The 120,381-nt window shown below is 34.3% G+C and overlaps 6 protein-coding genes and 1 pseudogene across 6 annotated transcripts; 3 read left to right on the top strand and 4 right to left on the bottom strand.

Moving 5' to 3' along the window:
- Positions 1-5,372: 5,372 nt before the first annotated feature.
- On the bottom strand, positions 5,373-72,214 carry LOC131175889 (uncharacterized). Its single transcript, XM_058140571.1, has 3 exons — positions 72,155-72,214; positions 7,043-7,101; positions 5,373-5,772 (listed from the first exon to the last, which is right to left on the bottom strand). Exon 3 carries the CDS (start codon positions 5,766-5,768, stop codon positions 5,373-5,375), a length of 396 nt encoding a protein of 131 aa, XP_057996554.1. The 5' UTR covers positions 5,769-5,772; positions 7,043-7,101; positions 72,155-72,214.
- LOC110647385 (1-aminocyclopropane-1-carboxylate oxidase homolog 4) lies at positions 25,141-26,702 on the top strand. The gene is given in 2 exon segments (XM_058140994.1): positions 25,141-26,270; positions 26,312-26,702. Coding segments are annotated over 2 exon segments (1,125 nt in total). The 5' UTR covers positions 25,141-25,446; the 3' UTR covers positions 26,613-26,702.
- On the top strand, positions 27,278-29,128 carry LOC110647374 (1-aminocyclopropane-1-carboxylate oxidase homolog 4). The gene is made up of 3 exons (XM_021801172.2): positions 27,278-27,918; positions 28,312-28,699; positions 28,785-29,128. Exons 1-3 carry the CDS (start codon positions 27,464-27,466, stop codon positions 29,031-29,033), a joined length of 1,092 nt encoding a protein of 363 aa, XP_021656864.2. The 5' UTR covers positions 27,278-27,463; the 3' UTR covers positions 29,034-29,128.
- Positions 63,346-64,963, top strand: LOC110647376 (1-aminocyclopropane-1-carboxylate oxidase homolog 4). Its single transcript, XM_021801175.2, has 3 exons — positions 63,346-64,003; positions 64,097-64,484; positions 64,568-64,963. Exons 1-3 carry the CDS (start codon positions 63,435-63,437, stop codon positions 64,814-64,816), a joined length of 1,206 nt encoding a protein of 401 aa, XP_021656867.2. The 5' UTR covers positions 63,346-63,434; the 3' UTR covers positions 64,817-64,963.
- LOC110647383 (zinc finger protein VAR3, chloroplastic) lies at positions 66,414-70,002 on the bottom strand. The gene is made up of 6 exons (XM_021801182.2): positions 69,434-70,002; positions 68,069-68,186; positions 67,606-67,919; positions 67,376-67,507; positions 67,213-67,299; positions 66,414-67,113 (listed from the first exon to the last, which is right to left on the bottom strand). Exons 1-6 carry the CDS (start codon positions 69,868-69,870, stop codon positions 66,615-66,617), a joined length of 1,587 nt encoding a protein of 528 aa, XP_021656874.2. The 5' UTR covers positions 69,871-70,002; the 3' UTR covers positions 66,414-66,614.
- Positions 72,215-84,120: 11,906 nt separating the features above from the next.
- LOC110647378 (nudix hydrolase 17, mitochondrial) lies at positions 84,121-85,989 on the bottom strand. Its single transcript, XM_021801177.2, has 5 exons — positions 85,474-85,989; positions 85,015-85,120; positions 84,817-84,900; positions 84,575-84,703; positions 84,121-84,403 (listed from the first exon to the last, which is right to left on the bottom strand). The coding sequence occupies exons 1-5, from the start codon at positions 85,545-85,547 to the stop codon at positions 84,269-84,271; spliced, it is 528 nt and encodes a 175-aa protein (XP_021656869.1). The 5' UTR covers positions 85,548-85,989; the 3' UTR covers positions 84,121-84,268.
- Positions 85,990-87,002: 1,013 nt separating this feature from the next.
- Positions 87,003-116,981, bottom strand: LOC110647379 (probable calcium-binding protein CML25; annotated as a pseudogene).
- Between the last annotated feature and the right edge of the window lie 3,400 nt (positions 116,982-120,381).

Below are 120,381 nucleotides of genomic sequence, written 5' to 3'. Positions count from 1 at the left end.
GCGTCGACAATGGGGTAGGCAAAATCTCGCCCAATCGGAGACTTTTCCAGAACGGTTCGCCTAATTTCGCAGACTTGGTCCAATCGCCGAATTTCCGCGAATTGAGAAAACCTACAAGAAGACCATACCACGGGGGTTAGAACATAAATTTTTCAGACTTTTCTATGCTCAGTTAATGCTCGGAAAAACAACTGCGAAGTTCGTGGGACCCACCAAAAACGTTGTCGGAAAATTTTGAAATTAATATCATGAAGCTCTCGTCGAGTGGAGCGTGCTGGTAGCCTCGGTTTTCTCGTGGGATTCACGGTTTTCGAGAAATCTAGCCCAAAAGTCGAAATGGGCGAAAATCTTCCCGAGCAAAAATCGGACAATCCGCTCGATGGATTTCGGCGTTCTTGGTGTCTATGGAAAGCTCTCGCCGAGTAGATGGTTTTGGACACAAGACCCGGTCCAATCGGTGACCGGATCGGCCGGAGTTGGCCGAGGAAGGCGGCTTGGCGCCGCAGGGGAGAATCGCGCGTTCCGTGCTCGGTACCGGCTGGGACGGCTGGGAGGCGGCGCCGCCGAGGGAAGGACGCAGGGGAGGCGGCTGGCCGGCGGCAGGGGAGGGGAGGAGAGAGAAAAGAGAGAGAGAAGGGGAGAGCGTCGCGCGCGGGAGGAAGAGGAAGAAAAAGAGAAGAGACCGGTCCGATTCGACCGGTCCGATCCGGTCCGGTTCGATTCGGCCGGTTCGATTCGAAATACAAAATTTTGAATTTTTACTCTGCCTCGGGACCGAAAACGAGGTCCAAAAATTCCGAAAAAATTTCATAAAACTCAGAAAAATACGTAGACTCCAAATATATTTTTAGTTTTGCCACGTGGTCTTTAAATTAATTTTTAAAAATCATCAAAGTTTATATTTTCGGAAAATCGAACCCGATTTTTAAAATCCGAAAAATCTCAAAAAAATTCCTAAAATTTAAATAAAATTTAAATATCAAAAATACTCATAATTAATAAAATTTTGGGGTGTTACATTCTTCCCCCCTTACAGAAAATTCGTCCTCGAATTTTTCACAAGGCAGAATAAAACACATGATTATACATTGAACAAATACGGGTACTTGCTACGCATGTCCCGTTCTGACTCCCAGGTGCACTCTTCCACTGACTGACTCCTCCACAAAACCTTAACTATAGGGATCTGTTTAGATCTCAGCTGTCTCACTTGGTAGTCCACTATGGCTACAGGCTGCTCCTCAAATGTCAAATTCTCTTTTAGCTCTATCACATCCGGCTGCAGTACATGAGAAGGATCGGGGATGTATTTCCTGAGCATGGAGATGTGAAACACGGGATGAACGTGAGAGAGGTTGGGTGGTAGCCTCAAAAGGTCCGATATACCGAGGTGCCAACTTGCCCTTCTTTCCAAATCTCATGACTCCCTTCATTGGAGATACCTTCAGGAATACATAGTCGCCCACTGCAAACTCCACATCCCTCCGTGCAAGTGCATAACTCTTACGCCTCTTGAAATTGTCTTGATCGTTCCACGATTAAAGGAACTACCTCTGAGGTGTACTGCACTAGGTCTACATCATGCACTTTCGCTTCCCCCATTTCTGTCCAACACAGAGGAGACCTACACTTTCTTCCATATAATGCCTCATAGGGTGCCATCCCTATGCTGGAGTGATAACTGTTGTTGTAGGCAAACTCCACCAAAGCTAGCTGCTCATCCCATTGACCTCCAAAATCCAAGACACTCATGCGGAGCATGTCTTCCAGTGTTTGGATTGTCCTTTCGACCGCCTGCCGTGCATGCGAGGGTGGAAAGCCGTCTTGAAGTTCAACGTGTGCCAAGTGCCTCCTGCAACTTTCTCCAAAACCGAGAAGTGAATCGGGGCCCTCTATCGGATATTATGGGCCGGAATTCCATGCAATCGACTATTTCTCGAATGTAGAGCGGGCATCTTGTGCCACGCAGTATGTAGTCTTCTGGTAAGAAGTGAGTGATTTGGTCAAGCGGTCCACAATTACCCATATCGAATCATATCCTCGCGTGGTACGAGGCAACCCGATCCACAAAATCCATAGTGATCATTTCCCACTTCCATTCTCGGGATAGGGAGCTCTTGCAGCTTCACGACGGTCTCGGTGTTCAAACTTCACCTTACGACAAGTCAAGCACTTGGACACAAAGTCGCTATGTCTCTCTTCATGCCATTCCACCAATAGCTATCTTTCACATCATGGTACATCTTGGTGGAACACAGGTGATATCAGCATGCTGTGTAGTGTGCCTCTTGCATGATTTCATTCCTGAGATTGTCCACATCGGGCACACATATTCTAGAACCTTGCACTAGGGCGCCATCATTGGCAAATCCAAACTCACCACCTTCACCTTGCTGTACTTTTTCTACGATCTTCATCAATTGTTGGTCTCTGTGCTGGGAAACTCTAACTCTGTCCCTCAAGTCTGGCCTCACTGAAAAGTGAGCCAACAATACCCCCTCATCTGAAAGATCTAGGATTAAACCTTGATCCATCAACTCATGTACCTCCTGAATCAGTGGTCTCTTCTCTACTGAAATGTGCGCCAAACTGCCAGAAGATTTTCTGCTCAAAGCATCTGCTACAACATTGGCCTTCCCAGGGTGGTACTGGATGGTGCAATCATAGTCTTTCAGAAGCTCCATCCATCTCCTCTGTCTCAAATTTAAATCCCTCTGTTGGAAGATGTACTTCAAACTCTTGTGGTCGGTGTATATCTCGCACACTTCACCATACAGGTAGTGTCTCCAGATTTTTAGTGCAAAGACTACAGCCGCCATTTCCAAATCATGGGTGGGGTAGTTCTGCTCATGCCTCTTCAGCTGCCTTGAAGCATAAGCCACTACCTTTCCATTCTGCATCAAAACACACCCTAGGCCAACTCTGGAGGCGTCACAATACACGGTGTATCCTTCACCACTCACAGGTAGTGTCAACACAGGGGCAGTGGTTAGACACTCCTTGAGCTTCTGGAAACTCACCTCACAGTCATCTGTCCAAATGAATGGAACATTCTTCCTGGTCAACTTAGTTAGGGGAGCCGCTATCCTGGAGAAATCTTGTACAAAACGCCTATAGTAGCCAGCTAAACCCAGAAAACTTCGCACCTCAGTGACTGTTGTAGGCCTAAGCCAATCAGTTACAGCTTCAATTTTCTTGGGATCCACTTGAATACCGTCTCTAGAAACCACGTGTCCCACGAATGAGATGCTTTCTAGCCAAAATTCACATTTCGAAAATTTGGCGTATAGCTGGTGCTCCCTCAAAGTCTGCAACACCATCCTCAAGTGCCACACGTGTTCTTCCTCGGTCCGAGAGTATATCAGAATGTCATCTATGAATACGATGACAAAACGGTCCAAAAATGGCTTGAACACCCTGTTCATCAAGTCCATGAAGGCTGCTGGTGCATTAGTGAGTCCAAAAGACATCACCAAGAACTCATAATGACCATATCTTGTCACGAAGCCGCTTTTGGACACGTCCTCATTCCCGATTCTCAATTGATGGTAGCGACCGCAGTCTATCTTGAAAAGAATCTAGCTCCTTGAGCCGATCAAACAAATCATCGATCCGAGGAAGTGGATACTTGTTCTTCACGATCACCTTGTTCACCGTATGCGTAGTCGATACACAACCTCAATGACCCATCCTTCTTTCTCACAAATAAAACAGGAGCACCCCAGGGTGAAGTGCTCGGACGTATGAAACCCTTGTCCAAAAGCTCCTGTAGTTGCTCCTTCAACTCTTTCAATTCTGCTGGTGCCATCCTATAAGGTGGCATGGATATGGGGTTTGTACCTGGAATAACATCAATGCCGAACTCTATTCCCCTTTCTGGTGGCAACCCTGGAAGCTCTTCAGGGAAGACATCCATAAATTCTCTGACAACAGGAACATTTTCCATGCTGACACCTTCTACAGATGTATCTCTCACCAATGCCAAATACCCTTGGCATCCACGCCTCAACATTTTCCTAGCACTAATTGCCGACACCAAGTTATATGGAGCCACGCTCCTGTCACCATCAAAGCTAAACTCTTCCACACCAGGTATGTGGAAGTACACCTTTTTGTTCCTGCAGTCTAAGGTGGCGTAATGAGTTGCCAACCAATCCATCCCCAAAATTACATCAAAATCCATTACTGGTAAAGGAACCAAGTCTGCTGGGAGGATCTTTCCATCCACTACTACTGGGCTACCCGGAAAAACCATATCTACCTCTATGTTGTCACTAAGTGGGGTAGCTACAGACAAAGGGCATTCTAAAGTGGCAGGGTTTCTACCCAATCTCATGGCAAATACAGGGGAGACAAATGAGTGCGTAGCACCCGGATCTATTAAAACACGAGCCTCATAAGAACAGACCAGAAGAATACCTGCCACAACTGCGTTTGAGGCCTGAGCATCCTGGTGGGTCAGGGTGAAAACCCGAGCTTGACCCCTACCCTGAGTGGCAGAACCCTGGTACTGACTCCTACCTCCTGATCTGCCTCCATATCCACGTCCCCCTTGTCCTCGGCCCTGTTGGCCATACCGAATCGATCGCCATGTGGGAAGCACCCGGATACAGCTGGCGAGGAACGTTGGCAACAGAACCCTGTGACCCCATCTGTGGCTCACTGAAAACGGGGCATTCCCTAGCAAAGTGACCTGGTTGGCCACACCTGAAGCACACTCCTGATCCCATCAAACAAGGTCCTGAATGCCCTCTTCCACATTGTGCACAAGGTGCCAAAGAGGATCCTGATCCAGACCCAGAACTACTGTACCCTGAACTCTGACCACTGCTGGATCCGTACCCTGGTCTGAATCCTCGAGGTTTATGCCTAAATCCACTTTTCTTATTTCTACTCTTTCCTCTGTAATTACTCTGGCCACCACTGTCCTGAGTACCCATGGGAGGGACACCTGAGGAACCTTCTGCTTTGTTCTTCTTTGCTCTTCCGCTGTCATCCGCACAGAATCGATCTCTATCCGTCTGGCTCGGTCAATCACCACGTCAAAAGATGATCGACATCATGGCCGTGTTCGCATACCTCTGTCCGCCCCTTTAAGAACCTCTTCACTTTCATAGTTTACGTAGCAATTTGTAGGGGCATATCGCTCAATTCGAAACTCAGTAGCATATTCATCTCTGCATCGGCCATTCTGTCTTAAGGCCTCAAAAGCCCACTGCTTTTTGATCTCTGTAGCTTCGCACAAATCGATTGATGAAAAGTTCTACAACCGAGCCCATGACAAACCCTCCATCCGGGGTAACACGTAGTCATTCATCCATTGCCTAGGCATAGGCCCCATGACATGCTGTACACACTCTATCAGTCTTCTATCACCAATCAGTAGTTCTGCTCTCGCTGCAGGAATCCAAAAACCGATATGCGTCATCTGACACATCAAAAATACCAGGCACCATCTTCTTGAAGTTTACAATCTGTTTGTAAGGTTCTTCTCTTGGTGCGGTGAACTGCTGCTGCTGTGGGGGGCGGACCATATATTGAGCCATCATGTCGATGGTTCTCTGTAACCCAGCTAGGGTAGCTGCCATTGGGTCCATGGAACCCTGTGCCATAAAGGACTGATCCTGTACTGGGGGTGGCTGCTCCTCTACTTGAGCAGCTCTAGGCCTCCTACCCCGCCTCCTTGGGGCAGGTGCCTCATCCTGTGCTGACACCTCGTCAGGCACATTTGGTTCTGGTGCAGTGGCAGCTCTCCTGCTTCTACGCATTTTCCTGAAATTCAGCAGCATTAGCCCACAAAATTCAAAACTGCACATTACATAGCTCTATAGACTCATATTTACACACAATATATGAAGCAGAAACTAGAAGCAAAGACGACAATGCAAGACGAATGTGGACCCTAATTTTCCGCATGTGACTCCTAGTAGACTTTTCCCAACACTTAGACAAATTTTCCCTAAGAATCTGGAGCCTAAGCTCTGATACCACATTTGTCACGACCCAACCTATGGGCCGGACCGGCACTAGGACCTGGGCCAGCCTAAAGCCCCCGAGGCCCGTAGTAAGCCTTAACTATTCATTAACCCAACTCTAAGGCCCATTTGGGCCCAATTTCAAGAAAACAAACGGACAGAGTCCGGCCATAAAATGGACTTTCCAACGGGGAGTTTTTGACTCACCCGACCTGTAAACACAATAAATACTCAATTGGGGAGCTCAGCTCACCCTCCACATACTCATCAACATAAAATAAATGGGAGCTCAGCTCCCTCATCCAATCCATCAACATGCATAACATATTTAAGTTTACAGGTCCAACATGATAAAAATATTACAGACCAAATTCAAATAAATACTGCTAACACATGCGGAAATTCTAGGAGTAATTAAAATTACACAAACATGGATAAACAACCTGCGAAGGATAAAAGCAGGTTAACCCAGAATAAAATATCCTCCTGTGGCCTGTAAAAATTTTTGAACAGGAGTGAGCGTTCGACTCAGAGAGTAAAATATCAATCTTAACTATAATCTCTATAACTATCTGAAACTAATGCAACCTGTAGAGTGAAATGCAACATTAACATCATATTCACATCATAGCATCACAAGGTAATTTGGAGCACTCACGCACTCGTAGCATCAATCATAATATATTGGGAGCCGATCCTCGCATGCCTCTCTTAAATCCAACACGGTGCCGTGAAGAACTCAAGCCGGACTTTCGCTTAATAAACCAAATCGAGGGTCCCAGCGAAGAACTCAAGCCGTGACTACCCCTCGAAGGAACGGGTCCCAGCGAAGAACTCAAGCCGTGACTACCCCGTCCTATCCATAGTCCACACCACATCACACGCACGCCAACGCACGCACACTGCTCCAAATTACCACAACAACACTCATGGCACATTAACAGTTATGAATGCAACATAAATCGTGCCTAGAGTTTAACTACACAAATATATTCATATAAGTGATGCATGGGCATCCGAACATATAATAATATCGAAATTATAATTAAAATTAATATTTTACTCACAGACTTGACGACAAATTACTGTGGCGGCTGGGCGGAGGAAGAAGGCTGTCCCGGCTCACCTGACAATTACATTACATCTATTTAATAAATTTGACTCAATACAAACAAAGAAAAATATCAAGTACGTCCTAAGTCGTAGAAAATCCGTGAGTCTCCCTATACCTAGGACCTACCCAACCCGCAAAAGGGCTAAAAACGCACTTCTATATTCACAATCCATATATCAACAGGTTCAATCATATCACACAGCCCTCCCGCCCATCAAATCAATTATCCATCACAATACGCAAAATTTCAATTTAGTCCTTATTATTGATCATTTTTGCAAAGACTGCCCAAACAAGCTCTAAAAATTATAAAACTTTGCCCCGCGGTCCTTAGCAATATTACTAAGCTATTGCAAAAAGAATCGTAATTTTCTAAGCTACCACGAATATTTTACGGATTTTTAATCCTATTTAAGCACTAGAAAATTACGAAAAAACAAGGTTCGGGTTTACCTTTGCCGATTCCGACCTCGGGACGCGCCGACGTCGACAATGGGGTAGGCAAAATCTCGCCCAATTCGGAGACTTTTCCGTAATGGAGTGCATCGCGGAATTTCGCAGACCCGGTCAACTGTCGAATTTCCGCGAATTGAGAATACCTACACGAAGCCCATAACACGGGGGTTAGTACATAAATTTTTCAGAATTTTCTAAGCTCATTTAATGCTCGGAAAAACAACGCGAAGTTAGTGGGACCCACCAAAAACGCGTTGTCGGAAAATTTTGAAATTAATATCCCGAAGCTCTCGCCGAGTGGAGCGTGCTGGTAGCCTCGGTTTTCTCGTGGGATTCACGGTTTTAGAAATCTAGCCCAAAAGTCGAAATGGCGAAAATCTTCCCGAGCAAAAATCGGACAATCCGCTCGATGGATTTGGCGTTCTTGGTGTCTATGGAAAGCTCTCGCCGAGTAGATGGTTTTGGACACAAGACCGGTCCAATCGGTGACCGGATCGGCCGGATTTGGCCGAGGAAGGCGGCGCGCAGGGGGAGAATCGCGCGCTTTCCGGCTGGCCGCCGGCTGGCCGACGGCCGGGAGAGGCGCCGCCGAGGGAAGGACGCAGGGAGGCGGTGGCCGGGGAGGGGAGGAGAGAGAAAAGAGAGAGAGAAGGGGAGAGCGTCGCGCGCAGGAGGAAGAGGAAGAAAAAGAGAAGAGACCGGTCCGATTCGACCGGTCCGATCCGGTCCGGTTCGATTCGGCCGGTTCGATTCGAAATACAAAATTTTGAATTTTTACTCTGCCTCGGGACCGAAAACGAGGTCCAAAAATGCCGAAAAAATTTCATAAAACTCAGAAAAATACGTAGACTCCAAATATATTTTTAGTTTTGCCACGTGGTCTTTAAATTAATTTTTAAAAATCATCAAAGTTTATATTTTCGGAAAATCGAACCCGATTTTTAAAATCCGAAAAATCTCAAAAAAATTCCTAAAATTTAAATAAAATTCAAATATCAAAAATACTCATAATTAATAAAATTTTGGGGTGTTACACTGTCCATATCCAACACTATACCATAGGCACGCCAACGCACGCACACTGCTCCAAATTACTACAACAACATCCATGGCACTTCAACATTTATGAATGCAATGTAAAACATGTCTATTATTTAACTACATAGATACATACATATAAGTAATGCATGGGCATGCTTGAACATATAATAATATCGAAATTGCAATTAAAATTAATATTTTACTCACAGACTTAACCGCAGTCACTGTGACGGCTGGACGGAGGAGAAAGGCTGTCTCGGCTCACCTGACAATTTTTATTACAATTATTTAGTACATTTGACTCAATACAAGCTAAGAAAAAGACCAAAGATATCCTAAGTCATGGCGAAAATTCGACAGAGTTTCCGCTATATCTAGGACCTACCCAACCTGCAAAAGGGCTGAAAACGCACTTCTATATTGCAAACTATACACCCACAACTCAATCACATCACATAGCCCCTCCTGGGCCCATCCAAATAGTCATCAATCATAATATGTAAAATTACAGTTTAGTCCTCATAATTTAACCCTTTTACAAAAACTACCCAAATAAGTTCTAAAAATTCTCAAACTTTTCTCCGCGGTCCTTAGCATCATTACTAAGCTAATGCAAAAGGAATTATAATTTTCTGAGCTACCACAAATATTTCATGAAATTTTAATCTAATTCAAGAACTAGAAAATTATGAAAAAGCAAGGTTCGGGTTTACCTATGCTAATTTCGACTTTGGGGATGTTCTCAGGATGTCTGACAACATTGGGGTAGCTAAAATCTTGACCTAATTTTAAAATTTTTAGGTGGCTTGTCTGTCTGGCCGAAAATTCACAGACTCAGGCAACCGTCGAATTTCCTCAAATTGAAGGTACCTACACGAAGCCCACAACACGGGGGTTAGTACATAATTTTTACAGAATTTTCTAAACTCATTTAGTGCTCGAAAAAACACTACGAAGTTTCATGGGACCTATCAAAAAACAGTATCGAAAAATTTTGAAATTTATATTGCCGCGAAGCTTTAGACGAGTGGAGCACTCCAGTACTCTCGGTTTTCTCGTGGGGTTCACGGTTTGCGAGAAATCTAGCCCAAAAATCGAAATGGGCTAAAACTTTCTGGACAAAAATTGGGCAAACTGCTTGATAGATTTTGGTGTTCTTGGTATCTATGGAAAGCTCTCGAGGTGTAGATGAAGTTTGACATAAGACCCAGTCCGATTGGTGGCCGGATCGGCCGGATTTTGATCGAGAAGGTGAGGCGTCGCGTGTGCGCAGGGGAGGAGTTTGCACGCTTTTTCCGGCCGTTTAGAGCGCCGGCTGACGATGGGGAAGGGCTGGGGTAGCGCGCCGGCGAGGTGGGGAGGAGGGAGGAGAGAGAAAACGGAAGAGAGAGGAAGAGCAACGAGAACGTGTGGGGGAGAAGAAAAAGGAGAAGAAGGCCGGTCCGATTTGACCGGTTCATTTCGATTCGGTCGGTCCGATTCAGGACACAAAATTTTTATATTTTTACTCTGCCTTGGGACCGAAAACAAACCCCAAAAATTCAGAAAAATTCGTAGAGTCCAAATATATTTTTAGTTTTGCCACGTGGTCTTTAAATTAATTTTTAAAAATCATTAAAATTTTATATTTTCGAAAAATCGAACCTAATTTCTACAATCTGAAAAATTTCAAATAATTTTCTAAAATTTAAATAAAATAAAATATTAATATTTACCCACAAAAAAATAAATTTAAAAATTAGGGGTGTTACATTCTTTCCCCCTTACAGAAAATTCGTCATCGAATTTTACACAAGGTAGAATAAAGTACAAAATTACACATTGAATAGATAAGGGTATTTGCTACAAATATCCCGCTCTGACTCCCAGGTGCACTCTTCCACTGTCTGACTTTTCCACAAAACCTTAACCAGAGGGATTTGTTTTGATCTTAGCTACCTCAATTGATAGTCCACTATGGCTACAGGTTGCTCCTCAAACGTTAAGTATTCTTTCAGCTCTACTACATCCGGCTGTAGCACTTGAGAAGGATCAGGTATGTATTTCCTGAGCATGGAGATGTGAAATACAGGATGAACATGAGAAAGGTTGGATGGTAACTCCAACCGGTAGGCAATTGCTCTAACTTTATCAGTAACCTCAAAAGGTCTAATATACCTAGGTGCCAACTTGCCCTTCTTTCCAAATCTCATGACTCTCTTCATCAGAGAAACCTTCAGGAATACATAGTCGCCTACTGCAAACTCTACATCCCTCTGTCTGGGGTCTACATAACTCTTCTGCCTACTGAAAGCTATTTTCAATCGTTCCCTGATTAAAGGAACTATCTCTGAAGTGTACTGCACTAGGTCTACATCATGCACTTTCGCTTCTCCCATTTTCGTCTAACACAGAGGAGACCTACACTTTCTTCCATAGAGTGCCTCATAGGGTGCCATCCCTATGCTGGAATGATAACTGTTGTTGTAGGCAAACTCCACCAAAGGTAGTTGATCATCCCATTGACCTCCAAAATCCAAAACACTCATGCGAAGCATGTCTTCTAGTGTTTGGATTGTCCTTTCGGACTATCCATCTGTTTGAGGGTGGAAAACAGTACTAAAGTTTAAATGCATGCCAAGTGCCTCCTGCAACTTTCTCCAAAATCGAGAAGTGAACTGGGGCCCTCTGTCAGATATTATGGAAGCAGGAACTCCATACAATCTAACTATTTCTCGAATATAGAGCCGGGCATACTATGCAATAGAATATGTGGTCTTCACAGGCAAGAAATGAGCTGATTTAGTTAGGCGGTCTACAATTACCCATATCAAATCATACCCCCGCGTGGTATGATTCAACCCAGTCACAAAATCTATAGTAATCATTTCCCACTTCCATTCTGGGATAGGGAGCTCTTGTAGCTTTCCTGACGGCCTCTGGTGTTCAAACTTCACCTTCTGACAAGTCAAGCACTTAGACACAAAGTTTGCTAAGTCCCTCTTCATGCCATTCCACCAATAGCTATCTTTCACATCATGGTACATCCTAGTGGAGCCTGGGTGGACATTGTATAGTGTATAGTGTGCCTCTCACATGATTTCATTTCTGAGATTGTCCACATTGGGCACATATATCCTGGAACCTTGCATAAGGGCGCCATCACTGGCAAATCCAAACTCACCACCTTTTCCCTGCTGTACTCTTTCTATGATCTTCATCAGTTGTTGGTCTCTGTACTGGGAAACTCTGACTCTGTCTCGCAAGTCTGGCCTCACTGAAAAATGAGCCAACAATACCCCCTCATCTGAAAGATTTAAGATCAGACCTTGATCCATCAACTCATGTACTTCCTGAATCAATGGTCTCTTCTCCACTGATATGTGTGCCAAGCTGCCAGAAGATTTTCTGCTCAAAGTATCTACTACTACATTGGCCTTCCCAGGGTGATACTGGATAGTACAATCATAGTCCTTCAGAAGCTCCATCCATCTCCTCTGTCTCAAGTTTAAATCCCTCTGTTGGAAGATGTACTTCAAACTCTTGTGGTCGGTGTATATCTCACACACTTCACCATACAGGTAGTGTCTCTAGATCTTTAGTGCAAAGACTACAGCCGCCATTTCCAAATCATGGGTGGGGTAGTTCTGCACATGCCTCTTTAGCTGCCTTGAAGCATAAGCCACTACTTTTTCATTCTGTATCAAAACACACCCTAAGCCAACTTTGGAGGTGCCACAGTACTAGTTATATCCTTCACCACTCGTCGGTAGTGTCAACACAGGGGCAGTGGTTAGACACTCCTTAAGCTTTTGGAAACTCTCCTCACAGTCATCTGTCCAAATGAATGGAATATTCTTCCGAGTTAACTTAGTTAGGAGAGTTGCTATCCTGAAAAAATCCTGCACAAAATGCCTATAGTAGCTAGCTAGGCCCAAAAAACTTCGCACCTCATTGACTGTTGTAGGTCTAAGCCAATCAGTTACAGCCTCAATTTTCTTGGGATCCACCTGAATGCCTTCACTAGAAGCCACGTGTCCCAAGAATGAGATGCTTTTTAGCCAAAATTCACATTTTGAAAATTTAGCATATAGCTGGTGCTCCCTCAAAGTCTGCAACACCATCCTCAAATGCCACACGTGTTCTTCCTCGGTCCGAGAGTATACCAAAATGTCATCTATGAATACGATGACAAAACGGTCTAGGAATGGCCTGAACACCCTGTTCATCAAGTCCATGAAGGCTGCTGGTGCATTAGTGAGTCCAAAAAACATCACCAAGAACTCATAATGACCATATCTTATCCTGAATGCTGTTTTGGACACATCCTCATTCCTGATTCTTAACTGATGATAGCCTGATCGTAGGTCTATCTTGGAAAAGAGTCTAGCTCTTTGGAGCTGATCAAACAGATCATCGATTCGAGGAAGTGGATACTTGTTCTTCACAGTCACCTTGTTCAGCTGTCTATAATCAATACACAACCTCAAGGACCCATCTTTCTTTCTCACGAATAGAACAGGAATGCCCCAGGGTGAAGTGCTAAGACGTATGAAACCCTTGTCCAAAAGCTCATGTAGTTGCTCCTTCAGCTCTTTTAATTCTGCTAGTGCCATCCTGTAAGGCGTCATTGATATGGGGTTTATACCCGGAATAACATCAATGTAGAACTCTATTTCCCTTCATGGTGGCAACCCTGGAAGCTCCTTAGGGAAGACATCCATGAATTCTCTGATAACAGGAACATTTTCCATGTTAATACCTTCTACAGATGTATCTCTCACCAATGCCAAATACCCTTGACATCCACGCCTCAACATTTTTCTAGCACTAATTGCTGACACCAAATTATATGAAGCCATGCTCCTGTCACCATCAAAGCTAAACTCTTCCATGCCAGGTATGTGGAAATACACCTTTTTGTTCCTGCAGTCTAAAGTGGCATAATGAGTTGCCAACCAATCCATCCCTAAAATTACATTGAAATCCATTACTGGCAGAGGAACCAAGTTTGCTGGGAGGATTCTTCCATCCACTACTACTGGGCTACCTGGAAAAACCATATCTACATCTATGTTGTCACTAAGCGGGGTAGCTACAGACAAAGGGTATTCTAAAGTTGTAGGGTTTCTACCCAATCTTATGGCAAACACTGGGGAGACAAATGAGTGCGTAGCACCCGGATCTATCAAAACACGAGCCTCATAGGAACAGACTAGAAGAATACCTACCACAACTGCATTGGAAGCCTGAGCATCCTGGTGGGTCAGGGTGAAAACCCGAGCTTGACCCCTACCCTGGGTTGTAGAACCCTGATACTGACTTCTACCTCCTGATCTGCCTCCAAATCCATGTCCCCCTTGTCCTCGGCCCTATTGGCCACTGGTATTGCTGCCATCTTTGGAAGCACCAGGATACAACTGACGAGGAACATTTGCAACAGAACCCTGTGACCCTATCTGTGACTCGCTGAACACGGGGCATTCCCTAGCAAAGTGACCTGGTTGGCCACACCTGAAGCATACTCCTGAACCCATTATACAAGGTCCTGAATGTCCTCTTCCACAATGTGCACAAGGTATAAAGGAGGATCCTGAACCAGACCCAAAACTGCTGTACCCCAAACTGTGACCACTGCTGGATCTGTACCCTGGTTTGAATCCTCGAGATTTGTGTCTAAAACTACTCTTCTTGTTCCTACTTCTTCTTCTGTAATGACTTTGGCCTCCGCTATCCATAGTACCCATGTGGGAAACACCTGAAGAACCCTCTACTCTATTTTTCTTTGCCCTTCCACTGTCATCTCTAGTATAGCTAATCTCAATCTGTCGGGCTCAATCAACTACCACATCAAAAGACTGATTAGACATCATGGCCAGGTTTGCATACCTCCAGCCCCTTTAGGAACCTTTTTACCTTCATACTTTCTGTAGCCACTGCTGTAGGGGCATATCTGCTGAATTTCAGAAATTCTGTAGCATATTCATCTACAGACCTGCTATTCTGCCTTAAGGCCTCAAAGGCCTACTGATTTTGATCTCTAAAACTTTCTGGTACAAACTGGTTGATAAACAGTTCCATAAATTGGGTCCATGACAAACCTTCCATCTAAGGTAATATGTAGTCATTCACCCATTGTCTAGGCATAGGCCCCATGACATGCTGCACACACTCTATAAGTCTCCTATCAGTCAACTGCAACTCTGTCCCTGCCTATCTGCAGGAATCCAAAAATCGATAAGCATCATCTGACACATCATAAGTACTCGGCACCAACTTTTTGAAATTAATTATTTATTTATAAGGTTCCCCTCTTAGTGCGGTGGACTGCTGCTCTTCTACTTGAGCAGTTCTAGGCCTCCTACCTCGCCTCCTCGGGGCAGGCGCCTCATCCTATGCCGACACCTCGTAAGGCACATTTGGTTCTGGTGCAGTGGCAGCTCTTCTGCTTTTACGTATTTTCCTGAAATTTAGCAGCATTAGCCCACAAAAATTCAAAACGGCATGTTACACAGCTCTATAGACTCATATTTACACATAATTATATGAAGCAGAAACTAGAAGCAAAGATGACAATGCAAGACGAATGTGGACCCTATTTTCCGCATGTGACTCCTAGTAGACTCTTCCCAACACTTTAGACAAATATTTCCTATGAATTTGGAGCCTAAGCTCTGATACCACATTTGTCACGACCCAACCTATAGGCCGGACCGGCACTAGAACCTAGGCCAGCCTAAAGCCCCCGAGGCCCGTAGTAAGCCTAACTATTCCTCAACACAACTCTATGACCCATATGGACCCAATTTCAAGAATTCAACCGGACAGAGTCTGGCCATAAAATGGACCTTTTAACGAGAAATTTTTAACTCATCCGAACTGTAAACACAATATATAATCAATTGGGGAGCTCAGCTCACCCTCTACATACTCATAATAACATAAAGTCAAATGGGAGCTCAGCTCCCTCATCCAGTCCAGCATACATGCATATAATAAGTTTATAGGTGCAACATGGCAAATTATATTATAAACCCAAATCAAATAAATATTTCTAACACATGCGAAAATTCTAGGAATTAACAGAATTATATAAATATTACAGATATTAATAGACGACCTGCGAAGAAGAAAAGCAGGTTAACCACAACAATAATCCTCCTGTAGCCTGGAAAAATAATGAACAAGAGTGAGCATTCGACTCAGAGAGTAAAATATTAATTTTAACCATAATCTCTATAGCTATCTAAAGCTAATGCACCCTGTGGAGTGAAATGCAAGATCATCATAAATGTCATACAAATCACATCAAAAAGGCAATTTGGAGCACTCACACACCCAACACTGTCAAACAATATATATATGGGAGCTGATCCCCTATACAGCCCTCTTAATTCAACCTCTGCTAGCGAAGATCTCAAGCCGGACTTTCGCTTAATAAACTAAATACGAGGTCCCAGCGAAGAACTCAAGCCGTGTCTACCCTGAAGGACCGAGTCCCAGCGAAGATCTCAAGTCGTGTCTACCCGTCCTGTCCATATCCAACACTATACCATGCGCACGCCAACGCACGCACACTGCTCCAAATTACCACAACAACATCCATTGCACTTTAACATTTATGAATGCAATGTAAAATGTGCCTATTATTTAACTAAATAGATACATACATATAAGTGATGCATGGGCATACCTGAACATATAATAATATCGAAATTACAATTAAAATTAATATTTTACTCATAGACTTAACCGCAGTCACTGTGACGGCTGGGCGGAGGAGAAAGGCTGTCCTGGCTCACCTAACAATTTTTATTACAATTATTTAGTACATTTGACTCAATACAAGCTAAGAAAAAGACCAAAGATGTCCTAAATCGTGCTAAAAATCTGGTAGAGTCTCCCCTATACCTAGGACCTACCCAACCTGTAAAAGGGCTTAAAACGCACTTCTATATCCGCAAACTATACACCCACAACATCACACAGCCCCTTCTGGGCCCATCCAAACAATCATCAATCACAATATGTAAAATTACAGTTTAGTCCTCATAATTTAACCCTTTTGCAAAAACTACCCAAATGAGTTCTAAAAATTCTAAAACTTTGCCTCGCGGTCCTTAGCATCATTACTAAGCTGCCACAAATATTTTATGAATTTTTAATCCAATTCAAGCACTAGAAAATTACGAAAAAGCAAGGTTCGGGTTTACCTATGCTGATTCCGACTCCTGGGACGCACTCGGGACGTCTGACAATGGTGGGGTAGCCAAAATCTCGACCCAATTCCAAGAGTTTTTCTGTAGCCTGTCTGTCTGGCTAAAAATTCACAGACCTAGGCAACCGTAGAATTTCCTCGAATTGAAGGTACTTACAGGAAGCCCACAACACGGGAGTTAGTACATAATTTTTACAGAATTTTCTAAGCTCATTTAGTGCTCGAAAAAACACTACGAAGTTTCATGGGACCCACCGAAAAACGATATCGAAAAATTTTGAAATTTATATTGCCGCAAAGGTCTCGACGAGTGGAGCGCTTCGGTACTCTCGGTTTTCTCGTGGGGTTCGCGGTTTGCAAGAAATCTAGCCTAAAAGTTGAAATGGGCTAAAATTTCCCGGACAAAAATTAGGCAAATCGCTCGATGGATTTTGGTTTTTTTGGTGTCTATGGAAAGCTCTCAAGGTGTAGATGAAGTTTGACACAAGACCCGATCGGATTGGTGGCCGGATCTGCTGGATTTCGACTGAGAAGGTGAGGCATCGCGAGAGCGCAGGGGAGGAGTTCGCGTGCATTTTCCAGCCGTTTGGAGCGTCGGGCGGCGGTGGGGAAGGGCTGGGGCGGTGCGCCGGCAAGGTGGGGAGGTGGTGGCGTGGCCTGGGGAGGAGGGAGGAGAGAGAAAATGGGAGAGAGAGGAAGAGCAACGAGAACGAGCGGGGGAGAAGAAAAAGGTGAAGAAGGCCGGTCCAATTCGATCGGTCCGATCCGGTCTGGTTCGATTAGGCCGGTCCGATTCAGGACACAAAATTTTTGTATTTTTACTCTGCCTTGGGACCCATAACGAGACCCAAAAATTTCAAAAAAATTCTAAAAAACTCAGAAAAATTCGTAGAGTCCAAATATATTTTTAGTTTTACCATGTAGGCTTTAAATTAATTTTTAAAAATCATCAAAGTTTTATATTTTCAGAAAATCGAACCTGATTTCTAAAATCCAAAAAATTTCAAATAATTTTCTAAAATTTAAATAAAATAAAATATTAATATTTACCTATAAAATAATAAATTTAAAAATTAAGGGTGTTACATCTTTTTAGTCATTTTAGTAATAAATATATTTATATATTATTTTTTATCAAATACGTTAACTATTTATTTGTCACTCTTATACATTTTAATCAAACATATAACTGTTTAAAATTTTAAATATTTATAAATTCAAATTAATTACAAGTATAATACTTATAAGTTGGCTTTCATCTACTAAGTCAAACACTCTCCAAATATAATTTTCCTATATTATTTTTACCGACAGCAGGACTTGCCCTGTGGCCGTTTATATATTTTATTTAAAATTATAAACCCCGCAATGTACCGACAATTAAACGCGGTTGGTAGGATTTTATAAGCTTTAATTTTTTTCACAATAAATAAAAATGGAGTTTTGAAATTTTTTTCTTTCCTAAATATGTCAGCTTTAATTAATTAGAAAAGCAAAAGCAATATACAAATAATTTAACTTATGATGAATTTGAAATATTTTTGGTAATGAGACTTCCTTTTTATTTAACAAGTGTAATTATTATTTTTACACTTAATCAAGGGATGAGGCTTATTGTATGAATCACCCTTAAAGAAATTTAACTGATGACATTGACAGCTCTAGATAAGATGTGTGACCAATAAAATTTTTTTTCATGAGATAATAGAAAATAGTAAGTATATGTGACAAGTATATCAAAAGTCTCATCTTTCGATTAAGTGTAAAAATAAGAATTATACTTGCCAAACAAAATAAAATCTCATCACTAGAAATATTTCAAATTCAAATTTAAAAAATAGAAGGGAAAAAAGAAAAGTAAGTCATTCCGATTTTTCAGGCAAAAATCAGCGTACAGTAAAAATAAGTAGTCTGACAGATGTTGAATAACTTATAAATTAATTACAAATTTCACATGATATCTAGCATTTTCATTAAATAATTTGTTGAATTAAAGTTTATTTTCTGGGTATATGCTTAAATCACAAAAGATATATATATATATATATATATATATATATATATATATATATATATTTGTAATAACTCTTAAAATTTAGGGTGTTGTGTGTAATTATCAAGGAAAATAAATAATGCCCATAATATGCACATATATTTTTTTATTTGGTATAATTGACTTTAATTCAAATTTGAATTCAAGATCTTATCATCTTTAAAATGATTCTAATATCACTAAATTAATACTATTGATTACAATATAGATAAAATTTTAAGTATTCTCATTAAATATTATGGCACACCTTTGTAAAGTTATTTATAAGGGCCAGGTTTTAAAATTCTAAAATAAATTGATTAATAGATTATTTTTTATTATTTTTAAATTAGTTGATTAATAGCAATAAAAGGATAAATAAAGTAGAAAAAACACGTGTGGGAATTTTTAAAGTATCAATAGTAAAATTCTTAGATTTTAAATATAAAAAATTTAAAATATATGTTAAAATTTTTAAATTCTTAAAAAATTTTAAATTATTATTATTATTATTATTATTATTATTATTATTATTATTTTATAAGATAGGATTTTAGTATTTGAAAACATTTAAATAAGAAATTGATATTTAATATAATAAGATAATTTTTATGTAAAATATATAAAAAAATTAAGAAAAAGAGGCTTTGCCATATAGTGATTTTCTAAGCCTCCTTATTATAGGTGGCACACTATGGTGAAGGCATTTTGAATGCTTAGCTTTAATATATATACATATATATAGATAGCCATTTGTGAGTTAATTCTTTATGATAAGAAAAGAAAAGCTGCAAGCTAGTTAAATTATTATTTAATCATTTAATTATGTTATAGTTAATAAATTAATTTTTATATTATTAAAAAAACATAATTTAGTCCTTTATTTTTGATTTCGTTAACTATTTGATCCCTAGGTCTATTTTTATTAGTTTAACTATTAGTCATGATAAAAATATTTATAATAATAAAAATTCAAGGATGAAAGAGCTTATTAAAAGTAGGGATGACAAGAGGTTGGGTTTTTGCGGGTACTCGATCTGACCAAATCTTAATAGGACGAGTTTGGATATTATATAATCAGGTTTGGGACGAGTTCGGATTTAAAATTTAATACTCGTGACGGTTCGGATTTTATATGTTGGATATCCATTAACCAAACCCGTTTATATAAATATTTAATTAAATATAAAAAATATATATTTTTAATAATATTTATAAATTTTTATATTTTTTATTTTATATAAAATAAAATTGAAATATTTTTTGAAATTATTAGATTTTTAAAATATAAATTATTAATAAAAATAATTTTTTTATATAAATTATTAATTAAATATATAAAATTAAACGTGTTTAAGTATTTTTCGGGTAATAACAATTGGGTTTGGGACGAGTTTGAATAGTTGAAAATATTAATCCAGTTCGGGTTCGGATAGGATGATTTTCGAGGATACCCTACCCGTAGTCATCCCTAATTAAAAGTTAAGAAAAAATAGATGGAGGGACAAAAGTGTATATACGACAAAATAAAATCTTAGAGGTTAACCATTGTATTTTTTAAAATATAAAGAGTAAATGATAAATTTTGCTATAATATAAGAATTAAATAGTAATTTTTTCTAATATTTAATGTTAGTAGAAGATAATATATAAATAAAATTATTTATGAATTATTCGCATATTTAGTAATATATATATTTTTTAACGTTATGCATCAATATAAGAAAAGAGAACAAAAATGTTATTAAAATTAAGGTGTAATTGTCTAAAAGATCTTGAATTTTACATATTTTTTCAACTTGTATTCTTTTATTTTTGTTAATTTCCACCAAAATCATAATATTGCTCATTACTATCTCTAATGGGTAATAATTAAGAAGATATCGCGACATTACAATAATTAAGAGTCATAGAGGAGAAATTCTATATAGTATTTTAAGAGATTTATTTTATTTTATAATCTTATCTAATATTTTTTTGGAATTAATATTATTATTATAAATTATGTGTAACTACTTTATTCATTGAATGACATTTTCTTTTATAAAAATAATAATAATATTACATTTATGTAATATTAGCTAGCTAGCCACCTCCTTCATTGATTTCGATTAGTGAGGGCGGTTGCCTTGTCGTGATGTACACATGGCATGTTTGAAAATTTTGTGTCATGACCTAAGTTATATTATTGATTGGCAACACTATCTTTATTGAATTATTTGATCAAAGTTGTTGTCACGACCCAACCTATGGGCCGGACGGGCACTAGGACCTGGGCCAGCCTAAAGCCCCCGAGGCCCGTAGTAAGCCTTAACTATTCATTAACCCAACTCTAAGGCCCATTTGGGCCCAATATCAAGAAAACAAACGAACAGAGTCCGGCCATAAAATGGACTTTCCAACGGGGAGTTTTCGACTCACTCGACCTGTAAACACAATAAACAATCCATTGGGGAGCTCAGCTCACCCTCCACATACTCATCAACATAATAATAAATGGGAGCTCAGCTCCCTCATCCAATCCATCAAACAGACTTAAAATATTAAGTTTACAGGTCCAACATGAATATAATATTACAGACCAATTTCAAATAATTACTGCTAACACATGCGGAAATTCTAGGAGTAATTAAAATTACACAATATTGATAAACAACTGCGAGGTAAAAAGCGAGTTAACCTGGAACAAAATATCCTCCTGTGGCTGTAAAAATTTTTGAACAGAGTGGCGTTCGACTCGAGAGAGTAAAATATCAATCTTAACTATAATCTCTATAACTATCTGAAACTAATGCAACTTTGTAGAGTGAAATGCAACATACACAACATTTTCACATCATAACATCAAAAAGGTAATTTGGAGCACTCACACACCTGTAGTATCAATCATAACATATGGGAGTGATCCCTATCTGACTCTCTTAAATCCAACTTTGGTGCCGGTAATTACTCAAGCTCGGACTTCCACTTAATAACCAAATCGAGGTCCCAGTAATTACTCAAGCGTGACTACCCCTCGAAGGAACGGGTCCCTGAATTACTCAAGCCGTGACTACCCGTCCTATCCATAGTCCACACCACATCACACGCACGCCAACGCACGCTTTGCTCCAAATTACCACAACAACATCCATGGTACATCATGATTATGAATGCAACATAAATCGTGCCTAGAGTTTAACTACATAAATATATGCATATAAGTGATGCATGGGCATGCTGAACATATAATAATATCGAAATTATAATTAAAATTAATATTTTACTCACAGACTTGACGATGGTCACTGAGGCGGCTGGGCGGAGGAAGAAGGCTGTCCCGGCTCACCTGATAATTTTATTACAATCATTTAATAAATTTGACTCAATACAAAGAAAGGAAAGACCAATTACGTCCTAAGTCGTGCCGAAAATCCGGCAGAGTCTCCCCTATACCTAGGACCTACCCAACCTGCAAAAGGGCTAAAAACGCACTTCTATACTAACAATCCATACATCAACAGTTCAATCATATCACACAGCCCCTCCTGGGCCCATCAAATCAATCATCCATCACAATACGCAAAATTTCAATTTAGTCCTTATTATTGATCATTTTTGCAAAAATTGCCCAAACAAGCTCTAAAAATTATAAAACTTTGCCCCGCGGTCCTTAGCAATATTACTAAGCTATTGCAAAAAGAATCGTAATTTTCTAAGCTACCACGAATATTTTATGGATTTTTAATCCTATTTAAGCACTAGAAAATTACGTAAAAACTAGGTTCGGGTTTACCTTTGCCGATTCCGACTTGAGGGCGCTCGGACGTCGACAATGGGGCTAGCCAAAACCTCGGCCCAATTCGGAGACTTTTAGGTCCGCAGTGCATGCGGCGAAATTTGCGAACCGGTCAATCGCCGAATTTCGCGAATCGAGGATACCTACACGAAGCCCATAACACGGGGTTAGCACATAAATTTTTCAGAATTTTCTAAGCTCATTTAATGCTCGAAATTACAACTGCGAAGTTCCGTGGGACCCAGAAAAGCGGTGTCGGAAAAATTCGAAATTTATGTCGTTGCGAAGCTCTCGGCGAATGGAGCGTCTTTGGTGGCCTCGGTTTCCTCGTGGGATTCACGGTTTTAGAAATCTAGCAAAAAAGTCGAAATGGAATAAAATCTTACCGAGCAAAAATCGGACAAACCGCTCGATGGATTTGGCGTTCTTGGTGTCTATGGAAAGCTCTGCCGAGTAGATGATTTTAGACACAAGACCCGGTCCAATCGGTGGCCGGATCGGCCGGTTGGCCGTAGAAAGCTGGAGCGGCAGCGCGCGAGGAGGAGGAGAGAAAAGAAAGAGAAGAGAGAGGGGGCGGCGGGAGAAGAAAAAGGAAAGGAGCGGTTCGATTCGACCGGTCCGATCGGTCGGTTCGATTCGGCGGTTCGATTCGAAATACAAAATTTTGAATTTTTACTGCGCCTCGGGAAAGCGAGGTCCAAAATTCGAAAAATTCCGTAAAACTCAGAAAAATACGTAGACTCCAAATATATTTTTAGTTTTGCCACGTGGTCTTTAAATTAATTTTTAAAAATAATCAAAGTTTATATTTTCGGAAAATCGAACCCGATTTTTAAAATCCGAAAAATCTCAAAAAAATTCCTAAAATTTAAATAAAATTAAAATATCAAAAATACTCATAAATAATAAAATTTGGGGTGTTACAGTTGTGTTTTGTTAAGCTTTGAAAATTATGATTTGTTATAAATGTGATTTGAAAATTTGAAATATGATTGTGAAATATTTGAATTATGAATTGTTCATGAATGTTTTAAATTAAAGGTCCTTTAGGCAAATTCCACATCGGCAAAGCACAGAGATAGTCTTGGATTCAAAAAGTAATGATATATAAAATGGAGGAACTAATCACTAGAGGCGCCTTTTGGTGGAATGGCCTGGAGAGTTGGAAGAACTCCAAGGTTAAGCGTGCTCGCTTAAGAGAAATATTAGGATGAGTAACCTCCTGGAAAATTCTGTATTCCACCTATGGGACAAAACCGTGAGGCTTATGGCCAAAGCGGACAATTCCTCTAGTGATTAGAGCCTGATCGTTACAATTTAAGCATAAATTTTTGGAATTAATTATTTCTTCTATTTAAATAGTCAATTTTAAAAATATAGTTATAATTGATATAACATTAGAATATTAATTATAATTAGAATAATTATAAAATTTATATTTGAATATATTTTAATGTAAAATTAAACTCAAATAATAAAATTACAAAATTTTCAAAATAGAAAATATAATTTTTTTAAATACAATATAAAAGCGCCACATATTAAAATTTCGTTTAATTTGAAATTAAATTATACATATTGATTTAGCAAGAAAATATAAAAAAATGTATGTGTATACTCTTTGTAATTATTTTAATAAGAAAATAAATCATATGTTTTGTGTATTTTTATAATGCTAATAAATATAAATTTTTTATTTTATTTTTTTATTTCAAAATTATTATATTAATATTTAAAATAACTCATAAATAAAATATCAACTTTTATATAGGAATAATTTTAAAGAATTTTTTTATTAAAGTAATTTTTTTATTGTTATGTGTTTGAGTTTAAAATTAAACTATAATAAAATAAATTATATAATATTGTTATTAGTGTTAAAATATTTTTTATTAATTTAATTTTATTTAAAATTTAAATTCAAGATTTTATATTATTAAAGAGAATTTTCATTTAATAATAATAAATTTAATAATTATTAAATTAAATATTTATATCTATATATATATAAATTTATAAAATCTATATATATAATTTTATATATTTTTTAATATAAATATTTAATTTAATGCATCAATATATATATATATATATATATAACTGCACCCAAATTTTAAAAAAGAAAAAAAAATTGCTGTATTCCATTGACTAAAATGATCAAAGCAAATGATTTCTCGATTTGCTGAGTAAAGAGTTTCCTCTGCCCAGCCCACCACGTGATGCAACATAATGCTCCCATTCTTTTTTTTTTTTTTATTAGATATTTTGTTAAAAAAATTTAAAGCCTATTATTAAAAATTTAAGTTTCACATTAAAAATAAATAAAAATAAAAATTAAATATAAATAATTGAATTATATTAATTTAAATAATATTTTTTATGTGTAAAATAATTTAAAAATTTATATAAATTTATATTAAAATAAATTAATATATAATTTGATTAACACCCTTTTAAAATTATCAATTATATTTTATATTTAATTTATATAAAAAAATATAAAAATAAATTTAATTATATAATTAAGCTTTAATTGTAATTATTATTTTTATCTTTTTAAAATTAAGTGGTTTTATGTTTTAATTTCAATGAAAATCAATTATATTCAATGTACTGCTATTTTTTGTAATTTTTTTTAATCTAAAATCTGAAAAGTGAAAGAATAATGATAATATTTAAAAAAATCATATCGCAAGAGAGAATTCTAAGAGCTGAAATATGGTAGCCGTTGCTGCCACAGAATGCGTAATCGGAAAATATTGTCCAGATTTTTGATCTTTGTTTCCACAAGTCGCACACATTTACAGACCAAGAAATTGCATTTCAAATCAAGAATTCAAGAAACAAAGAATAATGAGCACCGTTTCTGGTCAACCCTATGATCGTCTCAAAGAAATCAAACAATTTGAGGATTCGAAGCTGGGAGTGAGAGGCCTGCTTGACTCCGGTATCACCTCCATCCCTCGTTTCTTCATCCACCCATCTGAAACACTCTCCGATCTCAAACCCACCACCCGGCTCCAAACATACACCACCATCCCCACAATCGACATTTCTGATCAACGATCAAAGGTGGTCGAGCAAGTGGCACTTGCATGCAGGGAGTTGGGTTTTTTTCAGATTGTGAATCACGGGATCGCCCTGGAGGTTGTAGACCGTATAATCGGAGCAGTGAAGGGGTTCCATGAGCAACCGGCAGAGGAGAAGGCGCGGTGTTATTGTAGGGAAATGGGCAGCGTTGTATCTTTCTCGTCTAACTACGACTTGTTTCGTTCTAAAGCTGCTTGCTGGAGAGATTCACTGCTAATTAGGACCCGTCTCCCCTTGCCGGAGCTCGAGAAAATTCCTGATATATGTAGAAAAGAGGTGATGGAATGGGACGGAAAGATCAAACCACTAGGGATGTTCTTGATGGAGTTATTATGTGAAGGACTTGGATTGAAATCAGAAAAGCTCGAGGAAATTACTTGCTTGGAAGGGAGGGCCTTGGTGGAAAATTACTATCCCTGCTGGCCCCAACCCAATTGCACATTTGGGAATGAGTGCCACATAGATCCTGGTGTTTTGACGGTGTTGCTACGGGATCATATTGGTGGTTTACAAGTTAAATGTGGTGGTGATCGTCAATGGGTAGATGTTCAACCTCTTCCTGGTGCTCTTGTTATCAATGTTTTCAGGTAATTAGATGAAACCCATTTGAGCAAATGGATTAAAGTAGAGAAATTCTTTGCTGTTTTTTGAATTAATTTCCGGTTGCTTCTCAGATGATGTCCAATGGAGAGTACCAAAGCGTAGAGCACAGGGTGTTGGCTAATTCATTGCAGGAATCATGAATTTCTGTTGCTGCTTTCTTCAACCCAAGTGGCATGGACAACTGGCATGGACCCTTCCCAGGGCTTTTATCGCCAGAGGAACCAGCTCTTTACAAGCAGTTCACTCTCGCAGACTTCATGAAAAGGTTGCTTTTAAAAGATGCAGATGGCAAATCGTTAACAAATTATTACAAGCTTCAAAATTAAGTAGCAAACTTAATGAACCCTTCAATGTTGAAATCAAACTATGTTATTCATGTATTTTGTCATTATTAATATTAATATTTTTATTTTTTATTTGAATAGTTATTCGGTGCATGAAAAATTTCATAATTATGTACTTTATTTTAGAGATAAAATACATATAAATAGGTTAATAACGAGAATAAATTATTTATTAATAATTTTAATAAAAATTTTATTCTCGTAAAATTTACATTTACAAATATTTTACGATCGATATAAAATTTTAAAACGTCAACATGCCTCATAAATATATATAAACTGAATCATCCTGACATGGTGCTAGAAAATTAATTAAACTGAATTCAGCAATTCAAACTGATCAAGTTGTCCAAATAGATGTCGACGTCTTTAATTTGTCTGCTTTGACTTTCTGGTTTATCACGTTATTATTATTATTATTATTTTTTAATAAATTTAAATTTACTTTTTAATAATAGATCTGTTTTTTATTTTTCTCATTTTATAATTTTTTTTCTCTTTAAAGTTGATTTTCTTATATTATTATTATGTTCCCTTTATTGATATTGTTTTCATATTTCCTATAAAAATGCATTTATTAATTTTAAAATATTATTAATCAATTTTATCAACTAAATATGATTTCTCGAAGAATTTTAATTTAATGGCTAAATAAAATTAAAATTGAAAACTCTTTGTTTGACTTCACCAGAGAACGACTGAAAAGAGCAGCATCCATTACGGTCATCCTACGTTTCCTATAGCAAAATGTTTCAGGCTGTACCAATTTCAAACCAAGACTATATATCCCCTTTAAATAACCTTCACCAAATCACCAACCAAAACCAAGTATCATGGCCGTGAACGGAGGAGCCCATCAAGACTACAATCGTTTGGATGAGGTGAAACAATTCGATGATTCTAAAATCGGAGTTAAGGGCTTGGTTGACTCCGGCCTCACCTCCCTCCCCCGCATGTTTATCCACCCAAAGGGAGCACTTTCCGATCTCAAATCCGTTGCAAGAACCGAATCCCAAGTCATTCCAACCATTGACCTTTCAGGCGTTGATTCCGACAGGAGGCCGGCAATTGTGGAGCAGGTTTCGAATGCATGTCGGAAACTTGGGTTTTTTCAGATCATGAATCATGGGTTGCCGTTGGACGTTATGAACCGGACGATTGCTGCAGTTAAGGGGTTTCATGAGCTGCCGACGGAGGTCAAGAAGCAGTGGTATCGGAGGGGGATTAATACCGGAGTAGCCTTCTTTTCCAACGTTGACTTGTATAAAGCTAAAGCTGCTAGCTGGAGGTCATGCAACCAAAGTGTTTGATATATATCCAGACTCCGAATTAGCTTTTTTACTTTCTTTGTATGTGTTGTGGGGAGAGGATTAAAAAAAAAATCATTTTTTTTATTTTTTTTTATTTTAATAGTATTTAGAGAAAGAAAAAAATATAAGTTAAAATTTTAATTTTCTTTTAAATTTTTAAAAAGTTTTTTTTATTAACTTAAAAAAAAATATGTAAAAAGCAAAGAATGATGAAAATATAATAGTAGAAATAAATTTTATAATTTTTTTTCTTTATTCATTTTCTCATAATCAATTTATATAATGAAATTTTTTTTATTTATATTGTACAATTAAGGAACCGAATAAAAGCTTCCAGATTTCAGAAATTGAAAATTCATTTTTTCTTTTAGGGATACAATTCAGGTGAAGTTGGGTCCTGCGCCAGCTGAGGCTGAGGAGATCCCTGAGATGTGTAGGAATGAGATAGTCGAGTGGATTCAACAGGCTTCACAGCTCGCAGAGATCTTGATGGAGTTGCTGTGTGAAGGGTTGGGATTGAACGTGGGAAGATTGAAGGAAATGACATGTTTGGAATCCAAGGTACTTTTGGGTCATTATTATCCACACTGCCCTCAGCCTGATCTCACCTTTGGAATTCCATCGCATACCGATCCTGGGGTTTTGACACTACTGCTTCAGGACCATATTGGAGGCTTACAGGTTAAGCATGGTGTGGAATGGGTTGAAGTTAAACCTATTCCTGGAGCTCTTGTAGTTAACATTGGGGATATATTTCAGGTAAAATATTTTATCAAGGTTAGTGCTTTGTTGAAATTATATTTTACACTCTTTAAATCCTTATTCTCTTGTTAATGTTCTTCAGATTCTGTCCAATGATGAATACAAAAGCGTAGATCATAGAGTGTTGGCTAATCCTTCACCCGGTCCTCGAGTTTCCGTCGCTATTTTCTTCACTGCTGGTAACAGAGACCGTTTGTATGGTCCCATTCCAGAACTAGTATCACCGGAAAAACCAGCCCTTTACCGGCAGTTTATGCTCGATGATTACATGACAAGGTTCTTCACAAAAGATTTGGCAGACAAGACCTTGACAGATTACTATAGGACTTAAGTGGAGGAAAAAACAAGATAGAAAAATAGTACTTACGTGTTTATGTTCTGTAAACAGACTGCTTAAATAAAGTGCGTCAATTTAGTTGCGTTCAATACCTTTGGCTGTCTATGATCATATTTCAAGCACGCCATGTTTCTTCTGCAATTGATGTAGTTGCACCAGTAAAATAACAAATTCTCAACATATGTAAACATTCTTAAACTGGATTAATGGAACTAGCTTAAATATTGTTAGAATTATGACTCAAAATTCTAGTAATATTTGAAGAAACTTTTTCCTAATTTGAGTAGGATAAATATCACTCAATAGGATAGAGGAATATTTCTTATATAAAGTATTAGTGTTATTCACAAATTGAGTGAGACTCTTAATCAGATAAGGATTGAGAGAATTAATCCTATAAATAGGAGAATAATGAAAAATGTTATTTGACTTTTGCCCATTGAAGAGAGTAGCTTTTGCCCATTGAAAAGAGTAGCTTTCAGCTCATGGAGTGAGGCTATTACCCATTATAGAGGGATTTTGCCAACTGCTGAGGATTTGGCTCTGCCCATTGATAAGGGGTACTTGCTCATTGCAGTGGAGAGAGACTTTGGCCTAAGGTAGAGTAAGGACATAGAATTCAAGAGAAATGGATTCTTGTCCATTGATGAGAGGGTTCTTGCTCATATAGTTGAAGACACCCTTGTAGTGTTGTAATAGTAAATATATTGGGTTATGTCTAGAGAAGATTGAGAGAGACTAATTAATATATTTACTATGAGCAGTTTAATGTTGTATGGGTTCTCTTTGGTGTAATTGGGTTGATGGGTAGTATAACTTTGAGCTTGTAATGATGATTTAATATTGTTGATAGTTGAAGATGGCATGCTCGTAGATGTAACTCTATATTGAGAGGGTGAACCACGTAAAATTGGTATTTTGTATGTTTGCTTTGTTGCTTTGTAGTTTACACGCTTCTGTGGTGCACAACAAATTGGTATCAGAGCATGGAATGATCTTGTTAAGTTTGGTTGAAAGTAGAGCTGCTGCGAGATGTGGAAAGTCGCACATGCAACAATGGTGATAGTGAAGAATTGAATTTAAGGCTGAGCTCTTGATGTAAAATTAAGAAAGTTGATAACATGAAGATTTTTTGAAGAAAGAAGCATGTTACACCCAAGATGAAGATTGTAGAGATTGATGATTTGAAGGGTTCAAGCTCAAGCATAGAGTTGTGATGATTGAAGGCACCCAAGAATTTGAGCTATGCAATGGTTGATGGATTTTGAGTCAAGTTGGAAATTATTAAAATTATTACTCAAAATCCTAGTAAGATTTAAAAAGACCTTTTCCTAATTTGAGTAGGATAAATATTCCTCAATAGGATAGAGGAATATTTATTATATAAAGTAGAACTATCCTAAATTGAGTGGAACTGCTAAGCAGATAAGGATTGAAGGAATTAATACTATAAATAAGAGAATGATGGAAAATGTTATTTAGCTTTTGCCCATGGAGTGAGGTTGTCACCCATTGTATGCCAACTGCTGAGGATTTGGCTTTGCCCATTGATGAGGGACACTTGACTTTGGCCTAAGGTAGAGTAAGGATATAGAATTCAAGAGAAAGTTATTCTTGTTCATTGATGAGAGGGCTCTTACCCATTTAGTTGAAGATAGCCTTTGTGATGCAGTGTTGTAATAGTAAATATATTGGGTTATATCTAGAGGAGACTGAGAGGGAGTAACAAATATATTTATTATGAGTAGTTTAATGTTGTATGGGTTCTCTTGGGTGTAATTGAGTTAATGGGTAGTATAGCTTTGAGCTTGTAATGATGATTTATTATTGTTAATTTTATAAGATGTTTTGTTTCTTTGATTTTGTTATTATGATTTATTTTTTTTTGTTTTAATTATTTTTTTGTTATAATTTAATATTTATAATAGTGATTATACACTTTTATGTTTAACAGAGAATTATGATATCTAAGAGATTTCCAGACATGGATTATTTGTATTCTTTGCAAATAAGAAGAAAATTAGCACAGTAAAAGAAGAAGAGTTGATAGAAAATCAAAAAAGAAATATTAGATTAAGAAAGAAGATAAATCAGAAATTATTTCCAGAAAGAAGATTTCAGGTCAATTAAATTTGAGAAGATCATAAGAGAAGTTCAAGAAGAAGATTCAGTTGTTGAAAAAAATCTTCAAACAATCAATCAAAAAATATTTCTTCACAAATTATGCAGTTATTAACCAACGTTTTGTGGAAAAATAAAAAACCAAATTTGCCAAAAATAAAACATAAAAATAAAAGGAATTAAAAAAATTAAAAAAAAAAATAAAAAAAATAAAATTGCAAAATTAAATTTATTAACTTTAAAAGAAAAAAAACCCACTGTTTTCATCATTGCTCATCTGATCTGCCTGAGTCACAAATTTTCTTGCCTTTTCTGTCCTCTTTGAATAGCACTTTCTGCCAATGAACTGCCACCTTGTTGTCAAATCATCTTCTTCAAATTTCATGTCCAAATCATTAGAATCAAAGTTGTCAAATTGTCAACCACACATTCATAGCTACCTCAAACTGCACATCCTGTTCATCCTCCACTGCTCAGACCTATGCAACCATCTGAAGATATGCCTCAAATTTCTGCAAGAAACCTTACCTATTAAATAAACCAAAAAATATAATAATGAAGAATATAAGAAAAATTAAAAATTAAGAAAAAATACCAAAAAAAAAAAAAAATAAAAAAAAAAAAAAAATAATTTAAATTTAAAAAAAAATTAAAAAAATTAAAAAAAAAACATATAAAAAAAGAAAAAATGTTGCTTATTTTATCTTTTCCTTCCTAAAAATATGCCTTTCCTTGTTCCTAGGCTTGGCATGCTTTGCTTGTTTTCCTGCAATGACATGGATATCTTTCCTGAGAAAATGCTTGGCTTAAAGCTAATTGAGTAAAATGAAATTTTTTAAATTAAAAGAAAATTTTAAATAAAAAAAAAGTAAAAATATAAAAAAAAAAAACGAATATATATATAAAAAAAAAAATCAACAATAAAAATAAAGTAAAAAAATTCTAAAAATTGCATTGCAAAAAAATTGAAAAATAAAGTATAAAACAAAAAATTCTGCCCAAAAAACTACTACACACAAATTCAATATTTCTGAACTAAATTTTCTTGCCCAAAATGTCACAATCACATAAAATAACAACCTTATTACAAATGAACAATTTTCAACACCTTAAATTAAGAACCAAAAAAAATAAAAATTAAAAGAACAAAATTAAAACAAAAAAAAAAAAAAAAGAAAGTCACTTAATAAATGACTAAAAAAAAAAAAAAAAAAAAAAAAAAAAAAAAAAAAAGGGCCTTGACAAAAAAAAAAAAAAAAAAAAAAAAAAAAAAAAATCCCCCAATCCTTGGCAAAATGCATAATCTTTCTTTTTTAATTTAAATCCCCCCCATTGTTTTCTTTTTTTTTTTGTTTTTTTTTGTTAAATGAAAAATTGATTTTCTTTTTTTTGTTTTTCTTCATAAATTATTAAATATTTAAAAATTCCCTTAAAAGAGAAGAAATTATAATAAGAAAAAAGTTAAATTCCAAAAAATAATGTAATAAGAATAAGTCTAGCTAAAAAAAATAAAATCAATAAGCTCCAAAAAAAGCCCTGCATTCTGCTGTGCTGTGCTTCAAAGCACCTGCTCTCAACTCAAGTGAATTTCAACTTTCAGCCTTTACTTTGAAAACTCAAAAGCTCTTCTTTCCATATAATAAAAAGAAATAATAAAAATAAAATAAACTTCTGCTCTTCTGAAACTTGATCTTTGCGTTCAACCGCTAAGTGCTGAACTGGCTGCTGGAAAAACAGAATACTAAGCTTATAGTCTTATTTCTTCAAAATACTGACTCAGACTGAATTAACCATGTCTGAAATGAATTAGAGCTCAGAACTCTAGGATTTAATATTATTAAGAAAGGAAGAAGACTTAGTGGACTCTAATGAAAAAAAACCAAAAAAAGTTTAGTCAATAAAAAAAAAAAACAACAAAAAAAAATAAAAAATAAAAAAAATAAAAAAAAAAAAAAAAAAAAAAAAACTATAAAAAAAAAAACAAAATCAAAAAAATAAAAAAAAAAAACAAAACAAAAAAAAAAAAAAAAAAAATAAAAACAAACAACCTTTCATTACCTTCAATCAACAATCATTCCAATACATTCAAATCCATTTCCAAAATTTAATTTCATCATTTCATTTCAATTTCATAATCTCCATTCCATACATTGAATCCATTCTCTAACCAAAATCCTCTCTTTTCAAACAATTCCATCAAGTCAATTACATCAGAAGTGGTTCTTGCAGGGTCAGGCTGGAGGTTATAGCAGAATCACAGATTGATAGGAGGATTCAGGATCCGGGGCAGGCAGGAGCAGAGAAGGGCATTGGTGGGAGCAGTGAGCAAGGAAGGGTTGTATGAGAGGGAAATGGGCAGCGGTGTATCGTTCTCGTCTAACTACTACCTGTTTCATTCTAAAGCTGCTTGCTGGAGATACTCACTGCTCATTAGGAGAGGTCCTACCCCACCTTGCTGGAGCTTGAGAATATTCCAGATATATGTAGAAAAGAGTTGACGAAGTGGAACCGAGATAAATCCACTGGGGATGTTCTTGATGGAGGTATTATGTGAAGGACTTGGATTGAAATCAGAAAAGCTCGAGGAAATGAGTCGCTTGGAAGGGAGGGCCTTGGTGGGACATTACTATCCCTGCTGCCTCCATCCCAATCTCACATCCGGAAATGAGTGCCACACAGATCCTGGTGTTTTGATGGTGTTGCTACTGGTTCATATTGGTGGTTTGCAAGTTAAATGTGGTAGTGATCGTCAACGGGTGGATGTTCGGGTGCTCTTGTTATCAATGTTGGCGACATTCTTCAGGTAATTAGATGAAACCCATTTGAGCAAATGGATTTAAGTAGAGAAATTCTTTGCTGTTTTTTGAATTAATTTCCTGTTGTTTCTCAGATGATGTCCAATGGAGAGTAACAAAGCGTCGAGCATAGGGTGTTAGCTAATTCGTTGCAGGAACCAAGAATTTCAATTGCTGCTTTCTTCAACCCAAGTGGCATGAACAACTGGGTATGGACCTTCAGCATGAACAGGGAATGGACCTTTCTAGAGCTTATATCGTCAGAAACAAGCTCATTTACAAGCACGTAGACTTTGACACAGAAAATTCCTCATGAAAAAGAAGCAGATGGCAAATTAGCACGATTAATTCATATAAGCTTCATTATTAAGGAGTAAACATATGATCCCTGCAAGATACTGTCACCCATCTCTAATTCTCTACAAGTCAGGCCATCAAAATTGAAATAAATTACTGTTTTATTTATTAGTATATTTTGTCATTATCAATATTTTTATCTTTTCATTTAAAAGGCCAATTGATAAAAAAAAAAAATTTAACCTTTTCATCAATTTGTGAGTTTAATGTTTTCATCAATTTTTAATGTTTTATATTGATGTTTCAATTTAGTATATCCTAATGTTTTATCTCCAAAATTAATTGCATCCTATCTCCAAAATTAAGTGCATTATATCTCATGATCATGTGTATTTACTCCCCATATTATAAGCAGGACTCACTTTTCTGTGTGAGAGAGAGAGCACTACTTTTATGTGCACTAAGAGTATTCTATAATATTACATTTTTATAATTTTTAAATTGTTTTATTTGCCTATCATACCCCAACCTTAACCATGCGTACAAAATTGCAATGCCAGCAGTTGATTTTGGATAGGGGTGTGTGATTTTGGTTCGATTCAGGGTCTGCATAGGAATCAAAACCGAACTAAAATTTTGGTACGGTTATGGTTCGGTTATTAGTTCTTAAAACAATTTGGATTATTTGTCATGACCCAAATTTTAGGCCGGATCAGCACTAAAACTTGTGCCAATATAAGGCCCCCAAAGCCTGTAGTAAGCCTGACTATTTCTAGTTCAACCATAAAGCCCATAACTATAGTCCAATTTCAAAAAAACAAAAGAACAGAGTTCGGCCATAAATTGGACTATCCAACGGGGAGTATTAACTCTCTCAACCTGTAAACACACAAAAAAAAAAAAACTTAATTTGGGGAGCTCAGCTCACTCTCACAATCCTCAAGCAAATAAATAATCAAATGGGAGCTCAGCTCATTCATCTAAAGAAATATTTATCTCATACATCCAAGCACATTCACATAATAAGTTTACAACACCCAAATGATTAAGTTATTATCATCCCAGAAAAGGTTAATACACTACTGGTACATATGGAGTTCTAGAATATAAATAAAGAAAAATGAAATATAAATAAGGTGCTGTTGATAAACCTGTGAGAAAGGAAACAAGTTATTCACAAAAAGACCACTTGTCACCTGAGGAAAAATAGTTGTACAGGGGTCAGCGTTTGACTCATAGAGTAAGATATTGATTTTAAATATAATTTCTATAACTATCTAGAACTAATGCATTGCCTGGTTATGAAATGCAGCATAGTCACATAGTATCAAACATTTCAAGCAATATTAACACAAAAGATAATTTGGAGCACGCACACACTCGTTTGTCTCATCAACATATATACATATGGGAGCTGATCCCCTACACAACTCTCTTAGTTCTAATACTTGCCAGCGAGGTCAACTCAAACTGAATTTTTGCTTAATAATCCAATTGTGGGGGTCAGCGAGATCAACCCAAAGCCGTACTCACCCCGACTTATCCATATATAAAGATCGGGTCCTAGTGAGTCAAGCTCCAGCAGCGATTACCCGTCCTACCCATATCCATATCCACACCACACGCACGCCGACACACGCACACAACTTCAGATTATCTTAAGGCGATATCCATAACAATTTCAACAAATAAATATGCAATACAAGGCGTGCTTAGAATTTAACTATATACATATATTTATAAGTGAATGTAATATATAATAATATTGAAATTATAAATAAAATCAATATCTACTAACAAATCCACCAGATATCACTGCGGTGGCTGGGCAAAAGAAGTAGGCTGACCTTGATCACCTAAACAATTATATTATAAATTTATTAGTCCTAACACAAAACAATAATTTAAAGAGTCAAAGACATCCTAATTTATACTAGAAATCCTGTAGAGTTTCCTCTGTAACTAGGACCTACCCAACCTGTAAGTTAATTCAAACAACACTTCTAAATCGAAAAGCCTCAAGCCCATATTCCAACAACATCATATGGCTCCTCCTAGGCTTGTCAAACCAGACAAAACTCATATAATTAGACAATTCAGCGATAGGCTTAAAACTAGCATTTTGCAAAAACTATTTAAACCTTCTTCAAAAATTTTATAAACATGCCCCACAGTCCTTACCAATGCTATAATTTTATTGCAAAAGGAATTATAATATTCTGGCTACCCACAAACATTTTATGAATTTTATTCTAAACCTGGCATTAGGTAAAATGAGCAATTTGGAGTTCGGGTTTACCTATGCCAATTCTGACACTTGAAATGTGTTTGGGGCATTTGAAAATGGTGGGAAGCATTGTAACACCCTCACTGTAGCCATGCCGTACATTCTACTGTTCCGGTGACCGGTGTCGGTCCGGACAGTCAGAATGTTTGGAACTATATCTAAACTAGAGTGAGGAGTCATAAATAACTCAAATAATGGTAAAAAAAATCTAAGAAAAATTTTAGAAATAAATTATAATGAAATTAAATGAGCCGGTGCCCTAGTGATGGGCAACCCAGTGGGAAGTTGCGGTCCTCGCAGCTAGGAGCTCTAAACCAGGGAGAAAATTTATGAAATAATTTTTGGGACTCCAGAGAAGAGTCATTGAGGTTTTGATTACATTAGAATGAAATGCTTAGAAAACTTTTTACCTCAGTACAGACGATTTTGACTCAATAAGCCAAACGAATGGCATTTTGGTCATTTCATATTTAGAGATGATTTTTGGCCAACTTGTACAGTTAAATAAATAATTTATATGACATAAAATGTGAATAAATATTGTTAAAAATTAAATTAAAAATGGGTAGAAAATAAAAAAAAGGAAAATGAAGGAAAACATGAATTATGACATCATTATGATGTCATTAATAACGTCTCCACCAATCACCTTTCAACAAGCACTCTTAAATCAAATTAAAAGAGATAAAAATGAGGAAAAATGAAAAGAAAATTCTGTCATCTTCTAGCTCCATTCCAGCCAGCTCCCTTTTCCCTCTCTACCTCCATTAAATTTCTTCCATTTTCTCTCTTCCAAACCTTGAATCTCCACCACTAAACCCTTAGTTCCTTCATTAAACCTTGTCAATTCCTCTTGGGAAAGTGTTTGGCTACCAAGAATTGAAGAGAAAGTGAAGATAAAGCATGAAAAAATTCTGCACCCAAGAGGTTAGTGCCATTTTTCTTATGAATTTTTGAGTTTACCTTGTGTAGGTTAGGAATTGAGCTTGAATTTGGATTGAATGAAATAAATTTTACATGTTTGAACTCCTTCAAATTTTAGTAGTCTTAAGATACCATAGAGTTTCAATGATTCAAGTGAATTATAATTGTGTATAGATGCCATTGAACATGGAATTGATGATTAGAACACTTGATTATATGTTGTTTGAGCAAATTGGAATTATGGAGTTAGGGTTTAGGGAAAACCTAGGGTTTTGCTCATGTGTTGGTGAATAGAAGTTTTAATGGTCAATTAGTGACCATTTAGCTATGTATGATGAGGAATTGAAGTGAATTATAGCTTTGAATTTGAGGTTAGATGTGCTGCCTTGGGTGACCTGTAGGGCTGGATGTGAGTCCAGCAAGTTTGAGCAGCTATAACTTGAGTTGTGTAGGTTTAATTGGTACAAGGCTAATTGAACATGAAATTAGACACATAATGGCATAGCTTTGATGAAGGAACCCTGTCTAGAAAACAAACTTAGAGTGCCCTAAAAATTTATCAAATCCAGATAACACACATTCTACCTGGGCAAAATAACCAAATGAACAATGTTCATTCATTTGGTCATAACTCAATGTAGAAATGTCCAATTGACCTGAAATTTATATCAATGAAAAGCTTAGATAATTTACAACAACTTTCATGTAGAACACAAACTCTAATTCTGGACTTAATCAAAGGAAATTGTTAGCCAAAGTTGAACTATCAAATCTGGCAGAATGGGATTCTGCGCAGAAATTCTGGGCAGATACCAATCCGGCTAGCCTTATTCAAATTGGCATATCTTGAGCTAGAAAATTCTAAATGGAGTGATTCAAAAAGGAAATTAAAGAAGACACATAAAGGAACAACTTTCATGAAGAGAATTTTGTCAAATTTCTATTGTACAAATGACTAATGGAACAGTAAACTTAGTGCTTGAAATCTAAAAATTTTAAAATAACCAACACTAAGCTTTATAATGGTATTAGCAACCAATGCCAACAATTTTAGAATGCAAAATGTGGTATGTTGGGATATTAGAACCAATATACCTATTATCTATGAAAAAGTCAACATTTTAGTTGACTAATGGAATGAATAGTAATAATTAAATTTCAATTTCAAAAAAATTGCATAATTAAAAGTGTTAAATGCCCTAGTAGGCCTAGTGTGATTGGTTTGGATAGGTTGGCATGCCAACAGGGTTCTGATAGCAGTACTACGCATGGCTTCATGCCATTCTGTGATATGATAGCCTATGGCTATACTGATTATGATGTTATACTTGGCTTTATGCCTTATTTCTTTTATGGCTTATTAGCCATTCTGTCTGCATACTGGGAGACACGTTGTGACCGATGGTGTGACGGCCCGAGGTACCTGGTACCCAGTGCTAGTTTACCCGTTTATCCAGTTCGATCAATTTGTATAGGTTACTTGGGCATAAAAAAATATAAATGTAATTGAATTGATTATTAAAGGAAGGAAGGAAATTAAATATCAAGATAAAGAACAAGAATGATTTTAATAAAAAAAGGCTTAAAATCATCATGAGAACGATTAATAAAATGCTAGAAAAAGTTAATATCATAAGATGTAATTAGCCTTCAACTTAAAATAAATTAGTAATTATTTATTTTCTTATAAGTACAATAACTAGAAAATTTTTAATTTTATTTGTATATTATATTTTCTTATATTATTGGAACCACTAAGCTTTATGCTTAGCGCGTCGCTGTTTGCAACGCATAGGTATTTGGCTAGAGAACCCAGTAGATCATAGACTGGGAGATTAGAAGTTTTGATTTACATTTGGGTCCCGAGTGTCACCTCCTCAGCAGTACATATATTGTAGTGTCCAGCAGCTTGTATTTTATTTTTGATCATTGTAATCAAATTTTAGACATTTAATGTAAATTATGTATTTTTGTACATGAAATGTGCATATGATGTAAATTAATACAGTTTAAAATTTTCATATTTGAATTGTATATGTATGGAAATGATTTAAATTTTCTTATGTATTTATATGAGTGAAATTTATTAATGTTCTGAATGAGAAAGCGATTTTGTGAATCTGTGCAAAGATAATTATTTTACACAAGTGGAAAAATCGTCAATTTATTAAAAAAATGAGGGAAAACTCCGTCAGTTTCTCCACAGAAAAATAAAATAAAATAAAATAAATGAACAATTGATTAAATTTAATGAAAAAAAAATTGAATGTGATAATTAAGAAGTAATAAATTGAGATAAGATAAGATAGGGTGTTCCGGTACCGAGTGTGACATGCTCTGCTCAGCTACACTATAAACGGGTAAGGGGTGTTACAAGCATTGTAATATTGACCTACTTCCGAAGTGGATCTGATAGCTCACCTGTCTAGCCAAAAAATGTAGTACCAATCGCCGATAGAATTTCTACAAAATGAGAATACCTTTGCGAAGACCACAACACCAGGAGTTAGAATATAATTTTTATTTAATTAAATAAACTCATTAAAGACCCAAAAAAATACTGTAAAATTTGTGACACCCACCTGAATTTTGGTGTTGAAAAAATTCGAAATTGGTGTCATTGTGAAGCTCTCGCCGAGTGGAGAGTGCTAGTGGTTTCGAAATCTCTATGGGGTTCACGGTTTGGGAGAAATCTAGCGCAAAAATTGAAATGAGCTAAAACTTCTTGGGCTTCATTCTCACAAACCGCCCAATGAAAAATGGCGTACTAGATGTCTATGGAAAGCTCTTGAAGAGTAGTACACGAAGGGGATTAGACCCAGTCTGATTGGTGGCCGAATCGGCCAAAATCGAGCCAAGAATATGGAGCATCGCACGGCTTGAAGGGGGTGTTTTTGGGTGCGATTTTTGGCCAACTAGAGGGGTAGCGTCGGTTGGGGGTGGTGATCGAAGGTGCACTGGCGTGGGGGGAGCAAGGGGAGGTGGCCAGCCGGTGATGGGGGAGGGAGGAGAGAGAGAAAAAGGAGAGAAAAGGTAGGAGGAGAGTGACGCGCGGGAAGGAAAGGGAAAGGGAAAAAGAAGACTGGTCTAATTTGATCTGGTTCGATTCGATTGATTCGATTCAAAGAACCCAAAAATTGATTTTTACTTTGTCCTAGGACCTAAAACGAGGCTTGAAAATTTCAAAAAAATTGCGAAAAACTCAGAAAAATTTATAGATACGAAATATATTTTTAAACTTACCACTTGGTTTTTAGATTAATTTTTAAAAATCCAAAGAAATTAATTGTCTCGAAAAATCAAAACCCGATTTTGAAAATTCAAAAAATTCAAATTAAATACCATAATATTTAATACATTCAAATATTATAATTTACATATAAAATCATTATTTAAAAATTTAGGGTGTTACATTCTTCTCCCTTTACAGAAAATTCATCCTCGAATTTTACACAAGGCAGAATAATAATACAGAACTGCATATTAAACAAGTACAGTTACTTGCTACACATATCTTGTTCCGACTCCCAAGTGCATTTCTTCACAGATTGACTCCTCTATAGAACTTTAATTGTGGGGATCTACTTTGTCCGAAGCTACCTCATTTGATAGTCCACTATAGCTACTGGCTGCTCCTCGAAGGTCAAGTCCTCATTTAATTTCACTGTATTTGATTGTAGCATATGAGAAGGATCAGAAACATACTTCCTAAATATGGAAATGTGGAACACTGGGTGGACATAAGAAAGGCTTGGTAGTAACTCCATTCGGTAGGTAATTGCTCCCACTCTGTCCGTGATTTCAAAAGGTCCTATGTAATAGGGTGCCAACTTACCTTTCTTCTCAAATCTCATAACCTCTTTCATAGGAGAGACCTTTAAGAATATGTAGTCACCTACTACAAATTCCACATCCTTCTGCCTAAGATCTGTATAACTCTTCTGCCCATTAAAAGCTATTTTCAAACGTTCCCTAATCAAAGGAATTATCTCTGAAGTATATTGCACCGGGTCTAAGTTATGGAGTCTTGCCTCTCCAACTTTTGTCCAACACAGAGGGAATCTACACTTCTTACCATATAATGCTTAATAGGGTGCCATCCCAATACTGGAATGATAGCTGTTATTATAGGTAAACTTCACCAATGGCAGCTGATCATCCCATTGACCTCCAAAATCAAGGACGCACATATGAAGCATATCCTCTAATGCTGAATTGTTTTTTTAGACTGCTCATCTGTCTGAGGGTGGAAGGTTGTACTAAAGTGTAGTTGTGTACCAAGTGCCTACTGAAGTTTCTTCCAAAATTGAAAAGTGAACTGGGGCCCTCTGTCAGATATTATGGTAGTAGGAATTCCATGCAATCTGACTATTTCCTGAATGTATACTTGTGCATACTGAGCAATAGAATAGGTAGTCTGTATACTTAGTCAGACAATCCATAATCACCCATATAGAGTCATACCCATGTGTAGTACAAGGCAACCCAATCACGAAGTCCATGGTGATCATTTTCTACTTCCATTTTAGGATGGATATCTCCTGCAACTTTTCTGATGGCCTCTGATGCTCAAACTTTACTTTCTGATAAGTTAAGCACTTGGACACGAAGTCTGCTATGTCTCTCTTCATACCATTCCAGTAGTACCTATCTTTCACATCATGATATATCTTTGTGGACCCTGGGTGAACATTATAGGGCATATAGTGTAACACCCCTATGTTTAGTAGTTCCGTACATTCCACTATTTTGGTGACCAGTGTCTGCCTGGACAGTTGGGCTGTGTAAAACCATATTTAAGTCACCTAGAAAAGTCATGAATGAAAATTAATAGCCATTATATCAAGGTTCAACATAAATGAAGAAAACAAAGCATAATGGGTTAAATGAGTCGAGGCCACAGTGATGGGTGACCGAACCGGGAAGTGACTGCGAGCTCAGTCGCTGCCCCTATTTTCGAGTGAGACCCTATGGCACCCTAGGCTTAAGGATTATTGTGAAGTTAATGATATTGTGAAAACCACAGAAAAGAATAGAGAACAAGCTCAAATAATTGAACCAGAGTTTCGGAAGCAATTTAATGCTATTAGAAAGACGGATCAGACCGATAAAGGGCAAAATGGTCAATTCACCCTTAGAGGTGACTTTTGACCTAAATGTTCATTAAAATGTAGGAAATTAAAATTATGAAAAATAATTAAAAACATGAAGAGTTGTGGGAAGAAAGGAAAAAGAAAAAGAAAAGAAAAGAAAATGTAAATAAAGGGAATTATGACATTATTAGTGTGTAAGCATGACACAATAATAATTATAATTTTTAAATTATGAAATTGTGGATAATTAACATTATAAAAAGACAAATTAAGAAAAAAAAATTATTTCACCTTTCTTCTTCCCTTGGCCGATTATTCTCTCTCTCATTTTCTCTCAAATCCACCATTAAAGCCATTCTAGGCTCATTAAAACCCTAATTTCCCCTCATAATTCCCATAATTCCCAACCCTAATTCTTAAAATTTCACTTTGAGTTGAAGATTTAAGGAGAAAGAAGGAAGAAATTTAAGAGTTTGAGAAGATAGAAAAGCTCAATATAAGGTAAGTCACTCTTCTTACATTTAAATTGATTTATGCTTATGGAAATGAGGTAGAACAATTAGAAATTAACTCAAAAATTGAAAAATTCATGCATGGGGCTCAAGCCATAAAATTCAGCCAACATTATGGGATTAGGGTTTGAGGGAAATTAATGGAATTAAAGGTGTAGACAAGCTTAAATGATTAATTACAAGTGATTTGTACACTTTAATTTCATGAATGGAGGCAATTGAAAAGTTAGGGTTCTTGGTGATTAGGAAATTGGGGGAAATTTGGGGATTTTTATAAATTAATGCCCAATTGACATTATTGATGCTTAAATTGGTCAATTGGTATGCTTATAAGTGCATGTGAATGCATGGAATTGAAATGGGATTGAATGAGGTAATGCCCAAATCTAGACAGCTTGACCCTTGCCCACTCAAATGACTAGAACTGGAATTCTGTTGCTCCAATTGATATAAGGCTAATTGGATATGAAAATTAAGACCCAAAGTAATAATTTTCATGTAGAAACCTTGCCCTAAAATTGACCAGAAGTTGGTGTAAAATTTGGTTAAATCCGGATTAGGTATCCTGCCACTAGACAAAATTGATCATATGAACAGTACATGTTCAAATAGTCATAACTTGGTGTAGAAAGGTCCAAATGACCTGATTTTTATACCAATGGAAAGCTTAGACACATTAGAATAACTTTCATAAGGAGCATAAATCCAAATTCTGACCATAATCCAGTAAAATTGCCAACCAAATTTGGCTCACCAAATCTACCAGAACTCTAATGTGCCCAGAATTTCTGGGTTTTGACCAATCCAGTCAGCCTTAGTAAAAATGGCATAACTTGAGCTACAAAACTCTAAATTGAGTGATTCAAAAAGGAAATTAAACTAGACACAATAAAGAACAACTTTGATGAAGGAAGTTTAGCCAAATTTCTACTGTAAATTGATCCAATGGAATAGTAAATCCAAGTGACCAAAACTGAATTTTTGAAATTTCTCTTAGGGAGTTTGGAATTTCAATTGGCAACCAATGCCAACACAATTGTAACCCAAAATATGATATGTGAGTGCAATTAGAACTAGTATACCTCTTAAGTATAAAAAAGTCAATATTTTACCAAATTAGCCAAATGAATAGTAATCACCATAATAAAAAACACAAAGAATTTGACTTATGAAAACTTATAAGTGAAATTAGTGTACAAAACTTTAATTGTTGGACTTATTGTTAGAAATAATTTGGAAAAATCTTGAAACACCTTAATTTTGTGTTTTAGTGGGAAAGGAGCCTTCCGAAGAAGGAAATAAATGAGAGTGAATTAAGGAAAAGCTAATATACGAGGTTTGTGCGCAATAATTTTTCCACTTCTTGTTTGCAACTGGAAAATTTATTTAAATTCATTTTAAAAATAATTTTTTGCTTATTAATGCCTTGAGAAACATTGTATTGCCTACTTTATAAATGAAAATTTGGAATGAAAATTGCTTAGTATTTTGCATGAAATGTTTAAACAATATGATTTTGAATTTGGTTTTGGATTCACACTTGGCATGACATTATCACTAAGTTCCTCCTCCATTTATGGGGTTGAGATTGACTATGTTCCTCCCTCTCTGGCTTGCCAGTTGGAGGTTGAGAATGGATGAATACTCATATAGCTAGCTAGCCACCTCCCTCATTGATTTCGATTAGTGGGGTTGAGATTGATTTGTCGTAGTGTACAACCCAGCATTGTTTGGAAATTTTGTGTCATGAACGAAGTTGTGTTATTGATTGGCAACACTATAATTTATAAATTATTTTGATAACATGGTATTATAAATGTTGACATCAAATTCATGAAATGTGATTGTGAAAGGGTTTAAATATTTGTTATTGATGTATGCTTTTATGTTCAACAACTTTAAATTTTTATTGTGCATCACTGAGTAAAATTACTCAGCGATGGCTTTTTATTGCTGTCGCAGATAGGGAAAAAGATAAAGCAATAGAGTGAGCTGCTATAGTGGCAAAGAAGCACCTTTTGAGGACTTTTTATAGGTATAATATTTTATACCCTTGTAATTTCTTTTGATGTAAATATTTTTGTTCATATGTATCTATTGAACTAGTCGAGCAGTTGTACCTTAAAGTTTGTATTAATAATATTTTTTGTTTTCCTTTCTGTCAATTAAGACTTTTATATGTAAATTGAGTTAAAATTAATGATGATGAGATTTATTGAAAAGGTGTTGCATTGTATTGATTGAAATGAGTTGGATTGTTGAGATTAATTGGAGTTGTGGTTGAGAACTTTACTGAAAGTATTTTTAACAGGTTTTTGAAGAACTGTTTCTCAAATTACAGCTGGCACTCTGCCAAAATTTTTATAAAATTTGCGGAAATAATGAATTGAATTTGTTTAAAATCTCTTGTAGTGTATTTAATGGGTCATCTGTAGGCGAAGTTCAGTAATTCATTAGGTATACTACAGGATCATGTTATGCCTTACAGAGGGGTAAGGTGTGACATATAGTGTGCCTCCTACATAATCTCATTTCTTAGGTTGTCCACACCTGGCACACATATCCTAGAGCCTTGCATAAAGGTACCATCTCTATCAAACTCAAATTCACAATCTTCTCCCTGCTGTACCCTTTCCACAATCCACATTAATTATGAGTCCCTGTGTTTTGAAACCCTAATCCTATCCTGTAGATCCGGCCTTACTCTGAATGTGTGAAAAGTGCACCTGAATAAGTTATATCCAAGATCAAACCCTGATCCATCAACTCATGCAACTCTCGAATTAACGGTCTCCTCTCTGCTGATAGATATGCCAAGCTGCCAGAAGACTTTTTGTTCAATGCATTTGCCATCACAGTAGCTCTACCTGGGTGGTACTGATGGTGTAATCATAGTCCTTCAGAAGCTCCATCCATCTCCTCTGCCTTAAATTTAAAACCCTCTATTGAAAAATATACTTTAAGCTTTTATGGTCGGTGTATATCTCACACACTTCACCATATAGATAGTGCCTTTAGATTTTTAGTGCGAAGACTACAACTGCTATTTTCAAGTTATGGGTGGGGTAGTTTTACTCGTACTTTTTTAATTTCCTCGAAGCATAAGCCACTACTTTACCGTGCTGCATCAGGATACACCCCAACCCAACTCTAGAAGCATTACAGTACATGGTATATCCTTCTCCACTCACAAGCAGAGTCAACACAGAAGCTGTTGTTAAACAGTCCTTAAGCTTCTGGAAGCTTTCCTTACATTCATCTGATCAGAAGAATGGAACATTTTTTTGAGTCAACAGTGTTAGAGGAGCTACTATTCTGGAGAAATTCTATACAAAATGCCTATAATAGCCTACTAGACCTAGAAAACTTCACACCTTAGTGACTGTGGTAGGCTTAAGCCAATCAGTTACTATTTTAATTTTCTTGGGATCCACCTGTATTCCTTCACTGGAGACCACATGTCCCAAGAATGAAATAATCTCCAGCTAGAACTTATATTTTAAAAACTTAGCATACAGTTGATGCTCCCTTAAGGTCTGCAACACCATCCTTAAGTGCCAAACATGTTCCTCAGTTCAGGATTACACCAAAATGCCATCTATGAACACAATGATAAAGTGATCTAGGAATGGCCTAAACACCCTGTTCATTAAATCCATAAGGGCAGCTGGTGCATTAGTGAGTCCAAAAGACATCATCAGGAACTCATAATGACCATACCTCAATCTGAATGCTGTTTTTGGCACATCTTCACTCCTGATCCTCAGCTAGTGATAGCCCAACCATAAGTTTATTTTTTAGAAATATCTAACTCCTTGTAGCTGATCAAATAGATCATCAATCCGAGGAAGCGGATATTTATTCTTAATTGTCACTTTATTTAGTTTTCTATAATCAATACATAGCCTCAATGATCCATCTTTCTTCCTCACAAATAAAATGATAGCACCCTAAGGTGAAGTACTTGGCCAGATAAATTCCTTGTCTAAAAGCTCGTGTAGCTACTCCTTCAGTTCATTTAGCTCTGCTAGTGCCATCCTGTAGGGTGGCATAGAAATGGGGTTGGTACCCGGCACAATATCTATGCAAAAATCTCCCTATCTGATGACAGCCCAGGAAGCTCCTCAGGAAATATATCTATGAATTCCTTGATAACAGGTACGTTCTCCACATCAGTACCTTCAACAGATGTGTCTCTCACTAGTGCCAAATAACCATGACATCCATGCCTTAACATCTTTCTGGCGCTAATGGCTAGCACTCGGTTGTACGGAGCCACACTTCTATTGCCATCAAAACTAAATTCTTCTACCCCTGGAATATGAAAATACGCATTTTTATTTCTGTAATCTAAGGTGGTATAATGAGTTGACAACCAATCCATACCCAAGATCGCATCAAAATCCATCACTAGTAAGGGAACTAAATTTACTAGGAGGATCTTTTCGTCCACTATCACTAGACTGTTTGGAAAAACCATATCCATATCTATATTGTCACTAAGAGGGGTAGCTACAGATAGGGGACACTCTAAAGTAGTAGGATTTTTACCAAATCTTAGAGTAAACACAGGAGAAATAAACGAGTATGTAGCACTCAGGTTTATCAAAACATAAGCCTCAAAAGAACAGACTGGAAGGATACCTGCTACTGCTGTGTTCGAAGCCTAAGCATCCTGGTATGTCAGGGTGAAAACCCAAGCTTGACCTCTGTCATGAGATTCATAACCCTAATACTGACTCCTACCATCAGATCTACCTCCAAAACTGCATCGTCCCTGACCACGGCCCTGCTAGCCACTAAACTAGCTGTCTGCCATACTAGAAGTACCAGGGTATAACTGGTGGGGTACGTTAGCAATAGATCCTTGAGACCCCATCTGATGATCACTAAACATGAGGCATTCTCTGGCAAAGTGACCTAGCTGGCCACATCTGAAGCATCATCCTAAACTCATCAAGCAAGGTTCCCAATATACTCTCCCACACTATGTATAAGGTGTAAAAGAAGACCCTGAACCAGATCTAAAACTACTGTAGCACGAGCTCTACCCACTACTAGAACCATATCCCAATCTGAGCCCCCTAGATCTATGTCTGAAGCCACCTTTCTTGTTACCTCTAACTTTGCCACTATAGTGACTCTAGCTACCACCACCCATAGTACTCATATAGGGTGTACTAGATGACCCTCTAACTTTATTCTTCTTTGTTCTACCTCAATCATCACCCGTATAGCTGATCTCTATTTGTCGAACCCTATCTACTACCACATCAAAAGGCTGGTCCGACAAAATAGTTAAGTTTTCATATCTCCTATCCAGCCCCTTTAAAAATCTCTTCACCTTCATATTTTCAGTAGCCATAACAGTTGGGGCATACCTGCTCAATTCCAAAAACTCAAAAGCATACTCATCCACTGATCTCCCATTCTATCTTAAAACTTTGATGCGTACTCCGCAAGTATACGAGTCGTTCAAGTAGTAAAGAAAAGATATCATCCCACAGAGATTTGTTGTTTAAGTACCAAACTATAAAAGTCACGATTATTTGGGCTATCAATAATTTATTCCAAAAAGTAGAGTAAAAGATGCAGCAAATTAAATTGGGAAAAATAAGAAAATTATAATGAAATAAGCAATTAAATTTCTAAGCACTATACTAATTTACTAAAATTTCAGCAAGTAACTAAAGATTTAATTAATTAATGGTAAAGAATGATTCCAGAGTTAAGGTTCATGAAGTAAATTTCATTGGGATTTGAATGGGAAAAACCAAGATCAAGGGAAATACAAGTTTGAAGGAAGTTAATTCTGATTTCCTTTAATTTCTCTTTCGAGCAAACTAAAGAGTGTTTTAAAAGAAACTAAACCCCATTCTCATGCGATGTTTAATTACCCAAAACCCTTTAAGTACTTTAATCAACTTGAAATTCCTCTTAACCCACTAGTTTATTTCTAATACTAGGTGATTAAGTTCATTATCTTGATTATCTATAATAGATTTTCACCTCTCGGTCCTTCAATCTAAGATTGAGAACAAAACCCAAAGGGTATCAATAATGGGTATGTAAATAAGCGCACAAGATAAGAATCAAAACTTATATTTATTAAAATCTGGTTAAAACCAGTTCAAATCCACAAATAAAACTTAAATCATTATACCCAACTCTGAAATCTTAAGTATCTACTCACTTATGCTTGTATTTATAAGTAGAAAATATGAAATAGAGCAAGAAAACATGAAAATAAGAATAAAAATAAAAGAACCCAGAAGAAGAGAATCTAAATCTCTGAAAATGGAAGTTGAAAACGTCACTCTGCAGATGTCCTTCCTCTAGAAAATGGCATGATTCCTTCTTTCCTTCTGCCTTTGTCTCTTTCTCCTTATGGTAAAAATGAGAATATGATGCTTATATATCCCCTCAAACTTTGCCCTAAAAATAGTCTCTAAAGGGATAAAGACAAAAGGTGTGAAAAGAGAAAATTTTTCCATGTCAGCAAATCTGCCAGCGCCATCCCACATGCCTCATGTTGATTTAAGTTATTTTCAATATGCCTCATGTTGATTTGGATGAGGAGCCTTTAGATTATGCATGACAAGCTACATGGTGCATGTTGAAGTCCCTGAAACTTTCGGCGTGTTTTGTTTCAAAATCTTTATCTACACGACCTAGTGTTGAATCTACATGCCTCATGTGGATTCTTGCTGGCTGACTCTTATCTTCACACGACCTTCAACCCGGGGTATGTTGAAGCCCTTGAAAATCTTGGCTGGTCTTCTTCCTTAGGTAAATTTTCTTCATTTTTCACATTACTTTAAGCTTCCAAATCACTTTGAATTTCCTTTATATGGACCTTTTTGCCTTTAAACCTTATTAAAACTTATCAAAAACATTAAAATTCCAAAAATCAAATAAAATGAAACTAAAATTAACAAATTAACTAAAATAAGCACTAAAAGCATAAAATTACTAAACTAAAAAGGGCAAAATGAATGTAAAACTACCATAAAATACTTATATAAAATGGGTTTATTAAGCTTCAAAGGCCCACTGTTTCTAATCTCTGAAGCTTTTTGGTACAAACTCATTTATAAACAGCTCTATAAACTGTGCCCCTTCAATTCAAGGGAGCACATAATCAATCATCCATTACTCAGCATAGGTCCCAACACATGCCGTACACATTTTATCAGTCTCCTGTCTGTCAGCTATACCTTCACTCTTGCCTATTTGCAAGAGTCTAAAAACTGATATGCATCCTCTGTAGTATCATAAATTCCAGGCGCCAACTTCTTAAAGTTAATTATTTGCTTGTATGGCTAGGTTCTCTAGACTAGGGGCTACTGTGGAGGGTGAACCATATATTGAGCCATCATATCTAAGGTAATCTGCAGACCTGCCAAGGTGGCTACTATCGGATTTATAAGACCCTAGGCCATAAATGACTGTTCCTGTAGTTGTGGCTACTCTTTCACCAGAATAGCTTTGGGTCTCTTATCATGCCTTCTTGGGGCCAGTGCCTCATCTTATGCTGATATCTCATCTGACACTTTCGACTCTAGTGCCATGGCGGCTCTTCTACCTCTATACATTCTTCCTGAAACTCAACAGGATTAGCACGTAAAACCAAAACAACATACTATACATGTCTGTATATTCATGAACACACGCAAACACATGAGGCAGAAACTATAAGCAAGGATAACAAAGCAAGGATGATTATGGACCCTATACTCTGCATGTGACCTCTTAAAAGACTCTCTTTTAACATCTTAGACATACACTTTCTCATGAATCTAGAGCCTAAGTTCTGATACCAACTTTATCATGATCCTAATTTTGGGTTGGACCGACACTAGGACTTGAGTCAGCATAAGGCCCCCAAAGCCCATAGTAAGCCTGACTATTCCTAGCCCAACCATAAAGCCCATAACTATAGTCCAATTTCAAAAAAATAAACGGACAGAGTCTGATCATAAATTGGACTATCCAACGGGAAGTATTAACTCACCTGACCTGTAAATACAAAACAAAAACTCAATTTGAGGAGCTCAGTCACCCTCACAATCCTTAAGCAGATAAATAATCAAATGGGAGCGTAGCTCCCTCATCCAAAGAAATATTTATCTCATACATCCAAGCATATTCACATAATAAGTTTACAACACTCAAATGATTAAGTTATTACAATCCCAGAAAAATTTAATACACTACTGATACATGCGAAGTTCTAGAATATAAATTAAGGAAAATGAAATACAAATAAAATGCTATTGGTAAACCTACGAGAAATGAAGCAGGTTATTCGCAAAAAGACCACCTATCACCTGAGGAAAAATAGTTGAATAGGGTTTAGTTTTCGACTCATAGAGTAAAATATTGATTTTAAATACAATTTTTATAACTATCTAGAACTAATGCATTGCCTAGATATAAAATGCAGCATAGTCACATAGCATCAAACATTTCAAGCAATATTTGCACAAAAGATAATTTGGAGTACGCACATACCCATGTGTCTCATCAATATATGTACAAATAGGAGTTGATCCCCTATACAGCTCTCTTAGTTTCAATACCTGTCAGTGAGGTCAACTCAAGCTGACTTTCGTTTAATAATCCAAGTGCGAGGGTTAGCGAGATCAACTCAAAGCCATACTCACCCCGACTTATCCATATATAAGGATCGGGTCCCAGTGAGTTAAGCTCCAACCGTGATTACCCATCCTATCCATATCTATATCCGTACCACACGCACACCGACACATACACACAGCTCCAAATTATCTTAAGGCGACATCCATAATAATTTCAACAAATAAATATGTAATACAAGATATACCTAGAATTTAACCATGTACATATATTTATAAGTGAATGCATGGGCATGCCTTGAATATATAATAATATTGAAATTATAAATAAAATCAATATCTACTCATAAATTCACCAGATATCACTATAGTAGCTGGGCGAAAGAAGAAGGCTGGCCTTGATCACCTAAACAATTATATTATGAATTTATCATTACTAACACAAAATAATAATTTAAAGAGTCAAAGAAATCTTAATTTATGCTGAAAATCTGGTAGAGTTTCTCCTGCACGTAGGACCTACCCAACCTACAAGATAATTCAAACAATACTTCTAAATTCAAAGCCCTCATGCTCACATTCCAACAACATAACATGGCTCCTCCTGGGCCTGCCAAACTAGACAAAACTCATATAACTAGACAATTCAGCGATAGGCTTAAAACTAACATTTTGCAAAAACTATCTAAACCTTCTTTAAAAATTCTATAAATATACCCCGCAGTCCTTAATAATGCCCACTAAGCCAGACAAAACTGATATAATCAGACAATTCAGTGATAGGCTTAAAACTAGCATTTTGCAAAAACTATCTAAACCTTCTTAAAAAATTCTAAAAACATGCCCTGCAATCCTTAACAATGCTATAATACTATTGCAAAAAGAATTATAATTTTTTAGCTACCCAAGAATATTTTATGAATTTTATTCTAAACCTGGCATTAGGTAAAAAGAGCAATTTGGAGTTCACGTTTACCTATGTCAATTCTGACACCTGGAATGCGTCCAGGGCATCTAAAAATGGTGGAAAGCACTATAATATTGACCCACTTTCAAAGTGGATCCGGCAGCTCACCTATCCGGCTAGAAAATGCAGTACCGGTTGCAAGTAGAATTTCCACGAAATGAGAACACCTACGTGAAGTCCACAACACCAGGAGTCAGAATATAATTTTTATTTAATTAAACAGACTCATTAAAGGCCCAAAAAAATACTGCAAAGTTCATGAGATCCACCAGAATTTCAGTGTTCAAAAAATTCGAAGTGGATCTAGCAGCTGTAATACCTTCACTTTAGCTAGTCCGTGCATTCGACTATTCTAATAACCGATGGCTATCTGGAGAGTCAGAATGTCTAGAACTATATTTAGACTAGAGTAAGGAGTCATAAATAATTCAAATAATGGTAAGAAAAATTAAGAAATTTTTTTTGAAATAAAATACAATGAAGTTAAATGAGTCGGTGCCCTGGTGATGGGTGACCCTAACAAAAAGTTGCTGTCTTCACAGCTAGTAGCCCTAAACCTGAGGAAAATTCCGTGAAATAATTTTTGGGATGCTAGCGAATAGTTACGGAGCCTTAGGTAGCATTAGAATGCCAAGAAAAGGGTAGGAGAATTTTATTAATCGGTACAGACGAATTTGGCTTCTTAAGCCAAACGGAGGGCATTTTAGTCATTTCGCCTTTAGAGATGATTTTTGACCAACTTGTCTATTTATGTAAGTGAATTATATGACATAAAATATGAATAAATATTGCTAAAAATTTAATAAAAAATCAATAGAAAAGAAAGAGGAAGAAAATGAATCAAATGCCCAATTAGGACATCATAATGATGTCATTTAAAATCTATCCACCAATCTCATTTAAACAAACCTTCTTAAAATAATTAAAAAGGGAAAAATTAAGTTAAAAATCAGTCATCTTCTCCCCATTCTTCATGCTGGCCGAAATCTTGAGAGAGAGAGAGAGAGAGAGAGCCTTCCACCATTTTTGGTTTCACAAAGCTTGATTTCCTCTTGTTTTTCACCCTAAAACCCATAGTTATCTTCACAAAAACTTGAACCCACACCTTGGAGAAGTGTTTGTCAGCCAAGAAAGAGAAGGAAAGTGAAGATTGGGCAAGGTTAAAATTGGCTCCAAAGAGGTTAGTGCTAGTTATTACCTCTCTCCCTCTTTATTCTATGTTAATAGCTTAAATTGAGTAAGAAATTGCAAGAAAAAGAAATAAAATATATATGTATGAACACCATGTATTTTTGGCAACCATGAGAGAGTTTGAGAATTGTTGGTTTTTGCTGAAATTAAGTGGTTTATTTATGTTATTGATGAGTATAGAAGATGGATAAAGTGATTGGTATGAGTTTGGTGTTGTATGCCATGAATTGGAAATTTGAAGTTAGGTTTTGGAGAAAAAATTAGAGTTTTGCTAATGTGTTGGTGAATAGAAGTCCTAATGGTCAATTAGTGACCATTTGGCTATATTTGATGAGGAATTAAAGTGATTTATGCAAATGGAATTGAGGTTAGGTATGCTGTCTTAGGTGACCTACAGGGTTGGATGTGAGTCCAACAGATTTGGGCAGCTGTAAATTGAGTGGTGTAGGTTCAATTGGTGCAAGTCCAATTGGACATAAAACTAGACACATAATGGTATAACTTTGATGAAGAAACCTTGCCCAGAAAACAAACTTAGAATACCTTTAAAATTGACCAAATTTGGGTAACCAACCTGCTGATCTTGGAAATTGACCAAATGAACAGTGTTTGTTCATTTGGCCGTCATAACTCAATGTAGAAATATCCAAATGACCTGAGTTTTATATCAATGGAAAGATTAGATAATTTAGAACAACTTTCATGAAGAACACAAACTCAAATTCTAAACCTAATCAATTCAAATTGCTAGTCCAAGTTATAATACTAAATCTGGCAGAACCAAATTTGCCAAGAAAATCTGGGTAAGGACCAATCCGGCCAGTTATGGTAAATTGACCATAACTTGAGCTACAAAACTTCAAATGTAGTGATTCAAAAAGGAAATTAAAAAAGACACATAAAGGAACAACATTGATAAAGAAAAGTATGCCAAAGTTCTACTGTAACAATGACCAATGGAATAGTAAACTTAAGGTTTGAAATCTGAAAATTTTGAATAACATAAAATAAGCTTTGAAATGGTATTGGCAATCAATGCCAATAAAAATAAAATGCAAAATGTGGTATCTTGGTGAACTTAGGCTTAACAAATCTATTATGAATTTAAAAGTCAACCTTTGAAGGGAAATGGTTAAGTGAATAGTAACCTCAATAATATTAATGCAAAGGACCAAAACTTAAATTGCAAATGATAAGTTATATAAATAGTGTAATGAATAAATGGATCATGTTAATATATGAATGAGACATTAGTTCTCATTATTGTAGAAAAGAAAAGTACTTTGAGTACAATGGTATAGAAGGATAATTGATATGAATTGTGATCATATGAATGATCAAATGAATGTATAAATTATAATTGGAATTTGTCATGAAATAATGAAGTCATAAAACACAATATATTAACATTTAATGATACTATGTGCCTCTGTATTGCCTAGACACGTGTGTTAGATTGGATAGATTGACATGCCAATAGGGTATTGTTTTAGCAGTACTGCGTAAGGCTTTATGCCTGTATTCATGGCTTTATACTCACACTCATAGCTTTTATGCCCGATTATATGTTCTTATGGCTTTTAGCCATACTGATATGTTATCATGGCTTTTTAGCCATACTGAATGCATACGTGGTTGACGTTTTGCGTCCCATGGTATGATGGCCCGAGGCACCGTTATCCAGTGCCAACAACCCGTTATCCAGTGCCAACAACCAGTTATCCAATTTGGTCAGCCTGTCATAGGTTACTTGGGTAGTGAAATTTATTGAAATGAGTTAAGAATAATAGCAACTGAAAATATTAGCAATTAAATAAAAGAGTAAGAATATTTAAAATAAATTAGATTAGTTATTTAGTAGAAAGAATTGAAAAGAATTGGAACGATATTAAAATTTAATTATTATGAAATAATTTGTGAAAACCTAGAAAGTATTGAATGAAATGATAAAAAGATTTGCAAAAGAGAAATAAGTATATTACTACTGTGAATTTAGGAATAAATTGCTTCTTAAGAGGAATAAATTAGAATGAAAGATAGTTGATACTAGAAGTATTATATTAAATTAAATTAAATTAAATTCCAGAATATCCAAAGTATAATCCATTTCTTTCTTTATTTGTATATATTATTTTCTTGTTATATTATTGCACCACTAAGCAGCAATGCTTAGCGCAATGGATTGTTTCCTTTACGCAGGTACTGAAGTTAAAATCCAGTAGACATTTGACTAGGATTTTTGGAGTCCAGATCTGCAGAAGTGTCTGAATTATTCAAGGTTATCACCTCCTCAGCAATGCATGTAGATAGGGCTCACATTAGTCATATTATGTATTTGGTGTATTATAATTATTTCATATATTGTAATGCAATCGAGGAAATTATATTTAATATGTATGGGATGTAAATTAATAGATTAACTCTTTCATCAGAAATTAATTTATCTATTATGTAAATTAATGAAAATATGAGAATTTATATATATAAATCGTGCATTAATGAATATGTATGGAAATGAATGGATTTATACAAATGAGTATGTGAATTGCAAAAATTGAATGTGAGATGACTATGAATAAGATTTTATTTTGAAAATATTGTTGAATTTTCAAGTAGGTAGATAGCGTGATACGCCAAACGGTATTAGAATAGGGGAAACTCCGTCGGTTTCTCTTTAGAAAAATAATTGATATTAAGAGATAATGAGTTTAAAATGATTAAAGGAATAAAGTAAGATAAGTTAAGTTGCTCTGGCACCGAGTGTGACATGCCTTGCTCGGCTACACTGTAGACGGGTAAGGGGTGTCACAACAGCTCACCTATCCGGCTCGAAAATACAATATTAGTTGCAGGTAGAATTTTCATGATACGAGAACACCTACGCAAAGTCCACAACACTAGGAGTTATAATATAATTTTTATTTAATTAAACAGACTAATTAAAGGCCCAAAAAAATACTACAAAGTTCGTGAGATCCACCAGAATTTCAGTGTTCAAAAAATTTGAAATTGGTGTCGTTGTGAAGCTCTCGTCGAGTGGAGCGTGCTGGTAGTCTTGGAATCTTCATAGGGTTCATGATTTGGGAGAAATTTAACTCAAAAGTCGAAATAGGCTAAAACTTTCTAGACTTAATTTACATAAACTACCAAATGAAAAATGACATACTAGGTGTCTATGGAAAGTTCTCGAAGAGTAATACACGAAGGGGATTCGACTCGATCTGATTAGTGGCCGGATCGATCGAAATTAGGCCAGGAATGTGGAGCATCACATGGCTTGAAGGGGGTGCCTTTCGATGCGATTTCTGGCTAGCTGGAGGGGCGGCGCCAATTGTGAGGGGGGGGGGGGGGGTGGGGTGTGACTGGAGTACGCCGGCTGGGGGGAGCAAGGGGAGGTGGCCGGTTGACGGTGGGGTAGGGAAGAGAGGGAGAAAAAGGAGAGAGACGGTAGGAGGAGAGTGACATGAGGGAAGGGAAGGGAAAGGGAAAAAAAATATCGGTCTGATTCGATCTGATTTGATTCGGATGATTTAAGGTACCTAAAAATTAATTTTTACTTTACCCTAGGACCCAAAATGAGGCCCAAAAATTCTAAACAAATTATGAAAAACTCAAAAAAAATTTGTGAAGTTTAAATATATTTGTAAACTTGCCACGTGGTGTTTAAATTAATTTTTAAAAATTGAAAAAAAAATAATTGTCTCGAAAAATCGAAACCCAATTTTCAAAATCCAGAAAATTTAAATTAAATACCATAATATTTAATACATTAAAATATTATAACTTACACATAAAATAATTATTTAAAAATTTAGGGTGTTACATTATTAATATATAATATATCATATAATATATGTCTTAACCATTTCTAAATTATATAATTTTTAACTATAAAGTGCATACATAATTTATGATTAAATATATGATATAATATAATAGTATAAGTATATCGTATAATATATATTTTAATTATTTATTAATTATATAATATTTAGGTTTAAGATATAAATATAATTAAGAATTAACATATATATAATATAATAGTACATTTATAATTAAAAATTATAAGGTAGTTTAATATATTTATAACTAAAATTATTAACAAAATATAAAGAAATAAAATATAATATTATGTTGTATTAATTCATAGAATATATACATATATAAATATATATAATTATATTATACATAATTATATTAAAAGTATATAATACATCTAAAAAAATAAAAAAACATATGCATAAATTCGGTTCTCAATTCAGTTCCTCTTCGGTTCCTAGTGAAAAATCAGAACCAAACCAAAGTATTAAAAAAATTCTAGTTCAATATGGTTTCTATTGGTTTAGTATGATTTTTCGATTCGATTCGATTCTTCAAAGACCATGCACATGCCTAATTTTGGAGATAAGATACAATTGCAATCAATATAAAACGTTAAGATAACAAAACAAAAATTGAAGCGTTAGGATAAATTTATAAAATGACGAAAAGATTCAGTGTTTTTCGTCTAATTGACTTATTTAAAAAAAAATATTTAAAATATTTCATAATTATAAGCTTGGCAAAGGATTAATATGTGCAATTTTATTCTTACTTTGAAAAAAAAAAAAAAAACGCAACTGTTTTCATGGCTTGAGGCCGTGGTGTAACTTTATTTTATAAATTAAAACATTCATAAGTTTTAATTCATTATTTGTGAAAATTAATTTTTATTTTTTAATTTTATTCTTTAAGACAATTTTTACTTTTTTTATGAAAATAAAAATATATTCACTTATTAATAAGGAAAAATAATTTACTCTAATGTTATGGTTGGATTGAGGGATTTGATCCTATAAATTATGGATTTAAATTTGGTATAAAATCTCATATATTTATGATAAATTTAAAAATTAAATATTTAAAATAACTATTTTTATCTTGTTATTTCAAACCCATCTCACTATAATCAAATATATCAACTCTATATGATATTTCAACATTTAAATTTTATAAATTTTTTTTAATCACCCAAACAAAAAATTTTTAAATTCTAAATTTTAAATCAAATATTTAAAATTTAAAATTCAAATACAAATCCAAATCCAAATAGTAAAATCGAAACGCAACCTAAAATTAACACCTTGTAATATTTTTTAGGAATAAAAATTAACTTTATGGACAAATTAACTGGTAAATTTTATTTTTGAGCCAACTGAGATTTAGCCAGCATGAATTTTTAAATTTTAGAACTTTTTTTTAACCAAAATTTAGAACTTAATTGTTCTAAAAATAAAATTTACGGATTAACTTACACAAATTTAATTTTTAAATGCGTTTAAGAAATAAAATATTAATAATAAAATTTTATCAATACATTATACACTTTTTTAGAAAAATAAACTGCATAGTTACTTGAACTCATATTTATATACATTAATTTAAAATATATTGACCCAATTTTATTTATTTTATTAATTTTAATAAAAATTTATTGAAAATTATTAAAAATATTTTATATATTGTACATATAATTTAAATTTTTTATGAAGTTGAGGGGTTCAATTGCCATATTCAAGAGCAAGTAGCTCCCTTATTGCTTGACCTGCTCAAAAAAATTTCTGATTCCACCCTACCTGAAGAAGAATCCCCTATAAACTGCAACCCACGGTGACCAATGAAACAAGGTGGAAATAACAGAAAAACCCAAAAATTCAACCATCAAAGTGGGGCTAAAGCGTCCATTTGGAGCAAGATAGCAAGGGAACCTTTCTTTGGTGTCCATGCAAAGCAAGGATTGAACCCAAAGAGAAGCCTTAACACAGCACAAAGAAGCACAGACTCTAGATATTGAAGCAGCTCTCCTTTGTGCGTTATTAATGGAGAAGAGAGTCAGATATCCCAGCCTCTTAATCTCATCTAACTTTAGAGTCAAAAGGACACTATAGGTATCAGTAGTAAGACCCTGAGAATAACTCCCTTATCCTGTAACTCTTATTTGTAACTTAACACCAGAGAACAATCAACCATGCAGAAATACCAAAAGAGTAGGTCCTAGACCTTAGCCCTCTCTATTATCCATCGATCTACCAAGAAGAAATAGCGCAAAATAAACAATGTACGTCTTGCCCAAAGGTGGGGAGGTACTAACCCACTTTCGAACAAGAGGGGAAATCTCTCAGCCTTTGAGGGATAGGGAAGACCGCAAAATGTACGAGAAGAAGGGTAGAGAGAGAGAGAGAGAGAGAGAGGGGTACAACCAGCTCTTTACAAGCAGTTCACTCTCGCAGACTTTATGAAAAGGTTCCTCTTTAAAGAAGCAGATAGCAAATCTTTGACAAATTATTACAAGCTTCAATATTAAGGAGTAAACATAATCTACCCTCCAAGATTTTGTCACCCATCTCTGCAAGTCAAGCCATCAAAATTGAAATAAATTACTATTTTATTTATTCATTTTGCCATTATTAATATTTTTATTTTAAAAAATAAATTAAAATATTTATAAGATTTGATTGAATTAAACACTTTTATCTGTAAAAAACATTTCAGTACTTTTTTTCTCTAAAAAACTATAATTTTAATTTTTTTATTAAAAAAAAAGAAAACAATATAAAAAATTATTCACTTATTAATAATAAAAAGTAATAAAAGATGTGGTCTGATGTATGGTTGTTCATAAAACCATCGAATCATCTGGAATTGGTGATAGAAAATTAAATTGAATTCAACAATTTAATTACAAGTTATTCACACAAATGTTATTAAAAAAATACATCAGACCTAACTTATCCTAAACACTTATCAAAGGGGAAAAGTTCCAAGGGCATATAAGATGCACGTTTCTTCTATTCCAAATCAATATGAAATCTTAATGGATGTTGACGTCTTTGTTTCATTTGATTTTTTTGGTTTGCAAAGTTATAATTGTAGACCTCTAACTTAAGACGCTCTTTTTTTTTTCTCATAAATTTTTTAATTTTAATTTTAGTTTTAATTACTAATCCTATAAGCCAGCGATAATCTTATTCTTTTCTAATTTATTTGTTTTTTCTAAATTTTATTTTATTTTTAATAATAAATTCATTTTTGTTTTTATCTTTCTTTTATTTTATACAATTTTTATTTTTAAGTTAATTTCATTATATAATATTTTTTCTTTTATTATTTTTTTATATTTTTATAAAGATATATTTATTGATTTTAGATTATTATTATTATTAAATAAACGTGATCGTTTAAAGGATTATACTAATTATTGTGATACTGATGGATAATTTTATAAAAAAAATATGTTGGTATATTGAAATAATTTAAGAGTTATACAAAACATAATATTTAAAGAGATTTATTTTATTTTATTTTATGAAGTTAAATTAAAATTTTAACGTTAATATTATTAATTATTTATATATTTTATTAATCGAATAATATTAATTTGATTTTGATACGTGCTTCATTTTTCTTCTACCTTTTGCAATAATATTAAAAAAAAAAAAAGAAACAAGAAACAAACAAAGCTTATGTCTGCAATAATAATAATAAATGAAATAAAAAATTTTAATAATGAAATTTAATTTAATAAAGAAATAAAATGAAAACAAAATTTAAAGCTTTTTGTTTGATTTCACCAGAAAAAGACTGAAGAAAAGCAACCCATAACAGTCAACTTACGTTTCTTATTTCAAAAATGTTACAATCCGGACGTTTCACAATTTTAAACCCACACTCCAAGTCCCTTGGCCAATGGAGGACCACATCAACACCAATTATTTGGTGAAAATTGTGCATAATTTTTCTTTCCAAAGATATACACACGCAACCAGAGAAAATTATTCATAATTGAAAATGTCTTTTATTATTCAAATTTAAAAATTTTCTATAAATATAAATAACACATATTTTTTTAATTTAATAATATTTAAATTGTATTCAGAGTTTTGAAATATTAAGTTGGAGTCTGAATTAAAATTAATTATACCAAAAAATATTAACGAATAAACTTAATCAACTCTACAAGATACTATCACCGGTTAATACAAGTCAGCCATTGGAATTGAAATAATTTATTACCTTATATTTATAAATTTTTTCATTGTTAATATTTTTTTTTATTTTAAAAATAAATGAAAATGTTCTTAAGATTTAATTCAATCAAATATTTTTGTTTGTGAAAAATAATTCTTTATTATTTTTATTCTTTATAAAAATATAATATAAAAAAATATAAAAAAATGTGTTCATTTAATTTATTATAAAAATTGAAAATATTTTTATAGGAACAAAAATTAGCTTTATAGACAAATTAACTAGTAAAATTTATTTTTTTTAGGCAATTGAATTTTAATTAAGTATCTATTTTCAAATTTTTGAACTTAATTGTCCTAAAAACAAATTTTATGGATTAATTTATGCACAAAGTTAATTTTAAATGATCTTAAGGAATAAATTGGCAATTTATCCAATATTTTTAGATATGCGACAATTAAATTAAAAAATTATTTGATACTGTTAATGTGTACATATAATATTTCTTATAATCATATAAAATTTATTGTTTATATTATAATAAATATTTATATTTTTATAAGAAAAAATATATTATTATTTATATTAAAAACATTGATATTTATATTAAAAACATTGATAACTTACAATTTAATTTGCATTTGACAAAATATACTAATTAATTTATTCATTTTTAAAATCAAATAAATTATTTTCTCACTTTTTAATCCGTTAGTAAAATAGTCTCTACCATTTATTTACTGTTAACTCATATTTCAATTAAAACAATTAATTCCTTGACATTTTGACTAAATAGTTTTATATTTTCAAAATAAACAAATTTGTGCTAACTTTTATATTTTATATTTAAATAGTTAATAATATTTTGTATTTAAATAGTTATATATATATATATATATATATATATATATATATATATATATATATTATATTTAAATTTAAAATATAATATAATATATATTATTTTAAAAATATAATAAATAAAATTTTGTATTAAAAATACTTTTTTGCATGAATCTACATAATTAAAATAATTATATTAAAATAAATTTATTTATTTTATAATTTATATACTATTAAATATATGCGAGCATGATAAAATACTTTTAAGATTAGGATAGATAAAATAATTTTTTTTATTATTTTATAGTTAAATTTTATGGATAAATATTAGATTTACTAAATTAATAAATTTCCTAATATGATGATAATTTTATTTATTTATTTATTTTTAACAGATTAAATGTATTTGTTAATGTTAGATTTACTTTTATTTTTTTATTTATAAAATTTTTATTTTTTTAATTATTTAATGATATTATTTTCATTTTTCTATAAACACATATTTATTAGTTTAAAATTATTATTATTCATCTAATAATAAAGTAGTTTTTATGAATATTTTATATTTTAAAATTTTAATAATTCTATAAATATTTAAAATTATTTAAAATATAATATATAAAAATTTATAAATAGCATTACAAAATATATTTTATATTTAGAATTAAGTAAGTGGAGTATGGACCTGAAAATATCGCAACCAATACCATACCTACGAAAAACGGCATCTACCGCTGTCAACCCACGTTTCTCAGCACAAAATGTTTCTGCTTGGTTGCACAAATTTTAAACCCACACTCCATTGCCTTCAGGTTGCAGAAACCCCTTTAAGGAACCTTCGCCAATTCACCAAATCTCCAACCAAACCAAGTATCATGGCCGTGAAAGGAGGAGCCCATCAAGACTACAATCATTTGGATGAGCTGAAAAAATTCGATGATTCTAAAATGGGAGTTAAGGGCTTGGTTGACTCTGGTCTCACCTCCATCCCCCGCATGTTCGTCCACCCAACCGAAACACTTTCCGATCTCAAATCCGTTGCAAGATCCGCATCACAAGTCATCCCCATCATTGACCTTTCAGGCGTTGATTCCGACATGAGGCCGGCAATCGTGGAGCAGGTTTCGCATGCCTGTCGGAAGCTTGGGTTTTTTCAGATCGTGAATCATGGGTTGCCGTTGGAAGTTTTGAACCGGACGATTGCTGCAGTTAAGGCGTTTCATGAGCTGCCGACGGAGGTTAAGAATCAGTGGTATCGGAGAGAGACAAGTACCGGAGTAGCCTTCTTTTCCAACGTTGACATGTATAAAGCTAAAGCTGCGAGCTGGAGGTCAAGCAACCTCGCGTTTGATATACGGGTAAATTATTATTATGTACTTGTATTTTGTGAAAAATAATTCTTCAGTCTTTTTTTCTTTTTCAGGGATACACTTCAGGTGAGGTTGGGTCCCGTCCCATCAGTGGTTGACGACATCCCTGAGATATGTAGGAATGAGATACTCGAGTGGAGTCGACAAGCTTCACAGCTTGCAGAGATCTTGATGGAGTTGCTCTGTGAAGGGCTGGGATTGAATGCTGGAAAGTTGAAGGAGATGACATTTTTGGAATCCAAGGGACTCGTGGGTCACTACTATCCACACTGCCCTCAGCCTGATCTCACCTTTGGAATTACATCGCATACAGATCCTGGGATTTTGACACTACTGCTTCAGGACCAAATTGGAGGCTTGCAGGTTAAGCATGGTGAGGAATGGGTTGAAGTTAAACCTATCCCTGGAGCTCTCGTTATTAACATTGGAGATATTCTTCAGGTAAAATATTTTATCAAGGTGAATACTTTGTTTGAAATCATATTTTACCATCTTAAATCTTTATTCTTGTTTGTGTTGTTCAGATTCTGTCCAATGATGAATACAAAAGTGTAGATCATAGAGTGTTGGCTAATCCTTCACCCGATCCACGAGTTTCCATTGCTATTTTCTTCACTGCTGGTAAGAGAGACGGCTTGTACGGACCCTTTCCAGAGCTAGTGTCACCGGAAAAACCAGCCCTTTACCGGCAGTTTGTGCTCAATGATTACATAACAAGGTTCTTCACAAAAGATTTAGCAGACAAGACTTTGACAAATTACTATAGGATTTAACTGAAGAAGAAAATAAGATTTAAAAAAAGTGGTAGTTTTGTGTTTATGTTTCGTAAACAGACTGTACTACAAAGATTAATGGACTTCATTAAGCTTTTCTTATGCACGTAATTTGAATACCAAATAGGCACTAGCGCAGTTTCATGATTTCTAATGGGTCCTTTTAGTATTGAAATTATTATTTAGTTGTTTGAATTTTTGCCAAAAGCTCATTTTTGCCCCTCAACTATTTGTCAATGTCCAATTTTATCAATTTTGAAGTTCTTAACCTAATTTACCCAAACATTTCAATTTAAGCTTAAATTTACCCCTCCTTATTTAAGCGTACAGCATGTGCCCAACTAAAAGTATTTAATTATTTTTTCTATTTTTTAATATTCAAATATTATTTTAATTTTTTAATTTTATTAAAAATAATTCAAATATTTTATTTAATTAAATATCATTTTAATTTTTGTTAATAAAAAAAGAATATTTTTTTTAGTCAAATGATAATTTAGTCTCTGATATTTGGTAAAATCTATAGATAAGTTTTTATATTTTTGAGATCCTGATATTTTAACAAATCTACAAAATTGTCCCTAATAGGGCAAAATTAAAAATTTATAAAATTATAAATTTTTAATTTTGCAAATTAAAAATTTGCAAATTACATATTAAAAATTTTAACATAATTAATATAGTTAATTTTAAAAAATAACTATTAATTATAAAATTAACCATTTATTAAAATCTCAAGGAATAAATAGGTGGGTTTTAAAAATACAGGAACTAACATGTAGATTTCGCCAAACCTTAGGGAATAAATTGTAATTTATTCTATTTTTAATTAAGGATTATTTGTAATTAACCAAATTTTTAAGGATTTTAAAGAAATTATCATTTTAATTTTTGTTAAAAAAAGAATATTTTTAATGAGGGGCTTGTTTGTAATTAATCAAAATTTTAAAGGATTTTAAAATAATTAACCTATATTTTAATTAATTAATATTAAAAAAAAACTTATGCGTTGAAACAGTGTGTGAATCTCACTCCCATGGAGAAGGGGCAAACTTGATCTTAAATCAAAAGATTTGGGTAAATTGAAAAAAAATATATATAATTGGGTAAAATTAGACATTGACAAAAAATTTGTAGGCAAAAAATGATCTTTTATTCCTTTGAAGATCTAAGCAAGTCAAATATAACTTTAAAATAATTTTAATGGCTTCTAGTCAATTTATGAAGATGTTTAGTAAACCCACTTACGTATAAAATGTTATAAATATTATTATATGTATAAATATCACTGTTTAATTTAATTTATAAATTAAAAAAATACTTAAAATAATTTTTAAGTTTAAAGTTATAAATAAAACACTATTTTTTTATAACTTATTTACTTATTTTAAAATTATTCTTTAATCAAATAAAAGACCATATTATCTTCATAATTCTTAAAAATATTAATATTATCTTATTTTAACAACTACAATATTTAATTACATATTTTTAATTATTTTAATAAATTAAATTAATTTTAAATATATTTTAATTAAAACACTTAAAAACTTTTAAGTAATCTTACCAATCAATTAACTACTTGATTTTAAATTGATTTAAAATTAAAAATAAATTTTATATTAAAAATTAATAGTAGGCGGCCAAACCCTTTCATAAATTATGATGTTTTTTCCTACCGTAATTTCAACACAATAATGTTAAATAAATCAAATGACAACTTCGACATCCATGAAACGGATTTAGCTTCAACTTTTCTGGAATTTTTTGAGGTGCGCATTCGCAACATTTTCTTATGCTATTTTGTATGCCCAAACCATTCAGCCATATCTTCATCATCAGTTGTTTCAAGGAACTTAAATCTTCTTTGGGTATCAGCACGCCTAGATTCTTCATCACTTTCTCCAGTTCTACCAGTAGTTCTACTCTTCTGTAACATCTCTAGCTTCCATCTCTCTCCATTTTGTGAATTTCGAGACAAACTACTCTGACCTCCCACAACTGGGAAATCTACAAAACTGGAGTCTTTATTCCATAAGTGATTGTCTTCTCTTTCTTCCTCCACAAATCTCCACCTATCTACACCTCTTCTTTGTTTCATTCTATCCAGTTGCATGGATTTATCATCATCGCCCTTGTGATCGCCATGAACAAATCTCAATCTCCTATGGTTGGGTAAGCCTCCACTGTCATGTTCAAGTGGAGTGGATGTGTTGCTTGGAGCATTTAATGCCTTTGGCCGTCTATGGTCACATTTCAGGCACACCATGTTTCTTCTGAAATTGATGTAGTTGCACCTGTGAAATGACATATTCTCAACATATGCAACACATTCTTAAACTAGAAGCACCTTAAATGCTGATATCAAGAGACTTCCAAAGCAAAAGGTTACTTACGACTCACACTCCCACTCCCCAGGATTAAGATGCCGCTTTGGAGACGGCAGACATCTTGTATTCTTTGCAAAGTTCAAGAAATTGCATCTATGAAGATAAGAAGTGTTGATAAGAAATAAAGCATCAGGTATTATATTGTTGAAAAAGATCAGAAAATCATTAATTTTCACAGATCCAGTCTCCTTTTTTCAGTGGAAGATGATGCTGATCCTCCTGGAGTTGTTTTAATCTATCTTCAAACAAACTATCACACTGCAAGCACCTAATATTTCTGGCAAAATTGAGGAAGTTGCACCTAACAGCCAGAAAGAAAAAGGTTAACCCTCTCTAGACAAATAAAATGAAACAGATAGCAACATATTTTACAATGCCACAAAATAGCAGTCAAATTAATTGGGGCAACACCAATCGCCTTGCTTCGTTGGAGAGTGAATCTGCAAAGGTTCACCGCTTTTCAAAGGTGTGCCATCTGAGAGATCAGAGTCCAGTTGCTGTCTGCCATAGTCCACCATTTCTTTCAGCAGCACTCTCACTGAATCTTTAACCATTTTGTTGTCAAATGGCCTGTTCTCCAAATTACCAGAAAGGGAATCAAGCCCATACGTCAATACAATACACATGACATCTACTGTCCGCCCACCTTCATATTCACGTGCCTTGACATATGCCCTTTCACAGTCTCCCCTGAACTTGCAGGAGCTGCAAACCTAAGAAGACCTTTACTTAAGTTAGATATGAAGAATGATTACTAGTATAATGCTTACTAATATGCAAAACGTCTTTAACCTTCCAGGCAAGACGAATTTATATATAAAATGTTGAAAAAGAAAATTTTCTTTTAACGTTGAGCACATACATTTCCTTCATCAATGCCTACATGTGCTCTTAGACGCTTCCCTGAATTGACAACTTTCCTATCTATACTTGGGCAGCCGCATCGTGCAATGGCATGGATATCTTTCCTGGAGAAGAACCTGGCAGCAAAGGCAGATGGCAAGTACATAAAGTTTAGGGGAAAAAAACTAAATTTAGTAACTTGAAGTAAAAATATCTGATATTGCAAACTGCTGATACAATCTCCAACTCTCCATTACAAAATTGAAAGGTAAAATTGTCTAAAAGCAATCATAGAAGTGAAAGACTATTAAAAAGTATAAACTTAATAATTTCTGCAATCAGCAGATACACCCAAGATTCAATCCTCTGGACTCTGCATTTGGTACCCCATGACAATTTGACCACACAAGGTAACAATCTCTTGCACCTTAATATGGTTGACCAAATAGCCCCATTAAGAACCTAATTAAGGCCAAAATAATCACTGTAACCAAGAAACAATAAACCTATAAAAAACACTCACTCCCCGCATACAAGCTGGACTAACAACAAAATAACAAACAACATCGAAGTCAACATAACTAAAAAAAAAAAAGAACCTTGCCAACAATGTATCCCCCACAAATAGCTCTAAATGCATCAATGAACTGAAACAAAACATTAAGAGCCCACCGATTCCAAGTTGTATAAGATGCATAAGCACTTTCTTAAATCTCTTGGCCCCCTGAATCCCCCAAGATTGTTGAGCTTTTCTTTTTGTTGGTTTTTATCATGTTGACAAAATGCATTTTCTTTCCCCATAAGTTGGCCCCTCCACTCCAAGCCTCCCAAGAGATTAATCCTAGATCTGTCCATGGCTTAGAAAATTCCAATGCAACTGAAATCTCCCAAAAGCCCCTGATTCCAAGGCAATGCTTTGTCCAAGAGGCACTTGCAGAGGGACCTGGCATTCTCAACTCAAGTGAACCAAAACCTTTAAATGCTCTTCAAGGTTCTGATATCTCCCAGTCACGGCATGGTCAAGGCTGCTAACCATTGAGCTTGACTACTGGGACCTGAAGGCTGCAGTGGACAGGCGCCGGGTCTTTATTTATCCACAACAAAATATTGACGGCAAATGATATATCCATGTCTTGAACGAATTATTGCCTAGAACTCAGAAAATTGATTAACTATCCTAAAGGGAGAGAGCTATTTCTCTCACATTAACCCAAAACCAAACAAGTTCAGTGCATACTAATGAAACATAACTAGGAAACCTTCCATAACCAAAATGAAAAAGAAAATGAAAATCAGAATCAAGGTAAAACGTAAAAACAGGTGTTGAAAACAAAATATATCCTCATTCAATCTAATTCAAATCTGAAAATCAGTCTTTCATTACCTCATAAGTCCAAGCTGATCCCTTGCAAAAGTGAGGCATGCAGTCCTTATCCAGTTCATTTCCTTGGTACCCAATTCTCCATTTAGAAAAGGATTCTCATTGGGATTGAAATATCCTCTCTTTAACAACAATTCCATCAAATATACCCATTCAGGCCAAGGGTGTGAAATCTGAACATTTAATTCATTTCGTTTAGTGTGTTCACTTTGATTGATCAGTTTATTAGTTTTGGACGATGATTGGGCTATTTGGGTCACGGATGACGAAGAATTAAGCGACTCAACTTCATCGAAAACAAAGTCTAGCATCGAATTTGAATCTAGGGTTTGTTTTGAACTGTGTAACAGTGAAACGGGTAAAAGAAATTTAGTGCCTTTATAGCAACTTTTGAAGCTGGAATACAGATATGAGTGATGAAATGGGAAGAGTATATGCATTTGAAGATGGGTTCCAGACCTGGCGGGAAAATCAGTAGGTAACGGGTACTCGAAGCCTTCGTCGAGGTTTAAGAACCCGGCGCTGTTTTGCTTTTGCTGCGATATTGAAAATTTGATATGTTTGGAAACGAAAATAACCTGCCTTTACCCTGACCAGTGGATAGTGGAAACCGGATAGTGCATGGTATCAGAAGTAATTTTTACTTATCAATCCTGAATTTTGAAAGATGTTTCATATCAGTCCCTCAATTTTAATTTATTACAAAAAAAAACCCTTCAAATTTATTTCCTTTTAATAAAAACCCTGTCATCAAAATTCAGCATGAACTCCAATTGAGATCCAATTTGTCACTTCCACACTGATATTTAATTAATAAAAAATAAATCTTTATTTTATATATATATATAAAAAATAAGTCAAGAGAATATCACGTAAAATTTTCTTTTATAGTGTTATTACATGGTATTATGTAAATTATAAATTATTTAATAATTATCTTATTAATACTATAATAAATAGTTATTATTATAAAATGAGTTAAAATATATTAACATCTATTAATTATATATATTTATATTTATATTATATATAAATAGATTTTAATTATTTCTATTATAAAATTTAAAAAATAAAAGTAATAAAAATAAAATTGAAATAATTAATAAAAAATTTAAAATATTATGTTATTTTTATGTATTAAAATTAAAAAATATATATAAAAATTAAAATTATTAATAGCCTGATATTGTCACGACCCAACTTATGGGCCGGACCGGCACTAGGACCTGGGCTAGCTTAAAGCCCCCGAGGCCCGTAGTAAGCCTAACTGTTCATTAACCCAACTCTAAGGCCCATTTGGGCCCAATATCAAGAAAACAAACGGACAGAGTCCGGCCATAAAATGGACTTTCCAACGGGGAGTTTTCGACTCACCCGACCTGTAAACACAATAAACAATCCATTGGGGAGCTCAGCTCACCCTCCACATACTCATCAACATAACAATAAATGGGAGCTCAGCTCCCTCATCCAATCCATCAAACATGCATATCATTATACGTTTACAGGTCCAACATAATAATAATATTACAGATCATAATCAAATAAATACTTCTAACACATGCGGAAATTCTAGGAGTTAATAAAATTACACAAACATTGATAAACAACCTGTGAGGAAAGGGAGCAGGTTAACCTCAAAAATATCCTCCTGTGGCTTGGAAAAATATTGAACAGGAGTGAGCGTTCGACTCAGAGAGTAAAATATCAATTTTAACCATAATCTCTATAACTATCTAAATCTAATGCACCCTGTAGAGTGAAATGCAACATCCACATCATTTTCACATCATAACATCAAAAAGGTAATTTGGAGCACTCACGCACCCTGTAACATCAATCATAATATATGGGGTGATCCCTATCTGACTCTCTTAAATCCAACTTTGGTGCAGTGAAGAACTCATTTCGGACTTCCACTTAAATACCAAATCGGGGTCCCAGTGAAGAACTCAAGCCGTGTCTACCCGAAGGACCAGTCCCAATGAAGAACTCAAGCCGTGTCTACCCGTCCTATCCATAGTCCACACCACATCACACGCACGCCAACGCACGCTGCTTGCTCCAAATTACCACAACAACATACATGGCACTTTAACATTTATCAATGCATCAAAAATCGTGCCTAGAGTTTAACTACATAAATATATGCATATAAGTGATGCATGGGCATGCTGAACATATAATAATATCGAAATTACAATTAAAATTAATATTCTACTCACAGACTTGACGACAATCACTGTGGCGGCTGGGCGGAGGAAGAAGGCTGTCCCGGCTCACCTGACAATCATATTACATTTATTTAATACAATCTGACTCAATACAAACAAAGAAAAAGACCAATACGTCCTAAGTCGTGCCGAAAATCGTGAGTCTCCCTATACCTAGGACCTACCCAACTGCAAAAGGGCTAAAACGCACTTCTATATTCACAATCCATATATCAACAGTTCAATCATATCACACAGCCCCTCCCGGCCCATCAAATCAATCACCCATCACAATACGCAAAATTTCAATTTAGTCCTTATTATTGATCATTTTTGCAAAAACTGCCCAAACAAGCTCTAAAAATTATAAAACTTTGCCCGGCGGTCCTTAGCAATATTACTAAGCTATTGCAAAAAGAATCGTAATTTTCTAAGCTACCACGAATATTTTATGGATTTTTAATCCTATTTAAGCACAAGAAAATTACGAAAAAGCAAGGTTCGGGTTTACCTTTGCCGATTCCGACTTCGGGAACGCGCTCGGGACATTTGACAATGGGGGGCTAGCCAAAACCTCGATCCAATTCGGGGACTTTTCCGTGCAGTGCATGCGGCGAAATTTGCGAACTTCGGTCAATCGCCGAATTTCGCGAATCGAGGATACCTACACGAAGCCCATAACACGGGGTTAGTACATAAATTTTTCAGAATTTTCTAAGCTCATTAAATGCTCGGAAAAACACTGCGAAGTTCGTGGGACCCACCAGCGGTGTCGGAAAAATTCGAAATTTATGTCGTTGCGAAGCTCTCGACGAATGGAGCGTGCTGGTGGCCTCGGTTTTCTCGTGGGATTCACGGTTTTCGAGAAATCTAGCCCAAAAGTCGAAATGGGCTAAAATCTTCCCGAGCAAAAATCGGACAATCCACTCGATGGATTTCGACGTTCTTGGTGTCTATGGAAAGCTCTCGTCGAGTAGATGATTTTGGACACAAGACCCGATCCAATTGGTGGCCGGATCGGCCGGATTTGGCCGGGGAAGTCGAAGCGGCGCGCGCGGGGAAGAAAAAGGGAAGAAGGAAAAAGGCCGGTCCGATTCGACCGGTCCGATCCGGTCCAGTTCGATTCGGCTGGTTCGATTCAGAATACAAAATTTTGAATTTTTACTCTGCCTCGGGACCGAAAACGAGGTCCAAAAATTCCGAAAAAATTCCAGAAAACTCAGAAAAATACATAGACTCCAAATATATTTTTAGTTTTGCCACGTGGTCTTTAAATTAATTTTTTAAAAATCATTAAAGTTTTTTTTTTTTTTTTTAAAATCGAACCCGATTTTTAAAATCCGAAAAATCTCAAAAAATTTCCTAAAATTTAAATAAAATTAAAATATCAAAAATGCTCATAAAATTTAAAATTTTGGGGTGTTACATTCTTCTCCCCTTACAGAAAATTCGTCCTCGAATTTTTACACAAGGCAGAATAAAACACATGATTATACATTGAACAAATAAGGGTACTTGCTACGCATGTCCCGTTCTGACTCCCAGGTGCACTCTTCCACTGACTGACTCCTCCACAAAACCTTAACCATAGGGATCTGTTTGGATCTTAGCTGTCTTACTTGGTAGTCCACTATGGCTACAGGTTGCTCCTCAAATGTCAAGTTCTCTTTTAGCTCTATCACATCCGGCTGCAATACATGAGAAGGATCGGGAATGTATTTCCTGAGCATGGAGATGTGAAACACGGGATGAACATGAGAAAGGTTGGGTGGTAGCTCCAACCGGTAAACAACTGCTCCAACTCTATCCGTAACCTCAAAAGGTCCAATATACCGAGGTGCCAACTTGCCCTTCTTTCCAAATCTCATGACTCCCTTCATTGGAAAAACCTTCAGGAATACATAGTCGCCCACTGCAAACTCCACATCCCTCCGTCTGGGGTTTGCATAACTCTTCATCTCATCGAAGCCGCCCTCGCTGCTCTCGTTCCCTGATTAAAGGAACTACCTCTAAAGTGTACTGCACTAGGTCTACATCATGCACCTTCGCTTCCCCCATTTCTGTCCAACACAGAGGAGACCTACACTTTCTTCCATATAATGCCTCATAGGGTGTCATCCCTATGCTGGAGTGGTAACTGTTGTTGTAGGCAAACTCCACCAAAGCTAGCTGCTCATCCCATTGACCTCCAAAATCCAAGACACTCATGCGAAGCATGTCTTCCAGTGTTTGGATTATCCTTTTGGACTGTCCGTCCGTCTGAGGGTGGAAAGCCGTACTGAAGTTCAACTGTGTGCCAAGTGCCTCCTGTAACTTTCTCCAAAACCGAGAAGTGAACTGGGGCCCTCTGTCAGATATTATGGAAGCTGAAACTCCATGCAATCTGACTATTTCTCGAATGTAGAGCTGGGCATACTGTGCCACAGAGTATGTAGTCTTTACAGGCAAGAAGTGAGCTGATTTGGTCAAGCGGTCTACAATTATCCATATCGAATCATATCCTCGCGTGGTACGAGGCAACCCAGTCACAAAATCCATAGTGATAATTTCCCACTTCCATTCTGGGATAGGGAGCTCTTGCAGCTTCCCTGACGGTCTCTGGTGTTCAAACTTCACTTTCTGACAAGTCAAGCACTTGGACACAAAGTCTGCTATGTCTCTCTTCATGCCATTCCACCAGTAGCTATCTTTCACATCATGGTACATCTTGGTGGAACCTGGGTGGACACTGTACAGGGTATAGTGTGCCTCTCGCATGATTTCATTCCTGAGGTTGTCTACATCGGGCACACATATCCTAGAACCTTGTACTAGGGCGCCATCATTGGCAAATCCAAACTCACCACCTTCACCTTGCTGTACTCTTTCTATGATCTTCATCAGTTGTTGGTCTCTGTGCTGGGAAACTCTAATTCTGTCCCTCAAGTCTGGCCTCACTGAAAAGTGAGCCAACAATACCCCCTCATCTGAAAGATCTAGGATTAAACCTTGATCCATCAACTCATGTACCTCCTGAATCAATGGTCTCTTCTCTACTGAAATGTGCGCCAAACTGCCAGAAGATTTTCTGCTCAAGGCATCTGCCACAACATTGGCCTTTCCAGGGTGGTACTGGATGGTGCAATCATAGTCTTTCAGAAGCTCCATCCATCTCCTCTGTCTCAAGTTCAAGTCCCTCTGTTGGAAGATGTACTTCAAACTCTTATGGTCGGTGTATATCTCGCACACTTCACCATACAGGTAGTGTCTCCAGATTTTTAGTGCAAAGATTACAGCCGCCATTTCCAAATCATGGGTGGGGTAGTTCTGCTCATGCCTCTTCAGCTGCCTTGAAGCATAAGCCACTACCTTTCCACTCTGCATCAAAACACACCCTAGGCCAACTCTGGAGGCGTCACAATACACGGTGTATCCTTCACCACTCACAGGTAGTGTCAACACGAGCGGTGGTTAGACACTCCTTAAGCTTCGGAAACTCACCTCACTGTCATCTGTCCAAATGAATGGAACATTCTTCCTGGTCAACTTAGTTAGGGGAGCCGCTATCCTGGAGAAATCTTGTACAAAACGCCTATAGTAGCCAGCTAAACCCAGAAAACTTCGCACCTCAGTGACTGTTGTAGGCCTAAGCCAATCAGTTACAGCTTCAATTTTCTTGGGATCCACTTGAATGCCGTCACTAGAAACCATGTGTCCCAAGAATGAGATGCTTTCTAGCCAAAATTCACATTTTGAAAATTTGGCATATAGCTGGTGCTCCCTCAACGTCTGCAACACCATCCTCAAGTGCCACACGTGTTCTTCCTCGGTCGAGAGTACACCAGAATGTCATCTATGAATACGATGACAAAACGGTCCAAAAATGGCTTGAACACCCTGTTCATCAAGTCCATGAAGGCTGCTGGTGCATTTGTGAGTCCAAAAGACATCACCAAGAACTCATAATGACCATATCTTGTCCTGAAAGCCGTTTTGGACACGTCCTCATTCCTGATTCTCAACTGGTGGTAGCCTGATCGCAGGTCTATCTTGGAAAAGAATCTAGCTCCTTGGGTGATCAAACAGATCATCGATCCGAGGAAGTGGATACTTGTTCTTTCTTGTCACCTTGTTCGGTATGCGTAGTCAATGCACAACCTCAATGACCCATCCTTCTTTCTCACAAATAAAGCAGAGCACCCGGTGAAGTGCTCGGACGTATGAAACCCTTGTCCAAAAGCTCCTGTAGTTGCTCCTTGACTCTTTCAATTCTGCTGGTGCCATCCTGTAAGGTGGCATGGATATGGGGTTTGTACCGGCACAACATCAATGCAAAACTCTATTTCCCTTCCCGGTGGCAACCACCGAAGCTCCTCGAGGAAGACATCCATGAATTCTCGACAACAGAACGTTTTCCATGCCGACACCTTCTACGGATGTATCTCTCACCAATGCCAAATACCCTTGGCATCCACGCCTCAACATTTTTCTAGCACTAATTGCGACACCAAATTATATGGAGCCACGCTCTGTCACCATCAAAGCTAAACTCTTCCACACGGTATGTGGAAATACACCTTTTGTTCCTGCGGTCTAAAGTGGCATAGTGAGTTGTGACCAATCCATCCCGTGATTACATCAAAATCCATTCTTGGTAAAGGAACCAAGTTTCTTTGGGAGGATCTTTCCATCCACTACCAGGGCTACCCGAAAAACCATATCTACATCTATGTTGTCACTAAGTGGGGTAGCTCCCGATAAAGGGCACTCTAAAGTTGTGGGGTTTCTACCCAACCTCATGGCAAACACAGGGGAGACAAATGAGTGCGTAGCACCCGGATCTATCAAAACACGAGCCTCATAAGAACAGACCAGAAGAATACCTGCCACAACTGCATTGGAAGCCTGAGCATCCTGGTGGGTCAGGGTGAAAACCCGAGCTTGACCCCTACCCTGAGTGGCGTAACCACGACATCGACTTCTACCTCTGATCGCCTCCAAATCCACGTCCCCCTTGTCCTCGGCCTGTTGTATCGATCGCTGCCATGTTGGAAGTACCGAATACAATCGGCGAGGAACATTAGCAATGAACCTGTGACCCCATATGTGGTTCATCAAAAGCAGGGCATTCTCTAGCAAAGTGACTGGTTGGCCACACACAAGCATACTCCTGAACCCATCAAACAAGGTCCTGAATGTCCTCTTCCACACTGTGCACAAGGTGCCAAAGAGGATCCTGAACCAGAGCCAGAACTGCCGTACCCTGAACTGTTACCACTGCTGGATCCGTACCCTGGTCTGAACCCTCGGGATTTGTGTCTAAAACCACTCCTCTTATTCCTGCTTCTTCCTCTGTAAGTAGTTTGGCCACCACTATCCGTAGTACCCATGTGGGGAACACCTGAAGAACCCTCCGCTCTGTTTTTCTTTGCTCTACCGCTGTCATCCACAGCATAGCTAATCTCAATCTGTCTGGCTCGATCAACCACCACATCAAAAGACTGATCAGACATCATGGCCAGGTTCGCATACCTCCTGTCAAGCCCCTTTAGGAATCTTTTCACCTTCATAGTCTCTGTGAATCTGCTTTGTAGGGGCATATCTGCTCAATTCGAAGTGCAGTAGCATATTCATCTCTGGACACGCCATTCTGTCTTAAGGCCTCAAAGGCCCACCGCTTCGATCTCTGAAGCTTTCGCACAAACCGATTGATAAAAGTTCCTGGCCGAGGCCCATGTCAATCCCTCCATCCGGGGTAACACGTAGTCATTCATCCATTGTCTAGGCATAGGCCCCATGACATGCTGCACACACTCTATCAGTCTCCTGTCAGTCAACTGTAATTCTATTCCTGCCTGTCTGCAGGAATCTAAAAACCGGTATGCATCGTCTGACACATCATAAGTTCCAGGCACCAACTTCTTGAAATTTATGATCTGTTTGTAAGATTCCTCTCTTGGTGCGGTGTCGCTCTTTGTGGAGGGTGGACCATATACTGCGCCATCATGTCGATGGTTCTCTGCAGACCAGCTAGAGTAGCTGCCATGGGGTCCATGGGACCCTGTGCCATGAAAGACTGTTCCTGAACTGTGGGTAGCTGCTCTTCTACTTGAGCAGCTCTAGGCCTCCTACCCCGCCTCCTCGGGGCAGGCGCCTCATCCTGTGCCGACACCTCGTCAGGCACATGCAGTTCAGTGCGATGCAGCTCTCCTGCTTCTACGCATTTTCCTGAAATTCAGCAGCATTAGCCCACAAAATTCAAAACTGCTCATTGCACAGCTCTATAGACTCATATTTACACACAATATATGAAGCAGAAACTAGAAGCAAAGACGACAATGCAAGACAAATATGGACCCTATTTTTCCGCATGTGACTCCTATTAGACTTTTCCCAACACTTTAGACAACATTCCCTAAGAATCTGGAGCCTAAGCTCTGATACCACATTTGTCACGACCCAACCTATGGGCCGGACCGGCACTAGGACCTGGGCCAGCTTAAAGCCCCCGAGGCCCGTAGTAAGCCTAACTGTTCATTAACCCAACTCTAAGGCCCATTTGGGCCCAATATCAAGAAAACAAGCGGATGAGTCGGCCATAAAATGGACTTTCCAACGGGGAGTTTTCGACTCACCCGACCTGTAAACACAATAAACAATCCATTGGGGAGCTCAGCTCACCCTCCACATACTCATCAACATAAGAATAAATGGGAGCTCAGCTCCCTCATCCAATCCATCAAACATGCATATCATTATACGTTTACAGGTCCAACATGATAATAATATTACAGATCATAATCAAATAAATACTTCTAACACATGCGGAAATTCTAGGAGTTAATAAAATTACACAAACATTGATAAACAACCTGCGAGGAAAGGGAGCAGGTTAACCTCAAAAATATCCTCCTGTGGCCTGGAAAAATATTGAACAGGAGTGAGCGTTCGACTCAGAGAGTAAAATATCAATTTTAACCATAATCTCTATAACTATCTAAATCTAATGCACCCTGTAGAGTGAAATGCAACATCCACATCATTTTCACATCATAACATCAAAAAGGTAATTTGGAGCACTCACGCACCCTGTAACATCAATCATAATATATGGGAGCTGATCCTATCTGACTCTCTTAAATCCAACTTTGGTGCCGTGAAGAACTCAGCTCGGACTTCCACTTAAATACCAAATCGGGGTCCCAGCGAAGAACTCAAGCCGTGTCTATCCCGAAGGACCGGGTCCCAGCGAAGAACTCAAGCCGTGTCTACCTGTCCTATCCATAGTCCACACCACATCACACGCACGCCAACGCACGCACACTGCTCTAAATTACCACAACAACATACATGGCACTTTAACATTTATCAATGCATCAAAAATCGTGCCTAGAGTTTAACTACATAAATATATGCATATAAGTGATGCATGGGCATGCTGAACATATAATAATATCGAAATTACAATTAAAATTAATATTCTACTCACAGACTTGACGACAATCACTGTGGCGGCTGGGCGGAGGAAGAAGGCTGTCCCGGCTCACCTGACAATCATATTACATTTATTTAATACAATCTGACTCAATACAAACAAAGAAAAAGACCAATACGTCCTAAGTCGTGCCGAAAATCCGGCAGAGTCTCCCCTATACCTAGGACCTACCCAACCTGCAAAAGGGCTAAAAATGCACTTCTATATTCACAATCCATATATCAACAGTTCAATCATATCACACAGCCCCTCCTGGGCCCATCAAATCAATCACCCATCACAATACGCAAAATTTCAATTTAGTCCTTATTATTGATCATTTTTGCAAAAACTGCCCAAACAAGCTCTAAAAATTATAAAACTTTGCCCCGCGGTCCTTAGCAATATTACTAAGCTATTGCAAAAAGAATCGTAATTTTCTAAGCTACCACGAATATTTTATGGATTTTTAATCCTATTTAAGCACTAGAAAATTACGAAAAAGCAAGGTTCGGGTTTACCTTTGCCAATTCTGACTTTGGGAACGCGCTCGGGACGTCTGACAATGGGGGGCTAGCCAAAACCTCGATCCAATTTGGGGACTTTTCCGGTAACGGGTCTGTCTGGCCTGAAATTTGCAGACCCGATCAACTGTCGAATTTCCGCGAATCGAGGATACCTACACGAAGCGCATAACACGGGGGTTAGTACATAAATTTTTCAGAATTTTCTAAGCTCATTAAATGCTCGGAAAAACACTGCGAAGTTCCGTGAGACCCACCGAAAAACTGTATCGGAAAAATTCGAAATTTATGTCGTTGCGAAGCTCTCGACGAATGGAGCGTGCTGGTGGCCTCGGTTTTCTCGTGGGATTCACGGTTTTCGAGAAATCTAGCCCAAAAGTCGAAATGGGCTAAAATCTTCCCGAGCAAAAATCGGACAATCCGCTCAATGGATTTCGGCGTTCTTGGTGTCTATGGAAAGCTCTCGCCGAGTAGATGATTTTGGACACAAGACCCGGTCCAATTGGTGGCCGGATCGGCCGGATTTGGCCGGGGAAGTCGAAGCGGCGCGCGCGGGGAAGAAAAAGGGAAGAAGGAAAAAGGCCGGTCCGATTCGACCGGTCCGATCCGGTCCGGTTCGATTCGGCCGGTTCGATTCAGAATACAAAATTTTGAATTTTTACTCTGCCTCGGGACCGAAAACGAGGTCCAAAAATTCCGAAAAAATTCCAGAAAACTCAGAAAAATACATAGACTCCAAATATATTTTTAGTTTTGCCACGTGGTTTTTAAATTAATTTTTTAAAAATCATTAAAGTTTTTTTTTTCGGAAAATCGAACCCGATTTTTAAAATCCGAAAAATCTCAAAAAATTTTCTAAAATTTAAATAAAATTAAAATACCAAAAATGCTCATAAAATTTAAAATTTTGGGGTGTTACAGATATGTGATATTCTCTTTTATAATATTACCACGTGACTAATACGTGATATTTTTTTTGTCAGATATAAAAGTAATAAAAATAAAATTTAAATAATTAATAAAAATTTAAAATATTACATTATTTTTATATATTAAAAATAAAAAATATATAAATTAAAATTATTAATAATTACATGTATTATCACGGACAATTCTCCAATTATAATTATGATAATATCAAAGTTTTAAAATAATTAATTATATAATTAATATTTACTAGATGTAGGTAAAACAGATAAACTTCACCTACAACAAATTAATTAAAATAACAAGCTATGGTTCCAAGAAAGAAATTTAAACAGCAGAACAAATAAGTTGGTATGTCCTCAACTATCCCAAGCGAAATTATAGTTGCATTGTAAGGCTGGGGATAATATGGTTTAGTGATTCTATTGCAGAAAATGTTCCTGACTTCTTCTTTTGCCTGAATTGGTTTACAAGTTGGAACTAATGTTTTTGTGAGGCCAAACCACAACCATAAATGGAATTGAGTTGAAATCCACAACGATGGCTGAAGTCTCATGTATTTCAGATTTGAGGGAGGGGTTGCTTTTTATTGGTGACAGCCCCTTTCTTCCTAGATCTTTTGTCTTCCTTTCTTTTCTTGTTTTTGTGTTTTCTTTTAATAATTATTAGATTTGCATTCTTTTAGGATAAATATTGGAAATTTATTTTTAGATCTATTGCTTATCGATGGACATTGAATTTATTTTTTTATTATATTTTGTCTCAATTCAAAAAAAAAATGATAATTTACTTTTATTTGACTAGAGATTTTATATCTTAATTTACAGACGTAGATCTTCTATCAATGAAATTTGGTAGTGTGATTTGTTACTCCATTAACGCATAGTTGCTTGAATTCCTTTGTATATATTAATTATATGCATTACATTTTTAGAAAAAATAGCCCTTGTAGATTCAGAAATTATTTTATCATCCAAATCAAATAAATGACCAATGACTGCTCGAAAAATTCATATCTTTTGTCAAGATCATCTTTAAGTAGAAATATTTAATATCATTATTTTAATATATATCAACAAATTTTATTATCTGTGATAATAACTCCTTTTTATATGTTAATTATATGCATTACATTTTTAGAAAAAATAGCCCTTGTAGATTTAGAAATTATTTTATCATCCAAATCAAATAAATGAGCAATGACTGCTCAAAAAATTCATATCTTTTGTCAAGATCACTTTAAGTAGAAAGATTTAATATCATTATTTTAATATATCAGCGAATTTTATTATCTGTGATAATAACTTTTATATCTGATATATAAAATGGGTCTTGCTTCTCTATAATTATTTTTAATGTTTTAAATTTTTATATTTTTAATAGATTTATGCCTTCGAAAAAAAGGTAACAACTAAATACTAGTAGTTTTATGTAGTACACTTCTATACGCTATTACTCACAAGCTATAAGTAATATAAGATATCTACATTCTCGTTTAATTAATTATCCAATTCACAATAAGATTGGCGAGACATCAATCTCAAAAGTTAGGTGAAGATGGAGGAGAGAATTTAACCATTTTTAGTGTTTATGCGTTAAAGTTTTATAGAATTTCTTTTTTACTTTCTTCAAGGAGATGAATGTGGCCACCGTACGTCATATAAGAGCAGCATTTTCACAAGAAATTTTCTATTTGATCGATGGTGGAAACCATTAAAATGGATTCAAATGTACCCTTTTCATTTTTCAAAGTAAGGGACTAGAAAACCTTGGATTTCAAACTCCCTAAATAGTTTTTTTTTTTTTTTTTTCCAGGAAAACTAAGGGTGTAGTGAGTGGCATTATTTTTTTGAGACAAATGCACCACAAGTATAGGACCACAAAGCTTGATTTGAAGAAAGCTGAACGTAGCTATAGCTGGGTTGGTAACTAGTGGGAGGGCGAAGCAGGTAGAACAGCAACGGGTCCAATTTGAATTAGTATCGAAAACAAGAATATAAAAGATGATAAATAGCCAAAACGAGAAAATAATTAAGCAAAATCCCTATATTCCCCATGCAAGATCTCTCACTCTCACCAATCACAGCACTGCAAATTGCGCCTTTTTGGTGTGTGTTTGTGGATATCTACTTTTCTCTCCAAGTGGAGGATGACTGGATGACAAGCATCAAATATGGGTACGGAACGCCAGCCTTAATTTTCCAAAGACTATTGTATAAAATTCAAGAAAGCCCGGTAATTACTTTTCCAATGTGCTTAACAATAATGAATTGTTGAAATTAATTGCTCAAAATTGTGTGAATATTAATGATCCAACTCCCACTCAGTAGGAGAATTTTTATGAAATCTTTAGGAAATGTTATTCCTATGTATTCTGTTAATGGATCATTACTCATGTGGTTGATAGCTGAAAATTGCCCAATGCAGTAAATATAATATCAATGTATAAATTAATAACTTTGGAAGTTAAAAGCAATATTAAGAAAAAATTTCAGATAATGATGTTCATAATTAACAGCATTAGATGCTACAGCTACCTAACAGTTGGTAGCTGGTGGTTAGATATGGATAAAATTGCAAGATGCTGTTTTTCTCGCAGTGGCAAGCAAAAGGATATAATTGATTGAGAATTTGACGACAGATATGTTAGGATTCATAGATGAGAACCCCTTATTTATATTTTGAAACTATAATAAATTAAGTATAAATAAGTTTTTCTTTATTATTAATGAGAGATTCTTATTTAAAATTGATTTATTATGAACTAAAAATAAATTATATGTGATAATAAGATTTACATATTAAATTAGTGAAATTCACATATTTATATTTTAATGCTTCATTTTTTTTTATGGAAAATAAGTTATACATGAAAAATATATTTCAAGGAAAATGTTTTTTGAGATAAAAATATTTTTTATTATTTGGTTACAATATTAAATTGATAACATGTGTTTATTTCATGTATGTAAGTATTTATATATTTTAATAATATCATCAAAATCTAAAAAATAGAAAATAATTTTATTTTTTAAAAAAATAAAGTTATTTTTCATAAAAATGATTCTGTTTTCCTTTTCATAAAGATAATATTATTTCGTTGATTAATTTTTCTAAATACCTAAAAAATTAAAAAAATTAGAAAATATTTTTCCGTTAAACAAATGTAAAATTAATAAAATCTTGATAAGTTTTTCATGGCATGTACCACCTGTGCTATGCTTCTAAGCTGGAGATCGAGGTCCTTACATTCAAGAGCATTAAGTCTTCTTTTTCCACAGAACAATTAGGCTGCAAATTCTCAAATACTTTGAGGTTTCTTGTGCCTTTTTTATTTTTGATAAGCAAGCTTGTGGACATCTTTCCATAGCCTATTGAATTGGCTTTGGCAAGCTAATTCTTGTAGGACTAGGGAGAGGAAAGAATCTGGTGCCTTTAGATAATGGTTGGGAATGGATCCATATATATATATATATATATATATATATATATATATATAAGATTCTGCACTTATAAAATTATCACGAGAACATATTCCTATACTCCATAATTAGCTATCAGCCTCTCACCGAATAAAGATAAACATGAACATTATATCTTAATTAATTTTATATATTTTCTACAATTATCAACCTTGGATCGATACATTTTGCCCTAAATAGCTCATTAATTTGCTCTATAAGCAACATGTTATTATGTACAAAGTTAATTCAATCTTCCCCTAGCTTAGAGGGCATGACAGTACATCATTTTCTTCCTTTGGTTGTTGCAGAGACGTTAGCCGCTCAACTAGTATGTCCAAGGCTTCCTTCATCCACCAATGTCTACATACATCTCTGGCTTCCTCCACAGTCATCTGTATCAAACAGTTTCACATATAAATTAGGGCACACCACACCAATTTGGTAATTATTTTACCATTTTATTTTGGTCGTTTTTCAATTAAGAATATAGTTTAATTATATTTAGAGGTTAAGAGTTCAATTCTTTGATGAAGAAACAAGAGATTTGCAGACTGGTTGCTCACCCATATTCTTTGACGGACATGTTTTTCTGGCCAGAGATCAAGTTGCTCTGTGACTAGCAAAGGGAACATATACCCTTCATAAAATGTGCCATGCCTTTTGCTCAAGAAGTTCCATTTGCCTAGTTCATCCTGCCATATGCATTATCATATTAATCTCATTAATTAGTAAAAATTTGTGCAAAAGCCATGGCTATAGCTACACTCACCAGAAATGATAATATATATTACAAATGGAAACTAACCTCAACATGGCCAAGAACTCCAGCCTCTTCAAGACACTCCCTAGAAGCTGCTTCTTCCACAGATTCATCAAGCTCCCAGCCACCCTGATATATGGTATCAGGCAGTAAGTAAAATGAGAATGCAAAATCAGTAATCTATATATGGGAAGGAAATATGAAATTTAATTTAAAAGAAAATTTTATACCATAGATATATACCTTGGGAAACATCATTTCTTGACCCTTCTGTGAAGTGATGACAAGAACCTCCAGTTCATCACCAATGGAGCCATCGCTGCAATTCTTGAATCTATATGGAATGCATCTGCAAATCAAATTCAAGAGTCCAAGAATTAGAAATAATGAACTGCCATTTGTCAGCAAAATAAAAATTAATAATTTATTTTAATCAAAAGAATAAAACAACAAAATTCAGTAGTAGAAAGCCGAAATTAGAGAAAGAGACAGCGGAAACTCTAGCAGCTGTGTCCTTAATCCAAAAGGAATACAAATGGGGCCACCCATAAAATTCTTCCATATATATGTTCCAAAAAGAAAATTTGTATCCAAATCCAACAAAAATGGCTGCTGCATTCTCGAATTAATCTTACAAAACACGCCAAAAAAAATGAAGAAATTAATTAAAAGATTAAAAAACATTAAAAATATTATACTCACCCTACAACTTGGCGGCGACCCTGGTTATCATATCTCTGCAACTCCCTTCCTGAGCGAGAGATCAAACAAGCCATCTTCCAAAGACTTATGTATGTACGTAAAGGGGAAAAAAAAAACTTCAACTAGAAATGAATCAAATTTTGTAAGTTGGTGAATTGAAAGAGAAAAGGGTACGTGAGGGCTTGCTTTAAATCTTCCTTTTCTAGTTCTAGTTCTAGTTCTAGTTCTAGTTTTAGTTTTTCTTGGGTTACGCTAACACAATCTTGGGAATCAATTACGTACAGATTGGTTCTTATATGGTAGGATAAAAAAGATAATTAAAAATAATGGCAATAAGCAGGCGAAAGAGATAGAAGAAGGCACAGATAAAGAACCATGAAAGAGATAGCTAGAGAAAGGCTGGCCATACCAATGAAACAAAAGGTTTATATAGAGAAGAAGAAGAAGATGATGATGATGATGATGAGAGTTTAACTAACACCGTGGATGCTTTCTTTCTTTCTTTCAAGGTTTGTATATATCCAAGAGTTACAGATGAAATTATTATATAATAATAAAGAAAAAGAAAGAAAGCATTGTTTTGTCAAACGGACGGGTCCATATGTGAGTTTCTGTGTGGTTTCCTAACAAAGGAAAAGGAATTTAGTACTTGTCGCTATCTATATATATTGCTGCTGCTTCTTTTTCCTCTGTTTATTTGTGTAGTTAAAGAGGTAGAAGTCCATACGGGTCGACATGAAAATAATAATGGAAGTTGACTTTGAAGAACATGCTCACGTGTGAGAGTATGGCCTTTGTTACAGAATACACGATTATGCAACATTAACACATCGTCGCCTTTCTACATAACATAAGCACATGCATGGGGATCATCCCGCATGCTATTTACGACTGTATATGCTTCTTTCAGATATAAACATTATTTATACATACATACATGTATATATAAACTGACCATCATGAATGCACAAGCACGTGCATCACCTTTTTTTTTTTTTTTTTACCCTGAAATATGAATTTCATTAATTCCCATCCAAACAATACATAAAACAAAGTAACCATAATTCAAAGGATGAATCCAGCCCAATATATTGTTCTAGAGAAATCTCAAGAAGTTGTCACCAGAGAAAACTTTCACCAAACTCCTCCAAGGTTCCGTCACAACCCACCGGCGGTAGAAAAAAAGGAAACACCTTATAGGTGTTTACCCACATCCACCAGCACCATATTACAGCAGAATAAAAGCCAAAATACTCAAGCCTCAGTCAAGGCCAAGAAAACAGAGAAAATAATACAGAAAACTCAGCAGTCCAAGGAGAGCACTCTAACAGCAACATCGTCGTCCCCTCTGCCACCTGAGAAGACAACGGGCTCATCCTCCGATAGAGCATCCTACATTGTAAACATTGAGGCTCTACCAAACGAGGATAGTTGAACCAAGCTTTTGATATGGGGCGCTGGACGACAACTGGTAACTAACACCTATAGACTTTTTTAACCCCAACCCGGGAACCATTCTCGAAAATCGATCATTCGTCCACCTCTTTGCTCCAGCCAAGACCACCCTCACGACCAACATCAAACCACTGATCTACAATAGAACCCTCACAAGAAGCATAGAGATCTGGCGCCAAACCCAAAATATATACACATTCCAACATGAAGGTGGGGAGGGAATACCCGCACTCTGGTCAGGGAAGAGCCTTTCTCCATCCGGAGGGGGAGAAAAGGCCTTCAGAGGGCAGACACTCGACGAAAAGCTCAAGAGAAAAAAAAAAAAAAAAAAAAAAAAAACTGATCTAAAAATGAGAAAATACCTAAATTATTGTTTTATTTCTCTTTAATTATGTCACTATTAGTCAATTTTTGATAGTTTCCCTTTGCTTTTCTTAAATTAATTAAGAAACAAAACATAATAATAATAATCCCATTTCTTAATTATATAAGGTTTAATTCTCTACAATGTGCTTCTAATCATTGTTTTTTTTTTCTTTTTTAATTTTGGAGGAATTAATATTCACTAGTACATAATTCTTTCTCCTTTTGATGCTGGCAGTTCACTGTCAATATGCAGAAAAATATTATAATATAACTGTTGAAGTACAAATTATTAATTATGATAAAATTCATTATAATTAATTATTATAATATAATCACAGTATATATAACTATATATTGTACTGAATAAAATATGTGTTTTAATCATTCATTAACATTAATTATTATTTTTAAATTAATTAAAAAAATAAATTGAGCAAAATTTTTAAAGGACATATCTTTTATTCAAAATTAAATTGAATGGTAGTCATTTGATTAATTAATACAAGTCAACATATATAGATCAAACATGGGACCTGTTCAATTTTTAAACTTCAATTCTCAATCAATCTAATTAATTCTTCTTTTTTTTTTCTCATGAATGAGCCAATAATTCATTCCCATGAATTAGATATTCACATAAAAAAAAAAACCCATCTAAATTTTGGAATAGAAAATGAGCATCAAGAGAAATGGATCAAGAAATTAAATATTCTGGCCACAATAATTGAAGCACCCTAATCTCCAACATAAATAAAATTAATGTCATATAATTAAGATTTCTTAGGAGAAAAATAATTAGAGGTGAAATTAAATTAATAGTGTAGATTAAAAAAAAAAAAAAACAAGCAATGTCGCCTTCAAAGGAAGACTAGTAGCTCGTAGTGTTTGCATCGGTCGGACCTTAGAATCGCATGGAGTGGAAAAACGTGCATGTCTCCGCCCACTTCATAAGAATTTATTTTCTTTTTTGTCCCTTCTATTCATTATTTTTTTTTTATTCAAATATTAATTATATATTTGTAGAAATTAATGAATTATATATATATATATAATGTTATTCCGTGGAGTTGTTGATCTTCAACTTTTCTTATATACATTTCCATGTGACGCTTGTTTTCGTTTTTTTTTTTCAACATATATTATATAAGACTTAACAAATCCATCTCTTTAAATTAACTTTTGAAATAAAATTAGACCGAATTTATTTTTACTATATGATATCAGAGTCTATCTTACTCCAATATTAAACCACTAAAATATATATTTACTTGCAAATTCACGATCCAAATGTTTCATACTGAGCATAAGGGCGAGTATTATCCCATATTAGTTTGAGACAAGGGCTTTGGGCTAAATACAAGACTTGGATAAACATTTTTTTCATTGAGTTATCTTTTAGGGTAAAATTAAACCTGATTCATTTTCTCTATATAGTATCATAATCTACTCCGTTTCAATATTGAGTTGCCTGTAGAAATATTTGCTTGCAAATTTCACGCTTCGAATATTTATACCGAGGCATGAAGAGTATTATCCCATATTAGTTTGAGACAAAAATTTTATACTAAATATAATACTTAGACGAATCTCATCTGCTTGAGCTAACTTTTGTAATAAAATTATGTCCAATTCATTTTTTCTGCATATATCATCTTTATTGTTTTCTTGGCTAAAAATGTTTAAAATTTAATAATTCTCGAATCCTTATTTATAATCTAAAAAGTTTATAACTTGAATCGCTTATAACATCTTCTATTCAAAGTGAAATTTATAAATAAGGGAATAATCTTTAAAATTATAAAATTTTAAATTTCAATCCTAAGTAAAAATTATATAAAAATTTAACATTTATTTCTCAATATTTCCACTTATTAATAAAGTCTAATAAAAAATATTAAATTCAAACATTTTTATGATTTTTTTTTAATTTTAATAATTTAAAATTATAAATTTTTTATTATGTAATTTTATTCGAAACCTTTCAGTGAAATTAAATTTCAAGAAGATCAAACATCCATCCTTATTTTTTTAAGCTTCAAAATCTTATCATTTGATATAACTAGGTTTAACTATACGATTATAACTCATAACTCGAGACTTCATAATTTTCAAAATAATTTTAGTACCATTAAATTAAAATTCATCAAAAATTTTAAAACTTTATTTTAGTGATTGTTATAATTTTTTTTTTTTTTTACGCGTGAAGAGAGATGTTAGAGTTTTACGTAACAAGACACGTTAGGAATATTAAAATTTATTTTTAGTGGTTATTATGGTTTTTTAAGTAAGCAATGAAACTAAATATTTTTCTAATCTTTTAAAATTTTTTAAAAAGAATAAATTTGTTAGAGTTTGAATCTAATCTAACCTTCTAGATTAGAAGAAAAACAATTACTATTGAATTATAAATTTAGTTAAAATAAAAATAAATAAAATTTTAATTTCAGAGTATTTTAGTAGTAATGTGACGATTGTAAGGCAGATGAAGACATTTAAGTTGTTTTTGTTAGGCCGAAGATAGGAAGAGTGGACAAAACATACAACAATTTTGAATGACTAATTAGGCCTTTTGCCTTCTCTCGTGCGTGTGGCTATGGAATACATATTGTCTTTAAGCATATATTTGATATTACTGTTAAAAGTTTTTTTTTTAAATATTAAGTAAAGAATATTAATTTTAAAATTAAGTTTAATATATTTTTTGATAAATACTAAATTTAATATATTTTAATAATACTAATTTTAAAATTAGTAAATATTTTTCTATTTAAAGTGTCCTTTATATTTATTTTACTATTTATAAAATATTAAATCTTTTAAAATTTAGTAATACTTTCTAAAAAATCGAACTTAAAATTCTTTTTTGGAGAGTGACGGTCAATCTTATCATTACATCAAATACTTATTAATAATTTTTTATTTTTTTATCTTTTTATTTTTTAATAAATTAATCGAATGTAAATAAAATTAATATTAATTCATTAAACTGATAATGCTCGTACGATATAAATAATAATAATAATAATAATAATAATAATAATAATAATAATATCAATTCCAAACAAGCCTCATATAGCTCCTATGCCTTTCAGACTTGCCTATCACCTGTTACATCATAACAACGAGGAATTAATAAATATATATAAATATTAAAAATTGATAGGATAATACCTTATTTTATAAATATTAAAAAATAAAATAAAATAAATATTTAGAACTAAATTAAGACCAACTATGTATATTTATATATATGATAAAGAAATCTAAGTAGAAATTTAAAAGAATTTATTTTAATTAATTTTTTATTAATTTTTAATATTTAAAATGAAAAAAATCAATTTTTTAAAATTTACAAAAATTATCTTAAAAGAAATAAAAATTAAATATAATTATTATGTGAGCATTTAATTAAATTTTTTTTGTAAATAATTTATTTAAAAGAAAGTCTAATATAAAATATAAGTTTAATTAACTATTAATTTAGTAAAATATAAGAATATGGTATAAAATTTTCATCATTACATTGGAAAATTAAAAGGAGGAGGCAGCATGGCCCACATGATTTATTTTTTCATAAAAAGAGATAGATGTGTTGATGAGGGAAGTTTCTCATGAACTTCCCATTAAAGATGCTTTTTCATTTGCATGCATTATTATATTTTTATTGTCAAAAAGTGTCCACATATGTATTTACAAGATTTTCCACACAGAGCCAAAGTTTTCCAGATTTTTGAAACCCATACGTCTCCCTGACATAAAAAATTGAAACCTTAGGTTCAGATCGACCATTAAAAGTGAGTTATTTGAAGCGTATCGTAATTTCACACACACATAACAAATTGTTTGGGGGGTTGCGTGCCTGAACTTCATTGGAAAATCATGGACAGTATTTTGGCTGTGAGATTGACTGCACGCAGAAGAATTTTAATCATCAACTCATCGAAAGTGACCCCTGCAGCCAATTTTGCCAATTATCTAGAAGGCTAAGCACGCTCTATCCCAGCAGTCTAGCTACCATTTGCCAATTGGAGATTTAGTGTCTATTTAGTTGCAGTGAAAATTAAATAATGAAAAAAAAAAAGAAAATTTTGTTTTCTTTTAATTGTATTGGTTACTCTAATTAAAACAAAAAAAAAATATAAAATCTATTTTTATTAATATATCTTAATTTATCATGTAATTTTAGCAGAAAATATTTTGACAATTTAGAGAGAAATTAAGAAATTTAATTTTCATTATTTTTTGCTCTTTTTCTTTTTCTAATTTCATAATTAATGGTAGTAACAGAGCCCCTTGTAATATATAATTATGCATGCGATTTATATACAAGATGAAAGTCATATCTGAGTCACCAAATATGTAATGCAAAAGAAAATGGGTAGCTGATGATTCATTTTTGTATCACGGCATGGAATTGAATTAGAAAAGATCAACAATCACCACCCTTTGCGGCAGCTAACTGTGTTACAAAGTCAAAAGAGCTTAAAATTTTCTTCATATAGAGTTTGCTGCAGCAGATTCATCACATTACAGTATTTCCAGTGGGCTTAGCCTTTTCCTTAATTTTCCCCTTGAAAGAACATTCCAAAGATTTTCATGACTTTTTTCAAGGGCAGAAAAGAGGTATAAAGGATCAACAAGAGGTTTAATTAATTATTTGACAAATATAAACCATCCAACCACATGATTCATGCTTGCCTCTGTTTTCTTATATTCCGAACAAACAGAAAGAAAGAAAGAAAGAAAAAATGACAAAAAATATATATATTTTTATGGGCCATAGGCGTAAATCCTTTGGATGTTAATGTTACGAATAAAAAGCTTAGAGATAAATCTAAAGTAAGATAAACAATGAACTCATCATGTTTGGACCATTCCCTGCTTGCAAGTTTTACCTCTTCCACACCCACCCAAATACGCATGCTATTAATATAAGCCTGGTAAGTGCTGGGCTCTTGTATTTAACAGTTGGGCCTATGCTAAAGATAGCTTTAGCCTGTGCTACACCAAGATGTCGATTGAGAAGTAAAATAGACTCCAAGAAATGTCGGGCAGTAAAGTATTGAATCCGAGTCCTAATCAGAGTTATATATATATATATATATATATATATATATATATATATATATATATATATAAAAGAATCCTTATTCCTTAAGAATGAATAACCATATCTTTAAAAAGTTTTCCTACGACACTTTGTTCAAATTGCTATTGTGGATAATTTTTTGCAGAGAGTATTAAGTACGCCTTCAACATAATGGACAAATTGTGTGTTACCTTAGCCAAGGTAAGGTAACCTGTCCTATTCTCCTGCTAGAAAAAGGAAAGAATCGAGTGTGTTGATACAGGGAAGCTTCATGGGCACGCATGAGAAGTAAAATGGCAGCAACAATCAAAACATTTCATGGTTGTGTAAAGAAATGGAGTTTGAGGCTTTAGTTTCACGCTTCAGAAACACACCAATATGTAAAAGCAATATGTAGAAGAAGAAAACTGGTATTAAAATCATTTTCATGAAATCCCGAAATTCGAACTCCAATTGGAGTCAATCATATCAAAATAAAAAAATAATAGTAATATGTGCCCTTTCTTTTCTTTTTCTTTTTCAATCTTTATCAAATGTCTTTGCACCATTATATACCTGGACTAGCTAGAATGGCTAAGAAAGCTTTCAATTCTTTAACTCTTGCTTAATTAAGGCCCCAACTAACTTTTCTAATCAACTTTTACTTTCTTGGCAAGGTACGTAGAATTAATGATTTCTAATGCTATCTTCTATTTTTATAATCAAGATATTATTGTTTTGGACACATTACCCTTTGATATGTGTATTTCTAAAGGGTATTTTGAATTTATATTCTTCATAATGGTATAAATGGATATAATATGATCACATTGGATACCTCTCCTTAGTGGGGAATAAATAATGACATATGTATGTCACTGTTATGAACATTTGTGCACTTACGTTAATTTGATCTAGACTTAATCGTCAAGTTTTATAATTTGATCATCGATTTTTTTTTAATATCTTAAATATAAAATTTATCAAATATTTTAAATTTACAATGAAAATTCAAATAAAAAAATTAATATCAGATTATCTATAAATATATTTTCTTAAAAAAAAATGCCTAATAACAAGTAAAAGCCAATTGGACACGATACGTTGGATAGAGGAGCAAATGAAAGAGAGCCACGTGGTACGATTACCGTAACACTTCGCGCATAAGATTGGCGGCTAAACCGACGAGCAGCAGTAGCAGCCTTAACCGTTTAACCTACTAAGTGCGCCATGGCGAACACGTCAACAAGCATCTCAAAGTTAGTCCAATTAAGTAAGACCACGTGGCCGATAAAACGTACAAAACGTGATCATTATTCTAACGGTCCTTATCGTAGACGGCCTGTTTGAAACATACTTCTGGGAAAAGGAAAAAATATATATATAATTTAAAAAATAATTCAATTATTATGAAAATTTATAACTAAAATATATTAAAATTAGTTTTTAATATTTTTAATTAATATATTTACAAAAATATTTTTTAATATATAGAGATAAGTACCATTTTCATATTTATTGCTAATAATTATTTATTATTTTAAAAAATTAAAGAGTATTAATTATTTTTTTAATTTTATTTTTATTTTTATTAAATACAATAACTATTTATATAATTTTATAAAATTTATTTTATTAAATTTCTTTTTTTTTCTTAAATAGACAAGATGAAAAGTAATTTAATTAGTTAAATTAAAAAATATTTTATTATAATTTAAATAATTTAATTATTTTTTTATTATCGTGTAAAAACTTTAAAAGACAAATAAGAATAGACGTAGGTAATTCATCTGTGTTATTTTTGTTTTGCACTCAAACGAATTAATTGGGTATGCGAATATAGATCCGTATTTATATAGCAAAGAAAAATTGCAAGTGATATGCAGCCCAAAGGCTACGTGGAACATGTGAATTACGAGGTGGGAATGAATGAAGCATGTTTTTCAGGTCAAGAAGCTGCCAATTGTGTTGGGTAGGTTCATCACGTTTTTGCTGAATCTATACTACTAGTAGTCAATGGTTTGGTTTTGCTTTTACACATGCTCAACATTCAGACGATACCAAATATGGTAATTTATTGGTTATCTAGCTAGCCTTATTCATTGAATATTCGCCCGTATAATTCAGAGTGAATTAAAATGTGTGATTTGATAAGTAATTTTGGTAAAAATGAAAAATTATTTACCATATACTAAATTAATATATAAATGCACATGTAAAATATCTCCTTTACTTATTCATCAAGTGTGCAAAACGCCAAAAAAGGTCTAGTTCTCATTGCCCTTATGACTTCCACATATCTTCCCATGGTTTTTTAAACCTTTCCCCCACGTTCACGATTGGGCAAGTCTTGTCCAAAGAGTCATAACTTTCAACATTTCCTAAACTTTCCCACAAGACTTTCTTTTATTATTATTATTATTATTATTATTATTATTATCTTTGGGAATAGATGCTGTACATGGAGCATATGCAGAGACCAGTCAAATGAAGGAATATGTGTTTGGCTAATATGTGTGGAAGCAGTTGGCTAGCCAACCAGCCACCCTCTATAGGAGTTTCCACCATTATTTTCTTTGACTTCAAATGGAGAAAAAGAATATCTAGTTAAAACAGAAGGGTAATTTTGGTATAAAATCACATACAACGTCAAAGCTGATTGCTTGCACGGTTCAAAAGATGAGAATCCCTCTTAAAGTAGAAACAAATGGAGCAACTTAAATACCCTTGTCTACTACCTTCCTTGATGACCAAAACAGATCCTTTTCTTCTCTCTATATATAGTTCCCAATTCGTTTAGGACTTTTCACAAGGGGGTGTGCAGAGCCTAAAGTGTGATCTCTTTCTTTATCATATCACTTCCTTAAACAAGAAAGGTGTGATTTTTGTTAGAAGATCAATTTCAGCAAACAAATGGAGGAGGAGCACGTCAAGAACAGCAAAACATATCGTGGAGATGGAGAAGGCGATGTGGGTGGTGTTCCAATTCACAGCCAAGTCATAAAAATCAAGCAAGAATTCAAGAAGATCCAGCATCCGTCGCTGAAGCAGACAGAGATGAGACGTGTTATATGCAAAATCACCAGGGAACGCTCACGTTCTCCTCTGGGTTTAGCCGAGAGACCCATCTCAGTGGGCCACTAATGGAAGGTTTACCGAAGATCATATATGAATATCATGGTGAAGTTTCTCCATAGCAGCATCTGCTTATTAGGTTTAGGGATCCTTTCCTTTGCTCTTTTTTCTATGTATATCACTACTTTACACTCTTTTTTTTTTTTTTCTGGGTCTCAGCCCCTGCCTTTAGTCCAGTTGCTCTGTTTTTGAGATTCACTGTACATATCTTTGATCAAGAGATAAAGGTAGGAAGTTAAGGATATGGTGAAATCTTTCTCCTTCCATTTATTTTCTTTTTCATTTTCTTTATCTTTGGGATAGTTCCACCTTCTGTCAATTTTTGATGGATTTATCCTGCTAATCTAGAATATCTCTCAACATAAATTTACATAAAAAAAAAAATGGATGAATTTTTTTTTTCAACTATAAGGAGGGAATTTGAAAAGAATTTTTGTTGAAGTGATGGTGCCATAATTGAGTCAGCAAATATGTAAGCGTAATGATTTGGCAATAGAGCAACCTATTTGGAAAGTATCTCAACCAACCTTCTCCTAACATGAAGAAAACGCCAATCTTTTATTCTTTGCTTTGAGATTGAGAAGAATTTCTACTTTCCCTTCATCATTATGACTTGCGTTGCTTGGCCTTGGATACAAGTGTTGGACACTGAACCCACATGACATCTGAAAACTAAACGGATTTACCCAACGCCTACAATAATTATATACATGTATATTGTTATACCAAACAGATCTAACAAAACTGCCACAATATACATCAGCACGGTCCAGAACCACCAATCCATATAATAAAAATTTAGACTCCTAACACTGTCAAATATTGTTGAATTTCACCCTAAATTTCTTATTTTTAGATTTCTTGATTTAGTTTAAAAATCAATAAACTTAATTTATTTATTTTATTAATTTTTGAGTTAAATTGAATTTAAGTTGTAATTTAATGTACCTCTTGTGACCATAGTATAAAATTAATCCAACAAGAGCGAACAAATCATAGTCAAAAGGACTCCCCCTCTAATTTCTATTAAAAATTAGGTTTGAGGCTTTGAGCAGTGGTCATGTCCTTTGACTTCAATTAATTCACCCTCACGCTCCCTCTTAGTGAGATCTCTCATCACGTCTATAATTACAGATTTCTTCTGGATTCTGAATTGGATGGCCAATTCAGTTGAAGCTGAAACAACCCATTTTAAAAATGATTCATCATCCATTATTTAGGTGGGAAAGTGTCCCACTGCAATCAATCATGTTTTTGACCCGTTTCTGCGTCAAGCACCCCTCTATTAATTCCTAACATTCTAAAGTTACCTAACCTGCTACAAAAATATAAAAACCAATATGTATATATATACATATACAACCATGATTGAACACTTGCACAGCTACAAGTTACAGCAACGGCTGGCTTGTGCTCTGAAATTTGCGAGTTTGCTAGATCCAAGCATGTTCTTACTTAGACCAAAATTATCCATAGTCTTAAACTGTTAAAACTTACAAAAAAAAGGCCACCATAAATTTAGTAGCTGCCTGAACAATCACTTTTTTTTGAGATTGTTCATTGAAGAATTCTCAAACCCAAATCACATTTTTTTTTGAAAAATTTTAATTAAATTGAGCCCAAATTTAAAAGATTGGTAAGATTTGAAAAAGAACTCATTTATTAAAACAAGGGTTCCATATGATGGGGTAAAGAGATTATTGATCATGAACACGAAATAAATCAAACTAGTTTGAATGTGTTTTCCGTGATATTTGGAAGTTTGAAGGCACCCAAACTCCCTCCAACCAATTGGGTAATCAATTATCCCTCTTTTTCCCATTTTCTGTAATTTCCTCCTCCATAAAACAAACAAAATATTAAAAATCGTTCAAATCCAAATAAATGCTATTTTATTTCTATCATTCCTATCTTATCCTAATTTTATAGTAAAAAAAGTAATAATGATTTTTTAGTATTTAATTTAATCAAATTTCTTGCAGAGCACGATACATCAAGCAAAAATAAGAACACATGGGAAAATGGAACCTATTAAATCTCATATGTAATAACCTGAATTTTTAAAATATAAATTTTATATTTTTATACATTATTCAAATATTATTTTAACATTATCTAACTAAATTATAATTTTTACAATACATTCATTTATATATTTCTAATGTTATTCTTAAACATATTTTGTAAAAAAAAAAAAAAAGTCTAATTTTGAAACGTGAACAAACCCCCTCCCCCTCCCATCTTTCTTCTCTCTCTCCCGTTCTCCCATTTTCTCTTCCCATTTTTGCTTCAACCAACCACCATCACTGCCAGTGAGCCACCCAAACCAAACCCAGGGCAACCGGTGACCCTCTAGCAGCCATGATCAACGACCAGATATGCAAGAGCAGCGTGAAAATGGAGGAGAGAGAGAAAGAAATTGATCGATCGAATTTGACTGTTTCGGCCAATGACCAGTGACCCAAGCAACTCCAACCAACTCCCCACAAGCCCAGCTTCATTTTCCGATCAGCCTCACCCCCGGTAGTAGCAAGAATCATGCAAAATGAGAAGAGAAAAAATGAGTATTTTTCCATCTTTTCAGCCACTTTTCTGACGATCTGACCATAGGATCGAAAATCGAAGATCACCGTTGGACTCAGGGTGATGAAATATTTGAGATGAGATCAACCAGCCTCCGATCGAGCACTGTTTGAAAAAGGCAATCATCAGACGGTCTAGATGGCTTGGTGAGGTTTTCAGACTTTTTCAATTTTCAAAAATTAAAAATAATTTTATGATAATTATTAATAATTTTCGGGCTTAATTTAGATGTAATCGGATCAATGATAGCTTACTAGTGCCCAGGATCGAGTTTTCGACCAGATCCAACTGTCCGGCTACCCGTCTCAAAACGTGGCTAATATTATAGTCGATTCTAGCATTTTCAAACACCCCAATGTGTTTCAAGCATCAGAATCAGCATGGTTAAACTCGAACCCTAGGTTTCCTTAATTATCTAGTATTGAGTTTAGAATAAAAATTTATAAAATATTCATGGGTGATTAGAAAATTATAATTCTTTTTGCAATAATCTTATAATCTTGTTAAAGACCACGAGATAAAAAAATTTTAGAATTTTTAGAGCTCGTTTGAGTGATTTTTGCAGAATGTTAGTTTTAGGGGCTAAAACGTAATTTTTCAATTTTATAATTATTGCCTGGTTTGGAGGGCTCAGGACTGGCCACATGATGTTGATGAGATATAGAGATGGGATGTGTGATTTAGTAGTGTTATTTAAACTACTTTGCAGGTTGGGTAGATCCTAGGTGCAGGGAAAACTCTGTCAAAATTTCAGCAAGATCTTAGAAATTATTTTGATTTTATAGTTTAAATTAATTATTTAATTTTGTTAGTCTTTTGATAGAAGTTACTGTGTATATTTAGGTGATTGGTGTCAGCCGTCTTCTGTTTCCAACCGAATCAGCTGCAGTCCATTCAACTAATCTATTGATTTTATTTATAATTTGAATATTATTATATATTTAAGGCGTACTTATGCATCACATATAAATATATGTATATAGCTAAATACTAGGCACGCATTATGTTGTATTTTCTTATTTGTAAAAATAGATGTGGATATCGCCTTATGGTAATTTGGAGTTGTAAAGTCGGAGTGAGTACGGCTTTGAGTTGATCTCGCTAACCCCCGCATTTGGATTATTAAGCGAAAGTCTAGCTCGAGTTGATCCCTTTAGTAGGCATTAGATTAAGAGAGCTGTATAAGGGATGAGCTCCCATATGTAAATATTTGATGTGATATATGGGTGTGTGAGTGCTTCAAATTATTCTTTGTGCAAACATTATTTGAATTTAGTTGAATATGTTGATATGTGTTGCATTTTCATCATTAGGGACGCATTAGTGCTAGGTAGTTATAGAAATTATATTTAAAATCAATATCTTACTCTATGAGTCAAATGCTCACTCTTGTTTACTCTATTTTTTCAGACTATAGGAGGAGTTCTTTTTCAGAATAACCTACTTTCTTCCTTGCAGGTTTATTGGTAGTTATTTATTTGTATTATTATTTCCAAAATTGTAATTTAAAACTTTGCAATTGTTAGCACTAGTAATAATCCTGTCAAGTACTATATAAATTTGAGTTTTGGTGTTTTAATAAATGTAAAATTTTTATTGTTAGTAGTATGCCCTAGAGCATATCATTTAGTATATATGTTGTATATATTTTATTAATAAAAGGCAATTTCACTTTTCCATTTACATAATATATTTATGTGTAATAGAAAAAGTCCATTGATATTTTATTAGAAATTCTATTCTTAAGTTGTTAAGAATATGAGTGACAATATTTCTAGCACAAAGTATCATAAATTGGTTTACAATCGAGGATACTTCACATAGGACATGACTTATCTAGAAAGATTGTATTCATGTTTGTCCCCAAGGTATTTATATGAGAATTAAATAAGATGGAATGTTGAGTCTCATGCCATAAAACAAACATGATAGGCACTTATACATGATAAGTAGGCCGACCCAGTGATGCATATGACAAGCACATGGAGTTTACTCTTGTCAATGCATTGTCATATATCATATTAGTGCATATAATCTTTAGACCTGAGATAACACAGTTATCTTGTATATAGGTGATTTGAGTTTGATACTGCTTTTATACTTGTACTGTGTATAGGTATATGGGCATGTGTTGGCTCTTACTAGTTATATATGGGGATAGGTATTGATCAAGATGGAATCTGTTACTCTAAGTAAATAGGGATAACATCCTATGTTCATTTAATTATTCTTAATGTTTCAAGTTCCTGGCCAGGACAGACAGATTTAGTAAGAAAAGAGTTTCTGACAAGAAAATCTAATTAATCAAGAATTGGAATTAAAAGAAAACATAATATTCATAGCAAATGGGGTTTGACATAAACCATGACTCCAGCTCGAATTGAGATTTTGTAACAGAGAGATTCTAGTGCAATGTAACATATGATTAAAGGTTCATTTAAGGTATTCCTTATTACTGATTGGGTGGCCATGGCACGCTATGCTAGGTGTCAACCATGGTCTATGAGATGCCTAAAATGATTTAGAGAAATCATTTATGGTAAGAAAGAGTTCTGATGATATTAAGAGTTAATATCATATCTCATTGCCAATTAGTGATGAGCCTAGTGAGTCACACACATACACAAGATAATCATTAAGTAAAATGTGATTTAATTGATTAATTAAAGAGTTTATTTAATTAATTAAATAGGTTTAGTTTGTAATAAGATTGCAAAGTCCCTAGCATAGCTTGAAATCAAATCTAGATTTTTGGATGTATAGTATAAGTTAAATTTATATTTAAAGTGTTTAAATATGAATTTAATTTTGAGACATTAATTAATAGAGATTAATTAATTTATATTTGATATAAATTGATTAGAAGAGAAGAAATAATGATTTTGGGTTGAGAACTCAAAATTACAATATAAGGGTAATTTGGTCATTTCACATGGTGACATGTGGCACCATAAGATGGTGACATGTAGCATCATATAAGTTTGTCATTTGTCTTCCTATCATGCAAGGTGATCAAAGTCAAGATTAAGTCTAGCTTTGACACTTAGCTTAATGTGATTAAGCCAATTAAAAATAAGATGCAATATGGTGGTGACATGTGGTAAAGGGTTTAAGTGACTTAATGACCTAATTATAAAAGGGAAAAGAAAGAAGAATAAAACATAACATTCTCTCTTCCTCAAGGTGGCGGCACACTTTTCTCTCCCTCTCCTCTTCTTGCTTTCTCATCAATTCAAAGAGAATCACTCCATTCTCTTTGAATTGAAATTGCTAGAAATTATTTCTAGTATCCTATACACGCATATAACCTCTCTAAAAGCAAAACCTCAAATTATAATTGGTTGGCGAGGCTTGAGAAGCAAAATTGGGGGCTGCCCATTGGTGATCTTAGTGTGGACAAGCTAGAGGGACAACACTTGAGGTCCTAGGAGCTTCCTAAAGGTGTCAATTGCATCCATAGTGCATCAAAGAGGTTAGTGCCCAAACTCCTCTTTCAAATTATGGTTTAATTGAATTAATTTATTAATTCACAATCTTAAATGACAAATAAAGATCCTAATTTATATTAAAAGTATTTTAATATGCAATTAAGCATTGAAATTAATTAGGCACATAAGAGATGTGGCATGATGTATGAAATCCTAGAATAAAATTTTGAAATTCAATGCTCCAATGCACTAATTACCATGCTTCCGCTCCTTAAATTGGTATCAGAGCCACTATATTTGCCATTAGGATTGAATATGAGATTTAATTGTGTGATTGGATCAAATTTGTATTGATCTAAAGTTGTTTGGGTGCCATATGTGTGGCGGCATGCATGTTGAAGTGCCTCAAAGGTGGCGACATCAAGAGAATGAACCTAACCTAATGGTGCGCATGGTTTCTTGGGCCCATTATATAATTGTTGTGTATTTAAGGCCCATAATTAGGCCTATACCTAATTAAATTATTTAATTAGGAATTTTAGTCACACAATTGATTTATGAAAATTGTTTTCATAGAGTTAAATTTGGAAAAGGGTTTCTAAATTTAAATTATTTAAATGAGATTCAAATCTGAATATTTTGGTTGAATATATGATATTCAATTTAATTTTTTAGTATGTATATTTTATTTAATTGTTAAATTATAATATGCATGATGGATGATCATGAACAATAAAAGACCAATGTGATTGGATTTAATTCTTTTATTTTTCTTTGGATTGTAAAATAATTAATTTTATTTTAGTGGCATATATTATAAGTGTTGTAATAATTTATGTTGTAATTTCATTTATTTGAGGACTTTAAAGTCCATATTCTTATAAATTCGCCTTGGTATACCAAGGATTATAATGTAATTGGATTACAAAAAGATCAAGGAGGTCAAGAGCATTGGTGGGACCAGTAGGAGGAAATCAAGATCAAGCATTGGTTATGTACTCCTTCAGCAACTCTTGTAAAATGAATGAATGAAATACACCTAGAAATGCCTGATTCAATTCTTGGTGGCTCAGAATTGAATCCCTTAGAAAGTCCATGATTATACCATATTATTTGTTTATCCATGTATATATGAGATGTATGGGAATGTATGCAAGTATATGATATATGCATGTCAAATGGATAATGTGCAAAGTGAGACCATAATAGTAATTAAGTCGACTACTAAATCTTCCAAACAAATGATTAAGTTGAAAATGGTATAATTAAAGTAATTATATCATGGGCCCTCTATTAAGGCAATTATTTTAAGAAATTTTAAATACTTGCATGTGATGCATTTAATTTAAGAGATTTTCTTAAGAATAATTATTAAGCATGAGATGTTGTAAATATGTAAATAAGTTAATGGCCAATAATGGATGTGCCTGAGGACATTAAAATTATTTGCATGTTTACTGGCTTAATGGGATCAACTTAACTAATGCAAGATAAATCAATAATGGATGTGCCTGAGATTTTGAGCATTAGGGGCTAGATAAATGATTGAACCTCACATGAGATGTGATGGGCAAGGAGTTGCTCACTTATAGTTTATTGTAATTCCAATAATGGATGTGCCTAAGGATGATTAATAAGACTATAAAAATTCAATTACCCACTGGAAATCCATCCAACTAGGATTTACGTTTCCTACTTTGGAAGTGTAGGATTCGTCAAGTTAGTGGTAGGACCAATTTGATTAAAAGACCATAATCATTTTGGTTAATTACTTGATACATTTACTAATTAATCTAGTTATTTTCTGTAGTTATTCTTCTGATAATAATGAGCACACAATAACCATCACCATCCAATATACTTGCGAGCATACTTGATCACAATAGGTTGACGGGACATAATCTTTCTGATTGGCTAAGAAATTTAAAACTTGTCCTAAACCTAGAACGTATTGGATATGTTCTAGACTCAAAGGTTCCTGATACCTTACCTTCAGAGGCCACTCAAGAGGAATATGATACTTTGGGCAAATGGAAGGAGCATGATATGAGAGCCAAATGTTACATGCTTGCTTCTATGAGTAATGAGTTACAGAAGCAGCATGAGAACATGTAGAGTGCAAGTGAGATCCTTCTTCACCTGCAAGAGTTGTATGATGAGCACAACAGGAATGCTAGGTATTAGATATTTAGGCAGTTATTTCATATGAGAATGTCTGAGGGACAGAATGTTGGGGATCATGTCCACAAGATGATTCGGCTTATAGAGCAGCTGAAACATCTTGACTTTAACATGGATTTCCAACTGCAGACAGATTTGATCCTTCAGTCCCTACCTGAGTGATTTGAGAATTTGGTGACAAATTTCCATATGACTAAGCAGGAATAAACCTTGGCTGGTTTACTTAATATGCTTGTTATTGCCCAAAAGAATATGCTGGGCAATAAAGGAAAAGAGGTAGCTTTGATTGCATCTTCTTCTGCTCGAAAGTCTAACAAGAAGAAGGATAATAAAAAAAAGAAATCTCAAGTTCTAGGACCTTCCAAGAAGATAGCCAAACAGAAAGGGAAGACCAAAGCTGATGGAGGCAAATGAAAGTGTTTCCATTGCCAGAAGGATGGGCACTAGAAAAGGAACTGCCCAGAGTATCTTGCTTCTCTGAAGGATAAGAAGGATACACCTTCAGAAGGTATGTCTATATCTTGTTACTTAGATGCTGATGATGCTCCTAGTTCATCTACAGCCTGGGTTTTAGATACTGGTGCCAATTCTCACATTTCTTATGATATGCAAGAACTAGCAAATAGTAGTAGCTTGCATGCTCGAGATGTTAGACTCCGGATTGGCGATGGCTCAATTATTGAAGCTTTAGCCATAGGATCTAAATCTTTTTACATGTGTGGACATGTTTTGTGTTTGAATAATATTTTGTATGTGCCTGATGCTTTTAAGAACATCATTTCTATATATAGTTTGACTAGAAATGGTTATCACACAAATAATATTTGCAATATTTATTTTAGAAATAAATATGTTAGCTCGGGTTATGTGCATGATTTTCTTTAGTATTTGGATGATAATGATAAACACAAATTGAATGCAAGCAATCTAAATGAATGTAATGCCATGATGAAAATCAACTCAAGTTCAAAATATATTTGGCACTTAAGATTAGGTCATGTTGCAGAAGATAGGATTGCAAAACTAGAGAAAATAGGGATTTTATCCTTATTGGGTTCTGAACCTACTCCAACTTGTGAATCCTACCTTCAAGGCAAAATGACTAGATAACCCTTTGTTGGACAAGGACTAAGAGCTGAAAATATTTTGGAGCCAATACATAGTGATGTATGTGGTCCATTTAAAAAAATGGCTAGAGGCAGTTTTCATTACTTTATTACCTTTACTGATGATTAATCAAGTTTGGGTATTTGTATTTGATGAAATACAAACATGAATCCTTTGAAAAGTTCAAAGAATTTAAATCTGAAGTGAAAAATCAAACAGGAAAAAGTATTAAAACTCTTCGATCAGATCGTGAAGGTAAATACTTAAGTACTGAATTTGATGAATACTTGAAAGAGCATGGCATTGTTTCTCAGCTGAATCCTCTAGGAACGCCACAACTAAATGGTATATCTGAAAGGAAAAATCGTACCCTATTAGATATGGTACGCAGTATGATGAGCTATACTGATATGCCAATCTCCTTTTGGGGATTTGCATTAGAATCAGCTTTGCATATTCTGAATAGGATTCCATCAAAATCAGTTTCTTCCATACCTTATGAGATATGGCATGGAAGAAAACCGAGTCTTAAGCATGTTAATTTTTGGGGTTGTCCAGCTTATGTCAAAAAGTTGAACACTGATAAATTGAAAACCAGATCAAAAAAATGTCAATTTATTGGATATCCAAGAGAAAGTTTTGGATATTCAAAAGAAAGTTTTAGATATTATTTTTATTTGCCTACATCACAAAAGGTTGTAGTAAGCGGAGATGTCATATTTCTTGAACAATAATTTATTCAAGAAGGAGGCAAAGGAAGGCAAATAGAGTTAGAATTGGAGAATTCTGACCAACCAACAAATCAAATGGATATAGATCCATCTAGTCAACCTACACCTATTGATGAAACATCTATAATAATTCCTTGCAGATCAACCAGGATATCTCACCCACCAATGAGATATGGTTTTCTTCATGAAGGTGAACAAGAGTTGTTTACTCATGAAGAAGTAGATCATGGAGATGATCCACTCACCTATGAAGAAGCTATATCAGATATAGACTCTTCAAAATGGATTGAAGCTATGAAATTTGAAATTGATTCCATGCATAAAAACCAAGTTTGGGACCTTGTTGACCCACCTGAAGATATTGTACCTATAGGGAATAAATGGGTTTTCAAGAAGAAAATTTGTTATGATGGAAAGAGACCTATAAAGTAAGGCTAGTGGCAGAAGGGTTTCACCAAAGGCAAGGAATCGACTATAAGGAGACTTTCTCGCTTGTTGCCATGCTTAAATCAATTAGGATTCTATTAGCAATAGCTGCATACTATAATTATGAGATTTGGCAGAAGGATGTCAAAATAGCTTTTCTCAATCGAAGCTAAAGCGATCCATTTATGGGTTGAATCAAGCTTTGAGGAATTGGAACATACGTTTTGATGAAGCCATTAAGTCATTTGATTTTATAAAAAATGTGGATGAACCATGTCTATATAAAAAGGTTAATGATAGTGCTATCACTTTCCTTGTCTTATATGTGGATGACATTCTGTTAATAGGTAATAACATAGGAATGTTGACAACTATCAAGGTATGATTGTCAAATACATTCTCCATGAAAGACTTAAGAGAGGCAACCTATATTCTTGAAATTCGCATCTATAGAGATAGAGCGAAAAGAATAATCAGTTTATCCCAAAGTTTATACTTGGAAAAGGTATTAAAGAGATTTAACATGCTTGATTCCAAGAGAGGATTGTTACTAGTAAGACATGGTATCCACATTTCTAAAGAGATATCTCCAAAGATACCTGAAGAAAGAGATAAAATGGCCAGGATTCCATATGCTTTGGCTATTGAAAGTTTAATGTATGCAATATTGTGTATTAGGCCAGATATCGCACATGCCGTTAGTTTGACTAACAGGTTTCAATACAATCCAAGTTTGGAACACTGGATAACTGTCAAAAATATCCTTAAGTACTTGAGAAGAACTAAGGATTTATTCTTGACTTACGGAGGTGGTAACTTGCAATTGGATGGTTATACTGATTCTGATTTTCAATCAGATATCGATAATAGAAAGTCTACCTCTAGGTTTGTATTCATTTGTAATAGAGGTGCAATCAGTTGGAAGAGTTTCAAATAGAGTACGACTGCTGATTCCACTACAGAGGCTGAGTATATTGCTACATCAGATGCTGCAAAAGAGGCTGTTTGGATAAAGAAGTTCATATCAGAACTTGCAGTAGTTCTTTCCATTGAGTAAGCAGTTCCACTCTACTGTGACAACAATGGAGCGGTAATATAGGCTATGGAACCCCGGTCTCATCAGAAATCCAAACACTTAGAAAGGCGCTACCACATTATCAGAGAGATAGTTGAGCGAGGCGATGTAGCCATGCAGAAAATAGCATCAGCTAAAAATCCAGCTGATCCATTCACGAAACCTATGTCACAAGCTCAATTTGATCGACATCTTGAGAATATGGGTTTAAGATATTATAATGAATGGCTCTAGTGCTAGTGGGAGATTATTAGTAGTATGCCCTAGAGTATATCATTTAGTATGTATCTTGTACATATTTATTAATAAAAGACAATTTCACTTTTTCGTATACATAATATATTTATGTGTAATAGAAAAGATCCATTAATATTTTGTTAGAAATTCTATTCTTAAGTTGTTAAGAATATGAGTGACAGTATTTCTAGCATAAAGTATCATAAATTGGTTCACAATCGAGGATACTTCACACAGGACATGACTTATCCAAAAAGATTGTATTCATGTTTGTTCCCAAGGTATTTATATGAGATATAAATAAGATGGAATGGTGAGTCTCATGCCAGAAAATAAACATGATAGGCACTTATACATGATAAGTAGGCCAAACCAGTGACGCATATGACAAGCACATAGAGTTTACTCTTGTCAATGCATTGTCATATATCATATCAGTGCATATAATCTTTAGACCTGAGATAACACAGTGATCTTGTATATAGGTGGTTTGAGTTTGATACTGCTTTTATACTTATACTGTGTATGGGTATATGGGCATGTGTTGGCTCCTACTAGTTATATATGGAGATAGGTGTTGATCAAGATGGAATTTGTTACCCTAAGTAAATAGGGATAAAATCCTATATTCATTTAATTGTTCTTAATATTTCAAGTTCCTGGCCAGGACAGATAGATTTAGTCAGAGAAGAGTTTCTGATAAGAAAATCTAATTAATCAAGAATTAGAATTAAAAGAGAACATAATATTCATAGCAAATGGGGTTTGACATAAACCATGACTCTAGCTCCAATTGGAATTTTGTAACAGAGAGATTCTAGTGCATGGTAACATATGATTAAAGGTTCATTTAAGGTATTCCTTATTACTGATTGGGTGGCCATGGCACACTATGCTAAGTGTTAACCATGGTCTATGAGATACCTAAAATGATTTAGAGAAATCATTTATGGTAAGAAAGAGTTCTGATGATATTAAGAGTTAATATCATATCTCATTGCCAATTAGTAATGAGCTTAGTGAGTCACACACATACACAAGATAATCACCAAGTAAAATGTGATTTAATTGATTAATTAAAGAGTTTAATTAATTAATTAAATAAGTTTAGTTTGCAATGAGATTGCAAAGTCCCTAGCATGGCTTGAAACCAAATCTAGGTTATTGGATGTATAGTATAAGTTAAATTTATATTTAAAGTGTTTAAATATGAATTTAATTGTGAGAAATTAATTAATAGAGATTAATTAATTTATATTTGATATAAATTGATTAGAAGAGAAATAATGATTTTGGGTTGAGAACTCAAAATTACAACATAAGGGTAATTTGGTTATTTCACATGGTGACATGTGGCACCATGAGATGGTGACACATGGCATCATATAAGTTTATCATTGTCTTCCTATCATGCAAGGTGATTAAAATTAAGATTAAGTCTAGCTTTAACACTTAGCTTAATGTGAGCATATTAATTAAAAATAATATGCAATGTGGTGGTGACATGTGGCAAAGAGTTTAAGTGACTTAATGACCTAATTATAAAAGGAAAAAGAAAGAAGAATAAAATATAACATTCTTTCTTCCTCAAGGTGGCGGCACACTTTTCTCTCCCTCTCCCCTTCTTGCTTTCTCATCAATTCAAAGAGAATCACTCCATTCCCTTTGAATTAAAATTACTAGAAATTATTTCTAGTGTCATATACACACATATAACCTCTCTAAAAGTAAAATCCCAAATTATAATTGGTTGGCAAGGCTTGAGAAGCAAAATTGGGGGCTATCCATTGGTGATCTTGGTGTGGACAAGCTAGAGAGACAACACTTGGGGTCCTAGGAGCTTCCTAAAGGCGTCAATTGCATCCACAGTACATCAAAGAGGTTAGTGCCCAAACTCCTTTTTCAAATTAGGGTTTAATTGAATTAATTTGTTAATTCACAATCTTAAATGACAAATGAAGATCTTAATACATATTAAAAGTATTTTAATATGCAATTGAGCATTGAAATTAATTAAGCACATAAGAGATGTGGCATGATGCATGAAACCCTAGAAGAAAATTTTGAAATATAATGCTCCAATGCACTAATTACCATGCTTCCGCTCCTTCATTTATGATATTTAAAATGTTTGCAAATGGTGAATCAGGGTTGAGCTGGGCTCCCCTTACTTTAGTTTTTAATGATTATCAGGTTGGGTTAACCTGAAAAAAAAATATAATATTCTATTTTATTTTATTCACATGTTGGGTCTCAATTTTTGGCCTTGGTTATGGATTTGGAAATAGTAAGGCTTACTATGGGCCTCGAGAGTTTTATACTGGCCCAGGTCCTAGTGTCGATTCGACCCATGGAATAGTGTCGTGACAAAGTTGGCATCAGAGCTTAGGCTCCAGATTCATAGGGAATTGTGCATCTAGGATTTTAAGAAGAGTATTTTTAGGATCTCACATGCAAAGTATAGAATCCTATTTCATCTTATTCTGTAATTCCTTATTTCTAGGTTCTGCGTTGTTTTTTAGGTAATATAAGAGTGCTTCAGTTAGTGTCTGGGTTTTCGTGAAGTACATAAAGATACAAAATAGAGTTAGCAGGTATATTGAGGTCTGCCATAAGGATACATACTCTAAGAAATGTTATGTTTCTATTAGTATGAGTTTAAGTGGCATGCCTATCTGATGTAAGGCACGAGTACATAAAGGTAAATTTTGATAGTATAATTGCCCTAGATAAGGGTGAGGGTATCACTACTGACAGTCAACAATGGATAGCCCAATTAGAGTAAGTTGTGGTATCAATAGAGTAAAGAGAGATAAGAGGTTGGGAAACTAGTTTGTTAGGATGTACCGTATTAACTATACAATGTTCTCAATGTTTGTGCTATAAACTGTAAATTATAGTACTGACATGGGATTATTGTATAAAGCTACATGTTTTCCCGTGGTGCACCATGATGAGGGTGGTTGCAGACAATCTCTATTTTGGTATAGTTATGCCAAAATGGAGTTCTATTTCTGTAGAAGAGTTTGGGACTCCTAATTAGCAGTTTAAGACCCTTAAGATAGAATATCAAGGTCGCAGTTAGGTGATAACTAGAGTAAGTGACTCGATTATCTTAACTTAAGCGCAGAGTTATAGCATAAGTGGCATAAGATTAGAGGTTTTTAGTATGGTCATAGTGCAATGATGACACCTACTTAGTTGGATCATCTAGTATCTGATATGGGGTCTTGGATAGTTTTTGCATTACAAGAGATGTTTTGCCTAAAGTTTAGTAAGAATATTATATCCTTTGTGTGTTAACAAGATGCAGTATCCCTGTTACAGTCAGTTATGATGTAGGATATGATCTTATGCTTTTAGGAAAGACAAAAGATTACTACTAGTGATGGTGACCTAAGAATAGTATCCCATATGAGACTGTAGAGTGTGGTAGAGAGTAGTTGGCTCAAGTATCCTAAAAAGGATATAAGTTTCATTGTAGGAACTATAAGTGATTGGCTCATGATGGATGAAAAGCCAGTGAATTGAATGACGGATTATGGTACCCAGTACCATAAGTTTTGACTAATTGAGTGGATATAAGAAAATAGAATCCCTGTAGATTTCCTCCTTGAAGTATTAGAGGGTCATTTATAGTTAAGCAGAGGAAAGGACAATGACTGCAAGTCAGCAAAAATAAGTCATAGAACATTAATAGATAAAAGTAAATATGGAAATGAAAATTTGGATAGTTGGTTTCAGATGTAACAGGAGAGAAATTCAAATGGTAGTGGAAGTGCTAATCAGAGTGATCGAAAGACCAATTTTGAGTAGTACAAAGGTGAAGATGACCTAGCAGAGACACTAAAAAGTACAGTTATTTAGCATAGCTGTCAGGTTAAAAAGAAGAATGGAGCTAGGGAATAAAGTAACCAAGGTTCTATTTTGGATAAGATAAAAGAGATGAATTAAAAAGCAAACCGAATAGCCAAAAATAAGACAAGATTAAGAAGATTAAAGTGAGATATAAAGTACATAAAGTGCCATCCTAGGCAAGGTAAATAGGATAAACTAAAAAGCAATATTAGAAAGCCCAAAATGGGATTACATGAGTGAGGATAGTTGTCAAGATATAGGATTTAGAAGTGTAGGACTTAGAGCAGGTCATAGTTCGGGTAGTGTCAGGAGCCAAAACATGGAGCTCAGAGTTACAAGATGTGGATCAAACTTTGTCTATTCCTGTTCCCAAGATGGAGTAAGTGGCACTGAAATAAAATCCATTTAAACTTCTAATAGTGTGAGGAAAGTTAGTTGCGGGATGCAACCTGAGTAGGCAAAAGTTATAGAATGTGCAATGGTGTCTTGAACCGTCCCATCAGGAAAATGAGTGAATTAATTAGTAAATTAAATAAAAGTAAACCTAATGGTTCAAATAGGCATGACGAACAAAAAGAATGGTGGAAAATGGCACATAGGCTTAGGTCCTGAGAAGAGATAGTGAGATAGCATTTATGGGGTCTACAATCAAGGGTTAGGTAAGCATTTTTAGTATGACCAATAGGGTCACTTTATAAGGAAACATGAATGAAATTAAATGACAGAATGACAGTAGGGGATAGAACAGAAAGAGATATGTATGAGTGGTAGTCACAAGTCACTGAGAAGTAGAAGGATAAGAGTTATGGCAGTGAGCATGATTAGAATCAATTCTAAAAGAATCTATTAGTAAGAGGTATCTTCTAGAATACAGTAAAATATAGGGATGCAAAAGTGCGAGGGTAGACGAAAAGGGTAATAATAGAGTATAAGTAGAGATAGTAAATCTTAAGATGATATGTCAGCCAATCGATGGTACAATAGAAGGATGGTCACAGCTGATGTCTTATAAAAAGAGATGATGAAATTTCAATAAGAAGACTAAATAAGCAAGGGAAATTGTGTTGAGGTAACCCAGTATTTAAAAATTTGGTAGGCACCATTCCGTACACATTCTCCTTAAAAGGAAATGATGTTAAGTGTGTACTTAATATTAAGTATGAAAGGACAATTAGAGCAGTGACAGGAGTTAAATCGAGTTAGTTACCAGGGCTTGTAACTCTTTTAAACTATAAGCTAGAGGAAGTACTATTTGTGAATGAGTTTCAGTGGATAAAATTGTTATTGATTGGTAAATTTGAGGTTGAAGTTTGGAGAGACATGGATAGTATATGTGGTTATATTAAAGAGAATGAACATGTGAAATACCTTATCTAGAATCATAGCATAGCACATATTTTCCATAGCCATGTTAGTTCAAGTGAAACTTATAGTTTCAAGGGCTCCTATCTAACCATGATGTGCTGGTAGGAGCTAATCGTAAGGTTAGAATTCTCGAAGTAATGGAACTAGTAATCAAGATAGGACTAAGAAGTAAAAAGAAGGTTAAAGTTGATGATGGGATGGACATACTTAAAGGAAAAGGTATAAGGATAAGACATGACTAAGGTTAAGGAATAAGTACAGTAAGTTGAAAAGATATCAACAATAGCAGAAATAGGAAAAGGAAGTGGATAAGATCAAAAGGATAAGAGAAAAGCTCGATAGAGTTGGTTATAATGATGAGAATAAGAAAGAATAAGTATGCTAGGGACACAATAAGGAATGTTTAAAACAAGTTATGGTAAAATAATAGGTTAAAGGAATAATAGAACCTCGATTTAAGTATTAATGTATCAGCAAGCACGTCAGGTAGTAAGAAGTTTCAAGCAGAAATTAAGGATCTCTCTTTTCAGAAAAGGAGTAGAATATGTTAAGTTGTATTGACTAGGTGGCTTGGGAAAACATAGACTTTTATCAGGTCAGAGAAGAGACTCAGTCCACTTTCTAATATTGATAGATAGAATATGGATGTTCAACATTTGGGTGGAGCTCTACACAACTGGTTACAGGATATAGGTAGGAGTTGGTACAAGAATCTTATTAGTGACACAAAGCAAGTGGGAAGTTCACAGTATCATGGAATTGAGAAATATAGGTGCTTTGAGCACGAAGAAAAGTTTTACTAAAGTTTCAATAGCCAACAAAATCAGTAATGATCTCAGGTAAGGTACATGTAAAAGTGATTATTTTAGATGGACACTTCACGAGTCATTACAAAACAAGCAGTATGAGTCACATTTTTGCACCACAGAGGTTGGTAATAGAATGGAATAAAGACTAATATTACAAGTTATTACACTAAAGTGCAGAGGAAGCATAGAGCTTATTAGGGATGTTAGAAAAGGAGGTCAATGAGTAATAAAGGCAAGAGTTTTGATACAAAATGATGATGACAGCTAGGATACTATAACAGAATAAAAGAGCAGTAGAACATGATCTCCAACATACGAAGAGATTGAAGAATAAAGTATTTTAACCATCTCTACCTAACTAGAGTAATAAATGTTCGCACCTGTCCTAAGAATCTTTTTTTTTTCCCTGTTATTCAAAAATTCGGGGACGAATTTTTCTTTAGTGGGGAAGATTGTAATAACTTGAATTTTTAAAATATAAATTTTATATTTTTATTCATTATTCAAATTTATTTTAATATTATCTAACTAAATTATAATTTTTGCAATACATTCATTTATATATTTCTAATGTTATTCTTAAACATATTTTGTAAAAAAAACAAAAAAGTCAAATTTTGAAACATGAACAGACCCCCCCTATCTTTCTTCTCTCTCTCCCGTTCCCCCATTTTCTCTTCCCATTTTTGCTTCGGCCAATCACCATCACCACTGATGAGCCACCCAAACCAGACCCAGGGCAACTAGTTACCCTCCAGCAGCCATGATCGACGGCCAGATATGCAAGAGTGGCGTGAAAATGGAGTAGAGAGAGAGAGAGAGAAAAGAGAGGAGAGAGAAAGAAATTGACTGGCTGAATTCGGCCATTTCGGCTAGTGATTGGTGACCCCACCATCTCTAACCAACTCCCTACAAGCCTAGCTTCATTTTTCGTTCAGCCTTACCCCCGGCAGCTGCCAGAATCAAGCAAAACAAGGAGAGAGAAAATGAGTATTTTTCAAGGTTTTCAGCCACTTATTTGACGATCCGACAGTTGGATCCGAAATCCGAGGCCACCATTGGACTCAGGGCAATGAAATCTTTGAAATGGGACTGGCCCCGCTCCGATTGGACACCATTTGAAAAAGGTGATTATCGAACGGTCTAGATCGCTTGGTGAAGTTTTCAGACTTTTTCAATTCTCAAAAATAAAAAATAATTTTACGATAAATGGTGATTATCGAACGGTCTAGATCGCTTGGTGAAGTTTTCAGACTTTTTCAATTCTCAAAAATAAAAAATAATTTTACGATAGTTATTAATAATTTTTGGGCTTAATTTAGGTGAGATCGAATTGATGATAGCTCACTGGTGCCCGAGACCAAGTTTTCGGCTAGATTCAGCTGCTTGACGGCCCGTCCTAGAACGTGTTTCAGACACCCAGACATGTTCCAAGTATAGGAATCGGCATAGATAAACCCGAACCCTAAGTTTCCTTAATTACCTAGTATCGAGTTTAGAATAAAAATTCATAAAATATTCATGGATGATTAGAAAATTATAATACTTTTTGCAATAGTCTTATAATCTTGTCAAGGATCGCGAGGCAAAAAATTTTAGAATTTTTAAAGTTTGTTTGAGTGATTTTTGTAGAATGTTAATTTTAGGAGCTAAAATATAATTTTTTTTAATTTTATAATTATTGCCTTGTTTGGAGGGCCCAGGAAGGGCCACATGATGTTAGTGAGATATAGAGATGGGATGTGTGATTTAGTAGTGTTATTTGAACGACTTTGCAGGTTAGGTAGGTCCTAGGTACAGGAAAAACTCTATCAAAATTTCGGCAAGATCTTAAAAATTATTTTGATTTTATAGTTTAAATCAATTATTTAATTTTGTCAGTCTTTTGATAGAGGTCAGTATATATGTTTAGGTAGTCAGTGCCAGCCGTCTTCTCCTTCTAGCTAGACCAGCTGCAGTCCAGTCGACCAATCTGTGAGTAGATATTGATTTTATTTACAATTTCAATATTATTATATATTCAAGACATGCTCATGCATCATATATAAATATATGTATGTAGTAAAATATTAGGCACGTGTTATGTTGCATTTTCTTATTTTCAAAAATAGATGTAGATGTCACATTAGGGTAATTTGAAGCTGTGTGCATGTGTCAGCGTACGTATAGTGTGGTGTAATGAATATAGGTAGGACGGGCAAATTGGCTTGAGCTAGTCTCACTTGGGGCTTGATCCTTTTTGTGAAAGTTAGGGTGAGTGCGGCTTTGAGTTAATCTCGCTAACCCCCGCATTTGGATTATTAAGCGAAAGTCCAGCTTGAGTTGATCTTGCTAGCAGGCATTGGATTAAAAGAGATGTACAGGAGATGAGCTCCCATATGTATATATCTGATGTGATATATGGGTGTGTAAGTACTCCAAATTATGTATCTGATGTGATATATGGGTGTGTGAGTGCTCCAAATTATTCTTTGTACAAATATTGTTTGAATTTGGTTGAATACGTTGATATATGTTGCATTTTCATCCTTAGGGAGGCATTAGTGCTAGGTAGTTATAGAAATTGTATTTAAAATCAATATGTTACTCTATCAGTCAAATACTCACTCCTGTTTACTCTATTTTTTCAGGCTATAGGAGGAGTTTTTTTTCAGAATAACCTACTTCATTTCTCGTAAGTTTATTAGTAGTTATTTATTTGTATTATTATTTTTCAAAATTATAATCCAGAACTCCGCATGTGTTAGCACTATAATAATCCTGTCAAGTACTATGTAAATTTAAGTTTTTGTATTTTAATAAATACAAAATTTTTATAATATTTAAAATGTTTACGAATTGTGGTATCAGGGTTGAGTTGAATTTCCCTGACTTTAGTTTTTTATGATTATCGAGTTTGGTTAACTCAAATAAAAAAATATAATATTCTATTTTATTTTATTCACATGTTGGGCCTCAGTTTTTGGCTCTGGTTATGGATTTGGAAACAGTAAAGTTTATTACCAGCTTCGGGGGCTTTATACTGGCGAGGTCCTAGTACCAGTGCAACCCGTGGAATCTGCTCAAGACATCAGAAAAGAGACACACCGCAAGACCACCTCTAATGCTGTCGCTACCACCTTTGATTCATCGAGACCATTACTGGAGTCGCAACTAACACCCACCGTCATCATCCCATCACCATCACTATCGACCCCACTAATCATCTTCCTGCACTCTGCAATAGAGTAGGGCTCACCAAGACTGCCCATCACTTTATGCAACTCTTTAACATAAATCAATCCATTTTCATGATGTCATAAGCAGAGAAAGCATCCTTCAAATTCTCTCCAGAACTTCATCGGTATCAACCCCTTGTGTGTTCAGCTCTGTGAACTCTTGAAAATCGATGAACCCATCTCCATCGGCATCGAATTCAGTGATCATCTTATGCAGCTCCTCCTTGTTGGCCTGATGACCGAGGCTAGACATAATGGAGCCAAGCTCAGAGGAGGAGATCTTCCCATCTCCATTGACATTAAATTTCTTGAAAACTTGCTCAAGTTCTTCTAGCTGGGATTTAGTTTGAAGGAAAAATCTCAATCCCGTCAATGGAGCAGTAATGGAATCGACGGAAGAATATTCAGATTTCTTGGATTTCTTGAGGTGGAAAAGTGCTTTAAAGCCCATAACTAGATCCTAGAGGTAGGTTTCCTGATATGAAGTGTACTGAGAGGGAAAATGAAAATATATATGCTTTTGGAAAGGGAACGGAATTATTATTAATTATTGTAACAGAAAAGTTATTATTTCCTTTATGAGAATTGCTATTTTGGATACTAAATTTGCAAGTTGGAGAATGGAAATGGAGAAAATTTAGGTATGATTGCATTGCACCACAAGTATTTGGAAGGTGAAGGATTTTATTGGTTTTATATGCAATTAATAATAAAAATAATAAGTCTCAATAGAATTAATTCAAGTGATAATAGAGATTTATTCAGCTTGACCTTTTGATGTGATGATATATTTATGTTTAATTAATTATATTTATATTTTAAATTTTGACAGTGAGATTCTTATAAATATATGTAGGTATGTTCCCTACTTAGGTATGTAAGATTCATTTAGTGAGATTCATTCATTTTATTTATATAATTATTTTTAATAATAATAATAATCATAATAATAATAATAATACACATTCTTCCCACATGAGTTTGTCTCTTTTACATTAATTAGATTATAATATATTATCATACTAATAATTAGGTCAAATACCAAATTTATATAATTTAAAGTCATTTAAAAAAAATTAAAACAAAATTCTAAAATAAAACTATATGAGATGAGGAAAAAAAATAAATAAGTAGATACTGAATTTTGATCATAATCTAATGATTCATGTTTTCTTTTAAAAAGTCTTTGTATGTTACATAAATTAATGGTGATGGATTACAATGGCAGGCCTATAAAATAATGTGCATGGGCATGTGAAAATAAAACAAAACAGTAATGGACTTGTTCATAATTAAGTAAAATAGGATTTTATTGATATTCAAGAAGAAAGAAAACGTAAATTTAGAAATTATCTTAAGAATGTTCATAAATTTATCGTTAAATTAATTTAAAAAATTAGAAAAATCATACAATTTTTATAAAATAAAAATATAAAATTATAATAAGAATGAAAAAAAAAATAAAGATTGGTATTTTAAAAAAAAAAAAAAGAGAGAGGGAGAGAATGGATCACAAATCCCCAAACTGGGCTTAACTAGGGCCTAAGCCTAAAAAAGAAAACAAAAGCCTCGAACCATGTTTGAAAACCAAATGGACATTGATATTGGCTTTGTCCACAGCCTGTAACTCCTACCGTTTCCCCTAGCAATTTGTCTAGAGAAAAAATTTTGCAAGGTAATGGAAGATTTCTTTTAAAGTTTAAAAAATTATGATTTTATTTTTTTAAATAAAGTTTTTAAAAATTTTTAAAAATTTATTTGTAATTTATTAAATTAATGAATTGAGAATATTTTCTCTTTAAAATCTCCATATTATAAAACATTATAAAGAATTGTAAAAATTAAAAAAATCATGAAAAATATTATTTTAAAAATTTTTAAAGTATTTACTATAGAGATTAAAATTCAAGATTTTATAATTTTGAAGATAATTTTAATATATATATATATATATATAATTTTTTGAAAGAAATATATATAATTTAATTTAAATAATTATATATTACGTAATTTAAAGATTTAAAATTATCCATTAATATCAAAGAATTTATTAAAATACTTAAAAATATTTCTGTATATAACTATAAATGAAATTAATGCATAAGAAAATTAAGAAAGTAATTACCTTTAGATAGATATTAACAGAATGTGTAATTTACTATTGGAATTTTTTTTTAAATATAGCAATGAATTTTATAATTCGAAATAAAACTTCTGCAATTACATGTAGTTTACTTATTATTTTCTAACCTAATTAAAATTCATATTAATTATATTAAGAATAGGTACCACTCAATTTTGTTTCGGTGTTAATTAATTTATAGTGTGAATTAAATACTTTATTAATTCTTATATTTTTAAAAATATACTATTTAAATTTTATATTTTACTTTCGTTAAATTGTTTAGTCCATTCATTAATTTTTCCATTAGTCAATATCAGTTAAATTATTTTTAGTCCATCTATTTTAGTGAAATTAATTAATTAGTTTCTATATTTTAAAAAATATATTATAATTTGATTCCGTTAATTATTTAATACAATAATTATTTTTTATATTTTAACTACTTTAATTATCTCTCATTTATTTCTCTCTCATCCTCCCTCGTTTTCATCTCCCTATATTTTTTCTCCTTTACACCCACACCTTTCTTCCCCTCACTCTCTCTATGTCCATATTTTAATAAAAATTTTACAAGTTATTTACACAAAAAAGATTAATCAATTTTATTAAATGTCTAAGTAATTATGAAAAGTCAATTCGCAGTTGAGAAAATATAAAAAAAATATATCTAAGAAATTAGATAAAAGTTTAAAAAGAAATTGCAAATTCGGATTTAGTGTTCACATAATAAAACTTTTATTTTTATCCAAAAATACATTTTTCAAAACCTTGTATTTTTTAAAATATAAGAATCAACTAGTAATAGTAGCTTTTAAAATATATAAATCAACTAATTAATTTTTTTAAAATAAAGAGACAATAACTAATGAAAATTTTGACTAAATAATTAAATAGTTTAACAAAAGTAAAATATAAAAATTATATAGAGTATTTTTAAAATATAATTAATAATAAAATAATTAGTCTTTGTTAGAATACAGAGGTTACATAATAATTTTCTTAATTAGAAATTCTTAAATTTTAATAAAAAATAGTTTTTAACTACATAAATTTCATTAAAATTATTTAGTATCAAGAGATTAAAAAAAAAAAAAAAAACTGTTGGCTATGAATAATTGAATCAAACATATCCCAACAGCATAGCAAAAATAATCTCCACCACAATAATTGATAATTTTTTATGTTGAAAAGTAATATTAATACATTTTTTTTCTTAATAATTAAAGACTTATCAATTTCTTGCGTGTGAAGTATTTTTTTTTTTTAAATTAAATGTCAAAAACAAGAATTTTACGAAAGGGAGCAACAGAGAATAATGTCGCGAAGAACTTTGTTTCCATATGGGTAGAAGGTCAAAATGGCGGGGAGAGACTTCCATTTCTCAGATTATATCTTTATAATAATATTTATAAATTATTATATATTATATTTAAATAAATAAAAATAATTATTTTATTAAATTATTAAATTTTCAAAATATATATTATTAATTAATAATATATTTCATGAAAATTATTAATTAAAATATATAAAGTTAAATGGATTTAGTATTATTTAGGTAATAATAATAAGATTAAAATTAAATAATTTAGAATAAATTTTAATTGAGTTTGAAATAAATTTAAATATTAAAAATATTAATTTAATAGAATAATTTCACTCTTACATCCTTTTTTTAGAAGATTTAGTATTTTATTAATAAGAATAATAAGATAAGTAGCATTATGTTCTTATAAAATAA

Source organism: Hevea brasiliensis, chromosome 18 (assembly GCF_030052815.1).
Source record: "Hevea brasiliensis isolate MT/VB/25A 57/8 chromosome 18, ASM3005281v1, whole genome shotgun sequence".
Taxonomy (NCBI): Eukaryota; Viridiplantae; Streptophyta; class Magnoliopsida; order Malpighiales; family Euphorbiaceae; genus Hevea; species Hevea brasiliensis.
Note: the sequence above shows the minus strand (reverse complement) of the source record. Positions and strands in the feature narration are given on the sequence as shown.

Coding starts and splice junctions, on each gene's coding strand:
- LOC131175889 (XM_058140571.1), bottom strand. CDS start 5,768: ATGCGTAGAAGCAGGAGAGCTGCCACTGCACCAGAACCAAATGTGCCT.
- LOC110647374 (XM_021801172.2), top strand. CDS start 27,464: ATGGCCGTGAACGGAGGAGCCCATCAAGACTACAATCGTTTGGATGAG. Junction 27,919..28,311: donor GCTAAAGCTGCTAGCTGGAG/GTCATGCAACCA, acceptor TTTTTCTTTTAG/GGATACAATTCAGGTGAAGT. Junction 28,700..28,784: donor ACATTGGGGATATATTTCAG/GTAAAATATTTT, acceptor AATGTTCTTCAG/ATTCTGTCCAATGATGAATA.
- LOC110647376 (XM_021801175.2), top strand. CDS start 63,435: ATGTTTCTGCTTGGTTGCACAAATTTTAAACCCACACTCCATTGCCTT. Junction 64,004..64,096: donor GCTAAAGCTGCGAGCTGGAG/GTCAAGCAACCT, acceptor TTTCTTTTTCAG/GGATACACTTCAGGTGAGGT. Junction 64,485..64,567: donor ACATTGGAGATATTCTTCAG/GTAAAATATTTT, acceptor TGTGTTGTTCAG/ATTCTGTCCAATGATGAATA.
- LOC110647383 (XM_021801182.2), bottom strand. CDS start 69,870: ATGCATATACTCTTCCCATTTCATCACTCATATCTGTATTCCAGCTTC. Junction 67,920..68,068: donor TAGGCATTGATGAAGGAAAT/GTATGTGCTCAA, acceptor AGGTCTTCTTAG/GTTTGCAGCTCCTGCAAGTT. Junction 67,300..67,375: donor GGAGACTGGATCTGTGAAAA/TTAATGATTTTC, acceptor TTATCTTCATAG/ATGCAATTTCTTGAACTTTG.
- LOC110647378 (XM_021801177.2), bottom strand. CDS start 85,547: ATGGCTTGTTTGATCTCTCGCTCAGGAAGGGAGTTGCAGAGATATGAT. Junction 85,121..85,473: donor GGTCGCCGCCAAGTTGTAGG/GTGAGTATAATA, acceptor TTTGATTTGCAG/ATGCATTCCATATAGATTCA. Junction 84,704..84,816: donor GAGTTCTTGGCCATGTTGAG/GTTAGTTTCCAT, acceptor TGCATATGGCAG/GATGAACTAGGCAAATGGAA.